This window comes from Chenopodium album, chromosome 5 (genome assembly GCF_948465745.1).
Source record: "Chenopodium album chromosome 5, dcCheAlbu1.1, whole genome shotgun sequence".
In the NCBI taxonomy this organism is placed as follows: Eukaryota; Viridiplantae; Streptophyta; class Magnoliopsida; order Caryophyllales; family Amaranthaceae; genus Chenopodium; species Chenopodium album.
In genome coordinates, this window is record NC_137838.1 from 9,473,516 (window position 1) to 9,616,164 (window position 142,649).

General features: G+C 34.4%; 12 protein-coding genes and 1 long non-coding RNA gene across 20 annotated transcripts in view; 7 read left to right on the top strand and 6 right to left on the bottom strand.

The window, feature by feature from the left end:
- LOC145630364 (calcium-dependent protein kinase 24-like) overlaps positions 1 to 993 on the top strand; it is a 3,391-nt gene extending 2,398 nt beyond the window's left edge. Inside the window, exons 6-8 of the mRNA XM_081682625.1 lie at positions 35 to 202; positions 322 to 561; positions 653 to 993. Of these exons, the coding sequence (XP_081538751.1) occupies positions 35 to 202; positions 322 to 561; positions 653 to 793 (549 nt within the window). The 3' untranslated portion in view covers positions 794 to 993. The remainder of the gene's footprint in view (positions 1 to 34; positions 203 to 321; positions 562 to 652) is intronic.
- A 1,369-nt stretch (positions 994 to 2,362) lies between these two features.
- Positions 2,363 to 5,916, bottom strand: LOC145630366 (uncharacterized). 2 transcript variants are annotated; one of them, XM_081682626.1, is made up of 2 exons: positions 5,793 to 5,916; positions 2,363 to 4,413 (listed from the first exon to the last, which is right to left on the bottom strand). In XM_081682626.1, exon 2 carries the CDS (start codon positions 4,271 to 4,273, stop codon positions 2,531 to 2,533), a length of 1,743 nt encoding a protein of 580 aa, XP_081538752.1. In that variant the 5' UTR covers positions 4,274 to 4,413; positions 5,793 to 5,916; the 3' UTR covers positions 2,363 to 2,530. The 2 variants fall into 2 exon arrangements, with proteins under 2 accessions (XP_081538752.1, XP_081538753.1); XM_081682627.1 differs by having other exon boundaries at positions 2,363 to 4,443; positions 5,793 to 5,898.
- Positions 5,917 to 17,283: 11,367 nt separating this feature from the next.
- Positions 17,284 to 21,798, top strand: LOC145631834 (uncharacterized). 2 transcript variants are annotated; one of them, XM_081684027.1, is made up of 9 exons: positions 17,284 to 17,393; positions 17,547 to 17,586; positions 18,142 to 18,304; positions 18,480 to 18,542; positions 19,207 to 19,273; positions 19,440 to 19,540; positions 19,742 to 19,786; positions 20,707 to 21,183; positions 21,297 to 21,798. In XM_081684027.1, exons 3-9 carry the CDS (start codon positions 18,170 to 18,172, stop codon positions 21,462 to 21,464), a joined length of 1,056 nt encoding a protein of 351 aa, XP_081540153.1. In that variant the 5' UTR covers positions 17,284 to 17,393; positions 17,547 to 17,586; positions 18,142 to 18,169; the 3' UTR covers positions 21,465 to 21,798. The 2 variants fall into 2 exon arrangements, with proteins under 2 accessions (XP_081540153.1, XP_081540152.1); XM_081684026.1 differs by having other exon boundaries at positions 17,286 to 17,393; positions 17,532 to 17,586.
- A 492-nt stretch (positions 21,799 to 22,290) lies between these two features.
- Positions 22,291 to 28,876, bottom strand: LOC145631836 (gamma-secretase subunit APH1-like). The gene is made up of 6 exons (XM_081684028.1): positions 28,699 to 28,876; positions 26,174 to 26,329; positions 25,425 to 25,510; positions 24,494 to 24,619; positions 23,604 to 23,731; positions 22,291 to 22,792 (listed from the first exon to the last, which is right to left on the bottom strand). The coding sequence occupies exons 1-6, from the start codon at positions 28,809 to 28,811 to the stop codon at positions 22,649 to 22,651; spliced, it is 753 nt and encodes a 250-aa protein (XP_081540154.1). The 5' UTR covers positions 28,812 to 28,876; the 3' UTR covers positions 22,291 to 22,648.
- An 8,742-nt stretch (positions 28,877 to 37,618) lies between these two features.
- Positions 37,619 to 42,710, top strand: LOC145631839 (protein farnesyltransferase/geranylgeranyltransferase type-1 subunit alpha-like). The gene is made up of 5 exons (XM_081684031.1): positions 37,619 to 37,884; positions 38,702 to 38,811; positions 39,165 to 39,285; positions 39,397 to 39,492; positions 42,118 to 42,710. The coding sequence occupies exons 1-5, from the start codon at positions 37,654 to 37,656 to the stop codon at positions 42,550 to 42,552; spliced, it is 993 nt and encodes a 330-aa protein (XP_081540157.1). The 5' UTR covers positions 37,619 to 37,653; the 3' UTR covers positions 42,553 to 42,710.
- Positions 42,676 to 48,322, bottom strand: LOC145632550 (endonuclease III homolog 1, chloroplastic-like). The gene is made up of 11 exons (XM_081684917.1): positions 48,086 to 48,322; positions 47,837 to 47,940; positions 47,044 to 47,110; positions 46,840 to 46,902; positions 46,430 to 46,578; positions 45,876 to 45,942; positions 44,948 to 45,039; positions 44,632 to 44,769; positions 44,456 to 44,560; positions 43,700 to 43,783; positions 42,676 to 43,142 (listed from the first exon to the last, which is right to left on the bottom strand). The coding sequence occupies exons 1-11, from the start codon at positions 48,231 to 48,233 to the stop codon at positions 43,002 to 43,004; spliced, it is 1,158 nt and encodes a 385-aa protein (XP_081541043.1). The 5' UTR covers positions 48,234 to 48,322; the 3' UTR covers positions 42,676 to 43,001.
- A 4,617-nt stretch (positions 48,323 to 52,939) lies between these two features.
- On the top strand, positions 52,940 to 59,789 carry LOC145631837 (pentatricopeptide repeat-containing protein At3g59040-like). Of its 2 annotated transcripts, none has more exons than XM_081684030.1 (7): positions 52,940 to 53,287; positions 54,757 to 55,066; positions 55,602 to 55,892; positions 56,273 to 56,521; positions 57,270 to 57,394; positions 58,485 to 58,583; positions 59,023 to 59,789. In XM_081684030.1, exons 1-7 carry the CDS (start codon positions 53,163 to 53,165, stop codon positions 59,591 to 59,593), a joined length of 1,770 nt encoding a protein of 589 aa, XP_081540156.1. In that variant the 5' UTR covers positions 52,940 to 53,162; the 3' UTR covers positions 59,594 to 59,789. The 2 variants fall into 2 exon arrangements, with proteins under 2 accessions (XP_081540156.1, XP_081540155.1); XM_081684029.1 differs by having other exon boundaries at positions 52,960 to 53,287; positions 54,754 to 55,066.
- A 1,657-nt stretch (positions 59,790 to 61,446) lies between these two features.
- Positions 61,447 to 74,024, top strand: LOC145630367 (uncharacterized). Of its 4 annotated transcripts, none has more exons than XM_081682628.1 (11): positions 61,447 to 61,642; positions 62,475 to 62,639; positions 64,686 to 65,190; positions 65,592 to 65,739; positions 66,923 to 67,033; positions 67,807 to 68,728; positions 69,150 to 69,380; positions 70,564 to 70,633; positions 71,601 to 71,788; positions 72,641 to 72,707; positions 73,507 to 74,024. In XM_081682628.1, the coding sequence occupies exons 2-11, from the start codon at positions 62,487 to 62,489 to the stop codon at positions 73,650 to 73,652; spliced, it is 2,541 nt and encodes an 846-aa protein (XP_081538754.1). In that variant the 5' UTR covers positions 61,447 to 61,642; positions 62,475 to 62,486; the 3' UTR covers positions 73,653 to 74,024. The 4 variants fall into 4 exon arrangements, with proteins under 4 accessions (XP_081538754.1, XP_081538758.1, XP_081538757.1 ...); XM_081682632.1 differs by having other exon boundaries at positions 61,448 to 61,642; positions 67,810 to 68,728; XM_081682631.1 differs by having other exon boundaries at positions 61,451 to 61,642; positions 71,604 to 71,788.
- A 5,989-nt stretch (positions 74,025 to 80,013) lies between these two features.
- On the top strand, positions 80,014 to 83,904 carry LOC145631840 (ornithine transcarbamylase, chloroplastic-like). Its single transcript, XM_081684032.1, has 5 exons — positions 80,014 to 80,379; positions 81,593 to 81,927; positions 82,713 to 82,844; positions 83,035 to 83,310; positions 83,502 to 83,904. The coding sequence occupies exons 1-5, from the start codon at positions 80,184 to 80,186 to the stop codon at positions 83,682 to 83,684; spliced, it is 1,122 nt and encodes a 373-aa protein (XP_081540158.1). The 5' UTR covers positions 80,014 to 80,183; the 3' UTR covers positions 83,685 to 83,904.
- Positions 83,905 to 87,248: 3,344 nt separating this feature from the next.
- LOC145631841 (ATPase family AAA domain-containing protein At1g05910-like) lies at positions 87,249 to 99,402 on the bottom strand. The gene is made up of 10 exons (XM_081684033.1): positions 98,891 to 99,402; positions 96,487 to 96,585; positions 94,536 to 96,359; positions 94,261 to 94,449; positions 93,913 to 94,052; positions 93,322 to 93,567; positions 92,382 to 92,568; positions 89,436 to 89,501; positions 89,067 to 89,316; positions 87,249 to 88,025 (listed from the first exon to the last, which is right to left on the bottom strand). The coding sequence occupies exons 1-10, from the start codon at positions 99,179 to 99,181 to the stop codon at positions 87,625 to 87,627; spliced, it is 3,693 nt and encodes a 1,230-aa protein (XP_081540159.1). The 5' UTR covers positions 99,182 to 99,402; the 3' UTR covers positions 87,249 to 87,624.
- A 5,609-nt stretch (positions 99,403 to 105,011) lies between these two features.
- LOC145631842 (protein SEMI-ROLLED LEAF 2-like) lies at positions 105,012 to 116,771 on the bottom strand. Its single transcript, XM_081684035.1, has 21 exons — positions 116,636 to 116,771; positions 116,428 to 116,489; positions 116,007 to 116,172; positions 115,324 to 115,398; positions 113,370 to 113,485; positions 112,780 to 112,894; positions 112,064 to 112,192; positions 111,794 to 111,841; positions 111,485 to 111,693; positions 111,186 to 111,382; positions 110,777 to 111,072; positions 110,240 to 110,389; positions 109,782 to 110,135; positions 109,541 to 109,690; positions 109,338 to 109,413; positions 108,348 to 108,475; positions 108,028 to 108,228; positions 106,533 to 106,673; positions 106,317 to 106,442; positions 105,735 to 105,941; positions 105,012 to 105,348 (listed from the first exon to the last, which is right to left on the bottom strand). Exons 3-21 carry the CDS (start codon positions 116,139 to 116,141, stop codon positions 105,193 to 105,195), a joined length of 3,009 nt encoding a protein of 1,002 aa, XP_081540161.1. The 5' UTR covers positions 116,142 to 116,172; positions 116,428 to 116,489; positions 116,636 to 116,771; the 3' UTR covers positions 105,012 to 105,192.
- A 1,910-nt stretch (positions 116,772 to 118,681) lies between these two features.
- On the bottom strand, positions 118,682 to 136,874 carry LOC145631843 (mediator of RNA polymerase II transcription subunit 25-like). 2 transcript variants are annotated; one of them, XM_081684037.1, is made up of 15 exons: positions 136,568 to 136,874; positions 134,738 to 134,768; positions 133,625 to 133,700; positions 131,271 to 131,401; positions 129,928 to 130,137; positions 129,771 to 129,836; positions 128,073 to 128,253; positions 126,037 to 126,104; positions 125,115 to 125,930; positions 124,419 to 124,472; positions 124,258 to 124,286; positions 122,932 to 123,000; positions 122,668 to 122,752; positions 122,115 to 122,201; positions 118,682 to 119,474 (listed from the first exon to the last, which is right to left on the bottom strand). In XM_081684037.1, exons 1-15 carry the CDS (start codon positions 136,663 to 136,665, stop codon positions 118,884 to 118,886), a joined length of 2,592 nt encoding a protein of 863 aa, XP_081540163.1. In that variant the 5' UTR covers positions 136,666 to 136,874; the 3' UTR covers positions 118,682 to 118,883. The 2 variants fall into 2 exon arrangements, with proteins under 2 accessions (XP_081540163.1, XP_081540162.1); XM_081684036.1 differs by having other exon boundaries at positions 133,625 to 133,706.
- A 5,624-nt stretch (positions 136,875 to 142,498) lies between these two features.
- Positions 142,499 to 142,649, top strand: part of LOC145630368 (uncharacterized) — a 1,617-nt gene continuing 1,466 nt past the window's right edge. The window contains exon 1 of the long non-coding RNA XR_014112036.1: positions 142,499 to 142,649. This exon is cut by the window's right edge and continues 58 nt beyond it. This is a non-coding gene — a long non-coding RNA (uncharacterized LOC145630368).

Sequence of the window (142,649 nt, forward strand, 5' to 3'; positions counted from 1 at the left end):
GAAAGAAATATGAGTTTATTTTTGTTAAATATAGGTGGTAGCGGATACTTTACCTGATGAACAAGTAGAAAAGCTAAGAAGAACGTTTAATATGATGGACACTGACAAGAACGGAAGCTTGAGCTTCGAAGAGCTCAAACAAGGCCTTCTTAAGCTTGGACATGTTCTTCCTGATTCCGATGTTCAAATGATCCTAGATGCTGTAAGTTTTTCGTTACATAAATGTTTATCCGTAAATGTTCAAATGATCCTAGATGAAGTAAATGAGCCACTTATCAAACAAGTCGTAAAGTCTGAATGTATACTCTAATTCGTGTATAGGCGGATTTGGATGGGAATGGAACCTTAGATTGTGGAGAATTCTTAACACTATCAATCCACCTCCAAAAGATGGGTGATGACGAACATCTTCAACGCGCTTTCAAGTACTTTGACAAGGATCATAGCGGCTACATTGAGTTTGAAGAGTTAAAAGAAGAGTTGCTTTCAGATGATGCTAATGAAGGTACCAAAAACGAGCAAGTCATACGAGACATTCTTTTCGATGCAGACTTGAATAAGGTAATCTTCCTCCTCATATACACCTAAAAGTTAAACTACGAGGTATTGGCCTAGTGGCAAAGACTGAATACCTGTGTACGACATAATGCAGGATGGTCGAATAGACTACAACGAGTTTAAAGCTATGATGCACAGTGGAATGGATTGGAAGATGTGTTCTCGTCAATACTCAAAGGCCATGTTTAACAAATTGAGCACCAAGTTGTTCAATCAATCTGGCCTATTAAAATGACTTACAGATCTTGTAGTTTGTTTGTTAATTTTTGATGATCCTACATTGTATTTTTGGCCTGCTCTTCCACCATACAGGTACATATCAAAGAGGAATAGATTTATGTAGTAAGAAAATAGAGAAAATTAATCACGCATTATGGATTTCGCAAAGCTTGTACTTATCTAATCAACGTTCAGAAGACGGTCATTCAATAGCCGCTCCAGACCTTGGTATGAATTGATCAAACTCTTAACAAACCCGAAATGAAATAAAAGCATAATCCATAAACAAGGGGGGTAGCAATTTACGAACTAACATGATTAAGATAGAGATCAACATATTAGACATAATAATACGACACGTTCATCAAACAAGGTTCTATGGTAGTAGGCTATAACCCACCTGAGATAGAGTTTTAACAGTTATTTAATATTTGCAGAAAATTCACAATCGTTCTACACATTAAAACAATGGTGCTGGTGCATATACAAAGTATATATAGTGTGATATTTACCAAAAAAACGTGTATGTGCCATCATGCTGTTACTAATTCTTTTAGCAAGAGTTCGTTTTGAAAAGGGCTACCAACACATCAAGATGTTTGCCCTCAGCTATTGCTGCTCGGCTCTGAATCAAATCAAGATAAAGCGTAGGGAGGAAGATCGGATTATAAGTGTCCCTCCTGTGAATCCCTTGTTGCATTGTTTGCTGCACGGCCCTGCACCTTCTTAAACACAAGCTCTAGCAAGTCTGAAACTAATGAAGCATGCAAATTGCAGTAGCCATACAACTAAACAATTTAAATGAAATGCAGGGAATAAAATGGGAATCATGAAGTTTTTCTGCAGACTGCTGACCAACAGTCTTCATTAGACACTGCTATTCAAACCTATGTTATTGTTGACAGATAAAGATAAGTTAGATAACCCATGCCTTCTCATAATATAAGACTCGAACTGAGCGTGAGCCAGGCAGGCAGCCCATGCAAACTTAGCTCAAATCAATCCGGTTAGGGTCTGGACATAGCTAGAAAATTTTTAAAAGCATATTCAGGAGTTAGGACATGTGAGTATGTGACATTTCATCCCAAACTGAGCCCAACCAGGACCACAGAAGGATTGGACCAGGCCAAGCAGGCCAGTCCCATGTTCTGCTCTATGTAATTGTAGTATTTTGCATGATCAGGGTTCAGGGAGTTGGTAAAACTGCATACATCAATTTGGATTCATTGTTGTATTGACCAACATTTTCTCCAAAAATATAAAAATCATTACTTGAGTAGAAATTGTTAATGATGAATGCACAAGAGCAATGGCATAAATTGACTAAAATATAACATGGGTATCAAGTTGTAAAGCAACATCAATAATCAAGAAGACGAATAAGAAATACCTGGTTATGAGTCAGAAGTTGCAGTATACAAATTCTGGTGCAAATGTAGGGGCAAACACCTAAACACCTGATGAGTGAATGCATCAAATTAGCCAGTTAGGTTTCTCATAAATATGCACATCCTCAACAGATTTAATATAATCCAGCAACTGCTTATAGCTTGAGCTACACACTGACAGAGGAGAGACAGAGAAAGATCAAAATAACTACCACTATCGTATGAACATCATAATCAGTAATTATGTGCAGATTTTTACAGAACGATATATATAGTGTCACACTGTCACCATGGCCAATAGAGGCCAATTATGTTATATACTTGCTATAGTCAAGCTTTCTAGTAATATACAGAGAGATCTAATATTACATCCTTTCTGCAAACTCTACTTTGCAAGTAGTCTTGTAATGCCCTGTTTGGTTACACTTACTACAGCGAACAGCATGCTTCTCCCGGTTTATATCATTGGTACAAATTCTCTTTTTCTCGGGCCTTCCTGGAGGGCGACGGAACTTGGGTGGTCGGACAACTTGAATCTCTTCGTTTACCAGAATCTGGCCAGGTCTTTTCAATTCAATTTTCCTGGGGATAGGGTGCAATTTGGGCATATATGTCTCCCGAAAGCTCTCAACAGTAAAATACTTTACTACGAAAGCATATGGATCTTTTTTGCAAGAACGAAGTGCTGCAACTGCATGGGAACATGGGATTCCATATAGCTGCCAATACCGACATGAACAACAATGTGTTCCAATATTTACAATATCTGATCGGTCAGCTGATATGACTTCAAATTCAAATTCATCAGACTGAAGGGCTTGGTAAGAGGACGCCAAGTTAACGGCTTCTTCCAACTGTTTTTCAGCATAGGGGGCTAAAACTGATGTCCATGACTTACTCTTAGAACGTCGCTCTTCAAACATGGTTGTCAGTTTACTGTAAATCTTCTCAATCACCTGGATAACAGGCAGTTCGCATGCTTCTGTAATCCATTTATTGAATTCCTCAACATTTGAGGAAAAATGTCCATATCTTTTCCCATCAAAATACAAAAGTGCCCAACTCTGAGGAGGATACTCTTGCAACCATTTGGTTGCTTCAGTAGACATGTCCTCAATTTCTGCCAACTTTTCTTTAAAAGTAAGTATACTGGTTGCATAAGCAGCTTGCCAGAGAAGATGGACAAGTCTGGAATTTTTGAACTCCTTGCCAATACTTTCAGTCAAGTGACGCATGCAAACAGCATGAGATGAGCTAGGGAACTTTCGATTTAAAGCATCTACTATACCCTTTGATCCATCTGACAAAAACGTAAATTGTGGCATACTCTGAGTATTCATCTCTAGCGCTTTATGTAACTCTGACAAGAACCACATCCAGCTCTCATCATTATCCATATCAACAACAGCAAAAGCAAGGGGGAATAGCCCGCCATCAGCGTCAAAAGAAGTGGCTGCCAATAGGGTCCCAAGATATTTGCTCTTAAGTTGTAACCCACCAAGCCCTACTATGGGTAAGCAACCATTCAGGAACCCATAAATGGATGCATAATAAGAAACAAAGAGACGTTGAAACTGATTATCTGCACAAGCAGTATAAACCTCAGCAACAGTTCCAGGATTTGATTTTTTTATCTGATCGCAGAAGGAAGGAAGAAGGCAATATCCCTCCTCAGAAGAGCCATAAATTGCTTCAAGTCCCCGTTCCTTAGCACGCCAAGCTTGCTTGTAAGGTATTGTTATCCCATATTGTTTTTCAATGTCATGTGATATATCTTTTGGCTTGTAATTTATATTATCCCGCAGACGCTCCTCTATGAAACGCACAATCCAATCAATAGAAGCCTGATGATGCCCGTTCTGAGCATTGCAGCCACACGTATGTGTAGGTTCCAAACTTCGTATAGTGAACTTGGAGGAATTCGAAATCTTTACAGCACGGATACGCCATGGACAATCTCCAATAGAACATTTTGCAATATAACGAATTAAATCACTTTTGATTACACGTAGCTCAAAGTGCTGTGCAATAGCAGCCTCTTTAATTGCATTTCGGAAAGCCTTGACATCAGGAAACTCCTGACCAATGAAAATCTTGTGTTCTTCCATGGAATTCCTAGAAGACAAACCATGTCACAATGACAATAGGCCAGCAAGAAGATCACCTATTAGAGTAACAACTAACAAGGATACCGAAGCAGCTCCCATTTATCCATTACTGAATCAGCATTAAGACCTTCAACTTGAAACTGGAAAAAAGAGATTTGGCAGACGAGTTTCTGTAGAATTTAATAACTTTGCACATGGATAAGGCTCTCAAAGTAATAATTTTAAACTGGCAACAAAATTACAACAACAACAACAACAACCCTATACAAAATGATTCAAGATGGGTACTTGTTGAATGGAGAATTAGACACCAGTCAAAAGCTGATAAACTAAATGCAAGAGACCCACAAAACCTATTGCAGCACTCAGAAACCTAGCCTAAACTTTGGTGTTGTCCTTGAAAAAAGTATATCACAACATTGTTTGGTCCTCAATAATTGGAAGAATTGTAGCAAGTTACAACTTACAAGACACGATTTTATTACCCAAGAGATGCATTAACTCATCATAATACTCATACACTTCATATTAGCTCATATTCCCCAAGTCTAACCCTTATAATCCAAATAGAAATTGCAATTTGTACTTCATACAAGATCCAAATTCCAAATTATGAGAAATTCTACGACTTCATCAAACTGGTCCCAACTCACAATTCAAAGTACCCCCTCCTTACATTTTAACTAACAAACCCGTAGAGCACTGTTGTGTGAAGTTGAAGTCGACTCATTTTCTAAATCACTTATGAACGGTAAGTTGAAAGCCAATTCCAAATCATACTTTTTTTTCAAACTAATCATCAAAAAATCAAAATTCAACCAGCTCCTAAACAAATTAACACAATTATGCATGATCCTCAGAGAATATAAATACTGTGACAGTCAACAAGACAAACTGCTACAAAACCCATAGTACTGTACCAAGGTATGTGGACTGGCTATGTAATTTTAGGCAATTTAGACAGCAATTTAGAAGATAACAGCATTTAGAAGATTCATTCATCCCCAAATCAGACACCATAATTGATTAAAATTTAAATCAAATTTGTTATCATCATTTACATTATTTGAGCACCCAAAAATTTATTTAACCAATAGCAATGATCAAAACATGTAAGAGAGCAAATTTACTTCCATAAACACATATAATTAAGCTTAATTATCTGGAACTCAAATAGGGTCACACCCTTAAAGATTAAAACACCTATATCCAAATCTCATACCTAAATTGCAGGTAAAAAAATTATCTTTTTTGGGTAAAAATTGAATTCGGACATTTGTGGTATTCCCCAATTTCAAAATTACAAGTCTAAATCAATCACTTCCGTCGCTAAATACTATAGGAGACCCAAAAAAGAAAGACCAAATTTTATGAAAATGATTAATGCCCAATCAAATTAAAGATCCGAATTTCCAAAAACTTGAACAAAATTAGTGTTAAATAGAAGGAAAAATTAATTCGCAGAAAATGGAAGGAAAAAATGATTTGCAGAATTAAGGAAGGGAAATAAAGAACGAACCTTGAAACAGTTGAAGTTGCAGATGATGGGAAGAGCAGGCGGTTGCCCAGCGTGACAACGACGACGTAACGACACTAACGAGTGACTTGCTCTGATGGTGTTCAATTATTATTTTTATTTTTTTTATGTAAGAATGAGAGTTTGGTAATAGAGTTTAAAATTTTTCCCTAAAAAAAAAAAGTTTAAAATTAGAAATATCAATTCAAATAATTGGGTCGGATTTGGTGAGATGGGGGTGGGTTTATTTTTTGATAGGCGGGTTGGGATATTTTATTTTATTTTAATTTTAATTTTTAAGGGAAGCACAGCATATAGAAATATCCAAAATCGCCTAGTATAACTAAGGACATGTTCATATTTACTTATTTACAGTTCAGTTCAGTTCTGCTCCAATCAGTTCAGTTCAGTTCAGTTTTATGCATTTTAATTTTTCAGTTCAGTTCAGCTCCAATCAGTTCAGTTCAGTTCAGCTCCAATCAGTTCAGTTCAGTTCAGCTCCCAATTGGTCTTAGGTGCATCCTCATGCACCTAAGATAGGTGGGAAGGCCCAAAACGCGCAGCCCAAATTATTAACCCAGACAATATATCCGCGATCCGCCAAAATCAACACTACGCTCTACAAAATGAACATTTAGTTAAAAAATATGAACATGAAAAAAAATGAACATTTAATAATAAAAAATGATCACGTAAAAAAATGAACATTTAATACTTATAATGCATATGTTTCATAATCATATTAATTTTTATTTCTTAAGATATTTATGTTCATAATTAAATGCATTATATTCATAATAATATTTTATATGTTCATATATAGTTTCAAATATTCATAATGTAAATGTGTTGTTCATGAAATATTAATTAAATCTGTTTATGCATATGTTGTCTTTCTTAAATGTTTATGTTCATATTTTTTTAGGTATATGTTCACATTTTAAATGCTTATATTCACTTTAAGAAAACCAATGCTTACGTTCATATTTGAAATGTTATGTTCACTTTCTGAAAGGCATAAGTTCATATTTTTTATGCCTATGTTCACTTTCTGAAAAGCTAATGTTCACATTTAAAGGAACCTATGCATATGTTCATAATGTAAATATTTGTTGTTCATGAAGTATTCTCATTAAGCCTGTTTATGCATATGTTTTCTTTCTTGAATGCATATGTTCATATTTTTTACGCATATGTTCACCTTTTAAATGCTTATATTCACTTTAAGGAAACCAATGCTTACGTTCATATTTTGAATTGTAATATTTACTTTCTGAAATGCATATGTTCAATTTTTTTTATGCCTATGTTCACTTTATGAAAAGTTAATGTTCACATTTAAGGGAACCTATGCATATGTTCATATTTTGCATAATTATGTTCATTGATAAAAAAAAAATGCAAAAAGTTAGATGAAATTCATACACAAATGAAATTGATCAAAGCTAAAAAAAATTCAATTCATATGAATTCAAAAATTAGATAAACTTAATCAATCAAAATTAAGCACAAATTCACCACATAATAAATTCAATTGAAGAATTGAAACAAAAGAGGAAAAAAAAAAGGGGGAGAAAACAGAGAATGATTTGTCCGAAATATATATATATATATATATATATATATATATATATAGTACAGAGAACAAAATATAGTAATGAAAATTTTAATGGAAAACTTTGATGAGAATTAGGAAAGATAGGAGAAGAGAAATAAAGAATTGGAAAAGAGGAAACCAAAAAATTTGAAAAAGAAAACCAAGAAACTTGGGCAAGAAGAAACGTTAGAGAACACAATATAAGTGGGCTGCGTTTTATGTAGATTCTCATGCATTTTGAGCAGTGACACCTATTTCTAGGTGCAGGAGGTTACACCTAAGAATATGCGTTCAGCTCCAATCAGTTCAGTAAATATGAACAGGCCCTAAGGGTTTGTTTGACATCATTTTTGGTTTTCAGTTTCCTTTTTTATTGAAAACTAAAAACCAAAAACAGGAAACAAGAAAAAGGTGTTTCCACTTTTCTGTTGTCAGTTTTCAAAATTATCATGATTTTAATAAGAAAAATTTAACATTTGCTACCAGCGAAAAAACGTCGTGTCACATTTACTACCTGTTTAATATTTTATTTTATTTTACTACCTTCAAAAGTTACAACAGATAGATTTTACTACCACTTAACGGAATCATAACAGAATCCGTTATGATTCCGTTAAGTGGGGCCTATTTTTCATTAAATAATGATTTAATTTATAAAAAAAAAGAAAAAACTTAAAAAAAAATGTCAGCCACCTCCCGTTAGTCATCCCTCCCCCCCCCCCCCCCCCCTCCGTGTCAGCTGCCGACGCCGGCAACCCCACCCCCTTCCCTTTTCCCACGTTGATTGGAAAAAAAAAGGGGGGAAATGCAAAAAAAAGTTCAGTGGTAATCGCATCAGTAGAATGAGAAACAAAGTAAAGGGTTGAAGACGAAGGACTTGGAATTGAGAAGAAGGTAAGCAGCAGCAGGCTGACGGATGAATTAAAGGTTAATTGATTCCGTCGATTTCAAACTCATTGAAGGTTGATTCCCCTTAATATGTAGACATATTCCACATTTTCGAGCTCGGTTCGTACAATTATAATGTAACAAAATATTGATTGCAAGAGGATTAAGGGATGAATTGTAGGTTGATTCTGGTGTTTCGAACTCTGTTCGTAGCACTGAAGCATCGAAAATGGATCGAAGAGCCATTGAAGTGATTTGATTGAAGATTTTGATTTAGGGTTCTTGAAAGGGGGGAAATTTTTTGATTTAGGGTTCTTGAAAGGGGGGAAATTTTTTAATTGCAGCGACGTTTCATAGGAGACTGAGTCCAAGCATTCATCTTGTATCAGTGGGGGCAGCCGAGAGTAGGAAAGGGGAGGGGAATGGGATCGCCGGCGCAGAAGCCAGCACGGGGAAGGGGGAGCGAATGATTGGTGCATTGAGGAGCGTGTGAAAATGGAGTTTGGTGCCGGCAACCGGCAAGAGGGGAGGGGGGCTAACAATGAGGGTGGTTGGAAGGTGGCTGGAAGGGAGAAAGGTGGTTGGAAGGAGGGTGGTTGCAGTGAAGGTGGTTAGACGGTGGTTGTGCCCATTAACAGCAACATCAACCGAAACCGTTATCTGGTAGTGAATTATATATTTTTGGTATTTGAGTGGTAGTAAAGTAAAATAAAATATTAAACATGTAGCAAATGTGACACGAGGCTCTTTTGCGGGTAGCAAATGTCAATTTTTCCTTTTAATAAGTTTAAATAATTATTGATTCATTATAGCCTTATAGGGCATATATCATATACTTTTCCTTTTGGGGCTTGCCCCTCTTTTTCACCAAAAAAAAAATATATCATATACTTTTAAAAAAAAAACAAAAAATCAAAAACAGAAAACCACAGCAAATGCCAAACAAACCCTAAAATATTGCATTCATAAAAGTCGAAATTTGAATTTGATTTTTTCTGGGTCAGGGTGGATTTTAACATCTCTTGTTTGGATAAAACTCGTAAAAGGAGTAAGTAATGAGAATTTTATTAATTTATTTAAAAGATTAATAAGAATAATGTCTTATTTGGTAGGTAATGGCTCAGGGGCTCTCACCCTTTTCTTTTAATGCAACACTTTCATCGGGAGTTTTATATTATACAAAAAAATAGATAGTAAGGAATACCTTATGTAAAAGTAATGGATGTGAAGAAAAAAAAATATATTACAAGTAAATAAAATGTGGGTGGGGTAAAACCATAGGAGTGGAGATCGTGTGAGGTGAGAGATATAATTTAATACGGAGTAATATGAAGTGTTTCTATATAATTTAAGGTAGTGTTCGTTGCATTTTAAAAAAGAAAAGAAAAAAAAAAAGACCGATTATGAAATTAAAATGATCAAAATGAACTATGAGTATTGAGTACCAATGTGGCAATAATTTCTTCCTTTTGTTGATGACTTTATTTATTTATTTTTTTTCTATTTTTAAATTTTGAACTCTTACTCGGTATTAAAAGTGTGCTAACTTGTTATAAAGCAAGTAATTTGAAACAGACGTAATAAACGAAGTATACAGATTTATTAAGATACACTTGTCATTCATAGATGATATAAAGATCATGGCCTCCATGTTTTTGTTATCTTTAATTAATTTTCATTTGTGAAAAAAAATTTGCTTATGTGTTCATATATCATGGCCACCATGTTCTAAGCTCAGTAAATTTTATAGGGCATACATCAACTTCCTTTATTTAAAATGAAATAAAATACACACTAAATTTATATATTTAGTCCATTTATTTAATCTGATATGAGAAGGACGGCAGGGAATTCAGGAAAACAATACATATGCAAATATTAGATGATCTGAAGACAAACTGAATAACTTTTGTTAAAAAGTGAGTTATTTTAGATAATGACATATAGTTAAAGTATAAAGTTAGATCATTATCATCATATTATTAATTATTAATTTGATAAAACATAAAGTACTTAATAACTTAATTTATATCAACCCATTCTTTTGAATACATAGTTTGGCCTTTCCCACTAACAAATTTGTCATTTGTCTCCTGGAAATTGTTCATCATTGCTGAAAATTCTCAATGTTGACCCACTCAATTATTCTGGAAATTGTTATGTTTTGATCTTGTTGAAAGTTCTCTCTTTTGGACTTTAGAGGCAAAAGTGACACTTATTATACTTTGATCATTTCTAAACTTTATATTATCATCATCATATTATTAATATTATTATTATTAACAAGTCAATAAACTTTTTCGAGCTCGAAATTTAATTTTAGTGTATATATATGCATAATGTAGCACTTGTTCAGATTTGAGCGCCCCTTCATTGTGGCTCCAAAAAGATGAAAAAGTTTACCTACCACTTAAAAACATAAATTTAAAAAAAAAAAAAAAAAAATAGTCTGAAAAAATTTCCTGAAACTTTACAGTTGAATATCCAAGCTGTTCTTGAGCATCCAGTATGATGCAATAATCAAACAAAAAAAAAGTCTTGGCAGATATGTTTAGTTTTGGTATGGGGAAATCAATAGTTCGATCGATGGTCTATTTGAAGGGAAGCTAATGCTGCTGCTGCTGCTGCTGTTGCTGCTGTTGTTTGGTGGTGAAATTTGCTGATACAAAAAAAAAAAAAAAAAAAAAAAAAAAAGTCAGGTTCTTTCTTTGTACAAGTTCTTTGTTGGTTTAAATTCCTTTGTTCTGAACTTGAATTCTGCTGTTACTATTCATCACAATCAGACAAATAAAAAATAGAAAAAAAAAAAGAAGATAAGAAACATAGATTAGAAGGGAAAATACAAAAAGAAAGATAAAAATATTATGGTAGTTATTGAAAGAGCACGCTCATCCACTTCCTCGAGTACTTCTTCGAGGAAGGAGAAGCAAGGTCCAAGTTGTGAAAAAGAGAGTCATGAACTTCCTAAGAGGAAACTAATTCGAAAAACGAGCTCAATATCTTCCCCTTCTACTCCCTCTAAGAAGGAGAAAAAAAGTGGGAGTTGTCTGAAGGACACTCATGAACTTCTCAAGGGGAAACTTGCTCCAAGAGAAAACTCATTTTCTTCCCCTTTGTCTCCTTCTAAAAGAAAGGGAAAACAGAACATGAGTAGCCAAAAGGATGTCAACAATGAGCCCCCCAAGGAGAAACTTGTTCGAAAGGCTAGCTCGCTATCTTCCTCTTCCAATTCTTCACTGAGGGAGCAGAGGAGCCTGAGTTCTAGTACTCCTGAGAAAAACAGAAGGAGCACTGCATTGATCAAGTCAAGAATCAAGGAGTTAGGCCCCATCTGCAAAAGGCGAAAGGAAATTCTTAGTTCCATTAAATTGGAAGAGGATATTGATGTGTATCTTGATAAACAGATTGAGGATGAAGGGAAGGCCAACCCTGATGATTGCTTGTGGTTATCATCAGGTAGCATGTCCCCTCAAGAGTTTGGTCTCTTCATGAGTGCACTTGATCCATCTCTTGATGAATGGGTGCTCTCTTTTCTTCCTAGATCATCAAGGACACCTAAGGCTTTTGATGGGTCAAAGGTGGTAAATCCTGTATGTGAAGCTAATTTATTGGGGAGAGTAGAGAAAGAGGAGGTGACACATGAGGCAGATGGATCAGCTCTAGAACGTTCACAAAGCATCGACTCTTCTTGTTCTTCTTCGCTTGCTTTGAGCACCAGCAACAACTCTTCATTCTGGAATATGGATAGAACCGGCGTTTGGGTGTCTTTGATCAATCTTGATGTGGAAGATTCCAAGTTCATTTCAGATGTGGACTCACAAATGGATGAATTGGAGTCTAACTTTCCTAGTCCAAATTATGAGTCCAACTGGGATTCTTATTTTTCTGATGTTGGAGTTTCTTCATCTGCTAAATCTACAACACAGGAGAGTACTTCCCAGAGTGAGTGGTCTTCAGACCTTCTGTCTGACTCCATGGATTGGGAAATGGAATCTGATGATCCGATATTTTGGCCTTATGGGGTGGATTGTGACTGGGATCAGAAAGATTTGGATTCTTTTTCAGTGTCACCTCGCAAAGGGGTATACAAGATAAGGTTCAAGTCAGGAGAAGACAGCTCTGTTACTCCTGATTCTATCAGGTTCCGGCTTCAAGGTAGGAATGGAAAGCGGGTTGTTTTCATGTCAGGTTTAAGTGCATCAAAGATAATTGCTTTTAAGAAGGGATGTCGAAAGAATGCTACTGCTGCTGCTGCTGGTGCCACAAAGGGGAAAAGATGCTCAAAGATTGGTAAAAGAGCTAACCGTTTCAAGAGAAGGGTCCCACCAATCCTTGAGGATGATCTTGAAGGCATATCTCCAAAAGAAACACCAAAAGAATCCTTAAAGAAGGGTAGCAATTCTTCTGACATGGATCTCTCAGAGTGTACTGATGATTGGGGTGATGAGATGGACAACGATGGTCCACTTTTTTGGCCAACTGATCAGAAAACTGCCGACTGGGATGTGACATGGGATTCTTTCAACATATCACCCCGAAAGAATACACAATTGAACACTGATCTGAGCTCTCCAAAAGGCGGTTTTGCAATTTCAAGTTCTGTCAGACTGAAATTCTGTCCTAAGAAGGTGAAATCTAAGGTAGTGCCCAGCACAAAATCTAGTTTAGGCACATCAAAGAGTTTCAAGTTTAAATCCATCTCCCAGAAGACTAATGTTGCTGCTGGTGGTAGAAGCTTGGTGGTTATTGTCCCTGGGAAAAGAAGATCCATGTTTAAATCTTCAAATATGTTTTTTAAGCATGGAAGTCATGGTAAGAAGAAAAAGGATATGCCTCTGAAAGTTGGTAAATCAGTAGAAGAGTTCATAAGATTGGTATCTATTATTGGTATGAACAAGATGTTCCCTGGTAATGAACTAGCTTCAGAAAATCTTCCAATTGAGACCCTTGTAGGCCTTGGCGAGTTTGACGGGCACGAGGGTGTTGATATGGAGTTTGAAGATGACTTCTTACTTGAGGAATGCACGAAAGTTTGAAAACACATTATTTTCGCAGATGGAAGTAGAGCTTTGGTTAGCTCATGAAATGGCTTGAGTTCTTGCTGCCACATTTATCATTTTGTACTTTTAATTTTGCAATGTTGTTTGTTATGATCAGGCTTCAGCATACATATAGTGTGAGGATAAGAACAAAAAAGGGGGAAAAAACAGAAAAGAAAAGAAAAAAAGAGTGACATTTCAAATACTGGTGTAAAAACTCTGATGTTTTCTTGAACTGAGTACCAATAAAATTTGGAGAAAGAAAAAAAAAAAAGAAGAAAATGTTTTGAGAAAAGGAGCTTGTTGTTTTCTGTCTCAGCCCTCCATCAAACCCAGCTTAACTTCCTCATTAATGAGTAAAAAAAAGAAAATAAATCTATCTGAAAGTAACTGCACTCAGCAGAACACGTAGATTGTCATCGAAGATTATATAAGCCTATGTAGGAGTTGAACCTACATCATTGTGCTGCTAAACGCTACACAACGCTCTGCCATGCTGAGCTAATAGGCTAAAAAATGGTCATAATCATACTACCAGAAATTTTCTAACCTGTTATTAATGTAACAGAGCAAATAGAGCAACAGCAGAAGATTACTTATAAGGCAAATATTAGGATGTATAAATCATGAAGGACATTAAAACTTGAACAAAGGAAGATGCTAAAGACTTGATAAAAACATGTTTTATGGAAATAGTATCAAATACCATGATCACATTCAAATAGCTTTTACTCTCATAGCCCATCTTATGACCTGAGAATTTGCCAAACACCGTAAACTCGTAAGACACTAGTACTACACACAATACAATGATCATAAACCAATACTGAAAGAACTTACTGAAAGTTCTATATTCGTATACACATAATTGATCCTGTAAAATCATGTTTCATAAATCCTGAACTCATCAAGCAAAATAGGCTCACCAAGTCTTTGAACAAAATGATAGACTACTCAATCCCTCTTAGCTAACACACACCATAAACTAAGGTTAACCTAATTGGATTGGAATTGGTGGAAATTTGGATTGGACCAACTCAAAATCGAAAACCCGAATCTTATTTCGGATTACACTGAACTAGACTTGGGCCAAATCCAAACCGAAAACCGGACTTTCACTCTTAATTCTATTACCAGAGTTATAGCATTCCAGAACAGGGCTACTGCACTACTTTGATATACATTCCAAAAAAAAATTGCCTAATTCACACACCAGACGAATTTCAAATACTTGTAGTATCAATGTACTACAATTCAATCAATTGTTTCAAGCAGCTTGAAGAAAAATGGAATTTTGTCAGACCAATCAGAATTTCAAAAATGGAAATAATAAGTTAATAATCAAAGCTCATGAATTGGTTTCGAATATTAGATTGTTGAACAAAATTAAGGATAAATAACGCAAAATTGGTAAAAATTATAAACCCTAGACCAAAAATTGGAAAGGATCATCAAAGGAATACCTTAATTGTGGAGAATTTATTCTTCAATTGATAAAGAGAAGGCGAAATTGCATAGGAATCATTTAAAATTAGTGAAGATAAATTAATTGTCTCCGAAATTTATGTTCTTCACTCTTGAGAGCCTGAGAAGAGATGAAGAACTTATAGTTGACTTTTTGTATTGACTATTGAGGAAGATTTTTTTTTTTTTTTTCCTTTCTTTTGACAAGGACTATTGAGGAAGTTGAAAATTACTTCTATATTTTTATTTTATTGTTTTCAATAGAAGGTAGTTAGGTAGAGCAATAGTTGGGCATGGGCCAGCCACATTATGAAATTAGGCGAACCTGAGCTAGTTATCAGCTAGTCGTCAAATCGGGCGGGGTGAGCAATGGGTTGTGCATGAATATTAAAATGCACTGAACTAAATTGAGCTGAACTGAGCTGAACTGAACTGAACTGAGCTGAACTGAACTGAGCTGAAATGAACTGAATTGAATATTTTATAAGAGAAGGAAATTAGGAGTTGAGCTGAGCTGAACTGAACTGAACTGAATTGAGCTGAGCTGAACTGAACTGAACTGAACTGAATTTCAACGTAAGAGAACATGCCCTAACTGTTATGCCTAGGCACAACATAATACGTAGTATATAGTATATGGGTTGTGCAATTGTGTTGTGTTTGACTCGTTTGTAGAAGATTAACATGTTTCAAACACGACATATAGAGTAACTTTTTTGAACCTATTTAGGTCTCTAGGCATGACCTACGAAATTACAAAGTCTGATAGTCTAACACTCGAACGTGTGGTCTTATGAGAAACCCACTACCTATAATTATTTTCATCATTAATGACGATAACAATGACCAATGTACTTATTATGAAGTAGTATTTTAAGACACATGTTGTAACAATATGAGGTCTAAAGTTTTCCAAGTATTCGAAAAATCGAAAATAATTACATTCACTCCCCTCAATTTGTGGTCATTTGTGACAATAACATGCACCATTTTCCCCACATTCATGATATAATAATAAAACTACAAAAGTAATAAAACACAAAGCATAGTACTTAGTATGAAAATGATAAAATTGCACCTCCAAAGTCCAACCTGCCCACCCCCCTAATGACAAAGTGACAGCCTCATCCCCCAACAACCTGCCGCTGCTCCTCTTCCAGATTTTACTCCCACTTTCTCTCTAATCTAATCATATTTATATTTAATCAAGAATTTAATTAAACTACTGTACTATACGTCTATATTACTCCCACTAACCATATTATATACGTCAATACATAGTTAACAACAAAACTACGTAGTATATAATTATAAGTATGGGTTCAATGAATATAATAATATAGAAGGAAGTTATATTATGGTATTGAATGATGATTATGTATCTACCTTATATTTAAACTTTATCTATATAACACGTACACAATGATTGGTGTTACTGAGTAATATTTGGTGTACCCATCTTCTCCATTTAAGTCCAATTTGTCGGAGCTTTCAATTTCATGATTCATATGTTGAAATAAATAGGCAATGAATAAAATAAATTCACACATGAATAAATATTTTATTTTGTAAATTACGAATTAATTGATTAAATTAAAACTTTTACATAGTGTCAAAATTCAGGTTGTTAAGAACTTTTAGGAACATAAACAATTTTAGCATAAAAAGTATATCTTAAATTAAACTCAAGCTGAAAAGTATATACGTAGTATTTAACTATATTATTATAAGATTATCCATCTCGTTTTGTTTAGAGGACTTAAGGGTCAATAAAAGGTGCGCAAAAACTGACTTAAGTTTTTTGCATTGGTTGACACCACCTTTTGGACCACGACAAAACTTAAATTACATTCCACATCCTAAATGTTTGCCTCACTTTTCATTTTAGTTCGCCCCTTTAAGTTTATCCCAGTTTGATTTTAGTTCATTCCCTTAAGTTTGCCCCATATATATATATATAGTTATTACTTATATGGACCCATTGCTCTACTCTTACACCAATTACAATTGATACCATCATTCTTTTCTCTCATGAACTCTTTCCAACCAAATTACCAATGGAGCAAAAAAAATAAGAAAGAGAGGTTAGAGTACTTGATATTTTTTTTATTCCCTTTATCCTTGATTATTACATCATTTTATTTTATCACAATTCACAAATCTAGGGCTTCCGGCCGGATGAGGATTCCTTTTCTAGCCCAAACCACAAGGAGAAGCTATTAAATTATCTTATTTATATTTAAATATCTAAATAAAGTAAACTTTTAATCTCCAGCAATGTGGAACAAAACACTTTCTCAAAATAGAATAGTTAGGAAATACCAAGTAAAATTTTCTACCGACTTTGCTTTGTATTACTTCCAACAATGTATACAAGATTTGATCTCATATCCTGAATATAATTCAGATTATAACTCTCGATACAATAAGGTACATTGACAATTAATTTGAAACAGAGGGAATATTAACACCTCATGATGAATGAGAGAGCACACGACCAACCTCGACATAATGACCAAATTAAAAGGGAGTAATTTACGAGCCAATGGGGTTTGCCAAACTATCTAGGAACTCTGAATCGAAGCTTCTCTCTGTCCTTCTCTCTTTCTCCACTCTGTAAGCAGCTTACCTTGTTTTCTTTTCCTTTTTTTCTTCTCCTCCCTTTTTGACTTTCCATTTTTATTTCCCATTTTTCTGGTAATCCCACGCGATCTCATTTCCTCCTACTTACCCATCCTTCGTTTGATTTTTAAGCTCTATTATTTTCAGATTTCAACTCTTGTTCATCTTTGTCAATTTCAGCTCTTTGGTGAGTTCCCAGCATTTATTTTATTTGTTTTTGCTTCAATTTTGCTTGTTTTTGATGTGATTTTTTCTGGGTCTGCTTTGAGAATGTGATTGGTGAAGTGGGGTTTGTGAATTTGTTGTTGGGTAGTTGTTAATTTGACATAATTGTTGGTTTTGTGCATCGAATTTTAGTGGGGTTTTTGTTGATTGTTATTTGTGTTACTGATTTTGTTTATCATGATCTTAAGAAAAATGGGGAACAATTAGATTTGATGGAGATTTATGTGGTTGTTGGATTTTAATTATGGTTTTCTTAATTAATGATTTTCCTCGTGTAATCTCATATTCTGCCTAATTTTCTGTATTGGATTTTTATTTTTTAAATTTTAATTTGTGTTATATGGAGACTTGTTCAATTTCATGTCAAATTTATGTGTGTTTTATCACATAAATGAGTGTCTTATTTTATTTGAGCTATAAATAAGTGTACTCATTGTACTTGTGATTAGGGATTATCTTCTTATTCATGTTATTTAGGATTTGTATATGTAGGGCTAATTGTTCCTTGTGTTTACAGAATTGTTTGAGTGTGAGGATCAAGCATTATGCGTGCCACGTCATTGTTAGCACAGTGCATACCAGGGTTGTTGCCCCATGATCGAGGAAATCCCAGCATCTCTGCTGTTTCAGACAGAGATGCACAATTTACTCCACCCGCTGTTGAAATTCTCCCATCAAAGGTGAGAATTATGTTCAGTACCTTTTGAAGAACTCGGTGGAAGTCTGTTACTTTATAAATCTTTTTGTTGCCTGCTTTACCTGATGATGAAGGTGTTGATAGATACTAGGATGCATCACTTTTGAAATGATTTGGGTGTCCGTCAGCATATTGACTCGCTTGTTATCTTATCTCAGGTGGTACAAACCTCCAAGGGTGATGGAGAGAATGCTGATGGACAAGAACTCCATGCATTCAAGGTTTTCCCTTGGGACTTGTTATCAAATCTTTTTGTTCTGTTAAATTTACATTGGGCAAGTACAAAAGTTAAGGTTATTTGGTATACCATACTGGTTGTATTTGGAATATAAAACTTCTTCTTAGGCCCTATTGAATTCATAAATCATCTAGTAAAGCAGACATCGAATGCATTGGACATGTCAATGTAGAATGTGATAGAAATATTGAAGAGTATTTATGCAAATGTCAAAGTCTCCTAGTATCCACGTAGTTGGGTGAGGGGATAGGTTTTTCTGCCCTGGTGATGAATTTGAGTTGTGCCAATTTTTGTGTGTTGGTCTTGGCCAACATATTGTTTTTTAGATTTGCTTCGAAGTGATTGGTTGGTGTTGTAGTTCAATTTGAATAAATCCAAACTTTTATACTTGGATATTTAAAATTTGTAAGTTGGAGTGCTTTATTGTGATCGAAAAACTGTTAAAGTAGTAGTACTAAGTTACTAACATGTAAGTTCATCTGAATGACTGTATGCATCTAGCAACCTTGCCTCTTCTGATTTTTCACTTCTAACTGAGCAGTGTTGAAGGACGGTTATTAAATTATTACTATCTTATCCAGGTCTGCCCTAGCTCAAGACTGTGTGTCCTAGATCTATGAAACTAATGAGTTGCTTGTGTATTGCAGGGAAAGATTAATGTTGCAGATATAGTTGGTTTCAGCGGGCTTGAAACAATATGCTCAAAAATGGATGGTAAGTGAATTGATGCTTTTATAAAGTTCTAATGTCCTCTGTAGCCTGAAAATATGCTTCTTTTAGTTTCTTTTTTTTGTTGATTGATATAAATTTTTTTATTTTTTTTAAAAAAGGTCAATATAAACATTTATTATAAATAAATATAAGTTTATCTTATGTGCAGCATCACTCAAACCCTGGGATAGTTCGTTTGATCTTGTAAATGTCCTTAAACATGAGATCCGTGATGGGCAATTAAGCTTCAGGGGCAAAAGAGTGCTTGAGGTGTGTATATAATGGGCAGAAAACTTTGCTTTATTAGAAGTAATGTTATTTTTTTCCATTTGAGGTTTTGTACAAAAAATTTCAGTCCAAATCCTTTGCTGATTTCTTGGGGACTATCTTTTTCATTTTCACTCCGATTGAATTGATCTCTCTACAAGTTTCACTTCAAAAGTTGATAAATTTTTATTTTTCTTGTGACAGCTTTCCTGCAGCTATGGGCTTCCTGGTATTTTTGCCTGCTTGAAGGTATATATGTATTCTATTTGATGAGCTTAGCTAATTTCATATCTTTCCATTTTTTTGCTGCTGGAATGATGTTCCACCACACTTCAACTACATAACCTGAATATTTTAGATCTCTATATCTGGATGAATTTTGAGGAACCTTGTGAATATTTTTTCCTTGTCTGTGATGTACTTTGATCGGTGAGATCTGTGCTCTTTGTTTTTTCCATGATAATATATGGGAAGCCTTTTAGTGATGTCATTTGATCAACGATAGGATGATAGACGTTTATAAATCCGATCAATTTCCTGCTTTCCGCTGTGTTCTATTTCGCCATTGCATAATTGCATTCCGGTTGTTGCCCTACTAGACAATCCAAGAGCCCTGAACCTGACTTTCAGTAGTGGGAAAGCTAGTATATATCCATTATCCATATTATCGGGTTCTGACACCAATAAAGTTGTATATTCTTCTCTGCTCCTACTTTTGGCCGTTTTGGTGGTGAGTGACTGGGTGAGGATGTCATGCAAGTAAACTATTAGATTCTCAGCCCTGTTTCGGTGATCATCAATTAACTGTTGTTTTACCCATTGGATCTTGAGCCTGTGCAGAAATCTGTAGACTATCAATCCTCTTGTATGGAATATTTTTAATAGAGCTAGGAATAAGACCATGAGACTGAGTGGGGGGAAGGGGGCCGAGGGGAAGCTGGGGGGATTTCATTCGATTGTTTAATACTTTGTCTACTTGGTTTCTTTGAAATTCCCAAAAACATTGTTGAATTTTCATAGTGGCACTATTTTAAGCAAACATGATTTGAGAAACTAGGGTAAGATAATAATCTCATGTTTGTTTTTTTTTTCTTCCCTGATATCAAATATATGGACAGAACAATTGCAGTAGTGTCTATAACTCATCAACTGTCTGTCACCAAATGCAGGGTGCATGTACTGTGCATTTTCAAGACATAAATGCAGAAACTATTAGATGTGCAACCATTCCCAATGTCCTGGCTAATTTGGAACATGCTAGAGACCGACAAAATCGCCAACCTGAGGGGCCTGTGACTCCATCTAGGCAACCTTTGGCTCCCGCTGTGCATTTTTATGCTGGGGACTGGGAAGAGCTACCCTCTGTCTTATCTGTTGTGAGAAATGATGCTTTTGAAGCTACTCCTGGAATGAGTATGTGCTTTTCAGAGGATGATTTTAATGATGGGTGTAGTAGCCAAGAAGGCAGCATAACTGGGCTAGAGTCCTCAACAAAACCGAGGCGTTCTAGGAAGCTTTCTGGAAGCCGAGCTTGGGAAAGGGCTAGTGAATCAGATCATGGGGATTGTGGTTATGATGTTGTTTTGATGACTGAGATTCCTTGCTCAGTAACCTCTCTGAAGAAACTCTATGCACTGATTAAAAAGGTTAGCTTCTTTCGTTCACTATTAATGTTTCTTATTAGTTTGCCTGGTTCATTTTGCAACCCTCTTAAATTATGCTGTTTACTGAAACACTTTCACTGTGTTTTGTTTACCAGTGTCTTAGGCCTCCTTATGGAGTTCTATATCTAGCAACAAAGAGGAATTATGTTGGCTTCAACAGTGGAGCTCGGCATTTGAGAAATATAGTCGATGAGAACATTTTTGGAGTTCATTTAGTGAAAGAGATGACTGATAGAGAGATTTGGAAGGTCTTTCACAAATAAATACTCATGCTAACATGAACTGAGTATATTATTGATTAGAGATTTGAGATACAAAATTTTTCCACCTTTCCTTTAGGAGTTTGTATCTGTATAATACATACTGCAGATATCGTTCCTTCATTATTTTGCTTAGTGATAGTGATAAAGAAATACAAGTATGAATTTCAAGGTTAGCTGAGCTGATCTACGTTGTAATTCCCTCCATTTAGATATCAGTAACAGGTGTAAATAGGTTTTGGCTGTGCAAGAAAAATTCTAGCAGTATTCCACAAATTCCATTACTGATGTAAGAAGTATTAGTATTCTTTCGGCTTTATACCATGCTCTTCTTGTCTTCGGTGCTGTAAATAAAGTGATAATAAAGTCATCTGTCCAAGTAAATTTACACATATGAAACTTATAATCTAAATTTCTAATGGTTCCAAAAAAAAGTTATATGCGTTTTTGCTCCAAAGGACTGCACAAAAGTAGAAGTTGCTTGAGAAAATGTTCGAGTTATGTACTTCACGAGCCACATTGTTTGTAAATTGTAACCTTAACCTTTGCGCAAAATCTCACAGCTGATGTATCATGTATGTAGGAAAGGTAGAAGGCATAAAATTGGCATGACCTGTGCTCGAACCCAATAACCCTTCCTGTTGTTCCCCCTTCACCTTAACCAGTCAAAGGCGAAGGGATCCTGTGATTACTGTCAAGTTGAGGTGAAGGTCTTCAATAGTTATTTTTGGTTGTGTGTTTGACGATTCCTTTGTGCATTTGCTCATTTTCTCAATCTTTTAGTTCCCTACTACAGATGGAAACCCATCCAGTCACAGATAACCAAAAGGAAAAAAAGAAAAAAAAAGCTTAAATGATTGAGTTTACAATAATATTTACATGGTGCAGCATATTAAGCTAAATACTTCGTATGTAATTTACAAGTCAACAGTAATTGTTAAAGCATACATCCTACAGTAAATTTTTTAATAAACTGCACCTGTTCAGCCTTTACCTGAACCTCAAAGAATCTGACCATATATCTCGCCTATAACTGGAGATTGGGTTGCTCAAAGAGAAAAATCTAAACAACATAGATTCGCAAATTCAATGGAGGAAGATTCTATAGCGTACTTGAAGAGTATGGGTTGATTAAGGAAGTATTGTGGGACTGGCTAAGTAACTGAGTTTGTAAGAAAGATGATCGACTACTGCAAAGTAATCCCTCTACGCTGTTCATCAACCAATCTTCTCCACGCCATCTTCCCACAATGAATCAGTGTCAACGCAGCCATAAAATACAGCAAAGGAATGGAAATGACGCACCCACCAGGAGCAAAATTAATGAGTGTCTGGAAAAAAGAGGGCAGAGTTTCTTATTTATGTCAGCAGATAAACCACAATATAGTAAGGTAACTTAAATCACAATAAGATCTAATGTTGAGGCAGACAAAATACTGAATTAATTTTATAAAATTGCAACTCTCCCTTATTATATCACCCAGTTCTCAACAATAATCACGTTACAAAATAGAAAGTTGCCCTTATCTGTTATCTGTGTCTACGTTGACAAGGTAATGATTATTGCTCCAGAGACTACAATTGTTATAAATTTTTTTAAAAATCTCCACAACTGACTGTACTTTGATAAATGTATTAGAACTGAGTAATTTTATTCAACTTTTAGCATTGAGGAATGAATTTACTAAAGTATTTTTACAAATGGATAAATGTCCATCCATCCCTCCCTCATAATGAAGTTTATGAAGGTACTAATATCCCCCTCCCCTAACCTTGATCTCTCATCTCCGACAACTCTATCCAAGATTCTGGCCAACAAACAGCACACTTCCTACCTAACAAGATAACAACAAAATGCTAACAGGAATATTGTCACACATTTCATGCAGAATAATGAGCACATTATTCGTTGTACCACAACAAAAGAATATATATGCTGAACTAAACAACAGGGTGTGCAAGTATACCAGCATGACTACATAATGCTTAACTTATTATGAGCAGCCATAACCGAGACCACATAACAACAAAAAGCTAACAGGAACATTGTCACACATTTCATGCAGAATAACGCGCACATTATTCGTTGTACCACAACAAAAGAAATATATGCAGAACTAATAACAGGGTGGGCAAGTATACCAGCATTCCAGCAATCAGATGAACTATAGGAACAAAATACTGGTCAACTCTCTTCGATTCAGAATATCCGTTGAAGGCAATCACCATTGAGAATGTATGAATGGTAACAAAAGCAAGAGCAATAATAGCTGCAATATACAAATCAAAAAATTGCCTTTAGTGAAATTTCAACAATCGCATATCAACAATATGAGTGTTTTAGATGATAACCAAAGTAAATAAACAGATGTAAAATAAACCTTGTAGCTGTTTATCCCTTCCCCATCAATACAGACACTCACATAAACACCCTTAAACACTAAAGAAATTAGTCAAATTACAGGGTGTGCCTTGATGTTTGACTATATAAAAAGGTATATTTCACCTTGAAGGTTATCATACAAAATTTCTCCATGTTTTCAACTTAATAAGATATGATCAATAAGAATTTTTTTAACAATTTAGAAGCATTTGAAATATGATTACAGGGGAAATAACAGTAATGACTCATGAGTCTCATGACTTTTAAATAAAATTGTTTAAATGCATAACAGAAAAAAGATCTTACAGAGGTTGAATTTCTGTAGCAAGATATTCATAGTATTACACTCCGCTACCAGGGCCACCACCAATACTATGTATACATATAATTTTAAACAAAATAGTTCTTTTTGATGGAATCTATCAGTTGAATCTATCATTTCTTTAGAATGTGAAAAAACTGTGTACTTTTTCTAAATGTTGGGAGAGCCGCTACATTTTAGGTCATCTACAAGAAACTCCTTCCCCTCCCTCCTGCACCCTCGGTGCTTCCGAAAACCACCAAAAGAGAGATTAAAGGGCCTTCGGCAACTTTACCCATTCATACCTATGTACAAACTGAAAGGAAAATCTATTGAAATCTGACTCACCCGAAATAAGAAAGAAAGGCATCCATGTGCATCTGTCAGCATAATAAGTTGCAGGTCCAAATGAAGGTGTCAAGAGGCTAAGGCAGAAAAAAACAGCATGAGCCACACCATGACCTAAGCCACCAGCTGCTTGCAATTGATTTGAAGAAAAAGCACATGAACTGGATTAGAACTATTAGTCTGTTCAACAAAAGCACAAGATATACTACATCTATTTACATCATGAAAAAAAAAAAAAAAAAAAAAACCACAGAATAGGAATAATAAATATCTATACATAGAAATAGCAACAAGCTTGTTTCCAAAATGCACTACTGTTATTGTCTCGGAAATACAAAGCCACCAACGGCACAAAATTTAAAATCAGCCACTGCAGATTAAGTATTGTCAGTACTAGCCATAGATTCTTAGCATAATTTAGCAGGATAATATCATGCATTTAAGTCTCCATGAAGAAGATATGAATCCAGACAATCAGAAATAGACTGGTTGCTGCCCAAAACTCAGCGGATAGAATATCTAGGGTCTATAGTTTAAAATCCCCAAGACATCCTCCTTACTAGTTCTGACAACCAAAAGTCAGATCCTCTTCACTGACCAGTGATTCCTAAAGCAGCATCTGCAAAAGTTAAAATCAAGGACAAATCTACTACCTACTTCCCAGCTTCCCCCAAAGAGATATATAGGCAAACAATTTAGCAACTTAGCTCATAGCTTAAAGAATATGTTGTGGTGGGGGAAAAAAAAAAGGACCATGTACAACACAAAAACCAGAAAAATTGGAAACAACCATAATTCACAAGGGGGAAAAAAATTAAAAATTAAAAAAAAAAAAACATTTTTGTGAGATCACAGTCCAAAGACCATGTCAGATTACCATAGCAACGGCTTCATTGGCACTTATCCATATTACAAAATATTTCCTGCTTACCTAAAGCAATCTGCATCTTATCAGTCAGAAACAGGCGAGGTTTCGAAAGCCTATCAGCAAATGCGTCCAACATGTCCTCCAACCTCCTGTGCAAGGTTACATGGAAGAAGATGAGTGATAAGGACTGATAACCAACAAAAAAAAAAAAAAAAAAAAAAAGAAAGAAGTATCAGCTACAATTTTATTACATTCCATCTTCCACATAGACTCCAGCATGAAAGCAGAGTGTCTTTTTTAAAGAGGCTAAGTTTTTTTTTTTTTTTTTTTTTTTTTTTTGAACAGGCTAAGTTTTTTTTTTTTAAAGAGGCTAAGTTATATTGAACCAGCTCTTCTTAAATGATCAGGCCCAAATTTTCGAAAATAATACTATAGAACTTTCAACTGAAATAACCTACAAAAACTTCAAAAGTATATGTATAGGTTCCTCACTCCAGAGGCAACTAATACACTAAATTATTGCTCTTTTTATCCTTATCTTACCATATAATGCAAAAATTTACCCCATTGCAAAATATACACCCACCACTTCTTAGTGGATTTCTTCTGATATTTATTTTCTTATAGAAAACAAAAAAGAAAAAAGAAATTATAATGAATGAAAATTTGGAAGACATAGCAAAGAAAAAGGTAAGATGTACTATGACTCTATGCGAATACTCTCCCCTTGCAAAAGAGATAGCTGACTCAAAATACATTAGAATCAGTACATGTACAAGAGACGCAATATACGAGGAAGCATAGTAACATACAGGTAAGCTTTCCATAGTAGAATACGAAGTCCTTCCTGAAAGCAAACAGATGTAAAGACAAGAATTGCATACGGCCACCATGCTGTTGACTTGAAAGGCAAAAAGCCCCTCCAAAGCCCTGAAAGCATAATCAAACTCACCAGCCATAGTAGTGTGCTGCAAATTCGAATAAAAGACAAGTGAGACAAATTTGAGGGGAACATTTGTCACCATTCATTATCCTAACGGAACCGAAATACTACTTTGATACAGCTACTTACAAGAACTCAAATAATAAGATAACAACCTTCTACTCTGGACAATAGAGATTAAGTATTGTACAATACAGGAAAGATAGAGAAATCAGGCCCTAAGTAGAAATATGAAAGATTATGTCATACAGCACACCATCATGGCTTCACCTAAAGTCACTCTTTGAAGTACAATTATGATAAACTTAAACAGATCCAATAGTTGATTGGCCTCTTAGTTGAATCTTTTCCGTAGGATCAGAGCATTATATTTTCACATCTAACTCCTTAGAGTAACTTCAATCTTTAGAAATGAGAGCTGAGCATCCTCAGCTTATGGTATCCTCGATAACATACCAAATCTTTGAGCATAGATATATTTTTCAGCTGCATATGGAAACAACTCCAATGATCGTCTAAGTTAACTTAGACTCAGCTTTAGGGAAGTGCTTTTTAAAATTAAAAAACCACTTTGCCAATAAACCACAGAAACAAAGATCTAGAGAACAAATGTCCACAATAAAAGCTACCATTTCAAAATTGCAGCAAACATGTCTACTTACATTATAGATTGGCCCTCTTCTTAATACCATAATCTGGTGTATAAGAAAACCTGCTCGAGGACAACTTTGTAGTCAAGCACTAGTGACAAGTATTAGCTATCAAGAAAAGCTCTAAATAAACAATTCCCATTTTCCAGCAGGAGTAGGAAGCTGCTAAGCATTAGTCAGAAATCCTGATGGACGGTTTCAGTTCCTCCATAATAAAATAAAAGTTAGAATTAGAACTACTTATATGGTCAGTTTGCGAAGCTGGTAAGATTAAGTCGGTTTGGATAGTTCCTGGAACTAGCCAACATGAGGTTGGAATTGCTAGTGATTGTGGACAAGATAAAAACAATTCAATATTAGTTTAAGTAGACAAAACAATTACAGAGGAGCTTTATAAGGAAAGGTAATGCCTCTCCTTTCTTTATAGCAAATGTTCCACTAAAATGTCCTTGACTTCTCTTTTTATTGTAAAGTAGTAAGTCAGTAAATTGCCTCTAAAATAAAGGATCTGACGGAGAAACCTTTTTTTGATTGCAAGGTCAAGGCTAAAAGAGCCTCTTTGCAGCTGCATGGTTAAGGCTGCAGTATATCCTACCCACTCTCCCTCCTATGATCTTATCCCAACTTAAAAAGAAACCTCCTTAAACACATTGGAGTGTGTTATGGTAAGCCGTAGGTGGCTATTCAATACCTAAGATATGGTATAGTATGGTAAGCAATAAAGATGATAATCTCCATGTAAATTCTTCAAATTACTAAGAAGTGAAATCTAAGGTGGCTACCTCAAGTAGCTGACAGGTGGATCTAAAGTGGCTATTCAATACCCCAGGCTTCTAAGTTCTAAGAAGTAAACCTAAGGTAGCCACTCAAAATTTCAGGTAAGAAGTGAATCTAAGGTGGTTAATCAATACCTCAGGCGAATACATAATTGTTCAGTCGGCAAATTTCATTCCCATAAGACTGAGTTCTGCTAAACTACTCCCATGTTCCAAACTCCAAATCTGCCCCTGTCTCCAACTTTGCTACTAAGCGATAGATAATGCCTAACGGAAATGAATAGCTCAAACATCTCGCAACTCTCAAAGAAGAGGGACATCTCTTTGATCATTCCACACAAAAACCTCTAAGCATTGGGCATTCATCTTGGAACCAACAAAAACCTCTCTCGCTTATAGCTCCTTTCTTTGCTGTATCACACAAATTATTTCTCCTATCTCAAACCAAACAGCGAGCAATTAACCATCAAGCATGGTTTCATTGTTCTATCTGATCTCATTCTTATTGTCAAGAAGTAATCAAATCTACCAATTGAGTTGTATTATTTCATTGTACTATAGGTTCTCGCAAAATCCACAAAAACAGCATAAAAACCCTAAGGCCTGCTGAAATGGTGTAATATACAAACCATCACAACTCAATACAAAGAAGAACCTCAGCCAAACAATCAACAAAAACACAAAACTCATTACAAATAAAATAATGTAACAATAAACTAGAAAATTAATGAACCAACAACACAGAAGACATAGTAATTAAATAATCTCTTTAATTTGCAAAATCACTAATCTAATACAAAGTACATAGAATTGACATAGTAATCACAAAAATTAAGGATGATCTTACATTGAATAAACCCATTAAAATTGAAAACTACCCCAGTTCATTTTCTGGGTTTAATTGCATTAATAAGAAATAAAATGCAATGAAACAGAAAAGGGAAAAAATGGCAAATGGAGAGAAATACCTGGAGAGAACGGTGAGGATCAAGAAAGGTTTTTTGGCGATGACAGAGATAAAGAGTGATAAAGAAGGGCCTAATGCTATTAATGCATACCCAATGCCTGCTGCTACAGTCATCTCTTTCTTCCTCCTCTCTCTTTCACTTTCTCTCTCTATTTCTGAATTCAATCAGATGAACAAGTTGCTGCGAGAAAATGGAAATAATACAGGCAATTTTTAATTTTTATTTTGTTCGGGTTAAAGTAAGATACATGGTGAAAATTAAGAAGTCATTTTACAAGACATGTCCTAATCTATCTAGTATTCCCTCCGTTTTTTTATTTTGAACACGTAAATTCATGTTTTAATAATTAGATTTCCGTTCGTTAATATTAATCCCGTTTTAATCTCGATTAGGTTCTGAACTCGTCTGATTTTGATAAAAAAAAAAAAAAAAAAAAAAAGTAGTGTTTTCCATGTGAAAACAACGTTTTAAGAAAAATTCACTACCTTTGGTAGTGAGCATCATCCTCTCGTGGCCAAATTCAGCCTCTAAATATGATTTTCTGGCAATTTTTTATTTTTAACGAAGTTTTTTTTTATGCTTAAAATTTTATCCTTGAGTTTAAAAGGGGTAAGAGATAATTTAATGTTTCTATGGATAATTTAAGTATAAAGATGTATTTTGATGAAGTTTTAAAGGCTTTTTGATTAGTTTAATTAAAATGCTGGAATTTTATTTAAAGTAGTATAATTGTGATTTTAATAAAAGGGTGACTACCCATTAAAAATGAGTTTAATTAGGGGTTTTTAAATAAGTTTCAGATTATTTTAAGTAGTCTAAAGTAAATTTAAGTTGCTGGAAATTGTGTATACAAGAAGAATTAATATAGTATTATTGCCCCTTTATGTAGGAGACTTAATTCGGGAATTGTTGTAGTGTAATCGGCTACTTTAAGGGCTTATTTGAGGTACGTTTGCGTACTTAGCATATTTTGATAATGTAGAATCATGCTAGGCTTGATTTCAATCAATTACAAGTAGTATCATGCTAAGGTTTATGTATGGAATTGTGAATTAATGGTGTTGGTGCGTGATTGAATTGTGAAGCATGAATTATTTGTGATGGTTTATGGATTGGAAAATTATATTTTGGGCATGTTGTGTTTGAACCACACTTTTATTTATGGCATGTTAGAATGCATGATTAATTAAACTACATGTTTAATTATGTTTGGAATATTGAAAAGGAATTTTATTATGGTTCAAATAATTTTTATTGATGCTTTAAGCATGAGGAAGGAGCTATATAAGTGTCTATGTACACAAGGGATAAATTGTATGTTGGTGCCTTTGTGCACTTAAGGTGTTTTTAACACCGATGGATAGATTTTTGGCGATTTATGCGTTTAAGGTGTCTTTGACACTGAGGTAGAATTAAAAAGGGTTCAACATTAAATAATATGTGGTCACTAATTATTCAAGAATTAAATTGATATGTTTGGTTGATTGAATAATTATGGTTGATTGATTTATTATGTTTTGAGAGTCATCACCAAGTCCAATAACATGTAAATAACGTAAAGTGAAAGAGATTATGCACCAAAACTCTTGAAACGTATATACCTTGAGTATGAACAATGGGGGGAGTTATGGGGTTTTATATTTAACCATAACTTCTAATGGAGTACAGGACGATGTACATTCCTTCTTATTTATTATTATGCGCAGGAATTCTGCCACCTTTGAGTGGTTTTGTCGCTGGCACGGTTAGCTCCCGTGTCAGTTAACCTCAATTTATTTGGGGGAGGTATAGTTGGAAACCCGTTCGATGCGTAATCAACGCTAAATGAATTATTTAGTGTGTAGTTAATGTGTCTTGTTGATTGTTGTGTGTGCTTGTAAACAGGTGCAATGAGGTAAGTGTGTGTTGATAGGTGAAAGCATGTTAGTGTGTTTAATTACGCTTATGTACTCATCTCTGCTAATTGTGTGTGTTTGTGTGTTTGGCCATGTCTTTACTTTGGCCCTACGACGACCCATTTTCTAATGGCGAGTAGTGGGGACAAGTAGAGAGGAGGTTTTCAGGTGATGAAGCATATTCATGAATGGGCATGAGTGAAGAGCGAATCATGCTAGTTTCTATAAGTAGATGTGTTTAATGCTTTAATTATTTATGATATTATTATCATGCATGACTAACGCAAAAGTTTTAAAGTTGGTTTGGTTTTAATAAGGTCCTACAATGGTTCCAAGTTGTAGGATGGTTTCATTTTACTTCGTTTGACTTTGGTTTTGACTTTACTTTCGTTGGTTGACTTTTCAAGTTGACTTGTTTTGAATGGTTTTGAAATTAGTCTTCCGATGTGTGTCTTTGATGGTTGCCTTAGCCGTTTTCACGGTGGCGGTAATATATTAGATATTCCTATTTAAATTTTTAAACAGGGCAAAACAGGTATTTTAAAAAAAAGGAATTTCTAGGGTGTTACATTCTCTGTTGGTCGAATACTATCCTTTACTAATTGGATGATATTTCTATTGGCTGGATGATGTCCTCTATTGGCTATATGATATCCTTTGTTGGCTAGATGATATTTCTACTAGGCGAATGATACCTCTACTAGATGAAGCTCGTGCGATGCACAGTTTGTTTAAATTTTTTTTAAAAAAAAATTATATATTTATGTGCTACAATTTGTTATAGATTTAGATAAAATTCCTGATATCAAAAGATAATATTTTATATTTACTTAATTTAAACCGGGAAACCTCATTTGCCAATTTTGTTTACGTGTCATTTAAATTATTTAATTCCAAAATAAATTAATAATCTCATATTTATTATTTTTTTTTAATAGCAAAAATAATCTCATATTTAATTGGCTACCACTAAAATTTATTATCTTACATGACGCGCTAAAAAAATTAAATCATGCGCTATATATATATATGACTTTATGATTTGGTCAAACCAGTAAAAGCTACTCAAAAGTTAGCGCCGAACACGCCCTTGGTGTTGGCAGAGGGCTAGACGAGCATGGTGGGTGACTGGTTGGTTTTTTTTTTTTTTTTTTTTTAAAAAAAAAACATTTAAAATAATTTTGAATAAGGAAGCAATTATAATATGCCACGTGGCGTAATTAAAGTTAATGACTAACATAGTTAAGTATTATTAGTCACTAAGGGTATTTTGTGACATTTTTGTTTAACTAAAGCCCTGTTTAGTTCACCTAAAAAAAATATCCAGTAAAAATAATTTTTGTTCAATAAAAATAATTTCAGTTCAGCAAAAATAAATTCAGTTCAGTAAAAATAATTTAAGTTCAATAAAAAATTAGTAACTTTAAAGAATAAATATTACATAAAATCGGTAAAAATAATTAACAGGATCATTTTATTTTAGCAATAGTAAATGTGGCTTTACCTAATAATAACAATAAATTCAATGTTTCGGATGAATTAAATGTAAGACCAATCATTCCCAAGGGGATCTTGTTGGCATCTTCTCTTCAGAGTCTTTGAACACCCGGACACTGTAAGCTTAGTGAGAGTTTTGAGGATGGACATCCAATTTGGCAATTGATCTGAGTCGGTTGCAATATGAAATTTCAAGAGATTGAAGGGTGGGAAGGAACTGCATCTAGTTGGGCAGACTCACCAGCTGAGGGAGACCATGCAATGTCAATGTTATGAGCCGTGGCATGATGAGGTTTGCGTTGATGTCAGTACTACACTCCACACGCTCCTCTTGTTGTTCTTGTGATAGCCTCGGATTATTACAATCCGTTATCTCTAACTTCTCCAAATTCATGAGATGCTCCAATCCTCCAGGCACAACGCTACTCAGAGTACAATAATTGCGAATTATCAAGTGTCCGAAGATGAGCAGCCATTGAAAACATTTGTAGCTTCTCCCAGGCTCCCTAGTGAACAACTTTTATTAATATACGGGTCTCACAAATGTTGACTTATTTACAAAAATGTCATGCTGATTGAGATTTTTTTGTTGATTTATTTACGAAGAGGCCATTGAAAATTTTAAGGTGCAGGCGGTTGTACTTTGCTTGGTACAGCCAAAAAAAGGAAAAAGGACATGTAACTATTTTGTAAAGAACATATCGTTATTTTGTAAAGAACATCCAATTTTATATTATATTTTTTCATATCTAAAGAACCGTAATATTAATGCGTAGTAAATAACATGATAATATTATGTAATAAACATTATCAATATATAACCACCATAATCTGAAGATAGACAAAATTCAATAAAATTTCACAATAAGCAATGAACATTATGTCGCAAATAAGTACATTACACTGACTATCAAAGAACATAGACAAATGCTCTTTTCAATTTTTTTATTTTTTTTTCAAATATGTTCTTTTCACTCTAGGTATATGTTCATTATATTTTGATAGTATGTTATTTTCACTCTAGTATACGTTCATTACATTTTAACAGTATGTTCTTTTCACTATAGCTATATATTCATTACTTTTATATATAGTGTTCTTTCCTACGAAACAATTGTACATTGCACCGTACAGGCGCCTGTAGGAATCAACTATTGAGATGCCATTAGATAAATTTGTTTATCATTAGGGGCCTGTTCCGATTGACTGAATTGAGCTGAACTGAACTGAACTTGTAACACCCCAATAATTCTCTCTTTAAACCTGTGAGGACCCTGAACAATATTCAAGAGAATTACTGGCGTGCTACCGCCACGTGTTCAAACGTTAAGGCTTTATCAGAAAATAGCAGCGGAAAAACTAAATCAGTTATAAATAAGTTTCAAAACCAACGAATGAAACCAAATTAAGTCATACAACTTGGAACCATTAAGGCCCTTATTCAAAACCCAATAAAAGTAGTAAGTGATTAAATTCAGTGTTCAAATAAATTCAAACCCAAAAGAAATAGTGTCGAATAAAATCGAATTAAAATAAATTCAAACTTGCAAAAGAAATAAAATGCAAACAACCAACTCTCTACTCAAGATCCCACAACCCTGATGAATGCTGCATGTGTAAGAACCTGTGGTAATTCTGCTCCCCAATATTACAAGTGTAAAAATTGGATCGTCACAGGGTCATTGAAAGGCGAAGGCCATGACCAAATAAAGACACATAAAGCACGCAATCAGCAAAGCTGAGTACATACAAGCTGCGAAATAAATTATGAAATCCATAACATGCTACTAATAAGCAATCATCATGCATCATTAAATTATAGACTCAACACACGACTCAACTATTTATATTACTAAGACTCCATTAATTAATAATAGGTAAATCATTATTTTTATTCATTGGATTACGCAATAGACAAGGTTATCCAACCCATGCTCCATTTGGAACATCAATAAAAGAAAAACCCCATGCCTCCTTTCGGAAACATCAATAAACATCCAACGACCGCGGGCGCGACTCCGTGACCGTAGTTAGTATGAGATCTCACCTAACTCCTAGTTTTGAAAAATATTTTAAATAAGAGACTCGTAGATCAGATGGCCTCGAGAAAAGTACACGGCTAATACCCCATGTACCCCAACCCCTGATTGTCATTACTCCAGAAGTGCACCAATCCAGAGTTTTATTGCTCATCCATCTTGCACTTTACGTGATTTACAGGTTTAGACTTGGTGATGACTCATATACATAACAATACAATCAATCCAATATCAATTCAATCAAGTAAAACAACTTTTCAATTTCAATTCTTGATTTATTAGCGGCAAGCAACATTTATTATTTATTCCTTTACTACCTCGGTGTATAAACACCTTGAGTGCATAAGGCACCCCAAAACCTTAACCTCGTCTTAGAAGACTTAAATTCTTCCTTTACTCATCCTGCTTGCATAGTCATGCATGAGTAATAAATTAATCATTACACCAATCATATATCTTTGCCTCTAAGTGCACCTTGCATAATTAGAGCACAAATAATACTTGCAATATAAAATAGTGCACGTCATACGAAATTCACAATGTATAACCAAACAATTTAACTCAGTCATCCCTATACATGATACTAAGTTCTCGATCCATCGTCCTTAAACATGCACCTAAAAGAAAGGTTTCGTAACTTGTACGTACCTTGAGCAAACGAATTGGTATGCCACTTTACTAACTAGAAATCACCTTCAATAAACTCCTCTCCTAAGCCAAATAATAACAACTCAATCAATACCCAATCAATCAAATTTACAGCAATACTAACTTACTTTAAAACCTTCGAAATCCAAATCAAACAACACTTTAAAACCTTCCCTTTAGTTAAAATTAAAGGCTTATATATAGTTCTTTAAAAAATTTTTCATAAAAACCTTAAAATACACTCTTATACGTGAAATTACAGCAAGTTAAAAGTCTAATAAAAATCTGAAAATGATTTAAAAACCCCTAATAATCTCCCTTTTTAATGGGTGATTAAACCCTATTTATAAAACATCAAAAGTAGTAATTAGAAATTATTTCCAACACTTAAAAATTCAATAAAAACATATATTTATGCTTAATTAACTTTAAACATAATTAATTTTATTAATCAAACTCAAGGATAATATTTTAAGTATAAAAAAACTTCGTTAAAATCAAAAACTGCCCGAAAATCATATTTAGAGGCTGAATTTGGCCACGAGAGGGTGGTGCTAACTACCAAAGGTAGTGAGTCTTTTTTAAAACGTTGTTTCCACATGGAAAACACTACTTTTTCATCAAAATCGAATGAGTTCAGAATCTGATCGGGATTAAAATGGGATTAATATTAACGAACGAAAATCTAAAAATTAAAATACGAATCTATGTGTTCAAAATAATCTGGAATTAAGTTAAACTAATCAATAGTTATAATCACCAAAATTTCAAAACATCATTACTGTTTGGGGTCCAATTTATCTAATTGGGCCTAGTCATTAAATGATCCAAATTTCCAAGTGGTCAAGGCCCAATCCTCCAATCAAGCCAAGTCAGCCATGAGTCATTTGGTCCAAATTGCTATGGTCAGCCCATGATTGTTTAAGGGCCCAATTACTCTCCTATCCTCATATGCAAAGGTATATAAGCCTTCAATTCATTCATTTATGTCACATACACACTAAAGCCTCAAGCATTAAATCTCTTGCATAGCTTCCTCTCTAAATACACTGTTTGACTTCGGCATCGGAGGGGTCTTCCTCGGATCCACCCCCGAGGCCAGTTTACGTGTGTCTTGCTGTGCAGGAAACCTTCGGCCCAGCATCTATTGGACCGGAAAAGTCTTCATCCACCTCATTGGACCTTCGGCAAGGTCCCATTGTTTTCATCCGAAACAATTACTATAAAAGCCCTAAATCAATTGTTCATAAAAACCCTAAAATCATGATTTTCAATAAATTGAAACCCTAGGTTTATAATTCATAAAATATGAAATTTATAACATAAATATAATCTGAAATTTATAATCTTTATACCATTAAAATATAATTTGATACTAAAAATATAATCTTTATACTAAAATCAAAACCCAAAACAATTAAATTAACATTAAGCAAAATAATGAAACAAAGGAGGATGAAAATAAGATTAACCTTTTTGTGGGAAATTTTTAGAGATTCATGGGGTATTTATAGGAGAGAATTATTGTAGGGTAAAAAGAAAGATTGGGCCTCATAAAAATAATGGGTCGATTAAGTAAGCAAATGGGTTAGGCTTGTGTGATTGGACATAAATTGTAGAATAAAGGTGCATAAAATAATTTGTTCAAATAATTTTCGACCCAGATTAATAATTTGAAACTTTTGAAATTAAATTATGAAAAGTAACAAATAAATATTATAAATAAAATAAATTTTCATTTATAAAATATTTAAAAATACGGGGGATTACAGAACTGAACTGAGCTAAACTGAACTGAACTGAACTGAACTGAACTGAACATTAATTAGTGATTTTTAACTACGGATTAGTGATATTTGATTATTTATTGATTATTTATTACTATACATATGTGTATATACAAATGTACATATTAAAATATTTACGAAAAATATACTATAACAATGAATTGTATCAATATTGTTATTATTATTATTATTATTATTATTATTATTATTATTATTATTATTGTTATTATTATTATTATTATTATTATTATTATTATTATTATTATTATTATTATTATTATTATTATTATTATTATTATTATTATTATTATTATTATTATATCTCAAAAACAAAAGTCATACAACCTACAATAAATTAGTGGGAAGCCGAGATACAATCTGGGCCCCCACTCCTCTAGCTATTGCAAATCCTACCCTAGTGAAGATGATGATGATTATTATTATTATTATTATATTATTATTATTATTATTATTATTATTATTATTATTATTATTATTGATTATTATTATTATTATTATTATTATTATTATTATTATTAATTATTGATTATTATTATTATTATTATTTATTGATGATTATTATTATTATTTATTGATTATTATTATTATTTCAATTATTATTTTTATTATTATTATTTATTGATGATTATTATTATTATTATTATTATTATTATTATTATTATTTATTACTTATTTATTATTATTATTATTATTATTATTATTATTGTTAATATTATTATTATTATTATTATTATTATTATTATTATTATTGTTGTTGTTGTTGTTGTTGTTGTTGTTGTTGTTGTCGTCGCTGTAATAAGAGCTTAAAAGAATGAAATTTGGCTTTATATCATTAGCAATATCATTAGACATAAATTAAGAGCTGAATTGAATTGAACTGAACTAAACTGAACTGAATTTCAACGGAAGAGAACATGCCATAAGATAAACTTGTATTTTCTCTTCTTTCGTCCCGTCATCTTTTTTTTTTTTTTAAAAAAAAATAAAATTAAAAGCAGCTCAAAATAATTGGAAAAAAGCTGTAACCCCATCACTCTTTTCTCCATTGCAGTTCATCTTCATTCGAACATGGATTCCGACGACGATCAAACCATTCCACTGAGCCAAAGACCCGAATGGTCCGACGTTACACCGGTGTCCCAGAATGACGGCCCGAACCCGGTTGTTCCGATCGCATACACTGACGAATTCAGAGAAACTATGGATTATTTTCGAGCTGTTTATCTCTCTGATGAGCGTTCTTCTCGTTCACTTCAACTTACTTCTGAAGCTATCAAATTAAACGCCGGAAATTACACTGTAATTTTAAAGCCCCACTTTTTTTTTTTGCTTTAATGGGTATTTTTATTTGTATATTTTTGTTGCTGTTTTTGATTTTGGTGTATAAGGGGCTGCTGATGGGCAGTGATGTAGACGGGATTTGATCCGAGGTCTTGAGTACTTTGTTAGTTGACATTCAATTGCATTTGGGGTTGATGTTTTATTATGTGGGTATTGATAATTTAGTTGCACTTGTTAATTGAATTGCTTTTATTGGAATATTGGTCTATGTAAAATGTATGAAATGGGTTTTGATTGTTTGATAGTAGTAGCTTTGCTTGAATTAATTAATTTAGTGTGTAATTACCCTGTATTTCGATTGTGATTCTCGAGTTTGGTAATGATTTTGATTTTAGTTGGACAAAGTTTAGGGTGTTTTGCTGTTTTTGTGTCTAGGATTAGTTGATTGGAGAAAGTAATTTGATGGTTTTGTTGGGCTTGTTGGATGAATAGGTTAAAGGGTTGAGAAAAAAGATTGATTTTCCCTAAATCGGTTGTTTGTATTTGCTGAATAATCACTCTTGATCTGTTTAGGGAGTTTTGCTGTTTTTGTGTGTAATCGATTTTCCATATTGTTCCAAAATGAAGTGTGAAAGTGCCCTACCCATGTCATAGTGTCAAGGATATGTACTTGAGGTGGTTTAGGGAGTCTGAAATAGCTCTTGATTGCACCTTCTATATTCTTCTCTCTATGTAGTATGCATTGCACATTGGAATTAAGTTTTCTTTGAAATATACTTTTCTGTAATTTATTTATATTGCATTCGAAAGGGTAGTACTTAATTCTTTTTTACAGGTTTGGCATTTCAGGCGGCTTATTCTTGAGTCCCTGGATGCTGATTTGCACGAGGAACTGGATTATGTAGAAAATGTTGCGAAGAAGAATTCAAAGAATTACCAGATATGGTAAGTGGCGTTATCTTTTATTTATTTTAATTTTAACCCTTCGTGAAGTGATGATCTATTTCATATGGCTCGTATATCATATCCACAATCACTTTTGTCATTAACATTGTTTGGTACAGTTGGTTCTCCTTTTCTGCTTATATTATTTGAGAAGCTATAACCAGAGATGAATAAATTGATTAGGACCATCATTTTTGAAACAATTGTTATGAACTAATGCTCAATAAGTTCTGGCTTATCGTGTAACCATTTTGCAGTCCAGGAGAAGAGTTTTTGATAGTATTAAAATTTCAACAAGTTGATATTCTTTATACTTTGTACTGGCTGTTTCATCTTATTATAGTTTTGTGTAGGCATCATAGGCGGTGGCTTGCCGAGAAGCTAGGACCAGATGCTGCTTTTAGAGAAATTGAATTTACAAAGAAAATACTTTCTCTTGATGCTAAAAATTACCATGCCTGGTCTCATAGACAGGTGGGCTTAGAATTCAATTGTTTGGCTTGTTGTTTTTCTTATGAGTCGTATTATTCCATTCCTTGACGCTGTTACATGAAAAAGCAAGTTCATATATTATTTCTCGTGCAGTGGGTGCTGAAAACATTAGGCGGTTGGGATGATGAACTCGAGTACTGTAATCAGCTTCTTAAGGATGACATCTTTAACAACTCTGCTTGGAACCAGGTATGCCACTAGTTTTGAAGATTCTTCTGAGTTTTTTTTTAAGTTCAGTAAAAAAATGCATGAAAGGCACTAAGGGGGTAATTTTCTGAAATCTATCACACTGATCTGCTTGTAGATTATCCTGTGTATTTATTCTGTGCAAATTAGTCAACGATGTACTAGCTATATAATCAGTATTTCCAGGACAAAGCATGCACAAATCCATCACTTCATATGTGAAAACGTTCTCGGAGATTAAATAAAATTGCAAACTACAAAGGTGAGTATATTCACTAAAGGCTTTCATGTAATCAAGTTTGAAGAAGTTTTCTAAGCATGGTATACATATTAATCACTGAAAGGGGGGAGGGGGTGCTAAAAGATCGACACCTCTCTTCTCTCATGCTATGTTCTGAAAAGGAGTATCCAGATAGAGCTCCATTGTTTGTAACAGGGGTGCTGAGAGATCTGCACTAAGTCGAAATACTGCTCAACTGGGGGGGGGGGGGGGGGGTGGACTGTATAAAGAAGTAGGTGAGCATAATGTAGGTCTCTTGGTTGCTGATACCATTGAAGAAATAGCTCTTGTTCTTTTCTCTTCTAATAAAAATGTTGAAAAGGGCCAAGCCTCATAAACAAAGAGTTGACTAGTACTTACAAATTACAACTGCTGTTTGAAATTTTGACATTAGCTATCAGTTGTGATGACCTATATATAGTCTACAAATATGGGGGCTTAAGAAAGGTTTTCATAATGGTTCTATTGTTCTAAAAGGCTACAACCAGTTGTTGTAGGCTTCCTTAAGATTTTATAATAATAATAATTGTGGAGGGTAGAGGATCGGAGGATAGGAGGACCAGGGAAATGATAGGAGAAGTGGATGACACAAAAATGAATGAGGAAGAAAAGAGACAAGAGGTGATTTCCCTACCAATTTATCCAACTATGTAAAGGATAATGGATCCCCTTATTCTTTAAATTTATTCCTAATTTTCATCCAAGTAAAAGAAATAGATTTCTCACCCTTCCATAGTTTTTATCATCCTATTCCCTCCCAACTTCTTTCACCCAATCACTCATTTTGCATTTAGGGCTTTTTCCCCTCTAGGACCTTTCTCTAATCCTACATTGGAGAAGTTCTTTTGGTAATGCTTATAAGATCTTTCAGATGGAATCATAGTGAGACTGTGAGATCTTGTCGTTCTCTTTTGAGGTTTGCAGTTCACAAGGGTAATTGAAATGCACCTTTGACATATCTGCGCCTGGAGATCTATTACTTGGATAATTGTGGTGTCTAGAAGTTGGGTATAGTTTACACATTTGACTTTATCCTAGTAGGAACTGAAAGAAGAATTCAGTTACCATTCATACAACCACAGTATAACTTGAATGTTATATTTGATTCTAAAATTTACTGGATGGCCTAAACTGGTATCTAAATTTTCATTGATGTAGTAAAGCGGAACTTATAAATGACGAGTAAATATAGTGTTCCCGAGGTAGGTTAGGAAATTCTTTTGATGTCATTCATTAAAATTACTATAAACTATCAAAATATTCATTGTAAGATGGAATGTTGAAAATGATACTGTAGTTATCTTTGCCCACTAGTCCTGACTCCTGATGTCGTAGGTGAAATCCAATTTCCACGTTGGAACCTTTAAAAAGAGTCCATACTTCTGTGTATGTAATATTTCTTTTTCTGTTTTTCTTAAAGAAAAAAGTTAACGAATTCAGATGTATATTGTGTAAAAAAAATAAAAAATAAAATAAAATAAAAAAAAATTAAAAAAAAAAGAAAGAAAACTAAAGTACTAAAAAAAATTGGGATGTAATTGTGTTGCTGAGGGGGTGTAATAAAAAATGCGGAGAGCGGAGTGTTCAAAGAATTTGGAGTAAAAGTCAGCAATCTGGTAACTGCCTCTACTTATAAACTGATGGATGACTTTACCTCTTCCAGCTACTGTGAGAGCTGCATTTGTCTAATTTGCTTCAGGAGCTAAGTACTTGTATGCTTGGCAGTTGGCACTTTAATTGAAAGCACAAAAGACAGATCGATCTCGCTTCTGCACTGATCATTGTAGCTTCATGTGAGATAAGGATCCCGCTATAGTTTGTATTTTTGCCACAGCAATCATTTTGCTGAATTTTTTATTCTGCTCTGTTCTATACCTTTCACCTTCACTGTGTTCCATCATATTCTACTTGCTTCATCTTACAAAGTGATTTTCTTATACATCTTAAGTACATCCTTGTCTGTGTATGCTTTCTTCTGATTCCAGGGTGTCACCACTTTATGTTTGTTCTCGTTAATCTTACAAAGTTATTTTGTTATAATCTTTAAGTACTTCCTCTGTGTATGCATTATTCTGAATCCAGGGTGTTGCCACTTTATGGTTTTTCTCATTTTGCTATGGGACTGACAAAAGATTGCTATATCGTTGGATGTGCAAAATCTCTTTCTTGATGTTCATTTTATGAAAAGGTGGTGAGATCTTAAATTGTGCAGTTCATTATGAAAAATTCTTGTTCTGATGCTAATAATGCCCGTGCTGTAGATTTATCCAACAAGTGTACTTATATGCTTTACTCTTTATTTTGCTACGATACAATTCTAACTCACTCCTCTGTTACATGTGATACAGAGGCATTTTGTTGTCACAAGATCTCCTTTGCTTGGAGGCCTAGATGCCATGAGAGACTCTGAAGTGAATTACACTATTGAAGCCATTGTACAACATCCCGAGAATGAAAGCTCATGGAGGTATCTTCGGGGCCTTTACAAAAACGACTTGAAGTCTTGGGTAAATGATCCTCGAGTTTCGTCTGTATGCTTGAAGATCTTGAGCGCCAAAAGTAGATGTATTTTTGCCTTAAGTACACTTTTGGACCTCATCTGCCAAGGTCTTCAACCAAGCTCTGAGTTAAAAGAAGCAGTTGATTCTCTAAAGAGTTCAAATGTAGAATCAAGCAGTTCTGGCTTAGCAGAAACAATATGCTCAGTTTTGGAAAGCATGGATCCCTTGAGAGTGAATTATTGGAGTTGGCGCAAGGAACACATCCCTTCTTTAACACCTTGATGTCGATAATTATGTTTAAGTTTATCATCCTATATATGTTGTGGTCCTTGTGGATTGAACCATTTGATTAGGCATTTTACTTTTACCCATGAAAATTTAAAAACGTTGTGGAATTTGATTGAACATCAATAGATATTATAGAGGGATTGATTTCTGAACTGAGTTCTTTTGCATATACTAAATGCAGCTAATTAGTACTGTACATCCTTATGTCTCAGTGTCTCACGAAGTCCTGAATCACACTCAAATTACAGTTTACAATGATTCTTCCCCTCAAAAGCAAAAATAGCAATAAGTAGGGGACCAAACTTTGTTTTGACAGCATAAAGAATCAGAATGAAGCCACAAAGTAAATGACAGCAGAGTGCAGGCTGCTTGAGTCTTTCAGGCCTAGCAATTGGTATCAAATTTACAAGAATCTGGACATCCACAACGAACTACTTCTGTTACTATAGCTTTTCACGTACTGATTTCTTCGACTTTGATGATGGACTAGGTGCCTCCTTGAAAGCAGATGGGCAGAGGCTATTAATCTGACAGACACCACATCTTGGTCTCAACGGTGCACATATGGTCTGCCCGAATCCTACCTGTTTAACATCCACCAAAGGTAACAAAAGGTAACTTGGTTAGAATAAATCACTCGGGTACACAAAATCTAGTACAGTGAAGAAAAATACTGTACACAACATCATATCAAGTACAATGAAGAAAAATACTGTACACAAAAGCATCCAGGAATAAACTCAATGCATATAGATTCAAAATTGCCACAAACATACTGTATCAGACATCTCAGATAGTCAGATCCTTGACATGACAGAGTCAAGCTTGGTAAATAACATCTCATTTGCAAACTAACAAAATATACACAGGAACATGAGAAGAGTCTTGAAATAAAAATGTTATTGATTTTCCATAAACAGTACTACTAAATGGCTAATAAGTTTTAATTTATGATTTCCAGACCTGGTAAAGAAAATACATGACGCCTCATTAGCAATTATAAAATATTTCATATAAATAAGGTCTCCCGGGAGGCGGGAGGCCAAGATATGTGAAGGATCTTCTTAAACATTGTTTTATTCAGCAAATATTTGATTCAAAAACATTCCATATTAAGTATAAATGAGAGATGCAGTCATACCAAAAGTGGATTTATGGAAACCCATTCTTCCTTGGGAAGCCATTTCTGCAATGCCTCTCTAGTTTCCTCTGGTGATTTAGTTTTCTATAACATGAACAAAAATATTAGAATATATATTTGCAAACAAATAACGGTTAGAAAAAAAGTTCATCATACAATATAAGTAGAAGGAAGAGTATGAGTATAATCACTAAGTTCACTATTGTTGGCTATCCAGGGGACAACGAAAGAAGGGCGCAACTGTGTAAAAGACTACAAATGCAACATGAATATTTTATACCATCTTAACTTCTTAAGTATTACATTGACAATGCCGGGCTTTCAGATTTAGTTCAAAATAGCTGAACTATGGCAACATTCAAGGAGCACAGAAATACAGAATAATCACAAAACAACCTTCAAGGAGCACAGAAATACAGAATATCACGGAAATTTCTGAATAGGTGTGACATCCTGACGTGTAGCGGTGTAGGCAAGCCACTATGGCAACATTTTCGGTTCAGGAGGAAGGAGAGGGGGTGGGGGCATCTCACATAAACTATTCATCTTATTTGTCCATAATTAAAATTGAAATCCCAGACATAAAGCCTTCTTAAAAAAAAGGTGATAAATAATACAACTTATACAAGTAACATTGCTGTCTGGCAAAAAAGGAAAATTAAATAAAAATAAATAATTAAATAATAAAGCTAAGGATGAAAAAGGGGGAGAGGAAAATAGCCAGTGTTGCTGTTGTAGAATATATGAAGAGTTTACCTGATTAGTGCCAGCTCGTGTCACCCATCCTAGTCTGTTGCAGATGCGATGGACATGAGTGTCAACACATATTCCTTGGACATCATTCCAGGCAATGTGCAAAACCTACATAATGACATGAATTTAGCAATCAAAGCGACTTTTGAAATGAAAGTACTCAAAGTTCAAAGACGCACCAGATGAGCAATTTTAGGACCTATCCCAGGGAGTTCAAGTAATTGTTCCAGTGAGCTGGGAATATCTCCATTATACTTCTCAATACAGATATTTGCTACTTTTTTCAAGTTACTGGCCTTCCTGGTGTAGAACCCCACCTACAATGAATCAAGTGATATATAAAAATTTGTTCACGTAACTATATATCAGACAGAATTGGTTAGAGTAAGATAAATATTCTTGCTTTATACTTCCCATGCCCCAGACACCACCAGACCAATAGCAATGCAAAATTGCAGTATAAAGCAAGAATATTTATCTTATTCATCAGCTTACCGGGTAGATCAAGTTCTTGATTGTATCCTCATCAGCCTTCTCAATGGAGTAGGGATCAAGAAGTCCATTTTCCAAGAGACGCTGCACTGCTCCTGCAATGCCAAGAAGCCAGTCATATATGAAGAAAAGAGTAAGGTAATACGGGAAACCCATTTATATACTAGGTAAATTGGCTTGCAACAATTTTGAAGATTTATTAGATCAAACAAAATCTGTGAGAAATATGACCTCACAGCATTCTCACTAAGCCAGCTGTGAAAACCACATAAATTTCACATTGATTCCATTCCTAAAAATTTCTATTCACAAATGAAAACAGTATCTCCCTCCACTTTCGAGAACTGCAGAAAATTTGTTCACACGTGCAAAAGAATAAATGAGCAAGCCAAGGTAAAGACTATAAACAAGGAGTATATTAATGTACATTATAAATTGTTTAAAATCACAAAAAACCCTTAAATAAATGTAAGGGCGTCAAATCCTCAATACACCACATGAGGTATAAACTAGATGTATATTAAAGAATAATAAGACAACCAGGATGCAGGCTTTGAAGTGTCTGTGTTTCCAACACTTGATAGTCAACTTTGACATTTTAGAATGAAAACAAGCAAGTAACTACAAGAAGGGTGTTCACTGGAGAATAATCACCTCCTTTCCTCTAGAGTAGCAAAGAGAGAGAGAGAGAGAGAGAGAGAGAGAGAGATAGAGAGAGAGAGAGAGAGGGGAAAAAAAAAAAAAAAAAGCCTTCATACCAAGTGGGTATGTAGACCTTTTCTTTTAAAGGTATAGGATTGAAAAAGAGATTGGAAAACCTTTGTTGTTGTTAAGTAAAATTTTGACATCTTCAACCACTCATAATGCCTTCATTATTATAAAAACAATGTTAAAAAAACAGATAAGTTTTTAGATAGGAACAAGAACTTGCCATGAGTAACATGATCTTTGGTTTGGCTTGAGAGAAGTGTACCAGCTAGTACAGCAAATCTTCTTTCCTGGAAGAAAAGCAATATAATTAGTCTTTTGAAGCTTCACATTTCAACATGCTTGTCATGATTATCATTCTATCTCAGTATGCACTAATCCATTAATACTTATTGCTATAAAATATTATCGACATTCTTACTATTAGTGATAAGTCAACTATGACCATCACGAGAAATGAAGGGAATACAAATTAGCAAGTCAATGGAACATAACTTTGACATACTAATATACTATAATAGGTTATCAGCTCTCCAGAAATTCTAAAGAACTAACTTTTAATCTTCAACTCATCACTCAGAAAGTGGTGGGTGACAAGATGAAAATTGCATCAGAATTAATAAAACAATCATCCAAAAATTGTGATATTGCAGATGAACAGGCGGCCATCACCCATATGTTGGTCATCTAAATTAGATAAAAATTTGGGAATGAAAATTGAAATCATATTATTGAAGGTTTCAAAAGTAAAGAGCATCAGGATTGAAGGCATTGTACCTTTGGGGGAAGAGAACTACCAGCCTTCTCACATCCAACAGAGTCTACTGGTGCATCTTCAGAAGATCTCATGTGACGGATTCCTTCAAGAACTTTCTCCCAGTTTTCTGGAGATTCACTCGAAGCAAATGATCCCAGAGTAACACTTTCTGTTGAAAATGGACTTTATCAACAAAACAACCTTGAAAAATGAGTTCATCTGTAAGCAAAAGTTTCCTACTTGTTATAAAGGGTCTAACAAACACAGAGCCACAGAGAGAGAGCAATAGAGATATGATTCAAAGAGATAATTCATGATTAGAGTCTATTCAGAAAAACTCAAATACATAATTAGGCAATTTTCATGTCAATCATCAATCATCACTACAATGATTCCTTCAATATTCATGAATCCATGATGACACACCTACCACGCTTCAAAGTAACAACATCCGTTCTTGTAGGATGTGTTGGAGGCATAGGCTTTGACTTTCCTGAAACAAACGTAGTCATTATAAATTTGAAAAAGAATCAATTTATAGAAGTCAGGACTTATGACAAATAACTTATGTGAAAAGTTTGCAAAGTAAGAAACTCTAGCAACAAACAGCTCTACACAGCACTTATGCACTTGCCTTTTGTAGAAGATTTAGCAATGCGCTTTTGAAAGGTGAAATCTTCAATATCAGGTAGGCCAGAATTCTACATCATGAGGAGTGAATTAACATAGATTGTCTTTTGCTATGCAAGACAAGAAATTATCAGAAAACATGATTCGAGCACTGCTCTATTCAGATCAGAATAACAAGAAAATGCAATCTAATATTCTCAACCAAAGGGGTTATAAAATTGAAAGCCCTCAGTCCTCAGCGGCTAAATATTTAAAGCCATTAATTCAAGATCATAGTCCATTAAAACACATACAAGTGAATAAGTGATACAACTATATAAGGTTGCATTTGCATGTAACCTACTTAGAACTCAGAAAAGCACAATGTGTCTATTAAAAACATAGCCAAGCGATGAGTGGAGTATAAACACGACCGAATATCCTAAAATTACACTTTAGAATTCTACTCAAATTGTTCCATATTACTCCAATAGGTTAAGCTTAGCCAAACTTGACTACTTGAGAGTCGAGACCATATATGCACATTATATCAACAACAATATAGCACAGTAGCACCTCTTCTACTAACTAACTCAACCTTATATATTAACATTAATTAATACTCCCTCCATCTCTTAAACTTCTTCATGTTTTGAATTTTTGTGATAACTTTTAGAGACAAAGGAAGTACTACCTACAAAACAAACAATTTGGGTATAAAGATAAAGGGCATGCCCAAACACCCACTTAACTGTTACTAGTATATCAAACACAAGATTAAACGAAAAGACACGAACTTTAAGGGTATTCATACTCACTCTATCACTATGACTATGTTCTTCATCTGCTTCTCTTTTTACCCTCTTTTTCCTAACAAAAACTTGAGTTTCTGATCCAGAAACTGCGGTTTTTAACTCAGAACCTGTACACAAATCATGAACCTATTAAAATTCAGAAACAAACAGATAAAATGCAAAAAATAAAAGAGTGCAAAAAATTCAAAAGGGTATGTAAATATTTGCTCATATTTCTTGTAATTTTGTTTGCCATAACTCAAAAGGTCATACCTTGATTTGGGACTGCCTCTAAATTTGGGGGTTCTTGCTTAATATTGAGGGCAAGAGCCTTAGAAGAATATCTAGTGATGGGCATTTTCAAACCGATTTCTGCGTAACGAAGAGGATTTAGCTGGCCAATTGGGAATTTAACCAACATTTTTGGGGTTTTATTACTTGTTTAATTTTTTGGAACACCATAATTTTGGGTATATGAAAAGACACTGAAGTGGTGTTTATTTGGTGATCGCTCATTTTTTTTTTTTTTTTTTTTGTGTGTGTGTGTTTGTGTTTAGAGAGCCACGAGGGCGGGGATGAGAATCGATCCCATGATCTCCTAGAATCGGGAGGGTCATAGTTATGTTGTTGAATGCACCACGTTGTAAACTAATGTTGTTCAATTTTTAGAACCAGTGTAAGAACCTAAATTATATTACTAATACGTAAACCAATTCAATTATATGTTGGTTAAAAATACTTCCCACCGTATCATAGCATTGGTAGAAATTTTTATTTAAAAACTATTCAAGGCTAAAAACCGCTAATTATTAGTAGTTTTCTAAAATAAAAGCTACTTCGTAATAATTAGCTACTTCGTAATTATTAGATAAAACTGATAGTGATGACATTATTGATTAATTTCATAAAACCACTAACAAATATTTTCACATATAATTGCTCGATCACTACTATTTAAAGTCTCCTTCCCAACTTCATGATGCTCATGCTCCATTCCTTTAAAACTGCTCATGGTGATTGGCGATTGGCGATTGGCGATTTTATGTACATAACCGCTATACCATTAGAGGTTCTATAAATAGAACCGCTAATGTTGTTAGGGGTTCCATATAAAATAGCGTTAATGATATTGAAGGCTCCATCTTACTTAAAACCGTCATCACCGTTAGCGGTTTACACTTTCATAAAATAAAAATAAAAATAAAAAAAGCTAGAAACTATCCTACGTGAACATTATGCACAAAATATGTTTTTAAACTGACACATATAAGAAATTGGTTTATGTTTTAGCATTATTCATGGAAATTGTTGTATTGTTTCAATGAATAATTATCTAACGACATTAATGATTTCATGTTAATTACGTGTATAAGTAAAGATGGTTGTGGATTATGTTATGTTTTTATGTAAAACTCGGTGCATTTGAGTTGATAAGTCCTCGCATACGACCCAACTCACTAGCTCGTGACATGTTACAATATTTATAATGGTGGCAAGTCAAGTATGACCTAAACCTACTTGCCCTTGTGTCATGTGTGCCATGTGAACATATGTGTCAAGAGTATTTCTGCTCATTTTTATTAGGGAAATTCTCAACGATAATCCCCAACTTCTGTTACGCACCAATGGTGACCTCCCCTTTTTTTAATGACCCCAATTAAAAATTTTTTGTCACTTATGACATTAATGGGAGTTAATTAATTAAAAAAGAAACTAACTATGGTTAGCTTTGAAAAAAAAAAAGAAGAAAAACCACCAACCCAACCACCACCTCCACCCTCATCCCCACCAGATCTAGCTTGCACCACCTCCACCCTCACCGGAACCACCTCCCACGCAACCCCTTCATCTGAAACGCCGCCTCTCTCTCCTCGATTCTCCTCTGACCACTAATTTACCTAGACCCGAACCCAAACCCTAACCTCACAACTCTCTCCTCTGACCTCCAATTATCGCCGCCTCGCCGTGTGTTGGTTTTGGTCGAGGTCTCGAGGAGAGGTGGTGGGTTTAGTGTTTGATGTTTCGTTTCTAGGCGAGGGTGGAGGAGAGGGCGGAGAAAAAGGAAGGAGATCGAGAGTGTAACATCCCCGATTTACTAGCTAATAATAAACAATAAATAAAGGAAAAATAAACAACCTTTAAATAAAATTGCGGAAGCATATTCCTAAATCGGAGGTATTACCGCCACACTCGACAACCTGTCAAGTGTTAAGGCTTACAAAATCCCAATAATTACAACTCAATAAACTAGGTGAGCTATTTATACAACTTTATAAACTCATGACATCACACTAATCGAAACACTTGATCTCCTTTAGCTATGACCACTTGATCAACCTGCTTAGAAAATCTTGACTGCTCACCATTAAGGACAAATTCCAAAATAGATCGTCGCAGGGCCACCATAAGAAAAAGACATGGCCGCAAACACAAGTAGCAAAACAAAATAACACACACGTCAGCAAAAAAAAAAAAAGTTGAGTAATCACCACATATCAGAATACAAAGAATAATATAATAATTAACATTACTAGATCAATTAAACAATGTAGTTCGAAACTACATTACACATTGTACTATGAAAATAACCTCTGTCAACTCAACCTCGAATAATAACACAATCCTTCACTCAATTAACTCATAACCAATTAATGTGTCATGCTCTTTGTTTTATACCTAGCCTTGGACATGGGTAATTCGAATAATACCAACAAGTATAAAAACTTGAATACTCCCAATAACCAGAAAACACCTTGAACCAGACCACATACGGGCCAATTCCCACTGTAGGGGACCATAGAAAAATAATTAATAAAGATTGTACCTCATTCTTAACTTATGATCATTATCTCATTACCAACATGTCAAGGACTAAGGTCTATAACGCCGAGCCTCAAACCAATAACAAAATAATTTTCAACCTTTTGATCTCATACATCGATCAAGTAACCATTTACAAATTAATTAATAGTATCTCAATAATGGCACAGGTTCCCAAAAAAAACATAAGAATTCGATTCAAAAACTTCTCAACTCTTAGGAAAATAATACTAGTTCCCAAATATAATCAAATCTCAACCCAAAAATAACACTCTGCATTAACAACCCTAAAACCTTGATAAAACAATACTCCCTATAACAACAACATTAAAAACCCTAGCAATAACACAATCAATCAATGCGACAATTAAATCATATAATACCACACACTAATCAAATACAAATAAATCATGATCATATATAATTCACAAATTATAAAATTTACACATAACAATACGGAGTACAATTAATACTAACAATTTATAATCAAACAAATCAAAAAAAAAATAATTAAGGTAGTGTGATTACCTTTAAACGAATCACAATATATAAAAGGGACGAAATAGCTCGGCAACAACATTATTCAAGGCCGTCAATCAACATTTAGACCAATGTGATGTTGGGGATTATAGAATAAACCAAGAAACATTATATAAAAAAAAAAAAAAAAAAAAAAAAAAAATCAAATTTGGGTTTACTGGTTTATGAAACTAGCCCATAAGATAAATACTCCAGGGTTAATAAAACTAGCGTTTGCCGTTTGTTTTAATAAAATAATAATGTAGGGTTAAAGGATATAAATAGGGATGTCAATGGGGCGGGTCGGGGCGGATGTTGGCCTTTCCATCCCCACCTAAAATTTTCATCCCCATCCCCATCCCCATCCCCGCGGCGGGTCCAAAATTCATCCCCATCCCCGCCCCGGCGGGTACAATTCCAAAACCATCCCTGCCCCACCCCCACTTGGATATCCATCCCCAGTTAATCCCCACCTAAGACCCGCCTAATCCCCACCTAAGACCCACCTCCCAATACACAATCCGACATATTTAATACAACGTATAAATTACAACAAATAAAATTATTATTAATATTACACACTTTTTTTAGTTATAAAATTAGTGTATTACAAATTATTATATCTATTATTTTATTTTACATATTTTTTTTTTATATAAAAAATAGTATAAAAGTATATAATTTTGTTTTATAAAAATATATAGATATTGGTGTGAGGTGGGGATAAGGCAGGTACGAAGTGGGGCGGGTGGAGCCACAATGTAAAATCCACCCCCGCCCCATCACCCATGGCGGGTATGATTTTTATCCTCATCCCCGCCCCACCACCCACCAAATCAAGACCCATCCCCGCCGGGGCGGGTCTCCTACTTGACCCGCCCCACTGACATCCCTAGATATAAATAGTTTATCATAAAAATATTCTAACCAACATAAGATATATATTTTAGATTTCATCAAATAAGATAAGAAAATTAAATTTTAAAGTATACAACTCTAATTTTATAATTTGTAAATTCATAAAATATACGGGTATTACAGAGAGAGGGTGGAGGAGAGGGCGGAGAAGAGGGAAGGAGATCGAGAGAAGATGTAGGAGAGGGTTCGGCGGTCTGGGGGTGGTCAGGGTTCCGAGTCCTCAACGATCTAGTGGTGGTGACGGTGAGAAAGAGGAGAGGGAAGGAGAGTTGCACTCTCAAGGAGAGGTGGTGACGGTGTTGCGATTTGGGTGTGATCGGGGTTCCGAGATCAGCGATCAACGGTCGAAGAATCATCACCGACGGTCAGGGGAGTCTGGGTTGCATCGCCGACGATGGTGGTTGGGCAGTTGGTGGTTGGTTGTGGTTGGGCAGTTGGTGGGAGGTTTTTGGTGGTTATAGTTAATTTTTTGAATTTTTCTTTTTTTTTAAAAAAAATAAATAAAAATCTAACATAGTTAATATTTAATGAAATAAGGTTATGAGTGAGATGAAATTTTAAACTAAGGTCATTTTGTATAATAAGAAAAAGGGAGGTCACCATTGGTGCATAGCAAAAGTTGAGAATTACCGTTGAAAATTTTCCTTTTCATTATTATTGCTTATTTAATCATTAAATGAGTAAAAATTAAAATTAGACATAACTTATACTAACGGGTTTAAAATAATTTTCAAAGAATCTGATACAATAATCCAAATTATTTTCAAAGAATGTGACACATTATTTATTGGACATTCATCTTAGCTACTTGTTGTGAATCAAATCTCACAAGACACCACCTTGAACTAATTCCGTAGTTCATAATATAAATTTATCTCCCAAGTACACCCAATAGCATCAGCTCTAAATAACACAGAAGAAAACACAATTAAATGATTAATCCATAAAACCCCATTTGAAAAAACCAGAAAACAATAATAAAAAAAAGAAGATATCTTTAACACTTTAACAACTACCCAACACTATCTCTCTTCTTCTTCTTCTTCCAAATACTGCTTGCACTACTAAACATAACCACCCCCATTTCAGCTACATGACGGGAATGCCAACGCGCCACCTAATCCATACTCACGCGCCGTCGTTTGTTTCTCACGCGCGTCCTCCTCCTCTTTCCGATTTTGCCGCTTCTCAAGCTTTTCCGGCTACACCCACCTCCCAGTAAGTTTAATCTTAATTTCCCTTTTTTTTTTTTTTTTTTTTTTTTTGCTGAATTTCCCAAATTTTTGCTTGCTTTAAAGTAGTTTATTGTTAAACTGCTACTATTGAACATATTTGGTGATAGAGAACAAATGTAGGAGGTGAATTTTATGTTTAATTGTACATAATTTTTGTGGGTTATGCTTATTTTTTTGATTATATGTATATTTGTGACATTATGAACTTACAATTAAACAAAGTGTATTCAGACAAGGTTTTCATTAATTAGATGAGAGTGAGAAATTGAGTGGCATAAACTTCACTTAAAAGGGTCTGCTTGGTGATATTAGTTGTTGTAGTAGCTGTTAGTTGTTGCTGTAGAGGCAGCTGGTAGGCGAAAAATGAAATTTATATCTTCTTTCCGGTATCATGAAGGTAGGGTAAGAGGATATAGTGGTGTAGTAGAAGAACATGTAGGCACAATAATGATAAATGATTAGTATACTGAAGGACCTGGATGTGCATCCCTCTCTGGGGTTTGTGATATATGAGTTGAAGACTTGAAGTAATGCTTGGATTGCAATGGAGTCGACAATATCAGTGGCGTATCCAGGATTTCCGAACAGTGGGTTCGGAATCAAAAAAAAAAAAAAAAGGAACGCGAATACATTAATTAAATCCTTATTATTCCATCCTCTAAACCCCCCTTTAACAAAGTTATCATTAACAGCCATATGAGTATCTTTATCCCTGAACAGATAGCACACAAAACAGAAAGCTGCATCCTTCTCAACACTATATTCAAGCAGGTAAAGGCGCGCAAGGGAAATCACCACTAGGCTGAACATTGTTTTGTTGATATTTAGTGTAAAGATATTGTATTTAACCCTTTTTTCTTTTTTTTTTTTTAAAAAAAAAAAAAAAACTTTTAATTTTTTTTCAAAAATTCAGTGGGTTCAATGAACCCACTTGAACCCAACCTGTATCCGCCCCTGGACAATATAAAACAATAATTTGTAGGCAGTTGAAGAGGAGTTAATTTCCATTCGTTTCCTTTGATGCTTTTTGGGGTATGCTAGGATAGTTGTTCATTTATTTGTCTATCTCCTTATATAATGGAGAAGGGTAAAAATATACTTAGTTTAGTTTTAATACTTGCAACACACCTCTTTAGCACCCTGTAAAAATCATGTGAATAGAAGACACCCTAAGAAAGTGATTAGAGAAGGTAAACATACATTATTTAATATAAGTTTAACCATAATAATCCAAACCTCTTCTCTTATCGGTGAAGGGGTGTGTTACAAGTAAAAGTTATTGGTAAAAGTATAAATAAAATGAAAAATGTAACACTTTACTAGTGGCTGTAAGACTGTAACCTTTACTCTTTAAGATTGGAATTATTTTATTTGTTGTTCTTGTTTTGTGTGGTGTATGGGGGTTTTGCAATACTTGACATATACATGCTTTTGATGTTTCTGCTTCAGAAGACAGATGGCACTTTCAAACTTGTGTTATATCAACTTTAATAACCATAGAAGACTGGAGGTTGTTTGTTTTGGTATGTTATCACCAAGAAAGTTCATGCAAAAGAGAAAAAAAATAGAATTATTCAAAGATGCAGCCCATGAAGCAGATCAAAAAAACTGGAGGAAATTGATGCTGGAAATTGATGAAACTGGTTCTGCAGTTCCTGTTCTGAGAAGTCGAAAGGCTTCCAATGATTCTCTTCCAAAAGATCTTGTACTTGGGACTTTGGTTAGATTGAAGCAATTAAAGAAATGGAATCTTGTTAGTGAGGTGATTTATCCTCCTGTCCTCCACCCTGTGTTCTTATTCACCTGGCCTTTTGCCAGAAGTGCAGTTGGAAATACTAAATTATACTACAATGACCTGAACTTTTTTATGTTCACCAGTAAATCGAGATCTTAGAGATAAGACAGTGAATAGTGCTTGAGAATTAAAAGGTTCTATCATAAGATTCATAACTTGCTAACTGGAGAGTGATTAAAACTTGTAGACTTCAGTGAACATCCTGAATAATTTATGTACTTCAAATGAAAATGAACTCTCGATTGAAGCATTATATGTCTTGTAGACATTTTATGTCCACATGGTAACCTAAAGTTAGGGTATACCAATAGAGCTCTGTCTTATCGTGTGTGTGTGCGCGTGCGTTGGGGGGGGGGGGGAGTCTACTTTATTTGGTTAAAAGCTTATAATCCTTCGCTTTCTCTGTCAAAATTGCTTGCTTGTAAATCTTAACTTTATATGCTTTCAAAGTAAATCTGCGTTATGTTGCAACTTACAATTTAGCATCCCTTCTGCTTTCAAGATTCTTGAATGGCTAAGGACTCAGCAGTGGTGGGACTTCAATGAAATGGATTTTGTGATGCTTATCACGGCTTATGGGAAGCAAGGGGACTTTGTAAAAGCTGAGAACATATTTAGCTTCATGAGTAAGAAGGGATACACTCCAAATGTGGTATCCTACACTGCTCTCATGGAAGCATATGGAAAAGGAGGCCAATACAGTAAAGCCGAGTCTGTGTTTCGGAGAATGCAGACTTCAGGTCCCGAACCCTCTGCTTTGACATATCAAATAATCCTCAAGATATTTGTTGAGGTAATGCATGCTCCTAAAGTAATGCTTCTTTGTTTATCCCTGCCTGTTGGCTTATTGCGTGATCTGTTGTGTCTTGATTTGAGAAAGGTAACACTGCAGTATAAGCCTACTGATCGATGTAGTATTTTATTAGCATGCAAAACTATGCCAAATGGTTCTCAAATGGAAGACTATGCTTGTGCAGTCATATCTTTCCATCATATCAAGTCATTTTAGGCTTGCGATCAGTTAAATTTCTTTGGTTAATTTAGAAAAATAATAGGATCTTAAGAGGAGCTTGTTTGTGTTATATTATAGTGTTTATGGTGTTTGATGAAGAGTTTTTAGTGTATCTTTAGATCTAAAAGCGTTCCTGTTCCTGTTCATATTTATGTATACAGGGAAACAAGTTCGAGGAAGCTGAACAAATTTTTGAGAATTTGACAAATGATGAGAAATCTCCTTTGAAACCAGATCAGAAGATGTTCCATATGATGATTTACATGCATAAGAAGGCTGGAAGCTATGAGAAGGCCCATAAACTCTTCTGTCTGATGGCTGAACGGGGGATTCAACGATCCACAGTTACATTCAATAGTCTTATGTCGTTTGAAACCAACTATAAGGAAGTTTCTCGTATTTATGACCAGGTAAAGTTGAAGAACTAGTCATCATAGTGTTCATTAGATATCTTTTTTTGAGTTGTTACTAAGTAGATCGTGTTCATGATTTGCATTCTTCTCAGTCTTCAAATTTTTTGCTGTGCATGCGTCAGTCTGTCAGATACATTCTTATTGTTTCGTGTCCTTTGCTGTGCATCAAATCGGATTATGTCTAATAATATACTGTAGATAACTAGAGGGAAATGGGGCATAATATCATATGACATGGTCTTGGGGTAATTTTGCACCCAAAAAAAAAAGGTCTTGGCGCCTTGGGGTGATGGGGTTACTCCACTTTTCTTTTTTCCTCTCGTGTTTTTAGTTGATAATTATGCCCGGACCTCTGATGGCGACTTATCAAAATATACAAGTATGCCTTAGGTGGCGATGCGTCAAAAATCAAAATCTTATAAAAAGCATTATAGGGATTTTTCAAATAAATATTTTTAAAAGTGAGGTTTTCATTTTTATTTGGTGAAGAAAATTCTTTTGAAGTATCCGTATCACGCTTAAATAGAACTGAAGACAATACTTGCATGATAAAAATTGAGAAATAGATTTATCTGATGTATGTCCCACATTTTTTCCCTGCAGGATTTTGCTTTTGTTGTTGTTTTTTTTTTTTTTTTTTTTATTTTTTTTTTTATTTTTTAATTTATTTATTTATATTTTTTAACAATGGTGTTTCTTATTTTTTCGTTAAATAATAATTTTAAATTTTTTTGGTGGTAAATAGATGCAAAAGGCAGGTCTCAGACCTGATGTTGTTAGCTATGCTTTACTCATCCATGCCTATGGGAAAGCTAGACGTGAGGAGGAAGCTTTAGCTGTTTTTGAGGAAATGCTGGATGCAGGTGTCAGGTATTGTGAATGAAATCATCTTTTGGCTTCTGTTAGCGAATTTACACTTTGTTTGGATAAGAGGATATAGAGAGAAAGGGAGGAAAGGGATAGGAAGAAGAATAAGTTCCCTTATTTAGAAGAAAGGTTGGGGAAGGAAGGGGAGTTATCCATCTTCAGTGGGATTTAATTTCTTCTTTGTCACTTGAAGTGTAGTCTGATTCTAGGGTTCCTTGGAATGAAGGATTTGGACTTTGGAGGGTAGTGGAAGGGATCCATTTTCCACTGTTTAAATAACAATTTTGTTGAGCTATTAGTCTAATAAATCGAGTATCAACCTCAGATTCACAACCGTATCTTACTTTTCAATTCATTAAATTGCACCTTCTCTCTCTCTCTGTTCAATGTCTACCTGGGGATCCTGGACGCTTTCTCATATATTCCCGTGAAAATTGACTTACATTAGCAAAATTAGTTCTAACTTGTGACAATAGTTCAAATTGGAAAGTCTAGGCACATGGACAAGAGCCTGTAACTATGCTTTTTCTCCTCAAAATTAGGCTAGAAGTAGTTAATTGTTTTTAAAAAAAATAATAAAGATTTGAAAAAGTGCTAAAATGGGCTTCTTCATACCCAGTGGCGCAACATTACTGCAATAAGAGGTTCGACGTAACTTTGAGGAGGTGGTGCATACAGCCATGCAGAGCTTTGTCTGACCATAAGTGGATGGTCTAATGAGCTCCAAGTGGTTCTTTGATAATACTTCGTGTAACTTTTCCAGCCCCACATATTACTTGTCTTGTTTCATAGTGCCTACAGGAATAATCTAAATCAAAGCGGTACCAGAATTTAAAGATTGAGGATCATATAAATCTGCAGAATATCTGCTAGTGCTAAATGTTGAAAGGGAAAGTAAGCTGAAACCTTATTAATGTAAAGAATGCCGTTAAAAAGGGAAGATATCTAGGTGGAATCCAAGACACTGGAGTTCTAGAATAAGTAATAATAAATTTTTTTATTGTTCTGTTCATTGATGCTGAATGCCAGTCTTTCTGTTTTATAACACATTCTCCTGCTGCCTTTTTTTTTTTTTTTCTTCTTCTTTTCCCAGGCCGACTCATAAAGCTTACAATATATTGCTTGATGCTTTTGCTATCTCCGGGATGGTGGAGCAAGCTCGAAATGTCTTTAAGTGCATGAGGCGAGATAGGTTGGTTCAATTTCTGATTTTGGGAACCCATATCTGATTATGCCATCATGTCTTTTCGGCCAATAGATAGGAATTTGTGGTTTTGTTTTGCCTTCATGCAAACAGAAGTATTACCTTTATGCCCCATTGCCCCCTTTATATTTTATTAGCTTCAAAATAGAAGAGTACTATGTCCACCAAAATAAAGAAAAAAAAATCATTGTTAGTAAAGCATCGAGTTCTTGAAACAATTTTGCATATGTACTACGTTCTGGTTCAGCTATATTTACCTGGAATACACATTCATATGCCTCTTCAGTTTTAGCTCATATTAACAGTAGTTGTGCATGGATTTGTTGTTAATATGGTGCATCTTCTGTTTGCCCTTTAGTCAGTATAACTTACATGTTGCAGCTACTAACGAAGTTTGTGTGCCCACTTTTCTCTCATATGACTACAGGTTTACCCCTGATCTATGCTCCTATACAAGTATGCTTTCAGCATATATAAATGCCTCTGACATGGATGGCGCTGAGAAATTTTTTAAGAGACTGAGAGTCGACAAATTTGAGCCCAACGTTGTTACTTATGGGACATTGCTGAAAGGCTATGCTAAAGTAAATAATCTTGAGAAGATGATGGAAACATATGAAGATATGATAACACATGGGATCAAAGCAAACCAAACAATTTTTACCACAATAATGGATGCGTATGGAAAGAATAAAGATTTTGCAAGTGCTGTGCATTGGTATAAGGAGATGGACAATCGTGGATGTCCTCCTGATCAAAAGGCAAAGAACATCCTCCTGTCACTGGCTAAAACAGAAGAAGAACAAGAGGAAGCTAATCAACTTGTGGGAAGTAATGCAAGCTATCAAACCCCCCGGTTCTCTAATTACAGCAGTGACGATATAAATGAAGTCACTGATGAGTCTGATGACGACTATTCTGATGACGAAACAGAAGTGAATATTAACTCTGAATCTTCTGAAATACAGGATGAGTTGATAGCTAACAAAAGTTCATGACATTGAGGCATGCTGATGCTGTAGTTATTAACACAGGTCCCAACTGTATGTGACAACATATAAATCAGTGTCAACAATTTTGTTTGTATATTTCCAATCCATATTTTAGTTTGGTTCAGAAGGAACCATTTTCAGGAATGTATTCAGATAGTGAAAGAATTGTTACACATAGCAATATAATTATAGTATGGAGTAATTATTTCCAGCTTCCTAGTTAATTAGTTACAGACTATTCCGTTTCGTAGTGGATGCATCATTTTAACTTAATACACTTGCCAATGCATGAGTTCAAGTCATTTGACTATTAATATTTTTAACTATTGTGAAACTCACAAAAACTAAAAATATTTGGAAATAATTATACTACGTGTGTATTTGGTTGATGAAAGCATAAAAAATTGAACAATGAAGTTGTTTGACTGAAGTCTAAAACATAAGAACATGTACTTTCTGTAAGGTCCCACTACCCAAATGGAAGAGTTTATTTACCTAAGCAACTTAGTTAAGTGGTATTTTCCATGAAAGTTGAACACTTTTTGTTATGGCCAATTAAGCAAATTGGTTTATGACCAATTAAGCAAACTGGTGAATTTTATAGGAAATGAAAACTCATGGACAAACATATACAAGTATCCAAGAAGATGGTACTTCATCTGGTCAACCAGATGACTACTTACTCTATCTTCTACGAAGTACGCGTAATTATTTAATGTTTGACTTTAGTTGTAGATGCTAGCTAGTTTAGTTGGTTGAACTAATCTTGAAGTCATTTAAATTAACAATCTAAAATGTCAAAAAAATTTAGTATTAAATCTTTACGATTTTCAAAAAAAAAAAAAAAAAAAAAAAATCTCGGCTTACCATTTGCCCTAGTGTGAAAATATTACTTCACATTGTATAAGATTATTGAATATTATTTTCCTGCTACAAATTTTCATTAATTAAAATTGTTGTATTTTCCCTGTCAAAAAAAAAAAAAAAAAGTTGTATTTTCCTAAAAGTATGTCTTTAACTTTAAAAATTTGTACTCTTTAATGAGTCTTATTGATCAATCATAATTTATAACTACTGATTATCCTTGTATATAGTAGATTTAAAAATAATAATAATAATAAATGAGGTACCTATCCTTTCTCTTATAATTGATTATGATCCATTTCCATATCAATAATCAATTAGCAAATTATTGCTCCTACCAGATTTGATCAACTATCATAACCTGTTGATTCTTTCTAACATAAGAGATTACATGAATTTCAACAAATAATTTTATTTGCTAAATCATTAAATTAATTTATCAATTATCACTTTTGATAAGTTACCATAATATGTTGATTCCCTTTAATAATAGAGATTACATAATTTTACAATTAAGTCTGAGAAATAATTCATTCAAAAAGGAGATGAACTAGCAATTTTCAATTAACACCCAATTTTAAACCTCGTGCTTAGATAATAATATCTATCCTACTTTTATAATTACAAAAATTTAGCAATAATACCGGCATCTAATAAACTTAAGGTCTCACACTCAATAACCATCTTTAATCAATTCGCATATAATAAGATACCGTGTCCCTAAAAGACATCACTAAGCAATTTACATATAACAAAAATATTGTATCCTTAAAAGACATTACTAATTAATTTGCATATAATAAGATAATGTGACTTGAACATCGCCCAGAACAATCACTAGATAGCTCACATAGGAGATTGGATAAGATGTAAGATGGATCCTTTCCTATTTCCATGATTCCCCATTTCAATTTCAATAATAATTAATTTAAGTAATTCATGTATTTAGGACAGTGACAAGTGTAAACTTCGCGCTCTTCTTCTAAAGCTTCTTACAAATAAAATCGTCCCCTCACTTTTTTTTCACACTCCCAAAATTCTGCCTACCAAATTACTCTAATTTTTTTTGTTGGTACGAATTCCAAAGCACTCTCACTCACTTGTCTCTTTCAGTTTCTCTTCTTCTTCTGTTACCCCACTTCACTCAACCACTCCTATTCATTGCTGTTACTAGTAGACTGATCTTTGGGGGTTAATTTCAAGCAATTTTGCTACTTAAAGACTGTAAAAATTCATTCTTTTGCTGTAAAAATTGAAGATTTCAGTGCCCAATTCTCTAAATTGTTTACAAATTATTTGATTTGGGCATTTGGGCTGTGTTTTGCTGTTTTATGTAAGACCCAGAATTATTTTTGCCTATTTTGGTGTCTTCTTTTTAATTTTATTTTAAAAATGTGTTCTTTAAAATGTTTTGCTTAAGGGTAGAAGATTTCATTGCTCAATTATCTGTTTCTTACAGAATTCTTTGATAGAATTGGGATTTTGGTTTGTTTTTATTTTTATTTTACTTCATTTTGTTTTATTTTTTATTTTGATAGAATTGGGTTGTTTTGTTTTGCTACTACAGGTAAGACCTAGTAATAATGTTTGCCTAATTTTGCATATTTTGATGTGTCCTTCATAATGGCTTGCTGAAAGACCAGAAAATTGCATCACCCAATTCACTATTTATATTAATTTGTTTGTTATTTTTTTAAACCTTTTGTTGAGTTCTTTGATTTGGGCATTTGGTTTGCTTTGTTTTGCTATACCAGAATTATTTTTATGTTTATATTTTTAAATAATTTGCTGAAAATCTAGAGAATTGCATTTCCCAATTCTCCTTTTCTCCAAAAGTTTTTGACTTGGGCATTGGGGTTGATTTATGTTTTTTGCTACTAATGTAAGAGACCCATAATTTTATTTTTTTTTTTGCCTAATTTTGCTTATTCTAATGTGTCCCCATTTACTAACTTGATGCTATAATCCTAGTTTTATGGATTATTTTGGGTGAATTTTGATGTTTGTTGTATCTGCATTGTAGTGTGTAGGTTTGATGCTTGGAATGCATTCATCTTCAGAGGAAATGGGTCCCACTGAGGGTGCTGTTCTGGCTTTGCTGGATTTCCTGGTTGATCCATTGCTTCCTGCAAGAACAACTTCAAGAGAGACTATAACTCTCTCTCAGGAAGTTTTGGTTGCTAAACAGGTTGATCATCCTTTACTGGCTAATTTTGTTTATTTAGTACTTTTTGGGTTGTTTGTCTGGTGTTTTATTTTTTTTGTAATTTTGGATGTGATTTCTTTTAATGCTGGTAAAGGGTTTTGATCATCCTCGGAATCAGCATTAGAGCAATAATAATCTCTTGGTTATTAAGGGTCTGTTGTTGAATGGACATGATTAAGAGAAAATTCTCCTCTTTTAAATTTGCAATTTTTTCTTGTTGTTTACTCATGAAGGTGGTGTTGTAGCTAGTCAATTGTTTTGTAGGATTCATATGGATATTCTTCTTTGTAGTTGTTAATTTGAGCCTTGTACATGTAATGCTGTATGACAACCTAATATTCATTAGAAGGATTTGAATCATGGTATAGGTAGATCTCATAGTGTTTCTGCTCTGAGTAATGTCTGTTTGTCTTTAAAGAAAGAAAAGCAAAAGCAACTTTTGAAAATCTGTGGTTAGATTTTGCTACAAGTACATTTTATAAGTAAATCAAGGATTGGTAAAAAGAAGTTGAAGACATCACTCGTGAATTATACTCTGTAGAAGTTTTGATTAAAGAGATTCCGTCTAAATGAATGATATCCTATACTATAAGAAGTATTGAAAAATCTGAATAATGTTATTGATTAGGATGGAGGCTTATAACATGATAAGTTGATAACCTATATTGACTATTAATCAGGCTTGCATATAATTCTTTTCATTATATAATTCAAAAGTTGGGATGTGATGGGGCCTTCCTGATTACTACAAATTTTTGTAGTTAAGTAGTAATCTATATAGATTGCGTTTAAAGCTCTCCTGCAAGGCATGGTCACATGATAATAGGATAAGACAAAACCATAATCTGGCTCTTAAATTGATTTATGTTCAATCACTTCAGGCCCTTCTTAATTCTATTGTAGCAAATAGATGAAGCCCCATACTTGTTAACTTGCCAAGATTTGATAAATTCGTATGTTTTGTTGTAAGAGGAAAAAAAAAATTGAATTAAAGCTTGTGTTAATAGGAGCTTCATTTATGGTTGTTTCAAATAAGGTAGGACTTTAATGGTTGACTTAAATTGTTAATTCCAAGCCAACATTCAAAGTAAATATTATGTTTAACTCTTTAAATCGCCAAAAATCTTGGAAAAAAAAGGGGAAACTTTTGGTTCAGTATCAAGTCTGCATTAGTTTTCTTGCACTTTCGCTCTGTTTAAAGCGCTGAGTGTGTTAATTCTGAACTGCAAAAATTGATACTTAACATTCTTAATATTGTGGCTGCAATAATGCCAAAAGTATTGGATGAGTTTTCCAGATGAAATTATTAATTTAAAGTATAGTTTGGGCCTCATTTATAACAAAATGAAAAAAAAAAAAAGAAACCTGTTTTTATAATTCTCATGTACATTCTATTGCATTCTGCAATTTAACAAAGTTCGCAAATGGTTGTTAAAGTGATTAAAGTAATTCATGATGGATGATTATTACTTAGATGTTTTTGGCTTGTATATCTTGTGGAACAAATTTCTTTCTCTGTACCAATGATTCTGTACATTAATTTGGAAGCCAACATCTTAGATAATCAGACTTTTAGTATCTATAATAAGTCTCATTTGGTGACTACAGTAATTAACTTTGTCCTCATGGATGAGTTGACATAATATTTTTGAGTATTGGCATTATGGTTGTTACTGTATTCAAGATTTCCGTGCGGATAATTTGGTTGCTTAAATGATACTACTTTCTGTTTCTTGACTTCAAGTGATCAGACGCCGGGAGTGAAGTTAAGAGTACTTCAGAGTGTGTATGCATGCATACACACAGAATAATAAGAGAAGAAAACCCCTCCCTCTCAGTCTATTCCCTTTTTTGGTAGTTGGGAAATGAAGGCTGTCATTATGCAGCTTAAAATAGATTGTCTAGTTAGATACTTTATATGAATAATTGAATAGTCTAAGATCGACATATGAGTACATGTATTAGTATCAGTACTGAATTTTATATGGTTTCTGTTTTTGCTAATTGCCATATTTAATGCTATCATAGGTGCATGCAGTAGTAGTGCTGTACAATTACCACCACAGAATACAACATCCAGATCTCAAATTTTTGGATTTTCAGTCTTTCTGCAAGCTGGCTGTGGTTCTGAAACCAAGTCTGCAATTATACTTTAAGCTCATGCAAAGGACAGATGCTGAGCTGGAACATATAGATGAACATCTTTCATTGACAGAGAAAGCGATCATGAATGCTTGTGACATTTCCAAAAGTTTAGATGCATCTAGCAACTACCCGATCATTGAAGGTTGGCCTGTTGCCAAAGTTGCTGTTTTCTTAATTGATTACAGAAAAGAAAACTGCTATTTGTTCCATGGTTCCATCACACAGGGAGTATGGTCAACAATCGAAAAAGAGGTTAATGGTCCTAGTCAAGGATCAGAAGCTGTAAATAAAAAGAAACGAGTCATTAAAAAGGCTTCGAAAGAGAATCAAACTGCTGATGTTATTGGTCTTCAGCAGCTTGCCTGCTTAGCTGTCAAAGAAACATGTGGTACGCTATTATGTTTGCATGGCTTTTCATTTAAGAAGTTTGTATGATATATTTTTTTTTTCTTGGTGTTGGACTGTTTGGTGTGTTTGTCTGATTCCTGTGTTAGCGACTCTATCTTGCTTTAAAAAGTATATCGCTTTATCATATATACTTCCTTTTGAAATTTTGGACCTTTTGAAGGTTACATGCTGGTTTAGTCAAGTGTATATATCAGGGGGTAGGTTTTTCCTTCATGATTAGTGGTTTCATTTATATTCATCTTAAATATACTATACCAGCTTTCTTACAGATTTCCAGCCTTTTCTTGTTACTACATGGGCCAACCTAGTAGTGCATCTTTTTCTGTATTATCTTTTAAATTCTTATGTAGTTATGTTGTCATTCGTTTGCACGAGGAACAGGTATTAATCAGTGTGATCTTAAAATCTTGGAGACCCACTTGGTATATTCTACAAGCAAACCAAAGACAGCTGTTCGCTTATTTATAATGCAATGCACGCAAACCAATCAGCACGCGAATCTGGTTCCAATAAATGATGTCATGGACAGGTTTGGCCCTAGTTCTTAACATTTCTTTTTGTGGTTTTCTGCTAGCTATTTCTGTGGGGAAAAGGTAATGCAATATGGGATTCAATATGTGAGCAAATTTGGAAATTGTACAGATTATGGTCTCAGTTCGCATAGCTCAGATATGGGATAAATCATTTAGTCGAATGGTAGAAGACAATTCTTATTCCTTACTATGTATCAATGTATCATTGGGCAAGATGTTTAACAATAGATGATGATCTTTGTGTTTCTCTGGGTTACCTTGGAAGAAGAATTCAGAGAGCTTCAATGATGGGTGTATGAAGTTGAATATAGGGAAAGCCTAGGTAGGGAGGAATAACTATTATGCTACTAAAGTTCCTCATTTGTAATATCAGGTTCTTGGAGACTGGTAGAACTCGTAGAAGAGAGGTCTTATTGAAAATACCATTGGTGTTTGTCCTGATATCATACATTTTCAAAAGACTAAGCTTGAGCCTATTGAAATTGGTCATGTGACTCATACCAATCAATAGGAGTCCAGATTTAAAGACTGATGTTGTCTTCCTCATTTTTGTGCCGAGCAGTTTTTTGACTCTTGTCAAGTTGTCATAATGGGATATGAGTGTCATAATCTTGGAATCTTGAAGATGCTAGCAAAGTTTATGCTTTTTGTGTGACTCATTTCTGACGTGGAAGGGTTAACTGACCATTCACCTCTATTGTGATACTCAATCCCATCATTTTATTCAATTTTTTTGTTGGTAGAGTGCAAGAATTGACTGGTATTTGTTCCTCTCCTTGGGTGATAAGAGTGGACTTGAAAGTTGAAACATATTTAGTTTATTAGTTGTCCCTCTTTGGGATTCCTCTTTAGGGCTTGAAGCAATCATTATATATAAGTTATGACATGTATATCCTGAAAACACCGTTAATAAAGAATCACATCTTTTATAAGATGAAGTTCTAGTGCCTGTTAATTCGTGTGGGAACTACTATTCTAGTTTTTACATATTTTGGGGTGCTAGTGTCAACAAATCCCCCGGGCTCTAAAACTGCTTGCTAATATTTAACTTAGTGCAGTAAGAGAATTTATGGGTCGGTATAGCTAATTTCTTCAAGATGCTATGATTTGGAGTAGGGGAATAAAGTAACCTTAATATACTACTTCCACTTTTGAGCAGTGATTTTGTTGTTGATGCAGCTTGCAAGGTCCATTGGTTAGAAAAGATTCCATCAGTTGGATATTTACACCTGTTGTCGAATATTTTCACTTGTTGCCATTTGCCGATAAAGTGTCAGATTGCCTCACAAGGTATGCTTTTTAATTCCTTAAGTCAGCATTTGTGAATTGTGATGACATTATGAATGATTATCCAGAAACTCCTTTTTTGGCGGTTTTAAGCAATATATGTTTTCTGATGTATAAAATGTGGGCCTGGGGAAATATGCTCGAATGGACAGGTGGCGGAAACATTAATGTTTAGGTGGTAATTGTTTGTGTAGCTTTTCCTTGTAATGTTAGTTTGCTCCCTATTTTTAAACTTTAATTTCAAATAATTTTATTTATTTATTTAATTTTATTTAATTTTTTGTTTTTTTGGTTAAACAAATAATTGATTTACTTAATGATTTTGTGTAGTGCTAAAATATCTCTTTTGGAGAGTAATGGTTTTGTTGACTCCCTTCGAAACCTAGTAATTTTTGATATCGAGTGCTTAAGATCAAGTAATCTCTTAAAACAATTGAGGGTGTTAGATGCCTTGAGTTTTTTGGGAGTCTGGGATGGAGACTGTAGGACTTCCGACTCTATTTTTATATAGGTGACACACTCTCGTACTTCATTTTTACACTCATAAATAGGTGAGGAGAAATTTTGGTTTGTTTACCTTTATTTTTTTCCCCCTTTTGTTTTAATTTTTATCAAATATGGGAAAACTCACATTTAGCAAACTGAATGTTGGTTTGTGTGAGTCATTTTTTTGATGGGGTAGGAATATTCAGTTTATCGTTGTTTCATTGAACATCATACTTAATATTTGTTATAATTGTATATATGTTTGTAAAAGAAATTCCTTTGCATGGTAGTAGGGTAATGTCCCAAAATTCATCAGAACATGTTGAAGTGGCTAAGGATGATGGAACTTGCAACATAAGTCCGGAACAACTATCCAATCCTTCACGTATGCCCCAAAATTCTTCACAACATGTCGAAGCGGCAAAGGATGATGGGAATTGCAAAAGTTTTCACATGAGGCCGGAACAACCATCAAATGCTTCACACACGCCCCAAAAATCTTCACCACATGTTGAAGCAGCAAAGGATGACGGAAGTTGCAAAAGTTTACACTCAAGGCCGGAACAACTATCAAATCCTTCACACATTCCCCAAAATTCTTTACGACATGTTGAAGTGCCAAAGGATGATATAAATTGCAAAAGTGTTCACATAAGGCCGGAACAACTATCAAATCTTTCAAACCATATTGCAGCAAATGAAATTGAAAATCGCTCTGGCTCTCCTTCAATGCTGGAAACACTCCTGAGCAATTCTGCAAAAAATGGCACCATCCTTCAAGTAAATAAGGAACCATTCCTGATCACCTCTGAACAAAATTGTACTATCTTACAGGAGAAACCACTCTTGAGCATTCCTGAATTGCAAGAGGTTAGAAATGGAAATAGCAATCACTTGGAAGAGGGAACTGTTCCAAATGTCGATAACTGTCATCCAGAGGAACCCCGACACCCTGAAGTAGCAGAAGTGGTAAAAAACAATAGTTCTCGCCGAAAATGGGTACCTGCTGAACCTGTTGTGTATAGGAAAAGAAATAAATCGCAAAAGAACAACAACTCCGATAAGATATCAGGTAGCAAGATTATCGATGCTTCTACAGATTTTCCTAGGCTGGCACAAGAGCAGAGCGCAGCTACTCCTATATCCCATAAGAAGGACATTTTAGCTCAAGAGACTGATCAAACTGCATTGGCTGCAGGTGCTATTGTTGTGGTAAAGTCCATAGAAATTGCTTCTAAATCCCTTTTTCAATTTGATGTATTTTGTGAATCTGTTTTGGCAAGTGCATCTTTAGTTTTCTAATCAGTCCTGGTGTACCTTGAGTTCATTTATAATATGTGGTTAACTGCTAATGAGAAATATTTCTGGCTTGGGGTCATAGAAACACTTTTCTCTTATGCTGGGCACAGTAGTTAACAGTTTAGCACATGTCAAAATTGGTGGCCAATCCTTGCCATAATTTACTCACCTCATGCTTGCTATTTTACTTCATGTAGACTGTAAAATAAAGGTAGGTCCTTTTTATAGAAAAACCATGGCAAGTATTATGTGATATAGTTAGCTGCTTTATCTGTATTTTCTTTGAACCTTTTTGTTTCATCTACTATCTAACAATCTTATATGGACTTTGCAGGCAGATTTTCCTGTTACATCTTCCCATGAGTGTGATGTTGAAAAGGATTTATCTGATAACAGGGTTGCTGATACTGTAATGTCAGATCCAGATGAAAAAGACGACCATGCCCTTGTTCCCTTAGATACTGACTTTAAGCATCTCCGCAAATTACAGCTCACTATTGCTTCAAAGGAGAAATTGCTATCACATACTGCACTAAATGTCCTTTTAAGGAAGAGAGAGCAATTGGTATGTCCACACTGTGTATTTTTTGTGAGATTAATAACTATGTGATGAAACTTAGACCCCAGTGCCTGACCTTGCTTCACAAAATGTGTGGGAATAATAAAATTTGATTGACTTCCTTCTTGGTTCACCAAGTTATTCGATGTTCTTGAATCTTGATGTGTTTACTGTGGCTGCAGTCTTATGTTCAAAACTCACTTGTGTTGAGAACTTTGTGAATTATGGACCCATCTTACATTTGTGCTTCCTGTCTCTGAAAGTCTAAATTCTGATTTAAGCTATGTGTTTTGTTTTTTTCCTTTCCATATATTAGGTGCATGAATGTATATGTTTTACTATCGTGAAGATAGAATGGCTAACAATAGAATCGTAGTTGCTTTCTGAAACCCAAGTCCTGTGTGAAAGATATGCTGGCACACTCTTGATGAGTCCAATATTGCGTTGGAAACCAATTTGATAATTAAACCCAACAGGCGAATTCAGAAGAAGGGACTGATCATCCTGATGTAAAAATGTTTCACTCTGCTTGAGCTTCTTCTAAAAAATAATATAAACTTGGTAAATAATTATGTTATGAGATTGCTATACAGATACTTCTTTTTCATACAGTATTAATGTATACCTTTAAAGTTTAAAGGCTTGAATTTAGACTAAGAATTAATAGTGCTCTAAGCTTACATAAATATAGCCAAGCCATAACCCCTCTGCTTGTATTGCTGCAAGCATCCAGCTCTATGTCAAAGCAAAGTTATGCATTAAAGAAAGCTTGTCATTCACATTTATGCCTGCTGTGAGAGACTAAGGCCTTGGTATTTCCCCTCTGCAAAATACAAGTATTAGGAAAATCATGGCCTATAAGTTCTGATAAGGACATTACACTTCCTGTAGTATACATTTCTTTTTCTTTAATTTGTCTTTATCTCTCGTCTTTTCTTTCTCCCCTTGCATAGACTATTGGAAATATGTATATATCTAAAGCTAACCTTCAAGGAAATAGTTACAGTCAGTAACTACAAGATTAAGCCGCTAACCATCAGCCTGAGACTTTTGGTTGAATTAATTCTCATTTTGTCTTTATTGTTCTGATAATTTGATGACTATCCTCTACAATTTATTAAAATACTGCAAGAAGCTATCTTGTTGCACTACCGATTTGGTGTTTTAATGTCTTGTCTTTATGTTGTAGTCCCTGCAGATTCGCAATAATGAAGATGAGATGGCTTTGTGTGATAGAAGCATCCAAGCTATTTTAAATGGTATGATTCTATCGTTTTGTTGATAAATGCATGTAGTTTCTAACATACCCAGTTACAATTTCAGTAGACTGGTGAAATTTCCATTCAAATAGCTAAAGTCTCTTTCATCAAATTTTAATTTGCGCATTGCATTATACTGATCTCATATCCGTAGACATCATTAGTGTTTAAGTAGTGTTACCACTAGCGAGGCGTTTGTTACAATTTTGAACAATTTCCATAGAGCTTACTTTTTCTGTAACCAACAAAATTATGTACACCCTCTAGTTGAATGATTCAATGGTACAAAACATTGATTATCAGATTAAATACTATATGTATATGATTGAAGATATAAAAGAAAAGATTTTACAAATCTTAGAACTTGCAACAATTTTCTGACTCAGAAGCACAGGGACTTTCCCTTGTTGATTTCTTTTAGAGTACCTAAAACTTCTGCATCTTTTTTATAATTGGGCTTTATCTTAGTGTAATGAAATAGTACGTCTTAGAATATGCCCGCATCTTGTTCAACTAGTACATTTTTGGTCCAACACAAATCGTTAACTGTTGATTTCATTTCCTTGTATATTACTTTGGTTGGTAATCCTGCTTGTATTCAGATTTTTCTAAGATGTAGATCCCCCATAGTTGCATTTTCTTACTCTTGATTTTGAGTACTAACTCCATTTCATATTATGTGCAACAATTACTAAAAATGGTTGCTACACATTATTATGTGCAACAAATGTTTTCTTTCCCATTTTTAGTTGTCTATTCTCTTATTTCTCTCTGCCTCTCTCCTCATCACATGCATTTCTTTCTTTCTTTCCATTCAACACTCACAAATAAATTTTTTCTAGGAGTCCGTGCAAGCTCATTTGTTGCACATAATATGAAACAAAGGTAGTAGAAAATTTGAAACAGAAAATCAATTGGGTAAGGCCCTTCGATTTCTATTTGATTCACTTTCTTCTTAATGCTTCAGCAGGTAGTGAAGATGATTTAGCTGTGAAATTAGACTCCATTTTGGAGGGTTGTAACGAGATATGTATGAAATCTTCTGGGGCAGCTGGGGACAAAAAAGCTCTGCATCTTGAAGACCAAGACTTGCCTCCAGTAGCAAGAAGGAAACGACTTTCTGAGGCCGACGTCTCTGCACTAAATCCCAGTCAAGTAAGTTTTCACTTTTAAAAATTCTATCATGATGCCTCTCATCTTGTGGTTTCTGTGCTTTTCCTCAGATATATTAGTAATCTTCTTAGTTATAAAGTTATTTAAAGAACGTGAACAAAAGAGTACGAGTAGGGGACAGAAAGCAATATATTTTTCTTAAAACCACAATCCTTGTAGTTCATATTATTATGTCTTCCCTTTTTCCAATTTGTTTCTCTAGCATAAACTTGGGATGATGGTCTTGAAAGTTCTGTCAATGTATCTGTCAAAGTCTAATCCACTTTCCCTAGTCGATCCTGTTGACTTTCATTGGCCTCTGTAATTAAAATAGCCATAGACCCTAACCAATGAAACCACTAAGAAAACTTAGAAGATAAATGTAGGCATAATACTCTGTCTTAGTAAGCCTCGAACAATAGGTTACCATGTAGGAGTGCCATCTAAAACACGCATTTCTTTCAGCATCAAAAGGATCAATCAAACTCCCATTTACAAATTATTGAGTTAATTCACTATTTACTGCTTGTTCCAATTGGCAATTTGTATACCAAACTTTTGCAACATATGCTTCAGTAAAAAGGGAAATCCCATTCAACTACTCAAGGTCAGAAGTATCATTATCATAAATACGTTCCCCTCTACTGGAAGCAGGTAATGTGTAACCTGTAAAACAATTAATCACCTTAACAAACCTAGAATTATGTTTTGGCAATAATTAGTTTTAGTGAAAGAATAATTCTATTGTAATGGATATTATTACATACTGGATCTTTCTTTGATTTTGTTATCCTCTTATCTGAATTATTGAAGCTTTATCAATTTTTTTACTTGTATTATATTTTCACAAAGCAGGAGTTGGATCGTATATGTAATACAAACTATTGGATGTTACCTACTTACAGCTTATCAGGATCCGAAGGTTTGTTTATGCTATACAACAAGATATGTTGCTTCTCATTTTAAAATTTGTGCTGTATACTGCTGGTTGGTGTCGCAAATTCCGTATGGCATTATTTGTGTATTATCTAAACTTGATTTTTTTTTTTTTTCTTTTTTTCTTTTGTAAGATGTGATACCCTTCTGGCCTTCTGGTCACTTCACTAATTTATTGACAATGAACTTGAACATCAGTTATAAATTCATAATCTCAAAAATACAGAATAGGTATATTTGCCTTAGGAGCTATGTTTTTAGGCTTCAAATAAAACAAACACACTGGAGTATATGGTGTCTATCTACTTAGCATCTCAAAATGGTGTGGACTGTGGAGGAAGTCCAGAATAATCATCTTTATATTGAAGAAATTGAAGTTCAGTTTCATTTCCATGTACCTCCATGATTTTATTTTCTTGAATGCTTTAATTTAGTTAGCTATTGCAGTTTCCACGAAATATGGAACGAATAATATAGCTCATTAGACTGTCAATAAGCTATTACTTGAAAATTGCAGTCATGGTCATAGTTGTGTGTATGCAAACATGATGAAAAAAATGATTAGAAATATTTATACAGTATGAAAAACATCGAATGCAAAGGAATGAAAGGAAGGTGTAAAAATTCATGAGGATTAGGGGATTCTTTTTTTTTTTTTGTTGGTTGGGGGGGGGGGGGGGTAGTATGAGCCGGTGGAGACTGGAGAGTAAGAATCTTCAACGAACTGGAATTTGAATGTATGTGTTTTTTATTCTCCTGCTGAATTCTTGCCTTCTCTTGTATAGGTGGCTTCCTGTCTACTGTTACCGTGAAGGGGGTTGATTTTGAGTGTTCATCTGAAGGAACAATGCATACAAATCCTCATGAAGCGAGGAACTCAGCTGCATCAAACATTTTGGCTAAATTGCGGAGTATGGTAGCTGAGTCATAGATCATCAAGGCAAAATTTACCTGGAAGTAAGCATGTTGGTAGAAATGAGCAACTCGGTGCTTCTTTTTATTACATCTATTTCAAATTTATCAGCTGAAATACCAGTTTAGAAGTGCAGAGGAGACCACATTGTAAAGTTTATGTATATCTTTAGACCTTTAAATCCTTAGATTATAACAGTGAATTTTGCTAGATCTTAGAGTTTCATATGTTGATGCAGAAATCCCGGCTGAGAAGTCTGGAAAACTGTCCAAAAATGGTAGAATGAATAATCTTTTGTAGTGGGTGATGAATTTAGGCTCACTATTGCATGTTAGTTCAGTAACTTGACATCTATTGCTGCATCAGCTAATAAATTGATCTTTGATTTCATATTTCATCCAAGCGAGGCACGAGTTTGGAAGATTTTATACTCATCTTTGTAAACCATTGGTCATTAGGGTCCTTGTCTGGACTAGTTATTGATTAGGTTGTTAGGATTTAGGAGCCAAATTCGAGCAAAATCACTCTAATAACAAGGTTGGTTTTTATTTTCGAAAATAAATTTACACAACTATTAATAGTCTCTTTATGGACCTGTGTAAATTTACATTTACATGCAATACGTATCAATTGAATGTCCTTTAAATCTTAGTCTGCTGTACTGCAGTTCTTTTTTACGAGAGCTATATCTTATCTCGAAACCCCCATTAGCAAAGTCTATATTAGAAAATTTTATTTCTTAGTTAAGAGTAGTTCAAATTCAAGGAAAGAGAACAACAATAGACTATAACATCGTAAAATCCAAAGAGATATCATTACAACAAGTTCACCACAATCATGATTATCCTTATATTTCTTCCGTTTTTTTAGTTCATGCCATTTGATTTTTACACTATTCACACATTATACTTTGACCCGCTTTTGTGATTTATAAATAAGATAAAACATAGTTGAATTGTTTCGGAGTATATTTTATTAATATCCACTTTTTATAATTTTACAATAATTGGAGATATTAATTGTTAAAAATATGTGATGACGTGTGTTAATAGAAATGTGTCAACTAAAAACATAGAGGAAGTTTACTACTACTCCGTAGTAAATTTATAACCAAAAAACTACTTTGTAAACGCATCCTAACAATAAATGTTCGAGATTGACAGCATAAAAAATCAACGCTTATGAATAGTGTTATATCAACTATATTCCTCAAAATGTCTATTTACCTAAATACCCCTATTTATTCATGCGAATCACCTGTGTGACATATTTTTTTTAAGTTTAACTAAATGATTATGAGTATAGGAGTGCAATTAGGCGCATAGTTGCTATTTGTTTTTGATGCATATTGGAGAGTTAATCGGTAAATTCACTTAATTTTTGTGTTTTTTTTTATTATTATTTCTTATTGCTACAGTGGTATATTTAATGTATTATTATATGTGTAGTGGTATGTTTAATATACTATTATACATGTATTTTATACTACTAGAATATAAGTTATTTTAGTAGTACTATGTATAGCTATTATAGGTAACAGTAGAAAAGAAAATTCACTACTCTTTTGTCTTACACAAAGTCTTATATGTGGTTGGTCAAACCGTATGGCAGAGGTTACTTCATTTTGTAACAGGGGTTACTTGATCAGTGTTAAAGGGGTTACTTCCTCAGTGCTATGGGGTTACTCGGTTAATGTTATAGGGGTTACTCAGTTAGTATTACATGGATTACTTGGTCAGTTTATATGGGTTACTTTATTCTTGATGTAAATAACAACTATGCGCCAATACTTAACCTGAATATAGTGATATGCTAACTTTTTTCCGAAAACATAGTGATATGCTAACTATATCCCTAAAAATGTATATTTACTTCTGTTTTCCTCTTTTCAATTTATTTATGATAAAAAAAAAAAAATCTATTTTTTTTTCTACGTTTTAAAAAGTTTAAAATAATTCTTGAAATTTGAGTATTATTAGCAGGGTAGGGATGGAAGAGGAAGGGATACATCAACCTAAAAAATATCACGGGTTCCAACCAAATACACCTTTTTTGTGTTATCATTTACGATTAAACAAGAGAAACTACCGTTTAAAAAAAAAAAAACTACTGAATTTTCACGCATAAGAAGGAAATATGTAAAGAATTGTGTAATCCGGAGAAATTTATAATTCACTATCTCCGCTTGATAAATGAAAAAACTGAATTTGCTATATCGTGTTGTGATATTACGCCTAAATTTGCTATAAATTTTTTTTATATAATTTGTTAATATATAAATAATATAATTTGTTTCATGTTGAATTATTGATTAACCCCATTAATAAAAAAAAAAAAAAAAATATTAGATCCGTTACTTATAATTTGTATAAAAAATGCGCAGCTAGTTGCTTGTCGAAAAACCCAAGTAAATTCCTTTGCTGCTAGATCGAAAAATATGGTACCCTGAAAAAATTGATGTTGTTCATCAAATACATTTGTCGATTTCCAAATCGATTGAAAGAAGAAACTGGGATGAATTGAGTGAGATGTATGGTCAGTCTAATGCCCCAGAATGTTACATGCTTCATAAAGAGTTGAATGACTTGAAACAACATGAGTGTTTCTAATTCTTATGGTAAGCTTCAGATTTATTGGGATAAAATTGGTAGTATTGAGGGATTTCCAGAATGCACATATGGGGCTTTTAATAAGTGTTCATGTAGTATGCTCAAGAAACTTATTGAGAGAGATGAAAAGAACAAGGTGATCGATTTTCTCATGGAACTGAATGAGGGATATGAGAATAAAAAACAGAACATTATAGGCATGGATCCATTGGTTTTGCAGGTTGAGAGAAGGAAATTTCTGGTTTCATGGGATCAACGGTGGAAGCTAGTTCCTTGGCAGTGGGAAAGCAACAAATGAGCTATCCTCAACAAAGAAGCAACTCTAGTAATAACAACTATCAGAGAAGAGAAACAAAGGAGGAGAAAAGCAATAAATGGTGTGATCACTACAGGATGAGTGGTCATACCATAGATGATTCTATATGAGAACTGAAACGTCGCTTTATCTGCAATATGATTAAGGTACTGTACTAGTATTACTCGACTGTAAAGGTAAAGGAGATGGTCATGCTAATGATTGCTGGATGCAGAAGTCTTCTCTCTTGGAGGTGGATTATTTGCTTCCTGGAGTATCTGATCACTCGTGTTATGAGTAAAAAATACCCATGACACGTGGACTAATGGCGTTACGACATATGGCAAGACAAGAAGCTCTAATAAGACCAGTGAGATGCTGACACGTGGCAGCACATTGTTGGTTGGATGAAAATGGATGGATGAAGGAATACAAGCCCATCAACCCAACAGGTGCAACGCACAGATTTGCGACACTTGGCACGATCCTGAAGCCAGCTCAATCATGAGCACATATCCCAAAAACCTATAAATAGGCCTCATTTACTCTCATTTGGGGGCAGAATTTCACATACAATAGAAGCTAGATTTCTCTCTCTAGAGCTTGTATTTCTCTCTCTAGATACCTTTAGTTGTGGAGTATTCTTGAAATATAAAGGAATATTCTGATTAGTATTACAAGTTTTGTAGCATTGTATTTGAGCCTTCCTAATTAATAATATAAATCCATTTTACCCCGAAACATTTGGCGCCGTCTGTGGGGAAGGCACTATACAATGGCAGCACACGTCCCATATGGAGAGAAGATACTTCATAGGGCCTCTACTGCGCCTCTGATGAGGCAGAAGATGAGACCCCCTCCCTAGAGGAGGACAGGCCACCCAAGCGGGAGATTCTCAAAAGGAAACTCAGGCTGCTGCCCTGCCCCCTCTCCTGACCAAGGCCCAACTCAAGGATTTCATGTCTGAATTCAGGCAGTCTCTGGTCTCCCAGGTGAAGGACTTGGTTGCCAAGTCCACCCCTACTCACAAGGGACAGGGTCAGACCAAGCGAGGATGGGGCAGCCAAGAAGGCAAGCCTCAAGAGCCCCAAGAAAAAGTCTGATAAAGCAACAAAGAAGTCACCTACGATAGATTGGAAGAAGATGACTGAGAAAACCAAGTCTAACACCGTACCTATAGTGCCACGACGGGAGGTTTCCCAGACCTTTTTGGATGCTAGGGAGTATCTAAGGGCCAAGAGGCAAGAGAGAGAGCGCATTGAGTTGTCTAATACAACCTCTACTCCTGTCATGACAGACCCTACCTTCAATCAGAGCTCTCATCATCAGACTCATCATTCTGGCCAGTACCGCACACCTACTCCAAAGGTGAAGCAACAGCCCCATTGCATGGAAGAGGTCGGACCTCAGCAGCTTCCACTTCAGCAGCTTGAGGGTGTTCCCCTTTTCCAACAGTTAAACAATCAGTTTGTAAGGATGAATGTGGGATGGAAATCACCCTTCTCCTTGGCCATCGTAACCTCCCCTACATAAAAGCATAGGTAATATATATTAAGACACTTAAGGTAATTGCTGCTTCATAGCGTTGATAGAAGCCTAAGTAACTTTGGGCTCACATTTACTATTTCAAGCATAGGGATTGCTGGACTGCTCCTGTTCCCAAGAAATGTTCTTGGGTCTTAAAGAAAATCCTGAAATGTAGGAATGTGGTGAACTCTGTTGGTGGGTGGTCTAGGTTGCAGCATGGTGCTAAAATGAGCTTGAAACGCTGCAGCAGTTTGCGTCCAATGGAACAGTACCACCAGAACAGAGTAAGGTGCCTCCGGTGCCGGACACTTGTGCTCAGGTTGGTCTCGGCTTTTTTCAGGTAATAAACTCAACAGTCCTCGAAGGGAGCTTCTATTTCTTTTATTTCGCCTGAAATGCGTGATGGATGTTCAGTTGCTAAGCTTACTAAGTTGATAAGTTGTCTGAAGTATGGGCTAGAGCTTGAATCATGTATGCTGTTGGTGATACCTCGTCTATTGGTGCAATTATGCGTTATATTGCTGCAGAATGGAGTCATGTTGCTCAACCTATGGTCTTTTTACATGATGCTGGTTATTTCCTGGTTCATTTTGCTAGTATTGATGATAGGGCTGAGGTCTTTCTTATATGGAGGCCCTCATTCATTTAACAGTAAACCTATAATTGTTAAACAATGGACTCCGGATTTTTCTTTTAACAAGGAGGTTTTACATGTTTTTCACGTTGTCCAATGAGCTTTACATGTTTTTCTTTTTGTTTTTTTTTCTTTATCTTTGCTAATGTAAATCCATTCTTTCACAAGTTCTTGATATAACTCCTTAGGTAGTTTATAAACCTGTAGAATAACATATAAATGTGTTGGAAGAATTTAATGTACACAATTCATATTTTCAATCGAATTTGATGTATATATGATTACCAAAGAATAATATAGTTGAAATATGAATTTTGCATGCTAAATACTATTTTGAATTTTGAAATTGCTTTTTTTTTTTTTTTTATTTCTTAGTTACAATGTAAACGATTGAGATTTTGTTAAGCATTGAAACACTATACGCCTGAATTTCAGAATTTGAAGAAGAGATGATTATTCTCCATTAAAATTTTAGTCGAGAAATGATGGAAAGGTAATGTTCTTAAACTTATCTACTGGTATCTACTGAAATAGATTGATTAAACTACAAATCTGATTTCAATAAATAAAATCCCAAAGTTAATTAATTTCACCCTCATCCCCATTAATTTTCTCTTTCCTCCTTAAACCCTAGTCTTATGGTGGCTTCGTGTTAAGAGCTATGCGTTCGACGGTGGTAGGTTTCAGATCGTGGGTTCGTCGGTGGTTTCAGAACATAGGTTCGTTGGTGGTTTGATCGTGGGTTGTAGATTCATATCGTGGGCGTTGTTGGTGGTAGGTTGACGGGCTCACATCAGTGGGTTCAGATCGGTGGGTTCTTGGTTGGTGGCTCGTGGGTGATTTATTCCAAAACTGTAGGTTAGCTAGGGTCGGTGGGTTTGGTGGGTTGCTGCGGCTCGTGAGTTCGGTGGATTGATGTAGCTTGTGGGTTCTTGGGTGCGGTGGGTCAACAGGGTTCGATGGTGCTAGGTTGTTTTGGTGATGCTGGGTGGTGGTGGTTTCGGTGCTACTGGGTGGTGTTAGTGGTGGTGGGTTCTTTAGTTTAATTTTGGTTGATTTTTTTTTTTTCTTCTTTTTCTTTCTTTCTTACTTATTTTGAGTCGGATATTAGGATCGGATATTAGTCCTTGAAAGCAACCATTGGAGTTGCTCTAATTAGCTTATTAGCTTGGCCAAGCTAATTATTAAACTATCCTCCAATGGTTTGGCTATTAGCTTGAAAATTATTAAAACTGCAAGCTAGTCGCTAAAAGCAACCATTGGAGTTGCTCTATGCCCTTATTTTTCACTCTGCTTAAACTATTTTGCCTAAAACTCCGAAAACTACTCTTTGTTGCCAGTAATAAGAACTAGAGGTAGTATAACAAAAACTACTCTGTAGAATTCGTCATCAATCACTATAACAGAGAATCACTCTCCCATTTTCTCTTTCTTTCTCTCTCCTCTCATTTCTGGTTTTTCACAGCAAAACACAAATTCCAGAAATGGCAGCGATTTCTTCTCACTCTTCTTCACTCTGCTTCGACTCTTCTTCTCTCTCCTCCAAAACTTCCTCTTTCTCCGGCAACCCTCTTCGCCGTTTCTCCGCCACCTTCGCCTCGTCGTCTCCGATTAGTCGCCGGAAAATCAGTTGTCAGACTTCTTCTCTTGCTGCCTCTCCTGCATCTGTTGATGCTCAAGGTGATTTTTTTGTGCTTTTGCTGTGATTATTTTGTAATTTGTGAAATGGGATTGAAACCCTTTTTTGTCTGTCTTTTTGGTGAAGCACATTTGTGGGGTTCTTTAGTTTTTTGCCCTGTTTAGGGAGTCGTAAAGGGTAATGATGTAGACGGGATTTAATCGTTGTTTGGTTTTGGTTATCGGGTATGCGGCTAAGATTTTGATCAACTAAGCTATATGTCATCCACATTTTGTGTCCTTTTATCTTGGTTGAAGAATTGTATTATACTACCTCCATTTTGAAATAGTTGCATCATTGTGACTTTTTGTATTAATCATATACTTTGTATTAACTTTGAACCTTCTTTTTCACTAATGAATTAAATAATAAATCTTATTATATCATAGAATTTAAGTTTTTTCTCAATGTTTATTTTGTAAATTTCATAGTAGTGTAATGTTAAATTATCAATGTACAAAGTTGTGCGTTGACAAACGTGATAATTAAAATGGCGTATCTATTTCCATACGGATGAAGTGTTGATTATGAGTGGAAATCACTTTATTGTTAGGTCTTTGAGCAAATCTGAGAATTTACTTAACTACATTGACAGATTTTTGACAGTTGGTTTGTTAAGTGAAATTGTAAGTGATGATTGCTGAGTTATATTTCTGAAATTAAATGATAACTAGGATATTGTTGTTAAATGCAATTAGAAATGCTGGTTCGTATCTCTAAACTGATTGAGTAGCTGTTATTTAGCTGAGCTTAATGGTCTCTGTGTCCTTTGAAAATTTGCATTGAATTTTTGTCTTGTTTATCTATAATGTGTGATGTAATGTATGATCCGAATGCAATTCTGCTTTTTCTTCCTTTCTTTTCTTTGGGGCTTTTTTTCCCTGTTTTGTGTTTGTACTTGGATATCATTTCTAAAACTTATCCGTTTTCTTGTGGTTTGGTAAGTCCTTATGTGACTCAAAAGCTGTTATTTCTTGATGCAAGTCAAGTTGTTTCATTGAATATATACAAATTGTATGCACATCTGTAATATCTTTCAAATATATTATTGTGCTCGTTTCTGGGTTGTCAATTTATGACTTTCTATTGATTGTCCATCTCCTGCAAGTTACTTTTGTTTCTATATTTGATTGGTTGTCTACTTCATTTTGAATTCTGTGGGTTTGACGCCAACTGCTTTAGAGCCATACCTTGTTCATTCTGTTTCATTTACAGCAAAAACAGCCAAAAAGGATTTTCTGCACATAACTGATTATGACAAGGCTACAATTTTGAAGATCTTAGACCGCGCAATCGAGGTTAAGGCTCTACTCAAATCAGGTGATAGGTCATATCAGCCATTCAAAGGGAAGAGTATGGCTATGATATTTGCAAAGCCATCCATGAGAACAAGAGTATCGTTTGAGACAGGTTTTTTCTTGTTGGGAGGTCATGCAATATACTTGGGACCAGATGACATTCAAATGGGAAAGCGAGAAGAAACTCGAGATGTTGCTCGTGTACTCTCCCGCTATAACGACATCATTATGGCCCGTGTTTTTGCACATCAGGTACGCTGGTGAGTTTCCGTGATGGTCTCATCAAGATTGCTAAAATCAGCAAAATTCCTTTCGTACCTTTTACCTGATGTTCTCTGTGCTCTGTGAATACATTTAATAATCTAAAATATTTTCGGGCAATTAATAATGCTGTAAAGATATTAGCATGGAAAGAAAACTATTACAACAGCTACTTCTTCAAATAAGCTGTGCCAATGGTTTTAATCTTCTAAGAAAAGTTTGATTAATATTTTGCTATCATTGGAGAGTATCGTTCTTCTGAGACAATTGACTAACCTATCTTTGTATGTTAACTCTATGTTCCTAGAAAAAGAGTATTTTCATCTAGTTTTGAGTCAGTGGTTGTGTTTGTTTATACACCTGGAAAATTTAAAAGAGGATAAAGTTTGGTCTAAAAGCTAGATCTATTATTTTTCTTAGAAGGTTAAGTTTAGAAGAGTGAGGTATGCTCTTCTAGTAGTTTAATCTTTGGCTAATCCAAAATAAACATATAAGCACTATTATCAGTACAAGCCCCAGTGTAAAATAACTCTATTAGTGACAGAGGTTTGCATTTCTCAGAACATATACTCCTTATATAATTTGACTCTTTCAAGTGATGTTATGAGGAAAAGAAATGTAGAGTGTCCACATACAGCAGATTGAAACAATTTAAGTTGAACTTATCAGAAAAAAAAGTTGTCTTCCCTCCCTTTCTCTGTTTGATTGCTCTTTCCATCTAGACTTGCAGTAAAGCTGCTATGTGATTGAAGTAATGATTATTTTTTTGGTCACAGGATATTATTGACCTAGCTAAGTATGCAACCGTACCTGTGGTCAATGGCTTGACAGATTACAACCACCCTTGTCAAATAATGGCCGATGCTCTGACTATGATTGAACACATTGGTAGCATAGAAGGAACAAAGGTGAGACTTCTGTTTGTGGCATCAAGAGTGCTATATCTACCTTCTCACATTTCTAGATGGGTCCTACCAAGGCAGGCTGTTATATCTGTGTTATACACTAGTGACTAGCCTTATATTTCATATCTCGCAGCAATTTTTTCTGCATATATTCTGATCAGCTGAGTTGTGGATAATTACTGTGTTTGACCAGGTCGTTTATGTTGGAGATGGGAACAATATTGTGCATTCTTGGTTGCTATTGGCAGAAATTATCCCTTTCCATTTTGTCTGTGCCTGCCCAAAGGGATTTGAACCTGATCAGAAGACGGTGCAAAAGGCTCAACAGGCTGGCATCAGCAAAATTGAAATAACAAATGATCCCAAAGAAGCTGTTATTGGAGCAGATGTAGTTTACTCAGATGTTTGGGCAAGTATGGGACAGAAGGAAGAAGCCGAACATCGTAGAAAAGTTTTCCAAGGATTTCAGGTGAATGCAGATGATATAATGTTATCCATCTTTTTTATTGCGTGGTTGATTATGTTATATTGCATTGATTTACACATCTTGCCTTGCTACTTGCTTTTGGCATTGCTCTGTTGTTCGTTTAATTCGATTCGGTCTTGTAAAGTGGTAAAAGGACAATAAAATTTACATGATGCTTTTGTTATTTCCACTAGGTGGACGAGGCTCTTATGAAATTAGCTGGACCAAAGGCTTACTTCATGCACTGTTTGCCAGCTGAGAGAGGAGTAGAAGTTACTGATGGGGTCATTGAGGCTCCCAACTCAATTGTTTTCCCTCAAGCTGAGAACCGCATGCATGCTCAAAATGCTATAATGCTACACGTGCTTGATGCCTGAAGACATTTTTAGAGCTTTTGCTGCATTGGTAGTCTGATCATCTGATGTCTTTTAGCGGTGTAAGGTAGAACTTGTAGATTCAGATTTGTTCTGCATGTTACGTTTTTGCAAAGGAGGGATTAAAGATTTGCTTAAAATAGCCGTACTCCCATCTAAAAGTTGTGACAGAATTTTCAGGTGGAATGACATGAGAAGAGAAGAAACCATTTATTTCCTAAAACTAATATCTTTCTCCACTATTTTTGATCATTTGTCTCATATACAAGTAGTAGTCACTGTCTTGCTGGTCTACTGATCAGTAAGATTGTGTTCGGAGCTTCCCTATGTGTTCTTTTTTGGGTTAGCAGTATGGCTATGCTCCTGAGTGTTATGTGACCGAAATTGATATAAATAGGAACTGCTTGTGTAAGACTTTTCTGCGAATGTGTTAGTTTATGCATTTTCTAAATAAACAATTCTGCAGATATTCAAACCTAATTGCAGCAAAAATTTACTACACATACATCACACTCGAAATTCTCATATGTGATAAATTACGACGTAAAGAGCATGAAAGTCTCCCCAACTACTAAGATGCCCACTAAGAAGGCTCAAGGTCCATATTCATCTCATTAGAGGCAATTTGAAGGAGCCTCCTAGGTTAGTTGATGCTTATACTTTCCATCTCCCGGCGCCATCAGTACATTGCAATCCTTTTCCGACTTCAACAATGTAACAAGAAGTATAAATCGTGAGCAACTTTGTTGTAATTCCTACTCATCAGGAATACAGACGCAAATTAGGAAAATGGACACAAGAATACTGTCAAAAACAAAACATATTTCTGTACTTGATTACATTCATGTTTTTCCCTTCTGAGTTTTCAATACAGGTACTTAAATCATTGCACCACGTTGCTTTGTTTTGTTGATGCAAGAGCTCATCTGCAAGGAAGAATCCCATTCTTATCAATCATTATCGATAACTTCGAATGTTCTCTACAAGAAAAAAGAACAAAATGCTGTTATAAAAGGGAGCTGCTTCAGTATTTTCTGGTGCAGGTGCTAACAACTAACAAGACAAAAATATTGTATCTCTTATTACTCCAAACAAAACTTGGCTTATCTGTAAAGGAATAGAATATATGACAGTGATCACTGATGGAGACCATGTAATTCTAAAGAGAATGTATGCCAGTATAGTCGATTAGTCGATTGGGAAACTTCAGTATCTTTAAGGAGAAGCTTAGTGGTTAGATTCCTCGAGTTATATTGGTTCTGCTTAAAGATGAAGGTATTAGCTTTCGTCACTCATCTATATCTTAAGGCTATGTTGTCACACGTACACACAAGACATGAAAAATCAGCATCGTCGAAGAAATGCTAAAGTATATCCTAGTCTAGCTCATGAGATTAGTCAGCATCTACAGTTGTGTGCATATGTTACTTCTTCCATAATCCTATCATTGGTTTGGGCAGAACTACGTCGACATTGATAAGTGACAGAAAGAGCACCTTGTCTTGGAATTATGCTGTGAAAGCACCTTTAATATGAATCTTCGCACAAACTGTACTAGTATATATAACAACAGATCTCCTTTCGAGCACCAAATATCACATGGCTTAAGAATTAGGATCTGTTTCGACATGCATGCTTTCTCCACAGTTTTCTTCTGCACAAGCACAACAAATTAGTATGGTTAGAAATGGATAATCTGCATCCTGAGGCTCAACTTTGTACGGAAATCTCCCGCGTTGAGCCTCAGGATGCAGATGATCTGTTGCTTACCAACAAAATCAGTAAAAGTAGTAATACCATCAGTCCATCACAATCTGTGGACTCTGGCTATTGTGATCTATAAGCAAGGTATTGTATCGACGTGTATGATTAATACTCCCTCTGTCGCTATTTTTTGACTCATGTAAAACATTATGTATACATCTTTGGCCAATATTGTATGTATACATCTATTTTATTAAAGTTTAAAGTTTGTAGCTCATGCACTTTGCAACAATATATACAGGTAGTAAATTTTGGATCATAACAGTAAGTTGCTCCTTAAATCATGTTCACAAAAAAAACTATCTTACCATTATAATTCTGTGCATTTACACCGTACAAAACTCGTTATTAAAATCTGAAAGGAATTGGAACAAATAATATATTTATGTAAAGTGGAAATTAATACAGAGTATGTTTTAGTTAACAAAATCATAAGTTGATATAAGAATTATAACAAAATAGCTTGCTCAAGATAACAAACTCAAGAAGATACATGGGAAGTTTAATGATAACTAGGAGATTTAGGACAGTATGTATGATACATGGAGGCACTTGAAGCGCCATGCTAATACACTCCTTGTGCAATATCCATCCATGGGAAACAACGACACGAGTAATGGGAGGCTAACTCTACATACCAGTAAAATCGATCAAGATGGAGAGGAATTATCAATTATGTAAGTATGAATATCGATGCAAGTATTGTTATTTGGATAAAATAAATTGGAGTTGAACTCTAGTGGTGTCCCTTGGATTTGGTTTTACTATTATGACAAATTCGGCAGAGATTTAAGAGCAACTCCAACGGCAAGCTAATTACCAAATTAGCTTGCTATATTTAGATTTTTCAGCTTTATTTTTTAAATAATTAGTATTTTATTAGAGACAATTAATTTCTAAGCTAATTAGCTTAGCTAAGCTAATTTGCTTGGCATTAGCTTGGTCTAGCTAATTATTAAACTATCCTCCAATGGTTTGACTATTAGCTTGAAAATTATTAAAATTGTAAGCTAGTCCCGCAACCATTGGAGTTGCTCTTACATACTGATGATATAATCATGTCTTGCCTTGACGGAAGGTATTATCCAAGAAAAGAGGAGCGGCAGCAACAGCAACAACAACAACAACAACAACAACAACAACAATAACGTTTATCAAATATCAATACATATTAAACCAGTGACAAGACAACGTGTTTTCTGTGCGATTGGCTACATCGTTTGACCGTTTGTAAAATTGTAAAAGAACAAAATAACCCCCGAAAACTCTAAGTGAGTAACCCCTATAACACACCCCTATAACATCATGATGGCTGACAACAAGCTAGCCACATATAAGAATTAACACTAAGCAAATAACAAACACGGCAACATCTTAAATCTAAACCACAAAACAAAGAACCAAAGAAACGAATGCGAATTGATGTATGACTGAATATCACATTGATCCAACAATAACCCAACAAGATATATAAAACTAGATTCATAACAAGATTACATTTTGATACGATCATAAACTCTAACATGCAAGGTATAACTACAACCCAAATAAAGCATTAAATGTGTATATGAAAGTTTACCCCTCTAAAAGCCATAGTTGCAAAGGTTGCTGCGAGAAGAGGGATTTTCTGTACAAGATTCAAATTTAAAGGGAAGAAATGAGGGAAAATATCAGAACTTGACACAAATATAATGGTTTTATGTTTTAAAGTACAAGTGAAAATTGGCACAAACAGTAAGAATAGTTTAGCATGAAGATAGACTCTATCCAGACAAGTTTGCCTCCTTGGAAGCTCATCCTCGACGGTCTCAGAAAAGGGAGGCTAAAAAATACATATCTTCACTGTCCAGTGCCTTCTTTCGTAGTCATCTATTTTCAGTGATCATTTTACATCCAAACTTACTGTCTAAAGCTCTATCAGGGCGTCATAACCAGTAGTACAAAAGAAAGGGTAATAGCGCCTGCATAGAGAGAGAGAGAGAGAAAGAGAGAGAGAGAGAGAGAGAGAGAGAGACCAATGGCCTGTAAGCTGGATTGTGCATTGAACGCTCTACCTGTGTAACTCTTATATTTTCCATGCAGAAAAAATTAAGATCCCGACTTTGTACAATATCTAGTTTAAATAACCTACCAATAGAACCAGAAAAAAGGGGGAGGGGAGGGGGAAAAAAAGCCGAGATCAAAAGTTGGTCTCATCCTGAGAGAACTTTGACAAAAATTGGAGAACCTTGGCTTTGGGATTCTCAGAACCTGCAGCGGATTTTGTCTCAAAAACACCCTTTATAATACGGGTATACAGCCTTTCAAGCTGTGGAATACCATATGCTTCAGTGTGCTTCAAAAATTGTTGCTTGATCACTTCCACTTGGCTGCTGGAAGTATCTCCGTCTTCCATATTCACATCATCTTCAGGACATCTTCCACATCTAAGTTCCTCTAATTCCATGGGAGTCTCAGATTCATTACAATTTGCAGTTGAGGTCTCTGGTCCTGTGCGGGTGGTAAACTTAGCTTGAGCCTCTTCGGATGATGGTGAAGGCAATGATTCTAGGTGTTCGGCTTTGTCTTCATCAGCTGCAACTGAAATTTTCCAAACACAAACCAAGATTTAGGGAAGGATTCTACAAATATCAGAGTTTTTCATGCTCAAACCTTGAGTGCATCACAAAGATAAACTAAAAGATATAGGAGTTTCAAGAACTTAGGGAAGAAAAGTCTAGCAAAAAATCCTTAAACTGAAAGAAATTTGCTTTGATATATTTAGCTAAAAGTATTAACACTACTGATGAAAATTCATCTTGCCCTGTGAATGCTATCCAAATTTACAAAATCATCCAATTAATTTTTCATAACTTTATCATATCTTTAAACTAAAAATTCAAGCATAACCAGACAGGTCCAGAAGCAGTCGCTGGCACGAGGTCCGTAGAAGCATTTGAAATATTTTTTTTTTTGGTTTGTGCAATTGGTGCGTATGTTTGCAACAACACATGTATGGGCAGGGAACTCTTATATCATCACAACTTTCAAACATTTTAAGCAAAATCCAAAATGTCCCTGGAAGTGTGTCCAGAATCACAGACCACCAGCAAACATATATACTAGCCAAATTTACAATATCATCAAAGTATGAGTCTGCCAAATATTACTACTTTGTAATATATATGAAAGATTTCAGAAGCATGGTATTGCCTTTCAAAGATATTAAACAAAAAGTAGACTCCAAACTTAAAAATCAGCTACAAGATTACAAATTTTTTTCAATACTGCAGTATATTTAGATGTCCACCAATAGCCCAAATTTAGTTGATACAATGACCTTTTCAAAAAGCAGGAATGAAGGATCATACCACAACATTGCCTTTCACAGAAGTAGACTCCAAACTAATAAATAGGCTACAAGATGACAAGTTGACAACGTCTAAAACGTACTTGCCAAGATCACATTTATTATTTTCAATATAAAAAGTTTGAATGGATTTGAGACTGCAGTTCTGCTTAAGTTTCATTTAGATGTCCACCAATAGCCCAGATTTAGTTCATACTAAAACCTTATCAGAAAGCAGGGGTGAAGGATATACCACAACATAAAACCCAAGCAAAGGGAATTAAGGCTTGTACCTGTGGAGATAGTGTCAACATTCTTCTTTGGTCTTTTTAATGCTTCGTAACTTTGATCTAAGTTAACCTCTGGCTGGACATGACGGAGCCGAGCACTCGCTCTAGTCACAGTTAATGTTTGAACAACGGGATTTTGCTGAAGAGCAGAGCCTCCATAACCATCAGGCATTTGACTAGGGCCTCCTTGAGCAGCAATCTTGTCACAGAATGCCACAAGTGCAGGATCTATCTGAGAGAGCATTCCTTGCACCTAAAGAGCATACCAACAACAAACAACATATAATTAATCAACGAAATCCCAAATCAAAATTCAGATACAAGGTAACCACATCAGAGAATATAGTGACACAGATAAAAAAGAGAACATACTGCATCTCGAAGCTCATGTGCTCTGCTAACAATCCTAGCTCCATTATAATCGTCTCCGTTGTATGCCTGATGATGATAAACATGATAAAAAATACAATCAATTAAAAAAAAAAAACCCATAAAAGTTCCTTTTAAACCAAGAAATTAAGTGGTTAGCACAAACATGACATATGTAAATCAAAATTAATGAGTCAGTTGGAACTTGGAAGTACACCAAAAAAAAAAAAAAAAAAAAAAAAAAAAAACCACTCAACCTTTGATCCCCCTCCCTCCCCTCCCCTCCTCAATCAGGACAAGGGAAAAAAGGAAGGAAATGAAGATGAAAAAGACTTAACAATGCAGTGAGGGTACATAAGTAAGAGGATTTTTAGGTGACTCTTACCATGTATCATTTGATATAAAGCCAGCTCACAATCTCACAATAATAGCAAGATTTATCAAGTTTAAAATTTGGGAAATTCTCAATGGTAGCCTCCTACTATTGCTTATTCTCAATGATAGCCAATTTTTTTTTGGATTCTCAATGGTAACACTACTTTTTAAAAGTTGCAACTGTAACCTTATTACCTCTAAACCGTTAAAGACCCGTTAACTTTACTGTTATCAAACATTTTCTCTCTTAACCCTTAACTATTTTCTCTCTCCTCCTCTTCATTCCATGGCAGCCATCTCAAACCCCAAACCCTCCACCACAACACCCTCCACAGTCCACATACACCCACCCCTTCTATGTCCTACTTCCCCCGCAATGCCACCCCTTCAAGTCAACTAAACCAGCCCAAAACAACAACATCAATACTTACACATAAACAACCACCAAACAACCACCATGTACAACTACAGCAGCCTACAATAACCACCATTTGCCACCTCTCTTGACTCCAATCCACAACAACGGCCACACAAATTGCGGCTTTCACACCAACACCACTATCATAGCCCCAACGCCGCACCTCAACTGCTTGAAATTCAACAAAAATGGAGGTCGATAAATCTTCAATTTCTTTCAATCACAATCATAAAAATTATCCCCAATTAAAACCCTAGAATTTGATGAAAATCATCTTCATTTTTTCTCGCATAGATTCAACGTTGGATTCAAATCAAGTTCCTGTGTAATTCTCTCTCCAATCCTCTATTTCGGCCACATTGACGCATATAATTCAAATTTAACGGCGACGACAATTGAGATGAAGAGGAAGATGAAATTGAAGCATGCAAAGAGGGGATAGGGGAAAGAGGATGGCCGGGTGGGGTGTCGAACGACAGGGAGAAACACCGGTGGATTATTGGTGGAACCGTGGAGGGGGAATGAGAAAGTGGTTGGGAGGGAGGGGGAGGGTGGCTGGGCAGTGAAGGGGAAGGGGTGGGTATTATTATTTATTTACTTTTTATTAAAAAAAATAAATTAACTTTAGTTTAAATTAAGTTAGATTCTTAAAATAAAAAATAAAAAATTAGATTTAACAGAAATTTAACGGAAAAATATCATTAAGGTTACGGTTGCAACTTTTAAAAAGTAGAGTGCTACCATTGAGAATTCAAAAAAAAATTGGCTACCATTGAGAATAAGCAATAGTAGGAGGCTACCATTGAGAATTTCCCTTAAAATTTTATAGAGATTTGAGGTTGAAATTAATTGGCAAGTACCTGAAATGACTAAATATATCATGAGCAAGGAGCAAAAATTTCCCTTATTTTGGTCTGCTTCCTAGTAATATGACCCATTTCAAAACTGCATCCTTTTCTAATGTTAATAAAATAACTCTCACTATCCTTTTTTTTCTTCTTTCCCATTCCCAATAACAGTACAAGTTGTCATGAACTCACTCACTGATAGGTCTCACAACTGCCTTCGCTGTGAATTTCACCACCATTACAACCTGCATAGATCTGAGAGAACAGGTATAACAGCAATCATGGTTTCTGAAGAAAGAACGACAGTGAGAGAGATATGAGAGGAAGTCGGGGAAGGAAACTGTACACTACCACCAATAACAAATAAGATGGAGTGATGATAATGCTGGTTAATGACACTCATTCTATGACAGTGATCAGAGTGCAGAACAACTCTAATGGTAGTTGGCCAATGGATTGAGGTATGACAGTATGATAATGATGATGATGACTAAGAGAGTGGCGAAGATGCGAAAAGTTACCTTAAGAGTGAACCAAGGAAATACGGTACCCAGCAAGGAAACACAGTAACCTCCTATGCCCCAATCATCATTATCCTCAACGATTACTCAAAAAAAAAAAAAAAAAAAAAAAAAAAAAATCATTATCCTCAACGAGTCAATGGCCTCAAATCCACCCTCTCAATTCCACCAGATATTTACTCCTATTATCCTCTCATTTACCCCCAATCCAGGTATCCCTTCTTAACAAAAGTTACACTTTCTGGCTGTTATCTCCATCTTGCTTCTCATTCAATAAATTCACCTAATAATTGTGAAACGTCTTCTACAATTGCAATTTATGAAGAAGATAATAATTGATACCAAATTATTGCTATGACTGTCTGGTAATCTGGTTGGCTTCTAGATAATGAGCTTTTAAATTATTAGTGGAAGAGAGTCCTCTTTTCAGACTAATAGCAGCCCTCAACCCCAACAGTTTCTTACTTCTAATGCCCAGACCGTTTATAAAAGATATACAATTCAGTTCCAGGTGCAATCAATTTCAAGTATTATTCCGGATTAAGGTATTTCACTAGTAGGAAATATAAGATGGCTATGTCTCATTAGAATATCTCAAGTGAAATTAAGGAATGTAAAGATAATATTGCAATCAGCTCAGCATTATAAAGGCAATGTCCCATTGGCATATTTCAAACAATAATAGTAAGAGTTGAGAAACTTGTAATAGGCAATGACAATGGGTGGATCAGCATAGAATGCAACATTAGGGGAAAAATATAGGATTTTAGCTGAATAAGCTACACACCTTTGCATTGTGTAATATCAGTTCAACATCGTGCAGAAAATCAAAACTTTTTATGTATCGGCCAGAATCTACACGTTGAAGCAATGTAGCCATGTCCATAGGATTTTGGATGATGGAGCGATAATTTGGAGCATCCTCATCTGTAACTGGATAATGGAAGGCACTAAAACGTTTATCATATAAGATCCTGCACAAAATTGTAATCAATAACAATTAATCAGTGCCAGATTTAATACATTGAAATCCAAAACACAGACATAACAAGGTCTCCCTACTGTCTTTATCAAAACATACAAGATTTCTGGAAACAGAACATGCAGCATGTGTCAGCATGAGAACATTATACTGGAAATAAAAACATTTGTGTACATCGAATAGTTTGGAGAAAGAGGTTGAAGGTATAAACCAAAGAAAATGAGTTGTACATGAAATGGTACATAAATATATGCCCATGAAGGAGGCAAGTCAAACCACTAGCCTAAGTACAATTCCTTCAACCAATTGGCAACAGAAAAAATTATTCAACAACTCATAAGGTGGTTTCTTCATCTATTTACCTCCAACGTGGAACAACAAACTTGAACAAATATATATGGCGGTCACTAATTATCCTGACATATGAATCCTTCTGTTACTTCAGCATAATGGCAAATTAAAACCCCTAGCATGATTAAAGAACCAAAACTAACAAAACAAGACAATCTAGATTTTGATACCACACATCAAAATCATGAAGATATAGTTCTATGCCATGCCCGTGATAGAGGAGAATTAGAGCCACTTACAAGACAAAATGATTTTCTACCTAAAACATATGCCAATGAGTAGAGTTACTCCCTAAGGATATAAGATGGGATTTTTACCCCTCTACTCCAATGAGGACAATTCACATCAGTAGTCATAGGCTTGCAAAGTTGGACTTGAGAAAAGGAAAACTCACCTATTGCACACATCTCTAAGACACATCCTCAGTCTACGAAGTGCATGCTGTTCTGCTTCTACCTTAGCTTTTAACTCAGAGATCTTTGGGCCACTAGCAACCTTAGGAGCTTTAGGGAGCTCAGGAAGTGACGTTGATGTCTTGGGTGTTTTTGTATTAGCTTCAGATGGTACCGACAAAGATGCTTCAATTAGTCGATCAAAGAACAAAGACAGATCTTCATTTGATGGTCCATCCACTTTGTAGCTGGAAAGAAAACCAAAGGAATTCAAAATCATTTGAATCTACAAATTTTGACAAACATACCAGGCTAAATACAATATTAGAAAAAAAATTACAAGAATCACATTATGACACTATTAAGATTTTTGCAATTAGAGGTTCTGAAGTGATCATATTAATGATTGCCTTTTGAGAAACATCCAAATTCAAGATAGTTTACAGCATGAGTATTGTAGCTCTAACCCAAAAAAAAAAAAAAAAAAAGCAGTTCAATTTGTGTACAATTTTTTTAAAAAACCTTTTAAAAAACCTTAGCATACTATCAAAGCTGAACTAGAAGGAGCACATAGTAGGTAGTAGGAAGTATACATGCTACGTTCAGAAAATATTCGATGCCGTTCGTCCACATCAGGGGGTAGATCTGAGGTTGTTCCGAGTAACAATATAGGTAGCTCAGATGGCAATTCTTCTAGCAGAGTGAGTAGGACCGCTCTTAGCTGATCATGTGCCTGACAAACAATATGACTGAGTCAAAAGAGTATCATGAAACTAGGAATTTCAAACACCTATAATTAATGCCCCATAAAATGAAGTAAATTAAGCATGCAGAGCTATAATATAATCTGCTTGCACGTGTGTGCAGCGCGTAACGGCTTAAAGGTACAAGATTATCTACACATGCAAACTGAGAGAAAGACCTATAGATTGTGAACTTACATTTTCCCACCAAAGATCATAATGAGGCAAATATAGAATAGATGGTGTAGTCCTTCGTGCTTCACTAATTATATGTACCAAAGCCTCTTCAGGTGTCTTTGCACTAGGGTCTGACAGCAGAGATGGAAGCCCAAGAGAGTGAACAGGAAACTTCTCCATCTCATGTAATATAGCAGGTCCTAGATGATCCTGTACAACTAAAGAAGTGAGTGAACTCAGCTTTAATTCATACATTACTGATTATTACATATTTCAAAATTGCTAAAGAGAATTACCATCCCAACACCCTCGTTTCCACATAACAGAAACCGAGGCCTGTAAACCAGTGGAATAGCAGAGCCGTAGGAGAGCATTGATAATTTTGTCAATTCAGATGAAATAGCGGAAGCAGGGAATATATCTGATATGTGTACCATGGCCTTTTGGAGGTGTCTTTGCAGGCATGGAGCGACAACAACTGATAAAGGCCTCGAATGAACTATGGAGCCTCTATGAGCAGCAGGGGTAATTGTTGACATAGCATCAAAAAAATGATATTTTTCTACCCTAACTGATTCAACATCTATCAGAAATTTGTCATCACTGGTGTACACCTGAGGATATTTTTCACGAAATGCACGAATGGCTGCTTCAGTGCAGAGTGCTTTTAAATCAGCCCCACAATAACCCACACAACTTGCTGCAAGTTCTGTCCTTAGTTCCCTGGTTGGAGGGTGCATCCACTTGCGTGTGTGAATATCTAAGATTTCAGCCCGGGCATCACAACCAGGCAAGGGAAAGTTAAACTCGCGATCAAATCGACCAGGTCGACGCAAGGCCCCATCAATAGCATCAATTCTGTTTGTAGCTCCGATCAAGACAACTTGTCCACGAGAATCGAGGCCATCCATCAGAGCAAGCAAAGTTGAAACTATAGAATTGTGGATTTGCTCCTGTTTGCTTGACCTCACTGGAGCAAGCCCATCTATCTCATCAAAGAAAATGATAGATGGTTGATTCCTTTGGGCTTCTTCGAAAAGAAGTTTCAACTGTCGTTCGGCTTCTCCAACCCATTTGCTGAGAACATCAGCTCCCTTACGCATGTAAAAGCTCACTTTCTGACCAGCTTTTGAAGCAGCACAAGCTAATGCTCGTGCAATTAGAGTTTTCCCAGTTCCTGGGGGTCCACACAATAGGACACCTCTAGGTGGGGTAATACTATAGCTTGCAAAAAAATCCGGGTAAAGCAAGGGAAAGAAGACCATTTCCTTTAACGCATCAATGTATTCTGAAAGCCCACCTATCTCATCGAAACTCACACTATCATCAACTTGCAAAGGCTGAATATCTGCTCCTCCCTTTGAACTCGGACCGGCAGTCTGAACTCCAGGTGTCAAAGAAGTAAAGGAATCAGCTTGGTGACCCCAACCAGATGCAGCAACATTCAACCCCCATGCAGTTGCCCCATGCATATCTAGCCCTCCCATGAGCCAAGGAGGCCCAGCTCTACTTCCACTCCGAGCCCAAGGAATTGCTGGTCCTTGGTCCAACTCATCCACAAGAAGAGAGTCATCAGAGTCATCAATCCTACTAAAACGATGACGCTTATGGACTCTAGTGCCACCCCTTCCCACAACCCTATTGACCTTGTTTCCCATCCCATGATGCAACACTCTCCGAGGAGATCTTGGTCTATGTTTACCCTCCTCCAAAGACATCCTGCGGACCTCTGCCCGATTTCGAAGATCATAGCGCCTTCGCCCATCCTGCTCTTCTTCACCTTCATCATCATCACCATCTTCTTCTCTTTCATCCTCCTCTTCACCCTCCCCACCCTCTTCAGCTTCACCTTCACCTTCATCATCACCCTCAACTTCATCATCATTATCATCACCATCATTCCCATTCTCTATTTCATCTTGATCATCTTTTTCACCTGAGCTACCTTCTACATCATCAAATGCAATTCGCCTCCCATTTGATTTGGAATTACGAGGACGCAGACCTTCCCGTCGCGGTGTGGATTTAGTTTCAATAACTTTTCTGCGTTTAGGAGTTGATAATACATCCAGAGCAGCACTGTTATCAATCCGGCTTCTAGTACTGTATTTTCTAGGTTCCTGTAAAGAACGAACGGAAAAGATCATTAATTTGCAAGATAAATCATGTCCAATTGAGCATGAAAATGGAGCTGAAGCTCAAATTTTAAACTCAAAAATACGCTTACTAGTTAACTTTAAGCTTTACCATTAAGTCTTCATCTGAACCAGAGCTATCTGTATAATCTCCCAAATTAACAGATACTCTCCTCTGTCTGGTTGAGCGCCGAAGGTTGGTTGCATCCAGCTGAAAAGAAAGGACCAGCATTAGATCAAATTGACAAAAGGCATAATACATCATCAAGCTTCTTGATTATACATACATAGTCGGGTCACCTGATGGGGAAAAAAATGTCTCAAATGCACCTCAAAAAAGCATTCATCATACATAACTCAGCATAACTTAATCACTTATCATTACCACAATATTAAGTAGCATATCAAAGCACACAATAACAGTTAATAAAGATCACGGAGGGATGATATTCAGAGAGCACAAAGTCTGAAGCTACAGCAGCTGTACCTCTTATACTTCTATAATCAAGACTGATAAACATTATAAGCCCCCTCCCACAACAGCCATACATGTGATACATATACTTCTATTTTTACTCCTGCGAATATGAGACAGATGAAGTATGATATCAGCCCATTACTATATATAAAGTTAATCTCATAGCATACACCAGGGGCTTAGGCTGTAATGAACCATTTTAGGAAGTTCCTTAACTCTTGCCTCTATGGTAAAATTCCAGAATCATGTCATGACAACACCCCCAACATACAAGAACCTTTGCAGGTTTACAAATTTTAGAGCACCAACACGGAAATTTCCCGTTGCATGTCAGGTAATATGGTAAGAGGCGGATTTATGTATTGTAAAGTGCTTCCTGTGTGTGGAACAGGCATCTAATCATTCTTTAACTCATTAATTTAGCCAATAAGACCTTGACTATAAAGGCAAAACACACACACATGATGCTTGGACAGTTCCCAAAGTCCCAGCTCACCATAAACTAACTACATCTCAACAATTTATATAGGTATTACTTCTAAATGTGCTTGAATAAGAAGTGGGAAGTGGCTCAGCTACACTAAAGAGATCAGCAGTAAGCACGATGATGGTGGGAAGTGTGAAAAGAAACATCTAGTTCAGAGGATACAGTTTTGAGTACTCTTTGATGTTTGGTGTCCTAAATGCTATAATTATTACCAGGTAGTTGGAGATTTTCTCATCTTCAGTTTTGTGTTGCAATGTTTTCAATTGATATCTACATAGTATAATGGATTTTCAATACAAAGGTATGATTAAGCACACTAATTGTTGCCCTTAGCATTACAGAAATAGTTTCACTTTTCTTCCCTTTACCACTACAATCATATTATTAACTTTTTTTTTTCCCAATACTTTTGTCCTGTAAGATGAATTAGGGCCCTAACAGAGGAAGATTTAGATTAGAGTCCCAGATTTCACTAATGAGAGAGGAAATATTTATGATGAGTATGAGAAGCTTAATATAATGTGCCTACTTGCATATTTTCAAACTCAAGCTAACAAAGAGCTCTTGTTGCCAGTGACAATAAGGCCCTACTAGAAAAAATTGAAAAGCCAGCTTAAAGTAGAAATACAGCCATTAGCTGAAAACCTGCTAGCTGATGAACAAGTGGATTGATTGTATTAGATGTGGTCGGGTATTATTTGAAAGCCTAGCTGAAAAACGAGCACACTTTAAAGGAAATTGGATGTAATAAAATATCAAATTATCCCTTCATTAGATATTGCTTACACCATTTTCCATCCCCAAAAGATTGTCCCCATTGGCCCACGGGGACCAAAACTTCACTTTCACAAAGATACTTTAGGTCCCACCAATTTCTCTCTCATCATTTCCACTCAATAAAGTAAGATATGGCTTTGGGGAAAAAAAATTAGGGACGGAGGGAGTATATTCTCTCTTCATAAACTAAACAAGTCTTATGCCTCATAGTCTAGTGTTTCTCCACTCTTACCTCCATCCCCTCTTCTCCTTAGTCTCGACTTTACTCCTATTCGCTACACCTGTTGTTACTTAAGAAAGCTCATAGCCTCAAACTTACACACTAACAACAATTAAAGATACTAAACTCATATTTACAAGAAAACAATTATTAGTAAGCTAAACCCAAATGATACCAATAAAAGAGCCTCCAAACCAAACCAACGATAACTGAAAACATTCCTCAACCCACATCAGCCAATAAAAACACGAAATGTACCATTTCCTAACAAAAATCTCCACATATTCACCCTCTTCACAGTTCAACCTAACAACATATGTCACTACAGCAACGGATTCCACGATAACGAACCATAACCCGAATAACAAACATACAGTAACCAAAAATCCAAACCTCCCCATTCCCTAACCCCAACTAAACACACCCACAAACAATTAGTTGTATCTCATTCAACCTAAACATAACATACTAAGTTCCAAAACATTAAAACACATAAAATCAAAGTATTAACCAAGATAATCAAAATAACAGGAATAAAGTTAGACAAAGCATACATTAGAGATAGACTTGGAAGAGTTATGAATGGGACGGCGACCACCCGGCTTCAAATACTTGGCAATGTGAGCAGCAGCAGTCCTAGTTTTCACCTTCTTCCTGTTCTTCCGACGATACCCCGGCGAGTTCTTGAAGTAAAATGTATTTCTCATCACCGGCTTTCGAACCCGACTACTGGTTCGTTTCTCCATTCCATTGCTGTTATTGTTATCATTGTTATTGTTATTGTCATTGCTAACAGAAGCGACGACTCCATTTTCATCTCCATTGTTGGATCGCTTCGAATGCATAACTCAAAAAATGCAGCAATTTCAGAGTGTTCTGCTCGCCGGAATTCGGAGCGGAACGTTTTGGGAAGGATTAATCGACATGCATGTTTGAGATTGGGGAAGAAATTGGAAACCCTAGATCGAATTAGGGGAGATACTTGGATTGTTTGGGGAAGAATTTGGGTTTGAAAATTGGGGGTTTATGAGGAGAGAGAAAGTGGAGGAGAGAGAAAGAAGGGAGAGTGACAAATGTGAAGAAGAAAGTGGGGAAATGAAATTAGTTTGGGTTTTTGAAGGCTTCTTCCGATGTTCTGATATTATAGGGAGGGAAGAGAAAGGGGGGAAACAGGGTGAGAGGTTTTTTTTTTTCTCTTTTTTCTTTTTTTGACTTTCGTCAGTTACATTTTGTTAACTTACCTTATTTTTGTTGAATTAAAATTATTTTGACTGAAAATTAATTATTTTTAAGATTAAAATATACTCGTAATTACTTAATTTAAATTTTTTTTTTTTTGGAGAAAGTTCACAATTTTTTTTCCCTTAACTTAATTAAATTTATCGTAAATTTATTTTTGATGAATTGAAGTGCGAACAAATTTTAAATTAATACTCCCTTCGTTCGTCCTCTTTTGATAGTCACTTTTGGTAGAAAATCATGGAAATTAATAAACATAAATAAGAAGTAGCAAAAATACATTGAAAAAGTAAATTTACATTGAGTATGCAAAAAAGTAGAGAGATAAAGTAATCAAAGTACTTGGAAAAGCAAAATTTACACGAAAGTTAAATTTGCACAAATACTTTTGCAAATGAGAGAGAATTTTGGTAAAAAAAAATAATATTAATGGTACTTGGAAAAAAACAAATGTCACTAACATTTTGGGCCACAAAAAATGGCATAAGTGACTATCAAAAGGGGACGGAGGGAGTATTATTTGAATAAAGTGAAATGAGCAGTGCCTCGATTGGCTTATCTCATATTCTCATGTAAGACGGTTTGCTTTGATTATGTATTGTATTGTATGTTATACTCCGTAGAAAAAATCGAAGTGCATGAGCATAGTTTATTTTCAATGGTTATTTGTTAAAAAAATTAGAATTCAAAATTAAGTTGGGATCAGCAACAAGGGAATTCTGATCGTATTTGTGTTTAGTTTTATGTTGATCATGAGTTTCTCACTTAGGGCTTGTTTTCTTACGTTGAAATTCAGTCCAGTTTAGCTCAGCTCAGCTCAGTTCAGTTCAGTTCAGCTCAGTTCAGTTCAGCTCCTAATTTCCTTCTCTTTTAAAATATTCATTTCAGTTCAGTTCAGTTCAGTCAATGAGAAGAAACCCTTAATACATCAAAAGATATTTTTAAAGTGCGATGATTGCATAATATGCTTTAAATAGTAGAATTTTTTATATACAACCGGGTGTACCGTATACCCGGGTTATTTGCTCATTAATTTTTGCTCATATAAAGGTGTACAGTACACCCTGGTGAACACAACAGGCTCTCATAAATATATATACAGGTTTATTCGAGCTTTTTTAAAAAAAAATAAAATAAAAAGGACTTATTTGTGTAATTAACAGACATGTCGGTATTAGGATGAATATTAGATTATTAGCATAGAGCATGTGCACAATAACTACTCAATTATCTATACAAGCTAAGAGTAATGCGTGCGTGTGCAATATAAGTAATTTATCAAGCTCGATTCTCTCTCTTTTATTTTTCCACAATATTATTTTCTTAATTCTAAATAAAACAATATTAATGGGTTTAAAAATTGTTGATAAAATATAATTAAAAAAATATGTTGATGATATCATGTAGGCTAAATAATAAGTTTGACTTCCCTAAAAAAAATCAAAATTTTTTGAACTAAGATGGTAGTTTTTTAATTTTTTAAGGATGGTAGTTTTTTTATTTTTTTTTAAAAAAAAACCGAAAGGGGTATTTTGGGAAAATAAAATTTATCTCCTAAAACCCCTTTCACTTTATATATCTTTTGTACGAAGTAAAATTTAAGATTTTTATACTAATAGGATTATAATTTAACAGTTTATTTTTATTTTTTTTTTATTTTTTTTTACAACACTTCACCACCACCATCCAAAACCCCAATACTCAAATCCAATGCATTTCAAATTATTTTCTAAAAAGTTACAAATAACTACCTTGCCCACTATAACTACCAACACTTCACTTTAATAACTACCAATATATATCGTGAGAAAGATTAACCATAGGTCTTAAGATTCTAGATGACATCATAATTTTCTACACACACTTTTACAAAAATCGGGTGTACAATAATTAATGTACATCCATTATAAAGATAGGCTAAAGTGATCAAAAGTTACCCCTGAAATGAATAAAAGTTAGGAAAAATTGAGTTTATAAATCCCAACTTTGGGCGATTTACTATGAAAAATCTCAACTATGCATTATCCCTCAAAAATCCTAACTTTGATACCCATTTGCTTTTAAAGATCCCAACAGGTCACCAAACCTATTACTTTAGGTTACAATCCACGTGTCAACACGGGATTGGTCAAAAAATAATTAAAAAAAAACTAAAAAAATAATTAAAAAAAAAAATTAAAACAAAAGCCCCCATGGAAAACACCCTACTCGCACCCCACCCGCTGGATTATCGTCCATCACCCCCGATAACCCCTCCTCATCGCCGGAATCCGACGACCAACTCTCTCCCACCCTCGCGAAATCTACCCACTAACCCCTCTAACCCGGAAAACACCCTTCCCCTAACCCCCACCTTTGAAAATGCCCCTTTCCCCTTCCCCAACCGTGGGTCGATTTCATGAGTGGGGGAAGGGAGGGGGGCGATTTCGAGGGTGGGGGTTTTGGGTGGGAGGGTTTCGCGAGGGTGGGGGAGGGTTTTTTGCCGGATTCCGGCGACAGGGAGGGATTATCGGGGGTGGGGAAAGGGTGGGCGCCGTTTTCCGGTGACGGGGGAGGGGTTTTCGGGGATGGGGAGCGATTTTCAGCGGGGTGAGGTGTTTTCCGAAATGGAGGTGGGGGCTGGGTTGTTTTTTTTTTTTTTTTGAACAAATCAGATTAAAAAAAAATAATTAATTTTATTTTTTAGACCACAAATTTTCTGACAAGTGGCAATTTTTTTTTTTATAGAAAAAATGAGTTAACCTTCTCTTCAGGTAACCGATCATCTGGGATCTTTAAAAGAAGATGGGTATCAAAGTTGGGATTTTTGAGGGATAATGCATAGTTGGGATTTTTCATAGTAAACCGCCCAAAGTTGGGATTTATAAACTCAATTTTTCCTAAAAGTTATTCCAATATGCATAAAAGTAACCCAATACAAATAAAAATTATCCACACGAATCACATTTTAAATGACTAAAAATCAATTATCAATGATTGAATGTAATTAAAGTACCATTATAAAACTTTTCTTGTTGTCTATTCATATAAAAAATTGTAATATATTTAAAGTTATCCAAAAAAGGCAAAAAATTATCCTTAAATTAGTTAAAAGTTACTCTTATACCGTTTGATGTACACTAATATTAGTGTAAATTGAGTGTATATAAAAGTTTTTCAATTTTCTAATTTTGTGATGTTAAGACAAGACTTTATTATTTTTAAACAGTTATGAAGTTTGGTCTAAATAAAATCTGAAGTGCAGTTTTGAAAATTCAAGACTCAACTTCAGACTCAATTTTCACACTCAATTAATTTTTTTTTATTTTAAAAATACTATAATAATTTAATTTATATGTAAAAAAATGAGTATGTCAATTGAAGAGATGAATAATTAAATTTAATCTAAAAAGCTGATATGGCAATGGATTGAAGTCTTAAGATGGAGACTGCGCTAATCTTGCTCTAATACACTCTGGTACTATATAAATATTACTGAAAAGAATGACTTCTAAACCAATTTTTGCAACTTAATTATTTTTAGCTAAACTAATGTTGGGTATGTTATTTATGAACCTATCATACTAAATATCACATGAGTTTTATTTGAAGCGGATTTTGTATCTATTCTATTTATCTATTTACTATCAATAAAACAAAACATTGCGGAGATCATCAACCCTCAAATTATCTATTCCACCCATCCATCCCCAAATGATCTTACGTGGCATATTTACATCAATTTTTTTTTTTCCAATTTTATGTGTGATGTCATCAATCATTATTAATAATTATTATTTTATTTTAAACATCAATGCATCAATGTCTATATAAAATTCAATTAATCAAGTTTCTCTCCTAAACTACAGTTTCACATAGCTAATTTACTTTTATGTTTGACCATGGTTTCAATTTTTTTTTCCTTTCGTTATTTGTTAAATTTTTTTTTATATTTAATTCTAATCTTCATATACAATATAATGTAATACAACAAAATATAAATTACAAAAAAGTTAAATTCTAACCGTAATCGTGCATCGCAAGGAGATAACCTAGTTTTCCTAATAAGCAAGTTAATTTTGTAGAATAAAAAATAAAGAAGATGTTGATTGAAGTATTCTTTACTTTTACCTCAAATTAAAATTAAATTAGGTTTAAAAAATATTTAAAATTAAATCATTTGTCATAAAAATTTTCAAACTTCATATTCAAATTCTTGCAAACAAGGTCTATCATTGAGGGACATAAATAATGTTTATTTATAAGAATATCATTTTGAGTGGTAGGTTTTTACCTTCTAAGTAGATAAAGTTGATGAAATTGTTTATAATTAGATTACAAAATTTATTTTTCCAAGGAATATTGTCCTTTATTTCTTCTCCGTTTAAAGTTAAGCCGATTTCTCTAAAACTTCTTTAATTTAACATGGTATTAGAACCCTCTAAAAGTAAGATATATTTTTTTCGATCCTTAGTATATCAAATTAATTTCAATTTTTCACAAAGTGTGATAATACGACTTTAATAATTTTTTATTCTCTGTTTTCTTGTGTCAACGGACTAGTTTAATATGAGAATCTTCTACCTTCTAATAATTATAATTGTGTCCTACGAGTAATTGACAATCACTAATATTATGACTGGGTATAAGGTATTCATTCAACATAGACAGTCATAATATTTAGTTTTATGAACCTCCTATCATAGTTTAATGAACCTATAGGGTTACACTCGAATACGAGTTGTATTTAACATACCTACAAAGATTTAAAAATCGTAATGCAATTAGGGCTGATTTCTTAAAGTTCTTGCTTATACATTGAAAGCTAGTCATGTTAGCTTTTGACACACAATTTGATCGGCAATTCTCAAATAATACATTCCGAGAGTAAGAGAGAAACCCTAAGGTGAACAATATTAGGTTCTAGTTCACGACCCATGGAAACAAGTAGATCTAGACACAAGTAACCAAGGAGCAATTTTCTTGTCAATGAAACTTCTAGATTCATGCTACAAGGGTATAATTCACCCTTTTATAATTACTAGTTCAAGTAAAAATATTGAATGTTTGATGTTGCGTTAGTATGTTTGAGTCGCGTTAATTTCCTAGACCACCGTCCTAGATTTTCAGCCAAAACACAGCCCACCTCCCATTTGCACCCAATTTGAGTCTTCAACACCTTTCGACTAATAACTAACACCTATTGCACATTTGCACCAACCCGGTGATGCATAACTCCTCAACTGCGGATGTGGTTACTAGCATTTCCTCCTCTGATCCACGAACAACCAAGTCTGAAAAAAAAAAAAAAAAACCCAGCAAAGCAAACTATATACAAATCTTGAATTATTACATCAATATATTTTTTTTTTATAAATGATACATTCTGCTGATTACGGTTGCAAGTTGAAACACCAATTTAGGTGTCTCAACATGGTTCTATACTTCTATCACAACTCAACCAACCAAAAATTTTTATATTTCAACTTGTATACTATATAACATAACTTTCTATTACAAAGAATGAAAAAATTAACCACTTATGGAAAAATTACAAAGAAATGGAGATTATAAAAGGAAAAAAAAAAGGAATAATTATACTATTACATACATGAAATACAGAGTTAACCTGTTCAATTTAGCATCCAGCAGCTTTCAAAAACTTGTCATAGGGGCTTGCAGGTGGTAACCGAAAAGATTGATAACCATACTCCAATGAGCAAGGATACAACTGATCATGGCGTTGGATCATTTCTTTGCCTATCGAATCTGGAATAGGTTCCTCCTCCATAGGCTGATCAACAATAAAAGGAATAAGTCAAGTCCAAATGAAAGGGCTTGTCTGATGAAATTTGGTAGTAGAATTACTAGATCACTAGAATGTATTAAGGTTCCAAATAATTACATGGTAGACTAAACCTGTCATGTCTTTTCTTTTTTCTTACCTTATTTTTTATTTATTTGTTTATAATCTAAGGGGTGGAGGGGGGAAGACAACAATGGCATGGAACCCTACTCGGCTACCAGCAAAAACCGGATTTAAGACCCATGATCTCCCTTGACAAAGGGGTTTCCTTCCCAAGTTCCCAAATACTATTAAAGAGGGTTCTGACCCAATCAAAGGAAGGATGATCGATACTTGGCATTGTCAGAAAGAGAAAACACTACATGTTATCTTACCCTGTCCATGATTGTGGGCCTCTTCATCTCAGTATCATCAGCAAGAACAATAGCTTTGGTTTCCTGTTGCTGCTTGAAACTTTGGAGCACTGACATCTTCTGTTGCTTACCAGTCACAAGGGCCTCACATTGGTTTCTCACTTGGTCATACGATATGAGGGTGGTGGAGGAAGGCAAGTTAGCCACTTGTTGAGCTGTTTCCAACACCTGTTTAATACAGAAAGATGAGACCATGAAGGACTAAAGGTATCAAGAAACTGATAGCAAGTCGCTTTCTGGTAGCATTGCATAGGCTGAATTGAAATTTTACTTTAAGATGAATCATTAGATTCACCAGATTTATCGATATTTTGCCTACCAGGAGCAGCAAATATTTGAAACGCAACAAATAAAGGAAAACTTTTCTCGATATATAAAAAAACTTAAGTTTGAAAAACCAAACACCAACAAAAAGCAAAAGATAGTGTAAGGTTTCCTTAACCCCCTCCATCAGACTAAGACCATAAGGTTGTAGCACAAAACCTAGACATTTCTAGAATGAATCAACAGGTATAACATAGCATAGATGGAAACTGAACTCACCGACTCGAGAAGCTGATTCACATTTAGAATATCAAGTGCATTGGAGGAACTGGATGTCTTACGACCAGATTGGCTTTGGCTTCCACTAGCATCAGGTAAGGCTTCGTCAAACAATGAAGTGCCCACCTGAGTACAAATTCAACATGGTTGAAAAAAGTTCTGATCTTCAGCCTAACAAAGGGAAGATACACAAGACATAACACACAGAAATCTAACCTCGTCAAAAGATTGAAAGTCTAGCTGTGCAAGTGGGGAGCTTTGTTGTGGTGTCTCCATGAATAATGGAGCACCCAAAGGATATGACTCATCTGGTGAAAATCCCTGCAAAAGTTGTTTCTTTATGCTAGATAATTCATCCTGCATAAAACAAGCACGCAAAAGTATGAAGAGTTGGTTTAAATACTGTATGAGGAATTTGTCACATTCTCTCAACTTCATAATGTATCAAATATTTGGGAGCCTATACAATAAATCACTTGATTACACGGCCAAATATAGACTATATACGACATATATTTTCAAGCTCACCCAGCCAAACATAAAACCATTGTAGTATAAAGACTCGTCAAGAATAAAAGTTGGTCCTGATTCATTTAGATCAAGAAAATGGGATTTCTTAAATGTAAGAAGGGTCAATGCCCTTCCTAAATAAACTTCCATGTGTACTCTTACCCGGCCAATCAATCTGGTTGGCTAAATCGTTTTTGATAAATTCCAGTTCTTCCATGCATCATTTTCCCAAACTACCTTTGATCATTTCTCTCATTATTACCTTCTAAAGACCTTTGTTCAACACAAAAATTTCCACATTAATAGATATATTCAATTTAACTCATTTATCTCAACCTGTTAGATTAAAACATTTTAGTACATGAAGTTGCTAAAGGCATGTCACTTTCAAGTACTGGGTAGAATATTGTCCCACATACAAACAAAAATAATTAGCTGCTAAAACAACGTACCAGGCACCGAATGTGCAAGCTAAGGAAGGCTTTGTAATAACCATTAAAATGGAATATAGTAATTACTGATGAAGAGATCAGTGCAGGTATGATGCTGAAGTAAACGAAGGAATAGATCAAGTAAAGGTAGAAAGCTCTATCCTGGATGAAACATTGAGGAAAATGAGTGTTGAAGAGTGTGGATTACTCATCAAACGAACATGGAAAGAAGATGCAGAAGTCTCATTTTTCTTAAGCTCATGTTTTTGATTTGAAATGTACTGGGATCTGCCAATAGGATGAATGGAGCATTCCCTCCACCCCCCCCCCCCCCCCCCACCCCCTCACTAAGTTATATATGTTGTTTTTTAGTTGAGAGAGGAGAGAGATTGGGAAGGAAAGGTAGGCCATAAGGTTCACACTAGGGCAATAACACAATAAGGGCTTTGCTCTTAAATATTCTGTATATGTTGGCTACAAGAGGAGACCGCATATGTCCCTTCACTAGCACCTTTGTTAAACATTTAGCTTGTTTCTTCTAGGTTTACACAGGTGAGAGAAGTAAACATATATGCTAAGAGTCAAAACAATCTTAATTCATGTTGTTTAATTCTTCACTTTAAGAATCGAATCTTAAACGAGAAACATTCTTAAAATTCTGTTAAATGAATAGGGGCTTAAGTCTTTAAATACCATTAAACTACAGGGTAACAGATCATAGTGTGAAAAGCTAGGTTTCACTAGAAACTGATTGGATGCAGGCCAATTACCTCTGATAACTCCTTGAATTTGGAAATCAAGTGAGATAAAACAGTTTCTTTCAACTGTTGTTCATCTGATTCTACAGCTGAAAGAGATTTTAATGCAGCAAATTCATCTTCATCTGATCCATAGGTCCTTCCACCATCAACTAGTTTCTGGATGACTGCTTCGAGTCTGATATTGTCAACCAACTCCAGATAAGGATCAACCTGCCATGAAAAAAAATTAAATTAGCCATCAATATTAACATTGGGATGTATTATGAAGGCTAACATGTAACAGAGAAAAAGCAATCCTCTGCAGAGCAATCTTGAGTGGGGCATATTACAGTTATATTTGTCAAAGATGATTTAACAATAGGGATCAGCTCCGGAAGATTGCCTGCTCTTGCTGAAAATATAAGCATGCTCGATGCCATGGTGAAGAGAGATCTTCTTCGAGATGGTTGTAGACCTCCTTCAATAAGCAAACATACAGTTAAAAGGGATGCACATATAAAATCTCTAATATATAAGCAGAAAATCAGCATAGCTCCAGAATTTGAAGACTTTAACCCTAAAAGACTCAAAAGAACTGGACAACTATTTCTCTCGGACACTGATGTTCAGTATTATTCACCAATTACATCAATTCTCTAAAGATCCTGGTGAAGCAAAGATTAGTAATAATGAAAAAATAAACACCTAATACCTATTATGAATTGACTTCCAAAAGTCAACTTTGTTGAATATCATCCCTATATCACTAATTGTATAAACAAACAAGTGCTTTATATAGTGGTCATATAAGTTTCAAAAGAGAAGTCATGGGATCCAAAAAAAAAAGGCATTTATAGTAGTTATTAGAACCCACTCGCTGAGGTAATATTTCTGTCATTTGACCATGTTTCCTTTTAAAAAGTGCAAGGCTGCCCATTAGGAAAGTCCAAAGGGCTCAGATATTCCGTTTTGTATGTTCATGGGATGCAGCATATGAGCAGAAGTAGTAGTGCTGGACACTGCAATATCCAACAACATTAAGCTTGATTATAATATGGGTTTTGAGCAGTGGTTTCTGCCTGATATAAAACTAATGAAGAACAAATGCAACCCTATTTTTTTCTTCTGGGAGAGAAAGACCAAAGGCAATTATATTTGTCAGGTTGGGGGCACCCTGATAGGCAAGAAGAAACTGCTTATAATAATCTCTGAACAAATACTAAAATGTAGGAAAAAGAGACAAATTTCAGACGTCAAGCGAATGTTTTTTAATGGTTTCAAACTGAAATATTTCTGTCAATAGCTGAGGAACAAAAGTGAAAGCAGATGAGAAAGAGTACCTTCTTGATCAAGGGATATGCTCCTCAGAGAAAATGCTAACTGGAAACACCTAACCAGAGCCACATGACTGGAAGTCTGTCATATTAAGTCAAGTTATGCAAGTGAAGAAGATAAACTCGGGTATACGCGAGGCTAATGGAACATTTACGAAGCACAACGAAATAGTCAGTACTCAGTAGCAAAGCAGAAAGAAAATTCAAACCTTGGTCCGGGTCAGTAGCAAAGCAATACTGTAAGTGTGAGCCATTGCTTCAAAATTGAAAGGAGTATTTTCTCTACAAGTTGCCTGAACCCAGATAGAGGAAAGCAAGAGACTGACTTGATGACTACTCAGTCTAAGTGAAGCAAGCTCCTGGAAACCACAAAAAATGGTTAAAATAAATTACATGCATTTAAGCAAGAGCGAAAACAGAAGAAAACTATGCATAACCTTTTATCCTCACCATATTTCCATTGGTCATAGCACTCTTAAAACTGTAAGAGTTACTATGTGATCGACAAACTTGAGACTGATTTACATCATTCCATCTCTGGCTGTCTTCCAATGTGTCCATAGATTGTACTTTCTCTTCACTTTCCTCAGGAATGGAGTTACTTCCACCTTTTGCTTCCAATTTTGGAAGAATGGATGAAGGCCCAAAACCGTTTAGCAAAGCCAGCTCTTTTAGGTCTGACCAAGGGCAAATCAAAGAGGGCATAAGCACAGAGGCCAATATGCGGTGTGCCCCGATTCGAGTTTCATTATCTGTATGGCTCATGGCTAAAAGCAGTTGGTGAAATAAAGCATCAGGAAAGGTCTGAAAATTAAGCAAATAGGCCAGATGTTAAATATGGTTCGAAATTATAGCATGCCGTAAGTATTCAAAAAAAAAAAACACACACACACACACACACATTTCACCTTTTTGTGATAAGATATATTGGGTAGGGAAGATACTATCCGAGCAGTGCGATAAACAGAGAAGATCGTTGTTCTGGCAACAACGTTGCTATTTGGAACATTCTCAAGCACTACGGCCATCATATCAAGAATTGGCCCAACATCTCCAACCTGTTAATACCATTTCATACATTTCAAGTTAGAACCTAAAGAAAAAAAAAAGACATAGAACAGTAGTTATCTGAAAAATAAAATCCATTAAGTTCATGCTTAATCTCCCTACCTATCCCCCTTGTTCTCCACCCCAGCCCATACGAAAAAATAGTAACAATAAAATAAAGAAAGTATAACAAAGGGTATGGGGGAGAAAAGGAATATTAACATACTAATTTTTTTAATAGATTTAGGCATGCTCTAAATTAAAAAATGCAAATCAATAAGTACACATTCCTTTATGTGATTTTTAGAGGAATTCACAGTGTAACATTTGTAGGATACAAACTTAAATTGCACCTTGCATGTTAAAGAAAAATGAGAAGGGAAGATTATATAACAAACCTTACTTGACAGCTGCGAGATACATTTTTCTAATGCTGACTGAAGATCTGCATTTAACTTCTCTGCGCCACTTCCAGAGCTAGATACGTCTACTGAATATTGCATGCATTTGCGTAGATGCTTTATTAGGTCAGTCAATGCACCTGTTAGTGAAACTGAAGCTTGTTGCTTAACATACTGTGCAAGTTGCCTGATGACATGAATGATACTGATCTGTTTAAGAGGCTGCTTGGCAACATTTTTGTGATCCAAGTGCTTCACCAAGATTGATAATAATAAATGAGAGTTTTCCGCAGCTGCAGAAAAGTATTTAATAAAAATAAGAAAGACTAGCCAAATCCAGGATAGTAACACATCACTGGACTATGATAGTATTATGTATAATCAAGTGACAAGCATTAAAGTTAACCTGAATCTTCCAACACCACTTGCATATACATCAAGACAGAAAAGGCAAGCCCCCTCTCGGGACACCAGCAGTCTTCTGAATCAAAAATATGGAAAAAGGGTTCAAGTACACGCCTGACAGTTGTAGCTTCCTTCGCTAAGCCAGCCATATTATACAAGCAGACCTTAGCCCAATAAGAAGGACTTTTTGAAGCATTCCTACAAAAAGAGACAAAACAGAAGTTTTCTAAAAATCAAGACAAGCTCAATAAAATATACAAGAATGAGCTGAATGACACAGGCGTCGATGTGTCATCATACATTGGTAGTTCTAATTGTTGTTTAATGTTGTGAAGGTCCACTGAAGAAGTGACATCTTTGCAAATGTTTACACTTGACAGCCTATTATCATCTGTGTTTGTTGATACTCGGCTACATTGATCTGGGCTTTCACAAATTACTCCATCCAGCTTGCCATTCAAAAGCATAATTTGGGTATCCGCAAAATTATCTAAAGTTGCCGATATGATCTAACCATTTATCAAAATAAGATAAAGGAATCAGACTAAACAGAAAATTAAGCCCAAAGATTATTTATAATATATAATTATATCACAGATGCCTCCTTACTTTGTCAAATTCCATGGGAATGTGGGACTGTTCACCCATGAATTGCACCTATATACAGAACAGTTTTAAAAAAAAAAAAAACAAAAGAAAAAAAAGTCAGCGAATTATTGCACAAGTATAATTGCAATGACACCTAAGAATAGATTAGTTAACAAGAGAGCATCTTTAAGCTATTGTAACATCTCTGGACTGAATTATTTAGTAGAAGATGAGGCAGGAATAGATGAAGAAGATCAGATATGCTCTTGGAAAAGTCAAGGGAGACATTACCATTGAGGAAAGCGCTTGCAATCCAGCTGCCCGCAGGCAAAAAGATCTATCATCATTCCCTACTTCTTGAGCTAGTTGACAAAGTTTGGGAACAAGACCTTCTATGTTGAACATATATGTGCTCTCCACCTACGGAAACTTAAGAATGTCAACATCCTCATCCTGGGTAAGTCTTATCCAAAAAGATGGTTACCTTAAAAAACATAATCAATATTAGGAGTGTACGTATCATTCCTTCATATTGCGTAGGATATAAACTCTTAAAACTTTACATCATTTGTCACTGATCACATCTATAACCATTCATCTGACTCTTCACTAGTGCATAAATGCCAATGTACACGTGTTAATGTTGGTGTAGATATCACAAGAGGAATTATCGAGCACAACTACTAACATGATTATCACAAATTCACAATACCTCTGGAAGTTGGATGAATTTATTTTTTAAAAAAAATCAAGTGCAAAATACTAAAAATTCTCAATATCGGACAGCTATGAACAAGATGAGAAGTGTCTTCTTGTCCTAATTAGTTGTGAATTAGGTCAGTCAACTGTCTTCTTGTTAGGAGCAAAATGCCACCTTGTGTTTACAGGATCAATGCATCAAATATGTACCCCATCCTACTGACTATCTTCCTCCACAAGCCCAATCAGAAGGGTTGGTTTAATCACATGGTATGGTATGGTTTGGATAGTAAAAACTAGTTCCTTACCTGGACATTTAAGAAGTCGACAAGGGCATTGCAAGCCAATATTTGCATTTCCTCTTGGCTCGTTTGATCTAGAAGAGTTCGAATGATTCCTAATAAACTGCTCGCAAACAATGGCCTGCAAGAAATTGAGGTGCCAACATAAGACGTATGTTCAAAAGGACTAACAATAGTGGATTTAAACATACTGATGACCTTGTGAACTTCATACTCAAGAAACAAAGCAGGCAAAAGCAATAAAATTGTATTGAATTGAATCATCTCAAGACAACCAAAAAGTACTGAGATACTTTTTTGTTGTTCATGTCTTCATATAGCAAGATAAAGTTGACAGCAACCATATATTATGAGGGGTCACTATGAGAATTTTTTATCACCCTGAAAAACAATACAGGAATCACAACCCCCCCCCCCCCCCCCCTCTTCTTCTCCTTGGAGGGTTTTTTTTTTTTTCAAGGCTCCTTTCTGGATCTATATATGACTTCAAACAGGCAGAGTAAATAATAAAATGAAAGGCCAAACTGTATCAGTTAAAAACTTATATTAATGTAAAATAAAATAAAAACAAACAAACAAAGATAAGTCATACTCACATCTGCTCCTTACATGAAGATATAAATTTCCTGTACACGCACAGAACAACCTTTGCTGATCCAACATTCCCATTTCGTAAATCCTTGTAAAATCGTTGTTCTAGGTATTCTGTTATCTACAGATTTAAAAAAATGTATAGGATGAGATGAAAAGTTTCAGTAAGCCCGCAGGTCTAATTGTTCAATATTTCATTGAAGTCAAACGACAAATAGAATAAAGAGCATAATACAATTCCAACCCTTCGTGATCAGCAATTTGAAGACATAAGAAATTCATTTATAGATGACCATCATCATCATTATCATTATCATCATCATAAACAAGTAACACTTTTCAGATTAAAGTAAGAGATATTTTTATGACGACAAAGAGGGATAAAAAAAACAAAGCCCCTGCCACCCAAGGTCAGAATGTAACTCAAATGTGCTTCTTTTATGAGCCTTATGTCATAATCATAGAACACTTGCTAACAAATATGGCAGTAAACTGAAGAGCAGATAAATGCTAAATCCAAGTAATACTCATAAACATCTATTGATTTTCATACCATTTTAAGAACATTTCAATCATATAAGTCATATCTCAATCTACAGCTAGATGAAAAGGAGCAAAAATCATAAATCTTCATTAAAGCATTTAGTTTCCTGCTTTTTATGTGTGTTCTATTAAACTAATTTTGATTTATCCGAACTTATATGAAATTTTCTAAGCTTGTATGTAAAAACTTATTGGAACTTCTTTTGTCTATTACACATTTTGCGGGGACTTATTACTCCCTCTGTGTTTTAATAAGTGTTACAGTTTGACCGGCACATAGTTTTAGGCAATTTAATTGACTTAAATAAAATAAGAGATAAGTGGGGTAGTTGGAGTATTAAAAATTATAAAAGAACGATAGTGGGGTACTGGGGTTATTTGTTTAGTGAAAAGTAATGAATGTGAGAGGAAAAATATAATAAAAAAAGTAATAGTGGATTTAGAAGGGGACCATGAGAGGAGATAGAGATAATATTTAAATATAGTTTTTTGCCAAAAAAAGAAAGTGTAACACTTTTTAAAATACAGCCGGATTTAGTAAGTGTAACACTTATTAAAACACGGAGCCACGGAGGGAGTATGTCCAAATAAGTAAGTATAAGTTGATGAGACCATGCTGATCACTTACTCTTAAGCACCCTCTTAATTCTCCACTCTCTTTTCATCTCTTCTTATCTATTATATTTACAAGCTAAGATAATATATTTTGGCTTCCCCAAGCAAAATATGACAATTCATTTTGGACAAATTTTAGGCACAATGACCATGTCAACACTTGGACACAATCCCGTAACAACAACAACAACAACAATATCTCATAATAAAAACAAGGGTTGGCTAACATGAATCATCATAAGGAGCCGTCTGAAAAGTAAAAAGAGCATAGCAAGATAATCGATTGAATAAAAGTTGGGAAAAAAAAAAGGCGAATAAAATGTCCAATAAGGGAAAAAAAATTGCCGAAGCCATAATGTGATGAGGACCCCATTTTCTCTAAAAGAAATTATTTATCACATCAACTTTGTTTCCTCACAATTCCTACACTTTCTCTTACCTATTTTCTCTAATGACTAATTAAACTTACATTTCATAACTTTTGGCTCACCCCTATAACAGTTTTCTGAATGTATGTGCCAATATTGTGTAAAAGATAAAACTAGATAATAGGGAGTATGTCATAAATGAACAACACACAAAGTAAGATTCATCTATTGGTAACATGTGGTGGAAACTTATTGCCTTATTGGTAAAGGTAGAACTGTGATATAGGGACTACAAGATATAATGCAAGCCAAAACGTATACTGTGTGTCCGAGATGATGAAAATATTCAATTAGCTGAGATACCATGTCCCAAAAAAATAAAAAAAAATAAAAAAATAAAAAAATAAAAAAAAACCAAAAAAACAAAATTCACCTTAGGAACTCTTAGCGGATTCTTTGATACATATTCACAAAGCTTCCCAATCTTTCTGTCATTTGGCTCAATATCCTGTGGAATGAAGCAATATGAAACTCATGATGTTTCAAGGCAATCAACAAAATCCACACAGGAAAAGTAGTCTAAAGATTTTCCCCACATTTTCTAGCAAACCAGCTCTACTTTTATACACTGTTTAATTAAGCAAAAGATAACAAATTAAAAAACTGATAATTAAAATTGTGTGGATCTTAGCATGAAATTTTGCACCTGAAATTATAAAATTCATATCAATTGCCCAAAGCAATGTATCTCTAATTGCAAACATTGTCATAATGTCATGTTTCTTCAAAGTATCAATTGTACCCACATCTCTACATAGGCTTTTGCTTAGAGAGCGAGATCATCAAATTCATATATCACCTTATGGCTTATGCTACTTATGTTGATAGGACTCTCCAACTAAAATTTCCATCAGCTTTCGCAGTATCCCATATTCCCATTGGCATATAAAAGCAAAAACATAAATTTATTTTTTATGATCATGGGAAAGTAGGAATTGCAGCTATGATCACTAATTAACACAACCAGCCAAACAGAAACTTAACAAAATCCACTGAATCAGTCGCACAAACAACAGTTCTGAAGTCAGAAGCTAAGAAAAAGCTGCAAACTTTCACCTGATTTTTAGGAAATATTTCTGCAAGGAGCTTCTTATATCTTTTCACTGGTTGTCTTGACCTCGCTCGCAGCGACGGACAGAAAATGCAGATGCTACCACAGACAGGAAGAACCCGTCTGGACATAACCCCCATTTTCAACTACCAGATTCAAACCCTCCTAGTTCTTCATAATTCAACATCAAAAAAACAATCATTTAGAGCATAATCAAGCATTGACCCACTTGATCAAATACTACAATTAACGCAAAAGCTACGCAATTTAGCATAATGCTGCAAGTTCATCAACTGGGTTCAATAAATAATCAACATCCCAGATAAAATTCATCAATTTGACCAATTGAGTACTCTCAAATTCTGTTAAAAACAAACAAAGTATACAAAATTCAGCAAAAAACAACACGAATTAAACAAACCCCACCTAAAAATTTGCCTGAAATTTGACAAAGTTTCAACCTTTGATCGCCTCTGAACAGATTAAACCTATAGCAGAGTGAACAAATTAAAACAATTCCAAAATTTCATCATATAATATAATCATTTAAACCGTTAATTCATTCAAAATCAAAATCATTTAAAATAAAATACATCCCAAATAAAATAAAAATTCACAAAAATTTCAATATTACCTGAAGTTGTAGCCAGTGGGGGAGGGAGGCTACAGATCCCCCAGGCACCTCTTTCTGTCTTATTCCGCTGTCTCTCTCTTACATGTAGAAATTTAATTAAAAAATAATTAATATTTAACAGTTTGGCAAATTTTATTTAATTTATAAAAATGAAATAATTTGTCAAAATTAACAAAAATATTAATAATAATAATTCTAAACTGACGTGCTGTTGACGGAAACGGTCACAGCTCTAAATCAAATTAAATGCAAGATCTTTGAAGAAGAGTGGGACCCATTAAGAGTCATTTAATGTGGTTGGTTGATTGGTTGATAATGTGGTGGGGTGACAAGATTAGAAAGGTGACAGACAGTGAAATTAGCAAAAGAACGTTATTAATTTTTTTGTACTTAATTTTTTTTTTTTTTGGCTGAGTGAAGTTTGCATGGCGAAAAGGGTGATAAAATGATGGGAAAGTGGCCCAACCAACCCGGGAATTAAGGGGACTGAAATTTTTTTTGTAATTGGTGGAAAGACGAAATTGCCCCTTTTGTAGAACTGTCTATTTTATTGACCTTTTTAATTAAAGTGATTAAGAAAAGATAAAGTAAAAAACATTGGATTAAGACACCCTCGATTGAGGGGAGTGTGGTGGGTAGTGCGGTGTATAATCCCTATATATGCTATCATACTATAAGGAGCATGTATATTGATTTGTATCCCATGTGAATTAGTTTGTTAGGTTGCTTGTTCCAACTTGATTATCGGTTTGTTTAACAAGTGTTCATCCATGACATACATGAAGATTTAATTTTTAGAATTTTTAGTAGTCGGATATGCAAGTTTGATTTTAGAAAATGTGTAATTTCGAATTGAAAATTCAAATAAAAGTGAATAAATTGTTGATAATTTAAATAGTCAGAAGATGAGTATATATCAACTATATATCAGCTCTTTACTAAATAAGTAACATTTATAACAGGGGACAATAAACCTAGAGGAAAGGTCTAATACTTCCTTCGTTTTATTTTTTCATTGCAATGTAAGAATTTCCACACTTGTCAATACATATTTTACATAAGAATTTACTTAGAATCTATTCATATTTACTAAACTGAGCTGAACTGAACTGATTGGAGATGAACTAGACTGAACTGAATTGAATAGAGCTAAAATGAATATTTTATGAGAGAAGGAAATTACGAGCTAAACTGAACTGAACTGATTAAAACTAAATTGAAATGAAATGAAATTAAGCTGAAGTGAACAAGTCCTTAATGCGCAATTATAAAATATTGATATTTTTTTAATGTTCTTTTAAGTTTGCTACTTTGCTCCATACGGTAAAAGAAATAAGAGAGATCACTATTTTACTCTCACAAACTTTTGATTTGGATCTTTTAGCCCCATCAATTCTCTCTTTTGCGAGTACTAACTTACATTCTTCAACATTGCCTTGCCTCCTCTAAATAAAGCGAGCTTGTGGTTGTGGGACAATATTATTACAACGTGTACAATCACAAACTTCCCAATTCATAATGTAATCACCTATATTATTACGAAAATATAAGATGAAACGCTCACTAAGTCACCACAAACTTTGATAAGACGGGTCACCCAACATAAAGACATACACAATCATTGAAGAACAACAATTTTTAAAACCAACTGCCATTATTAAAGAGTAACAGAGCTTGACGGATGGAGCAACTGATTATGTCTAAACACTATTTCTTATTAATTTACAATCTTTTATACAATATTATAAAAGTTTCTAATCATAATTGACAAGGTTTGACAAAAAAAAATAAAAATAAATAAATAAATAAAATAAATAAATAAATAAATAAAAACTGTAGTAGCTTAAATATTGCCAAGTTCATGAGAAGTTTAGGCATAGAAAACAATGATGTATAAATGGGTAAGGAATTTGATGGTAAGTTTATGATCAAATACCTGTGTCTGTGTACCACTATATTTGAGGAAACAAAAAGGTACTCAATATAATATTCACAGGACAACAGTCATTTTCATAACGGAAATAACATTAGTTAACACTGAAAGACTTGCAACAAAATTCCTTCTTACCTCTTGCATTTCATAAGAATAGTTTAATAGGTTAGAATATAATTAAGATGTCATAAATTCATATCATAATCCAATTGATTAGACTATTCACTATATATTAACTAGCAGCGCCAACCCAAGTGACAAGGACAAGGGGACACTTATAAATATTTCGGTTCAATTATAAAACACCTAAACAAACTAACCCATAAATCCACCTCCGGACATATTTGGCTGGGTCCCCTGCGATGGTACTTGTCCCTGGGGAACCAACTGAGGTCGACCGGGACCTTGCATATAACCTTGACCCATTCCAGCACCAACCATTTGCTGCGGTTGAGATTGTTGTTGTAGCTGCTGAAGTTGTTGCTGCTGTTGTAACTGAGGTATTTGTTGCTGTTGCTGAAGCTGTGGAATTTGTTGTTGTTGCTGAAGCTGTGGAATTTGCTGTTGTTGAAGTTGCGGGATTTGCTGTTGTTGCTGCAGATGTTGCATGTTTTGTTGCTGTGGTATATGTTGAAGCTGTGATTGCTGCATCTGGGGAAGCTGCTGCTGTTGTTGCAGCTGTTGCATAGTTTGTTGCTGTTGCATATGTTGAAGTTGTTGAGGCTGCAGCTGAGAGTGTGGTTGCTGCTGCTGTTGTTGTTGAGATTGCTGCTGCTGCATCTGCTGATTTTGCTGTTGCATCTGCTGATTTTGCTGCTGCTGGTGCTGCAACTGCTGATTTTGTTGCTGCTGGTGCTGCAACTGCTGCTGCTGACTTGGTATTTGAGGTTTAAAAATCACCATATCCTAATTTACACAGTGGTTTAAAAATAAAATAAAAAAAAGAAAGAAAGAAAAAAGGCACAAAACTTGTTAGGAAAATAATTTGAGGACTATTCAGTTCTGTTGCAAAGCTAACAAACCATACAAGGCAAAATTTAAAATAACCATGCAAGTTGCATAAGAAAACTCAGTATAATTGTCCCAAAACATTCTAATTTTTTTTTTTTTTTCTTTTTTGAAAGCCATATAAAAATGGGGCTATATTATTAGATCATTAGAAGCAACATTCATACTATTTTCCAGAATATCATTCACCCAAATTTGTTGACTGATTTCTACGGTGACCCTTATATTGAAAAGCAATGAATGTGAGGAAAGAAATAATAATAATAATAATAATAAAATAGTAGTGGGTTTGGGTGAAGGCCATGAAAGGATAAATATATTAAAATAGCTTTTCACCAAAAAAAAAATAGAAAAAAAAAAAGAGAAGTGTAACACTAATTAAAATAAGGCCGCATCTGGTAAGTATAACACTTATTAAAACACGGAGGGACCAAGGGAGTATAAAGAGCAACTAACATTAGAAAACCTGTTATAGTAAGCTGCTAAATCTAGATACACTGAAGCTGGGCGCAAATTTTGCCTTTGACCGGATTGTGTTGAATGTGGAATGTGGACGATTGAATGGATTGATACATATAGTGGAATCACAATTGGGATTCTAATCTCTAATTTTCAGCTAGAGAAGCAAACTCACGCAGGTCTATCAACTTTTTTATAGATTAGTATCTATTAAGTACATGAGATCCTAAAAGTGTGTTTTGTAATTCCACTAAAAATAGAATTCATACAAAACCCAACACTAATCAAATAAGGGTTAGTTGAATTTCTTGAATTTTATGACATGAGAATCATCATCTACCGCCTTGTCATATATACTACTCCCTCCGTCCCTTTATTACATGCCTATTTCTCATTTTGCACGGGAATTAAGAAAGTTAAAGATTCCTTAAAACTAATAATTGGGAGTATAAATATGCATGTGGGGTTAAAGAGAGATAGAGAAAGAGAAAAAGTGGTTGGGAATTAGAAGAGAGAAATTATTGGAAATTGATATTAAAGTACAAAAAAGAGAAGAAAAAAAAAGTGACAAATCATCAAAAAGAGAATAATATTGTAAAAAAGTACGATCTATAAATAGAACAGGCATTTAATTTTGGTCACCCAAAAAAGGATACAGGCATGTAATAAAGGGACGGAGGGAGTATTCAACAAGTTGTCGGTCAATATCCTCATAAGGCTGCCGGTTAATTTTCATGCTAAACAAGTTTTGTTTATCACAGAGTAAAACCGCCACCTTAGATAGCGTTATTAAGCAAAACTGCTGCTTCAAGTAGCGGTTTTAAGCAAAACCGCCACCTCAAGTAGCAGTTTACCCATTTTCACCGCAAAAATTACACTTTTGTCTCTATGAAACAAGTTTGTTTCACAGCGATAAACTTGTATTTTCTCATATCCTCATTTTGTATCTGAAGGCAACCAACCTTGTCTCTTCATTCTGTGGTGAATTGGTAGCACTAAGAGGTTGAAACGCTAAATCAATTACTAGTTCTTCATCAATTCCCTAAAATTTTGAAGGTGCCAGAATTTTTTGGCTTTTTATGATAAATCACCATTTCACCCAGTTCGCTTCCTAGGGCAGCAAAGGGATTTTCCAACGACCCTACACCACTTATGAAGGACGTTGGGAAGCCTGGAATGATAAGTCTCTTTTCTATATTAGTTCTAATAAATGACAAATGTCTTAGATGAAAACTTCTTTTTTTTTTCCTTTTTTTTTTTTTTGGTGTAAGCTGGAAAATACAAGATCTTTTAATGTTGCTAATTTACAATTATGCCATTAGTGACATAAATTAATTACATTTAGATGAATATCATCCAACAATCAAGAAGTACTGTGAGATAAATATTTGCTCATATTTAAGTGCCTGCGCCTACACTTATGACATGACTTTACTAACACTAAAATCCTTATAAATTATAATAGTTGATCATCGTCACATTCACCTTATTTCCCAATTAAGAACATTTTGGTTAACACGACTACACAAGCATAAAACATAAGTACGGTAATAAAAGTTTCCTGGGACCCTTGTTTACATGATACCTTCTCCATCCTCTAATAGTAAACCTCATTTCTTTAGGGCACAATTAGGAAGAGTAATCTTACTGTAAGGAGAGGGAAAACAAGTGAATGGAGATAGTGGCTAATTTGATGTTGACGAGGAAAAAAAAGAGGATGATAAGATAATGGGTAAATATTTTTAGAGGGAAAAGGTAAATGGTATTAAAGATAATGGGTGAAGTTGAACTGAGAAGATTTGTGACTAAAAGTAGTGGAACCAGCCCCAAAAAAGAGATTAACTACGCTATTTGGGGGAATCCCCAATTCCCACTACACAAATTTTACAAATGGGTACACTATTAAAGAACGGAGGGAGTATTTTGCAGATAGACGGAACATAAAGGAACTAATGAAGCCCAATCAATCTCTGCCGAACACACTTTGAATGATCATCCAAGCAAATTGCTGATATTGAACTTTTGAAATGAACTTATAAATAAGCAAATAAAGTACAGAGCAAAAATAAAATATCTTACCCCAGGAAAAAGCATTCCTATTAAGCGGCAGGCTTTATCAGAAACGGACAGCAGCAGCGTCTGTGTAGGCAGCTGGATAACTGCACACTGAAAGTTCAAACACGAGCAAAAAAAAAAAGTAATCTTCAATCTAACTGTAGTAAAGCATCTAAAACATCAGAAGTTTATTGCTTCCCTTAGACGTACAGGAAGAGAACAACATGTGACTCACAAGAAGCATCCACATTCAAAAAGTTCAATAATAAACACGCCAGTAAATTATGCACTTGCCTCAATGTTCACAAAATCACATCAATAAATAACAACTTCAGGAATGAACAACATATCTAAAGACACATTTTACTTCCAGATCAGCAGGCATCAATATACAGTAAATTCAATTCCCCTTTATTCAACAGCATATTAAATCTTTTTTTTCCCATCTTCCCCCCCCCCCCCCCCCCCTCTTCCCATCTTTTTCCTAATCAAGCTATGAATGTGCCAGAAACAAGAACTAAGATTAGGATACACAGGTATGACATCAGAAGTCACAAAGAACTATCCAACAACTCACAAGCTTCTTTTCTTGTAGCTGAGCAAGAAATCCATGCTGATTCATCGCCCTGAAAACAAGAAAATCTGCTTTGCCAACATATTGCCTGGAAGTGAAAAAGGACAAAACACAAGATATCAGATGACTAACATCAACATTCATGTTGAACAGTTGAGCTCTCTAGTCCTTCAAAGAAACACATATATGCATGTCAAGAGCGTCAAAGATACAGGAAAAACAAACACCAATGTCAATATGGCAGTAAGCCCGGAAGGAATGTGTTACTTGTTATTCATGTGATCTTGAGAAATAAGACGGACTATTTGCATTGTTGGCGGCCAGTTTGCTGCAAGTCTGTGCAAGAGTAACAGAAAGTTAGTAAGGCCAATAAATGGTATATTACCCACTTCCCATTTTTTTTATGGATTTTGGTAGGAAGGAGACAAGGTAAGGTGTGAACAAAATGGATCCAACTAAGGTTTATAAGTGGTGAATGCAGATAGTGTCATTCATATTCCCCGCCAACTAGCGATAAAGACAAACAATACAAATAGAAGAAATACATAAAACCTTAACAGAAAGTCAATAGCAACAGAACCTATAGTACTAAAGACAATGCCACCAGAGGAAAAAAAAAAGTACAGAAGAGGGCTTAAATATACAGCACCATATCTTATACAGCACCATATCTGCTCACTCATCCACTTTCTCTTCCTCCACGTCTTTAACACATTACTCCTTTCCAGTTCTCTCATACATTTCTGGTTCTCAATTTCACTGATTCATTTATTTCACTCATTCTTTTTTCTGCTCTTTTATTCCTCCTATGTAATCCTGATTCTCTCTGCTCAATCTTCTTCCTGCCAAGATTTTCATTCACTTGTATGATATCTGTTCTTATAAATTCTGAACCAGTATTATAAGAATCCTTACATTTCAAACTTTCTCAGACAAGAATACAGTGCGGCTTCAATGTTTCCTAGTGACAATAAAAAAAAATTAAGTTCTCTGCGACTCTGCTGAAAATAATCAAACAATATACTCGGTAATTAAGAATACAGTAGTGCATTAAAGCAACTTTTAAGGTTCCTCATTACAATTCTCGCTGCTCATTGATTTTTTGTTCCTATTAGGTGTCTAATTTAATGTTCTCCGCTATCATGATTAACGTTTCCTAGTGTATTATTGCAACTTTAAGAGACTCCTCACTAAATTTTAGTTCACAGACAAATCACTAATTAGATTGTGAGTAGTTGTTGAAGGTGTATGCCTCTATCCACGTGCCACAACCTTACTGCTCCCTGCACTTTTGAGCAACAATCCACAAGCTTGTCAAGCATACATTCTAAATTTCTAGTGCACCACTTTTGCACAAAAAGAATCACCGTCAAAAAGAATAAAAACCATCATAAAGCAGAGTGGCATAACTCAGCTAAGCATCAACATCTACTTACTAAATATCCAAGAATTTGACCTCAGAATAGCTGCAAAACACAGCTAAGCAGCTACATAAACTTTAATAATGTAGCAATTTTCAAGGGAGCTTCAAGCACATAAATGAGCAGCCAAGACAAACAAAGATTATTAACACAAGGAAACAGATTTACTTACGTCTCTGAGGCTGATGCATTCCTGTACCCCTGCATAAAGAATAACAATTATATTAAAAACTTCCAGGTGTTATTTATTACTTTATCTAATAAATAAAGTAAACAACATTATTGATCTTAATTAAGAACTAACAAACTTAAATTACATATTTCAAAAAGTACCTCTAATCTAGTAATAAATACAGGTTGTCCCTGTCTCTGTCCGGACAAGTTTCCCTGTAATTGTCAGTAACAAAATTCAGAAATAATACTACCATGCAGAGGGCTCATCTCCTCAAAGACGGTAAGACACTGATTGAAATTTACACACAAATAATATTAAGAAATTGAACAAAGAAACCTCTCGGTATGAATTCCACTGAGTTGCTGAGGTATCAAGAGGTTCATATGTACAAATATTTACACTTAACTACCCAGTGCCTATTGGATATTATCAAGCTTATGCCTAACTGGCCTAAAACTCTAAAAGAATATTTCAAGCACAAATGTCCAAGAATAAACTTGACCATTAGGCATAAGCCACTACAAATTCTTCTGTTTCCCTAAAGCAATACTAAACATGTTCTCATGGTTTTAAAAAACATTGACCTAAAAAAAAAAAAAAAAAAGGCAAAGCAAATTTGCACTTCAACTTTTAAAAGTGCTTCCGGCTTTCATCTAGCATTATATATGGCTAAAAAGTAAAATTTTGAGAACCTCATTTCTCCATTGACACTGTTGATTATGTTCAAACACCTCAGATATGTAATAATATGAAGATTTACGATAAATGAGAGGCCACTAAGAGATAATTTGTACAACAAACTAGAACCAATAAATACATATATTCACATAGAAAGTAAGCACACTGATATTTACCTCCCAAACTTTAACATATTTGGATTGTGAAGACTGTAAAGAAGCCGTAGCTTGTTGAGACATCGGCATATTAGCTGCTGAATTGTTAACTCCAATAGATTGCATTCCTGGCTGTACCTGCTGAGGCATTCCTGGAGTTGGCATCATAGAGCCAGTACCGGATGGTGCACCAGTTGAACCAAGATTTGACATCATGTTTGGATTCATATTAGTCCCACTCTGTGTGATAGCTGAAACATTTCCCTGACCAATCCCAGATACAGGTTGACCCATCGTATTAGTTACATTCCCTTGGAGATTAGTCAATGGCTGAGATATGCCTAGGTTAGAATTTCCAGAGACATTTGAAGTTGCAGTAGAAAATGAACCGAGGGCTGAGTTCTGTAAAGGCTGAGAAGCTCCTGCAATGCTTCCCGACCCAGTTACAGTAGAGATGCCGGACTGTCCAGAAGACAACACAGTTTGAGAAGGCGGCACATTCGATGTCATACCATTAGATATCATGTTTGACATGTGCATACCAATAGTATTCCCACCCATTGAAGGCAACCCTAGAGAAGTTCCTCCAGCAAGGGCTACTCGTGCTTGAGAGATATTGTTTAGTATGGCACCCACAGGACGTACGGGCTGAGAAATGCTACTGCTAATAATTGGCTTAAGATCTGGAACATTTTCATTGGTTGTAGTCGCCTCCTGTGACACAGAAGGAGGTGAAGATGCCTGTAAGCTAGGAACACTTTGTGCAGCAGCACGAGGAATGGAAGGCATATGAGGTATAGCAGGTCCTGATGTCATAGATGTCACTGTACTTGGCTCCTGAAATAGCATTAATGATAACAGGTTCAGCAACAAAATTAAAAACAAATAAATAAATAAAACAGTTGACAAGTCAGACACATAAGGCAGAATACAGAAGGCTTACGATTTTGACAGTTGCTTGCGGAACGTTTCCCGCAGACACGGATGGTCTATTCATGATATATCCATTCACTGAAAGAAAATTAAATATAATGTTTTAGTAAATGGATAACAGAAATGTAATAGCACCAGATCTATGATAACATTAGCATATCAAGTTATCAGCCATCAAGTCCCCACAATCACAATATTCCCCAAAATTTGCAATAATAAGATGAGTGACAAATTCCCCAAAATTTGCAATAGGAGGCATCCCAAGATCCTAATATTCCATTAGGTGAACAAATGCAGGATCTCGTTGATAACCTACTAGATCTGGTCAAGCAAGAAATGATGCATCATGTAGCTTGCAGTTGAAAAGAGAGAGCCTGCAAATTTTGAATTTTATTTTCCTATCTTAATCAAAATCTTTTTCTCCAAGTGAAAGCATATTGATAAAATTAGCCTCCAGTTATGTAATTAATGACTAAGTTTTACTTCTTGGCGTGTAAAAACATAGCACGGCAGATATTGATTATAACATAAAAGCAAATCTGCCTAATCAATATTTCACAATTTCAATTTTCAAACAGAAACTTCATTTCAAGGCCAATTAAGAAAACCCATATCAGATTATCAGCATCCGAATTGAATCATTACATCATCCTCAATCCCTCATGAGAGGATGGCTGTATCACTGTCAAACACTCAACCAGACTTAAAAGTATCCGTCATTGCAACATCTAAACCTTAACTACCCAACAGCTCTTCATCCTGCTTTCCTCCTCTTCTTGGCATAAGCTAGAACAGCTTGCAAAATCGTACTTCCTTTCCTAAACGCATCCTTTGCTAGAATCTTCACCTTATCTGATGCCTAACCCTCTAAAAATATTCCTTGCGAGGATTTTGTATTCTAATTTCCAAATCCAATCAGCTAGGAAAGCTAACGAAAATTCTATCAAAAAAGGCTAACAAAATAAATAAATAAATAAGTTCTAGGTATGGAGAAAAATCATTGTTTTTTATGTCATCATCTAAAACTTTCTAGGTATTACATTGAAAAAAAAAAAAAACAAGTGAGTTCTAGGTAGCGCCTATTCATGTCATCATGTACCTAGAGCTTTAAATGAGTACCAAGAACAAAATTTAAGCGAGTTAAAGGAGTTGTGAAAACGCTTAGTTGACTGAAAAACAAAAAACAAAACAAACAAATAATCTCCGAAAACCTCCTCAATCATTCATACATATCATAGAAATATACAGAAAAAAAATGGTGAGAAACAGAAGCACTAAAAGTGGTTGGTGATGCCATGTGAAGGAACATTGGAAGTCTGAAGGGATGCTTTCCAGCGAAAGAGTGGTGATCATGCTTTGGAAAGGAAGTGAAAAGTGATGAATTTCATGAAAAAATATTCTTTCCTTCCCAATATCAATATAAGCAAATAAGATGAACTTGTATCAAAGATAAAATTGTAACTACATCTGCTTTCAATTTTTTTTCTACCATTTTCCATTTAAGGCTGCATTTTTTTTCCCCTTCTACGCACTTAAATTTATTCCATTTTCGGTAAACTATCTTTACCATCATACCCCTCTTGCCCCAAATTAATTACACCTTACCACACATTCTCTCTCTTAATCTTATCTTATACCCACCACCCTTCCACACACACAAACACACTCTTGGCTTATCTTATATTCACACTCATTTTTGCACCCTCACTCTAACTATCTCTTACACACTTTTTTTTAAAAAAATGTTTTCTTAAACTTCGTATTTAAAGTGAAGTGAGGCAAACAAAAAAAAAAAAAAAGTAATACATTTTATCAGACGCCAAGATATTTTTCTAGAAAGAATTTTAGTGATTAGGTTCAGGTTTCATTGCAAAAACCATACAAGTTTCGGGTGCCAATCTTCTCCAACTGAAAGTCAAAGGGCTCAATCACACACTTGGTGAAATCTAGGGGGATCACCACTTTGTTGGACACTATATCAATTAGTAATGGTTAGCAAATTAACAATTCAAGGACCTAGCCTGCCAACAAATTTCATTTAACCACCTGGTGGCACAGAAGGAGGGGCTGAGCCAGGAGGTGAGGTTGTGGCAGGATTTTGACTTTGAGCCAATCCCGACCGACTTAAAGCAGCAAGAGCCTCCATGAAGCTATCTGAAATCTGAACAGAGTAGTGAGGTTGTTTAACATCAACAGCTGGATCAGCCGCCATCTGGTTACGCTTACCCTACGACAACACATCAATTATTATGTTAATTGAAAATGCAATTGTAAAGTTTTATTTTAACTGCACATTCAGCAGAAAAACTTAAATAAGAATAAAAAAACTACATTTAGGAGTTTAGGAACAAGCAGGAGAATTTAAACAATCTGATCAAAAAATGAGAAGCTACTGGTCTTCTTTCTTATTCACACAAATTTATATAAATGCCAATTTGCATACAAACAAAATCGGGGCATAAGTTTTGAATTTCTAGTAAAAAAAAGGTTGGGGTGTTTTGATATCCCAGCAAGGAAAAGGCTAATAGCCTAATACTAACAAAAACAAAATCTAGTATCTTGTTACTTTTCTCAAACGTTTCTGTTGTATCATGATTAGACATAAGGCATGCCAAGCTGCAGCAATCTGCTTAGTTTGTGGACCTTGACAGTGGTTCAGCTAAAAATATACTCACTTTCTTGTTTTTTCAGTGGGCACGAGAGACATCAAAGGGATGAACAAGTTCAGTCCTGTGACAGATACATAGTGATGTTTGGCAATTCCCCAGTTAGCTAGAATTTCTAGCAGCTAGAAGGGAAAAATTAGTACGAAGGTACAAGAAGTCAGGACGTGAAGGGAAAAAATTGGTTTCCCAGCACCAAATTTAGATAGATGTGAAGAAATTTAAAAGAAAGCAAGGTGGTATTGAAGGGAAAGGCTTCGTTTTAAAGTTCCGTTTTGCTTTCATCAAACTGATGACATTTCTGAAGGCCCCTTTCCAGTCATGCTTGTTAGGCACTAAGGCATGTCAGTCAACAAAACCTAGAAATGGTTGCTTCCTTCCCAATCCTTTTCCCCAAAACCGAACTTTTAGAATTTCTCTCTCTCCTTTAACCATCTCAGATCAACAAAACCTGACATGTCTTGCAGTCCTACAAAATAGTATCCTGGTTTGTCAACATCACATGTTACCATTAGCTCTAAAAATTAAACCAAAGTCCCTGAAATACTCAGCCACTTTGAAATTTCAGGGTTTCTAATTTTCTGACGCAGTTGCAATCAACACCAATTTTGCAGGCAATGCGGATGGTTTGCAGCGGTCATAACCTAATACCATAATCTGATAAGCTCAAAAACCTTTACAAGTCTCAATACAATGAGTCAATGATACAATTGAGGTTTGATACACCGCTTCAACCTTTTGACAAGTTCTTACTTTCTGGACAAATTAAAAAAAGTACCCCCCCCCCGGGCGGCAATGCGGATGGTTAAGCCCTCCTTACAAATAATAGAAATGGCAAACATTAGTCAAGAAAAGTATAACAACACAAGGCAGATTTTAAACAAAGGAAAAGTATTCCCCCCCCCCCCCCCCCCCACAACACACACACACACACACAAATATCTACACACTAGAGCCCTCCTTACAAGGAAGTAACTGAAATGGCAAACATAAGTCATGAAAAGAATTATGCAAATGCAAAATCTAGACAAAGACAAAAGTATCCTTCACTGTAATTGAGCTACAGAAAAGTGTTGCTTACTGCGTTATATAATGCTTTAAGCTTAGGTAGCGGTTTTGGACAAATCACAGACAAGGAGACAGAACACTGCATGCAGAAACCAAGGTCAGGCTGCTACACGTAAAAAGAAAAACAAAAGGTTAAATTCATATAAAGAAATGCAGCTAAATCCCAGTACCAGACCAAACCATTTAGACACAGTCTCAGCATCATATAAAAGATTCTCGGCTTGAGCTTCACCACTTTCACCCTGCTCAGGATTTTCAATTGCTGGTTGATATACTGGTGTTGGCAAGGAATAAGGGTTACTGGCAGAAACAAGAACACAATGTCTTTTTCCATCCAAATTCTGTTCAGCCCGATATCCATTTTGAGGGATAGCAAACATCTAACAAGCAAACAAACAAGTCAGCATCTAGCAGGCCTCTCTCTAGAGATAAATGCCAATCAACAGAACATATCTTTGTATAAGACATAATTTGGCATTACTTTAATGAAAGGTACAAGGAAATGCAACAGATAAAGGTTGTTTATGATTTCAATAGATAGAATAGCAATTCCTCCATCAATCTCATAATATAACAAGGTTAGTAAGGAAGAAGATTGACCTGTACATAAAGGGTAGGTTAGGGAGAAAGGGGAGGGGGGTAAACAGCTCAAGAAGGTAACCAGGTAATCTTTATGTAATTTATGCTAAGTATACAGACAAGGAAGAAAAAAAGCCTCAATAGTCAATAGGAGCACGTTCCAGCAAAAATCAACCTTTTGGATAATATTTCCTTCGTTTTCTTTTACAATACTCACTTTCCTATTTTGGTTTTTTTTATTTATTTATTTACTCACAACATACTATTTTATAATTGTCACTTTCATACCTTAATTTTTTCTCTCTCCTAAATTTAAATACAATCCTGGGTTTCTGTGAAAGGAGAAGTGTGTACATTTAAAAAAAAAATAAAAAAAGAAAGAAAAAGAGAGAGAGAGAGAGAGAGAGAGAGAGAGAGAGGGGTGCATAAAAAAAACATAGCAGGAGCCAGATCTTATAAAATTAAATATGAATCTTAGATTTTAAGTAAGGCCACAAAATAGGCAAGGGACATTTACATAATACAAAAATAGAAGCCAATGACTCCCAAACATAGACAGGATCAGTACAAAATACTGTTTTCATTAGCTAGCTAACAAGTTACAGTATCTTACATAATTATTCTTTACAAGTTACTTATCCACCTAGATTTTCCACAATGATATCAGCAAAGTATATTTCAGCAATTTCCAACCAAAGAAAGGTTTGGATGAATCAAATTATGGTAAGCAACATGCATCAGGCCTCCTTTATAACCCAAGAGCAGAAAAAAAAACTAGCGAGGCAAAACATTGACTTGGATGTAGCAGCAAATAAAACAAAACCAGAACAAGAAGCATAAATACTAACTTAAGAGAAAGTAAAGATATAGCAATAGCAACAACTAAAATGCAGTGAAATTGAACCATGAGCACTTAGATAATCAAAATCCAGACCATTAAAGCCTCGGCAAGGCCTTCAGCAGTTGCAACGTCGTTCCACCCGCCGCCACAAAATGTTATGGAAGACAACCAGCTTAAAAAATTATCCATGTCTCTTGTCCAACCACTTCTTTGAACCAAGGAACCTGTTGAAAATTTTCAAACATCAATTTCATCTTTGAACAAAAAAATCTAATTTAATTGAGACATCAAAATCAAACTGAAATATGTGACCACAAATAATTTTATACACTGCACCACAAGAGAGAAAATGAGGCCTGCATAGATTACAGGAGTTAATAACTAACACATCAACACCTTAAAAGCAACAAGATAATAGTAACCCTGGCCCCGTGAAGTAAAGTCATGTGAAACCTACATATTCAAGCATCAAATTTTTTTTAAGAGTGTCTTTAACTCTCTAAGTGTTTTTTCTTACTGTTTCTTTTTCTCTCTGCTCTCCTTTTTACACAATTGGTTTAAAATTATTTAATGTCACATAAATTGAGTTATGTTGGAGGATAATTATGAAGCAACTAACAGAAGACTCAAAAAGTCAAAAACGTAACAAGTGTCTAATGGGCTATACATTTTATTAGAAATACAGAATAATGATCCTCTTCCTAGCAAACAGAAGGCAGTGAGAAAAAGAAAAGACTAACATGACAAAAAAATACCCCAAATGAAACAAAGCCAGACACTCAATTACCCATTACTGTAAGGCAACAGCAACTGCACAATAAACTGACTACTCTTTAGAAATTGTGAACAAGTAATTAGTACAACATTGTCTGCCAAGATTTTTGTATGATTTGGCCTGCTGTATAGCAACAGAGATATATATATAAACATCAAAAAATTACAGCATACACCTATCTTGAAAAATAAAAGAATGATGGACTAAACAACTTTCAACATCAATTATTTAACAATTTCATAAAATGCAAAAGAGGGCAGGATTTTAGTGATAGGGTGTGAAGATTTCTTTCTTAGCAAATGGGTCACAATACATCAAAAAGATATAAAATGAAGTTTGACATCGATTTATCTACCTTATGCTAGTGCATAGAAAAAGCTATTACTCCCAATATCACTGATAATCTATTACACTTTCCTTTTTCAACTATCTCAGATGAAATTTTACACTTTGAATATCGGGAAAGGCCAAACTATTATTTTAAAACATCTCTCTTTTCACCAGTAAGGTTAGGACCTTACTCTCTCTCACATTTAATGATGAATACCAGCACGTCTACTTTTTCAAGAAAATAATACCCACTATCTTCTTCAATCAATTTTCTAACACAAAAGGCGATTGATAGTCAAACAACAGCGTGCCAATACTAATTTGGCATGAGTATCAAAACTATTTAAGCAAATTTTAAAACTACAACCTAGCTGATACAGTAAATTCTCCTTAAGATTAAGATACTAATTTATTTAAAATTTGTTTCCTAAATGGTTAAATTTACCCTCTTCCTCTTTTCAATCACCAAATTCCCTAAGAATACTCCAAAATTGCTTTTGAGAATTAAAGATTCACTTTGCATTTGCCAACAAAATTCTAGTATTTCTATACTTTCATTTGTGCATGTCACTTCCACATTACATCAATAATTCAATCCCATTAATTTTGTGATTGATCTCTTTAAAAACAAAAAACAAAAAAAGTTGCACTCTCTTTGGTAGTTTGGTGTTACAAAAATAATACCAAAGCCTTAATCCCAAAAAGATAAGAGTTACTAATTTACTACTGTAAGTCTGTAATACTTCCTTTTTTTTTTCTTTTAGTTCTATGATTTATCTTTGGCGGTTTCGCTTCTTTATTTAAGGTAATTCTAAAATTACAAATAAACCATGTGATTAGCCAAAAAGTATGGGAGAGAAAATAGCTTATAACAAACCAATAAGGTGTTACAGCAATCAAAAAGGGTGCTGTTCTCATATACAACATTTTAACATAAACACTATATAAAAAAATTTGGTATTACTTAATGTTGACGTTATACCGGTATAACAGGTTGGGATGGATGTATAGAGAAAAAAGGATTTTAATGAGGATTGGGAAATGCAAAATGATCCTTTCTTCACAAAGGCAAATATGGCGCAATTATAGAGAGAAGGAAAATAAAATAATAAGAAACGAGAGAGAATATACAGAATAGTAAAAATAAAAATAAATTAAAAAAATAAATTATAAAAAATAAATAAAAATAATAATAATAATAATAAATAAATAAATAAATAACTCAAAATTTTAGGTAGGTTGTAGAAGTTAACATTTTTTATGGAGAAGCAAAAACATGAAGGCATAATCCAAGAATATGATTTATAGATAATGGACTTAAGTAAGATTCTTGAACACCTACCGGAATAAGGTCCGTGCGTATTAAACACAACCAGGGCAAGCTCAAAAGTCGAACCAGAAACAATTGAAGTAGGCTTCTGTATCTTGCAAAGAAACAAAAACATAGACCCTAAAATTAGGAAGATAAGAAATGGTACAAAAGTTGAACCTGATACAAATTTGAAAAACTAGAATGTATCATCATCAAAACTCCCAAAAAAAAAAGTCGAAAAGGCACTATAACAGACTAGTTAGGTTAGTAAAAGAAGAAGCACAACAAATGTCAAATTTATTTCGTCGGTTTCGTCGACACAAAAAGTAAATGTACTACATCTCATTATATAATTTCATCAAAAAAAAGCTTAACCATCACTTCTAACTCCAACAGTCTGTCTACTACTGTCAGTCTTGAAAGTCAATAATATTTTTGTTTCTTTGAGAGAATGAATCAAAGATTAAATTATTACCCAAAAAATAATAAATAAATAGAATAAGTTGAAAGGTAACTTTCAATGTATATTTGGAAATTTACAGTATCTACAATCTTCAAGAAACACTTTCCTTTTTCCTTAAGAATTTTAAGTATCTTAATAAAATAATAATAATAACAGCGCATCTTAGAATATTTAATCATCAATGGGAAAGCAAATTCAGGTTCAATTTTAGAATAAAACTGTTTCTAGATATCCAAGATATTGTTTTAGTCCACAAATTACACCCTGCCCCTGTACACTAAGCTGTGATTATCAATGAATTTTCTAAAAGAATAAATTCTCCATCATCAATAATCACTGGTGTAACAACACATCCAGCAAGCCGGACGAGGCCAACCATCAAAAACTAAAGCCCATTTGACATCAAAATACTTCAAAGAAACCAACTTCCCAAACCTTTTTATTCCACCAGACTTCAAGGAAACAAAAGGGAAGCATGCAACTCAGAAATCAGCTAAAATTACAAATTGTAATCAGAAAACCCCCTCCTAAATGATTAACAAAATAAAAATTTGGCACATGTTTGAATGAAGAAGATAACAAAGGCCAAAATTAGAGTAATTTTAAAAATAAAAAAAAAAAATATTAAGTGTGAGAAAGAGACAAATAATCAGAAAGCATAAGAAGGAAAAATAACAAACCTGAGTTGTCATATCATTTGAACAAAAAGACCTGCATATGAACCAAAATATTTTTAAAAAATTTCTAGCAATAACACACGCGAAATAATATAAGAAGAAAGAAGCTGGTTCACTGCAGTATTAGTGGGACAGTGAAGCTACACAATAACTCATGATTTCTAGCATAGCAAGGCAGCAAGCTACGCATTATCAATGCATGGTTTGTTGAGTTAAGTCCGGCTACTTTCCAGATTATAGGCTATAAAAACCCACAATACATATACTTTCAACAGAGCACAAGCAAACAAAACCAGCTCAAGTTGAGAAGAGCAAAAGCTTGCACTAAATTGAAGAGTAGTTTCATCTCAGATAAAGCAACAGAATATACAGCCCAATATTGTAAGGGAGTAAATCTAATAACCCTCATCAACCTATCTACATCAAGAAGGGTGAAAACTGCAAATAGGTTGTTCAGGGGTGAGTCAAGTGGCCATTGTTTTGTTCTGTTATAGTAAAATTCAGCAGAGTTCTCTACTGCGATCATGTTCGTACTTAGATATCGTGAGGGACCAAACCATGCTAATTATTGTATACAATCAGCAATTCAATTCACAAACTTTTCAAACACCAAAAATTAGATATTTCAGAATCAAGCACAAAACACCCATTCCTCATACAAGCTAAACAACATTATTTCATTCAATTAGGCCAAAAATATCATCAAAAATAGCCTTACTGCATAATCTAGTTTTCTTAATATCACAAAGTATCCACACAATTAAAAATTTAGAAAAAGAACACAAAGTCACGAATCAAACCGTTCCAAAATCGCAATTCATCCAATTAGCCATCATTAAATCAACCAATAATTACCATAAAATATCATCATGATCATATTCAACAAATCCAAACCGAAATTACACAACTAAAAACGAATAAGAAAAATTCATTCATTCACAACAAAATTGCATCAATTTGACCAAATAATTCATCAAAACAGCATTACTGCATAACTAACAAGAAAGGCAAGCCCTCTTCCCTCTTTGTGAAAAACCCTTACCTTAGAGATGTATAAAATCAAACCGTTTCAAAAATTGCAACTCCTCCCATTCCATCATTACTCAACCAATAATCACCATAGATATCAACATGATCATTTTTCAAAAATCAAAAACCTAAATTACACTCAAACAGAACTAAAAACGAATTAAAAAATTTTAAAAAAAAAAAATCAATAAAAAACAACAAATTCCATTCAATTTGACCCAAAAAAAAAAAAAAAAAAAAAAAAAAAAAAAAAAATTAAAATTAAAAATAGCATAACTGCATGAACTAGTCTTCATAATTTCACTCGAAATCCAAACACAGTCAACAATTTAGTAAAACAACACAAATCAAACAGTTAAAAAACCGCGATACATCCAATTAATCATCATTTAATCAACTAATAATTACCACAAACGTCAAGATGATCATTTTCAACAAAAAATCAAAAACCTAAATTACACTCAAACAAAACTAAAAACAAATTTAAAAAATAAAAAAAAAATCAATTAAACACAACAAAATTCCATTCAATTTGACAAAAAAATGATCAATAACAGCATAATCTAATTTCACTCAAAATCCAAACACAGTCAACAATTTAGTAAAACAACAAAAATCAAACAGTTTCAAAATCGCAATTCATCCAATTAACCACAATTTCATCAACCAACAATCACCACAGACATCATCACGATCCTTTTCAACAAAACAAAAACCTAAATTACACTCAAACAAAACAAAAAACAGAAAAATTCAATCGAGCAACAACAAAGTGAAATAAAAAGCCCTAATTTAGCGAAAAACCTGATGATCTTATCAAGGTAATCGGAAACAATGGTTTTCCAATAAGGACCCATAGCCGCAGTTCCTTCAACAACGAGTATAAGCTGCTTGTCCGCCATTGAAATTCAGCTTAGAGCATGAAGATTTTGGCGGGGTTGAATTGAGGAGAGAGAAATTGATTCAATTGTTTTTTGGTTTGTTTAATTTCAGATGTTTCGTACAAGACCCAGGTTGGTTTCGCTTTATAACAAGTTCCTGGTTTACTTGTAAAGTAGTAAGTTGAAACTTCAGAGGGATGTAGCTTAATACGAAGTTTCTAGTACTCGTAAATTTGTAATGGTCCGTGCTTCGTATATTGGTCCGGAGTAAACCATTACGGCCTTACAGAGTTATAGGAAAAGTAATCGTCTAATCGGAAGCCTTATAAAACTTCATACGTAGCACTCGGTAGTGACGTAGCGTTTATTTAACTTGAACTAGCCTTCTGTCCCGTGCAATGCACGGGTTGTTCATAGATAATTGTATTGAGAGATGAGTGATGAAATATCAATAAATTAGTATGGGTGTAATGTGTAACAAAAACCATGATTAAAGAAATTTATCTTTTTAGACTTTGATTCAAAATGAAGCTTTGTGAAAAAGAAGGTGAGGGGAACTAAAATTAAATAAGAAAAGAAAATGGTTGAATTGAAGAGGGGAGATGAAGATGAAGGGTTTAATGAAAGAGTGAAGAAAGATATTGTAATAAAAAAAAAATTAAACATATAAGATGACATGTGGCACATTGGCTTGGAAAAGAAGATGGAGAAGTGTAATAGGATGAGGACACATGTCTTTTTGGTTTGAGTTTTTAAATACTAAGTATAGATTACACTCATCTAGTCATCTTACATATTATCTTGTTTTGTTATCGAACCTAATCAGATGTTACTCTATATTAAACAAAATTCTTACTATATTTTTTATAACCTAATTTAGTCAAGTTTTAAATTTATTAAACTTGAAATAAGTGAATATAAGGTGGAACATAATGTTTTTTACAATTATGTTATGTAATCAATATCAGAAAATATAAAAATTGTGTGATTTTTTATATAGTGAAATAAAGAAAGTAATATCATTAGGATTATATATGGGAGTATATGATTTGCTAAATAATATTAATATGATTTTGTGAATCATATCCTAAGTATATATGGTAGTACATCTTCGAAATAACAAATAGATATACAACTGAAACTAAACCCTAAACTTGTTACAAATTTACCATATTACTTTGACTAATATGATGAGTATAACCAATGACTCCAATTAGTCCGATTCTTATGAAATGCACTTGATTCTAGCTCATTAAAGTGTAATAAAAGATACTCCCTCCGTTTCAATATGATAGTCTCATATGGAATCAATCACATAAAATAATAAGAAAAGGTCAATATTTGGAATCTAGCATTAAAGTAAAAAACAATTCATAAATAGTTTGCCTTATATAATTTTTTTGATTTTTTTTAAGGAAAACATCATAATTGCATAAATCAAGGGAATAATTTCTTTACATAGAGTCATGTTATTAATTCACAATCAATTAATCTAACCACTCATAATTTATTATGTATAAAATAGGAAATAAAAACTAAGTTAAAAGTGAAATACATTCAATATGGGATATGGGTAGATCTTTTTGAAACGCCCAAAATAGTATATGGGACTAACAAATTGAAACGGAGGGAGTAGGAAACTAAATCTATACTTCTATACTTGATTCAATATTTCATGACAATGTTAACTAAAAAACACATAGAAATAGGTTTGAACCTCTAACCTCATGGAATGTATACCACACGTCTTGCCATCTATCTTAACTAGCAATAATTTATGGTTCATTGAATCCACATAAATGTATATAAATGTAGAATAAAAAAATCACCCAAACTAAAAACAAATGAAACTCATATTAATCTTTCGATTCTTATCAATAATTTAACATTATGTTCTAAATTATTAATACTGAAATATTAAAACCCTTAATAATAATAATAATAATAATAATAATAATAATAATAATAATAATAATAATAATAATAATAATAATAATAATAATAATAATAATAACAATAATAATAATAAAACTATCAACATTCTAGGGCTAACGCCTGGGTCAACACGACAACACACTAGTTAGATTTTGTTACAAGACAAACATGATACTTTTTTATTTAAAAATAAATAAATAATGCAACATTTTGTTTCAGGGAGAAGAAGTTGAATATACATATCTTAACCATATTTGAAACATTAGAAATGTTTATATATTAATATTAAACTAGTTTAACCTCGTGCGTTGCACGAATTAAGTAGTCAGTATTTGTTTAAATATTTTTCAAATTTATATTCAAAATAAAAAAAATCATAATCTCATTAATTAATTTTGAAAGAAGCACCGTATTTAGTTAGTTTTGGAATATAGAAAGAGAAGAAAAAAAGGATGATGTGAAAAATTTACCATATAATTATTCATATATATTTGAATTAAATCCTTGATCACAATCTATATCTATATCTATATCTAAAAAGGGTTCGGGTTTCAAACACTAGACCTCAAAGAAACAAGATCTACTTCCTTACCATCTTAGCCAATAACAATTGATGTCATCTATACATATAAATATAACTATAAATGACATGCATCAATTAAAAAGGAAATACGAGATAAGCAGTTTGAAAAAGAAAAATAAGAGAAATAAAATCAACATTTCACAAACAATAGAGTGCTAAAAAATATCTTTCAATACTCTTTATCAATTAGTAACATAATTTTTAACATTTATACATAACATACATAATCGATGATAATATATTTCATTATGTCAAAAAAAAGATGATTACATATCTCATAAAGAAACTATTTAATCAAAGTGGTAACCTTGTGCAACGCCCGGATCGCACACTAAGCTCGTTTCTTATTAAAAATCTTGTAATTGTCAGGATTTCATAATTTGTAATTCGTTGATTGCAGTTCTTAACTGTAAATTTGTGATTATGTAATCAATGGTAATTATTTAATGAATTAGTATTAATTTTTTTTAGAGAAATTAGTGTCAACTTTGACTATACCAAATGTGATTAATATGTCATTGATTAGTTTCCATTTCAATTTTTATTGTAATCATCATTTTTTTTTTATCTTTCTATCCAAGCCTATTGATTTTTTTTCAATAATATAACTTCAATAAAAATAATTCAGTGATTTAAATTAGGTTACTAAAGTTTAGTAAAAATAAATTTTAATTAGCCGAATTAGTAACATTACAGAATAAATATAATAGAGAATTAGTTTAATCAGTAAAAATAATTTAATTGTAGTACAAATATACTAAGTTAAATAAAAAAAAAATTAGTTAATTACTTTCAATTTAGAAAAAAAATAATAATTTTAATTCAGCTAAAATAAGGTGAAGATAATTAGAGAACTCCTTTGTATAATTGTTTTATTTTTATTCTTCTATGATTGTAATTTTGTACAATTATTTTTTCATTTTTTTTGGCATTTCACATTCATTCATCCTTCTTGCAAAATATTTATCCCTTAAATACCGTCCACGTGGCTCAGTCCAAGGTGATACTTGCCCACATAAAATTACTAAAATGTGGGCGGTTCAATGTATAAAACCGCTAATGGTATAATAGGCTTTATATACAGCTAATACTTAGAGGTCTATGCATAGAGCCTCTAATACAATTCATGGTTAGGTCGTCATAGCCCGTCCCAATCATTACAGAGGCCCTGTGCAATTAAGATATGGTTAGGCCCTCCTTTTAATTTATTACTTCAAAATGAAAATATTTAATATAGATAATATGCTTAATTTTATAAAAAAAAAAATATATTTGGAATAGGAGATTCACGAAAAAATAAGATATATAATGCAATTTGATCTGACATCTTATGTATCGCACTTCCACTTTAATTGATTGTACAAATTTATTTCCAAAATAAAACTTTAGTGTTTTTAGAATGTACAAATTTCTTTTCAAAATAAAATTTGAGTATTAAGGTGCGTTCTATACACCTGATTTTTACTTATCTGAACTTATCTTAATTTATCTAAACTTATATATGATCTTACATGAACTTATTTGTAACACCACAATAATTCTCCCTTTTCCCAAACCACTTACTTTAAATAAAAATAGAGGAGAGTCATTGACATGTTACCGCCACGTGTTAAAACGTTAAGGCTTTATCAAAGTATTGCAGCGGAAATCCAACTTAAATATTAAAATAATATAATTTAGAAACCCAATAAGTCAAAGCTTACAAATTGGAACCATAAAGGCCCTTATTAAAACCAAACCAATATTCAAAATCCCAAACACATAATTAAAATAGTAAAACATAAATAAGTTCAACACAAAGAACGAATACTGTCAATCACACCAATCCCTTGACAATGCGTATGTCAAATCCCCGAACTTCACATCATCAAGCTAACCTGTGCAATACTGCTCCCCAATAATACAAGTGTAATAATAAGATCATCAAAGGGTCATTGAAAGGCGAAGGCCATGACCAAAAGAAAACACACAAAAGCATGCAATCAGCAAAGCTGAGTACATACAAGCTACAACGCACAAAACCCAACATGCTCAACTAATTAAAGTAAATAAACATACAACACGAATTCATTAATCAAGATTTCACACTTAAACAATTCAATCGACTCAACATACTTGCTAATCAATTCCAAACACTTGACTCTTTATATTTAATTTAATTAATTTAATTTGAAATAAGCAATAGACGAGGTTTTCCAATCCACCAAATCATTTTTGTCCCAAATGACCATTTAAAATAAAAGTTTAGCGTGATGCAAGAATGGGCGCGACTCCTGTAATCCCCCATATTTTAAAATATATTATAAATGAAATTATATATTATTTATAATATTTACTTGTATTTTTCCGGAATTTAATTTCAAAAGTTTCAAATTATTTTTGGGGTTGATAAACGATTTTATTACAAAGAACTTTTTATGAACCTTCCTTCTATAATTTATGTCCAACAAACAAACCAAACCCAGTTTACTTTCTTAATTGACCCATTAATTTAATGAGGCCCAATATCCCTACTTACCCTACTACCCTCTCTCCTATAAATACCCCATACATCCCCAAAAATTTCCCCACACAAAAGGTTAGTCTTATTTTCTTTCTCCTTTGTTTTATTAATTTGTGTAATTATAATTATTGATTATGGATTTTGATTTTATTGTTTGAAATTAATTTAATTAGTATCAAATTGTATTTTGATGATTAAACTTTATAATTTCAGATTTCATAAATGTTATAATTTTCAGATTTTATAAATTTAATAACCTAGGGTTTTTAATCATTGAAAATCATGATTTTAGGGTTTTTTTGAACAATCAATTTAGGGCTTTTATAGTAATGATGTTTTGAAATTTTGGTGATTATACTACTAATTAGTTTAACTTAATTCCAGATTATTTTGAACACGTAAATTCGTGTTTTAATGTTTAGATTTTGGTTCGTTAATATTAATCCCGTTTTAATTCTGATCAGGTTCTGAACTCATCCGATTTTGACAAAAAAGTAGTGTTTTCCATGTGGAAACAATGTTTTAAGAAAAACTCACTACCTTTAGTAGTGAGTACCACCCTCTCGTGGCCAACTTCAGCCTCTAAATATGATTTTCGGGCAGTTTTTGATTTTTAACGAAGTTTTTTTTTATGCTTAATGTTTATGATTAGTTTTGGGTTTTGATTTTATAGTATAAAGTTTATATTTTTAGTATCAAAATCATGTTTTTATGTTTTAAACTAATAATTTCAGATTATAATTGTTGTTATAATTTTCAGATTTTATAAGTTTAAAAACCTAGGGTTTCAATTTATTTAAATTGGGATTTTAGGGTTCTTATGACTAATTAAATTGGGGCTTTTGTTCCTATTGTATTTCTAATGCATAATTAACCATAAAAACATGTTTTTAATGAATTTTTAAGGAGTTTTAATCTAAATTATATTGCTGGAAATTTGGTTAAGTATTAATTTATTATTGTTGCTTGTTTTCTAGGAAGTGA

Excerpts from the sequence above, each read along its gene's own strand:
- LOC145631841 (XM_081684033.1), bottom strand. The coding sequence starts at position 99,181 with ATGCATTCGAAGCGATCCAACAATGGAGATGAAAATGGAGTCGTCGCT. Across the intron at positions 96,586-98,890 it reads CTTCCAAGTCTATCTCTAAT|CTGGATGCAACCAACCTTCG; the intron begins GTATGCTTTGTC and ends CTTTCTTTTCAG. Across the intron at positions 96,360-96,486 it reads GTTCAGATGAAGACTTAATG|GAACCTAGAAAATACAGTAC; the intron begins GTAAAGCTTAAA and ends CGTTCTTTACAG.
- LOC145631842 (XM_081684035.1), bottom strand. The coding sequence starts at position 116,141 with ATGGGGGTTATGTCCAGACGGGTTCTTCCTGTCTGTGGTAGCATCTGC. Across the intron at positions 110,136-110,239 it reads ATATATCTTATCACAAAAAG|ACCTTTCCTGATGCTTTATT; the intron begins GTGAAATGTGTG and ends CTTAATTTTCAG. Across the intron at positions 108,229-108,347 it reads CATCTTTGACAAATATAACT|GTTGATCCTTATCTGGAGTT; the intron begins GTAATATGCCCC and ends TTTTCATGGCAG.
- LOC145631839 (XM_081684031.1), top strand. The coding sequence starts at position 37,654 with ATGGATTCCGACGACGATCAAACCATTCCACTGAGCCAAAGACCCGAA. Across the intron at positions 39,286-39,396 it reads ATGCCTGGTCTCATAGACAG|TGGGTGCTGAAAACATTAGG; the intron begins GTGGGCTTAGAA and ends TTTCTCGTGCAG. Across the intron at positions 39,493-42,117 it reads ACAACTCTGCTTGGAACCAG|AGGCATTTTGTTGTCACAAG; the intron begins GTATGCCACTAG and ends CATGTGATACAG.
- LOC145630366 (XM_081682626.1), bottom strand. The coding sequence starts at position 4,273 with ATGGAAGAACACAAGATTTTCATTGGTCAGGAGTTTCCTGATGTCAAG.
- LOC145631834 (XM_081684027.1), top strand. The coding sequence starts at position 18,170 with ATGCGTGCCACGTCATTGTTAGCACAGTGCATACCAGGGTTGTTGCCC. Across the intron at positions 19,541-19,741 it reads GGGGCAAAAGAGTGCTTGAG|CTTTCCTGCAGCTATGGGCT; the intron begins GTGTGTATATAA and ends TTCTTGTGACAG. Across the intron at positions 21,184-21,296 it reads TCTATGCACTGATTAAAAAG|TGTCTTAGGCCTCCTTATGG; the intron begins GTTAGCTTCTTT and ends TTTGTTTACCAG.
- LOC145631836 (XM_081684028.1), bottom strand. The coding sequence starts at position 28,811 with ATGACTGTAGCAGCAGGCATTGGGTATGCATTAATAGCATTAGGCCCT. Across the intron at positions 26,330-28,698 it reads ATCCTCACCGTTCTCTCCAG|CACACTACTATGGCTGGTGA; the intron begins GTATTTCTCTCC and ends TCGAATTTGCAG. Across the intron at positions 25,511-26,173 it reads CTACTATGGAAAGCTTACCT|GAGGTTGGAGGACATGTTGG; the intron begins GTATGTTACTAT and ends AACCTTGCACAG.
- LOC145631840 (XM_081684032.1), top strand. The coding sequence starts at position 80,184 with ATGGCAGCGATTTCTTCTCACTCTTCTTCACTCTGCTTCGACTCTTCT. Across the intron at positions 80,380-81,592 it reads TGCATCTGTTGATGCTCAAG|CAAAAACAGCCAAAAAGGAT; the intron begins GTGATTTTTTTG and ends TTTCATTTACAG. Across the intron at positions 82,845-83,034 it reads GTAGCATAGAAGGAACAAAG|GTCGTTTATGTTGGAGATGG; the intron begins GTGAGACTTCTG and ends GTGTTTGACCAG.
- LOC145630367 (XM_081682628.1), top strand. The coding sequence starts at position 62,487 with ATGCTTGGAATGCATTCATCTTCAGAGGAAATGGGTCCCACTGAGGGT. Across the intron at positions 65,740-66,922 it reads ATAAATGATGTCATGGACAG|CTTGCAAGGTCCATTGGTTA; the intron begins GTTTGGCCCTAG and ends TTGTTGATGCAG. Across the intron at positions 67,034-67,806 it reads GTGTCAGATTGCCTCACAAG|TAGGGTAATGTCCCAAAATT; the intron begins GTATGCTTTTTA and ends TTTGCATGGTAG.
- LOC145631843 (XM_081684036.1), bottom strand. The coding sequence starts at position 136,665 with ATGGCGGACAAGCAGCTTATACTCGTTGTTGAAGGAACTGCGGCTATG. Across the intron at positions 129,837-129,927 it reads TGTCTAAATGGTTTGGTCTG|TGTTCTGTCTCCTTGTCTGT; the intron begins GTACTGGGATTT and ends TTCTGCATGCAG. Across the intron at positions 122,202-122,667 it reads AGCTACAAGAAAAGAAGCTT|TGTGCAGTTATCCAGCTGCC; the intron begins GTGAGTTGTTGG and ends TTGAACTTTCAG.
- LOC145631837 (XM_081684029.1), top strand. The coding sequence starts at position 53,163 with ATGACGGGAATGCCAACGCGCCACCTAATCCATACTCACGCGCCGTCG. Across the intron at positions 56,522-57,269 it reads TTTCTCGTATTTATGACCAG|ATGCAAAAGGCAGGTCTCAG; the intron begins GTAAAGTTGAAG and ends GGTGGTAAATAG. Across the intron at positions 58,584-59,022 it reads AAGTGCATGAGGCGAGATAG|GTTTACCCCTGATCTATGCT; the intron begins GTTGGTTCAATT and ends ATATGACTACAG.
- LOC145632550 (XM_081684917.1), bottom strand. The coding sequence starts at position 48,233 with ATGTTGGTTAAATTCCCAATTGGCCAGCTAAATCCTCTTCGTTACGCA. Across the intron at positions 47,941-48,085 it reads AGAGGCAGTCCCAAATCAAG|GTTCTGAGTTAAAAACCGCA; the intron begins GTATGACCTTTT and ends ATTTGTGTACAG. Across the intron at positions 44,770-44,947 it reads TCAAGAACTTGATCTACCCG|GTGGGGTTCTACACCAGGAA; the intron begins GTAAGCTGATGA and ends GATTCATTGTAG.